Source organism: Tenrec ecaudatus, chromosome 2 (assembly GCF_050624435.1).
Source record: "Tenrec ecaudatus isolate mTenEca1 chromosome 2, mTenEca1.hap1, whole genome shotgun sequence".
Classification (NCBI taxonomy): domain Eukaryota; kingdom Metazoa; phylum Chordata; class Mammalia; order Afrosoricida; family Tenrecidae; genus Tenrec; species Tenrec ecaudatus.
The window spans coordinates 137,179,800-137,310,246 of NC_134531.1; the positions used below are offsets into that span (position 1 = coordinate 137,179,800).

Genomic DNA, 130,447 nt, shown 5'->3' on the forward strand with positions numbered 1-130,447 from the left:
CAAATAGCGAGAGTTCCGCTTCTTTGTCAATTTGTACTCCCTTGATTTCTTTTTGTTGTTTGAGAGCTCTAGCTAAACATTTCAGCAAGATAATGAATAAGAGTGGTGAGAGGGGACATCCTTGCCTGGTCCCTGTTTTCAGTGGGAGTGTTTCCAGCTTTTCCCTATTGAGCATGATACTGGCTGTTGATTTCTCATATGTGGCTTTTATTATGCTAAGAAATTTTCCTACTATTTCTATTTTGTTGAGTGTTTTGAACAGAAGTGGGTGCTAAATATTGTCCCATGCATTTATTTATATGATCATGTGGTGTTTATTTCTAGCCTTGTTTAAGTGGTGAATTACATTGATTGGATTTGGTTTTGTTTTTAGTATTGAACCATCCTGCATACCTGGAATGAGTCCCTCTTGGTCATGGTGAATTATCTTTTTTATATGCTCCTATATTCGATTGACCCAGTTTTTGTTGAGGATTTCAACACTTATGTTCATGAGGGATATTGGGCCATAATTTTTAATCTTTGTGGGTTTTTTCCCCCTGGTTTGGATGTCAGTGTTATGCTGGTTTCATAGAATGAGTCTGGGAGTTTATTGTCTTGTTCTATGCTCTGGAAGAATTTTTGTAGTATGGGTGTCAGATCTTCTTTGAATATTTGGTAGAATTACCTTGTGAAATCATCTGGCCCTGGGCTTTTCTTAGTTGGTAATTTATTTTACTTATTTATTTTTGCATGTGGTGGTGATTGTACATCTCTTTTTTCTATTAATCCTTTTATTGGGGATCTCTTACAAATTTTTTTAAATCCATCATTCAATTTTATTAAGCACACTTGTGTATATGTTGGCTTCAACATTTCTAAAACATTTTCTTTCTACTTGAGCCCTTAGTATAAGCTCCTCTTATTTCCACCTCCACCCCGCACCCTCCCACCCTTGTGAATCCTTGATCAATTATATATTATATTTGATACTTCGTGTCTTACATTATCCATTGTCTCCCTTCACTGTCATTACTGTTACTTGTCCCCCTCAGGGTGGGTGACTATATATCCAACCTTGTGTTGGGTTTTCTCTCCCCTTCCTCACCATCCTCTCCCCTCATGATATTGCTACTCCTACTACTGTTCCTGTGGGTTTTGTGTTGAAAGCTCTTATCTGTACCAATGTGCGTACTCCGGTCTAGCCAGTTTTGTAAGGTAGAACTGGGTCATGATAGTAGGGGGTGACGTTGGGGGGGAGCATTCAAGAACTAGAGGAATTATATGTGCTTCATCAGTACTGTACAGCACCCTGGTTGAATTTTCCCTTCCTTGTAAGTCTTGGGGGGTGGGGGAGGCGGTATCCAATTGTCTACAGATGGCCTTTGGATCTCCACTCCGATGCCCCTCTTTCTCATCAATATAATTGTTTTGTGTCTTTTGATACCTGATCTCCTTGACACCTCATGATCACACAGACCTATGCGTTTCATCCATGTGGGATTGTTTGCTTCCCTGCTAGATGACTGCTTGTTTAACTTCAAGCCTTTAAGACCCCAAATGCTATATCTTTTGATAACTGGGCACCATCTGCTTTCTTCACTATATTTACTTATGCACCTATTTTGTTTTCAGTGATCATGTCAGGAAGGTGAAGATCAAAGAGTGCCAGGTTATTAGAACAAAGTGTTCTTGTGTTTAAGAAGGCCTTGAGTAGAGGCCCAAAGTTCATCTGCTATCTTAATGTTTAACATATAAATATATATACATTGGCCTCTATCTCTTTCATTATAAATTAATAAATGTATATATATATATATATACCTGCCTATAGCTATACCTCTATAAATAGCTTTTGCCTCCTAGTTCTTTCCTCTATTTCCTTCAGCTTCCTCCTGTCCCATTATCATGTAATTCCTCTTGGATACACTGCACTTGACCAACCCCCACCAGGCATTTTACGCCCTCCTTGACAACAATTTTAGATCTCTTGTTGTTCCCTTATCCCTGAGTTTGTTGACTCCCCGCCCCTCCTCTTCCATGTCCCCCCAGGACCTTCCATGTCCCCCCCAGGACCTCTGGTCCCGTTGTTTTCTCCTCGGAATTGTACCGCCTATCTTATATAGACCAACATAGAGCAAGAGAAAAGAAAAAATGATAGACAGTTAAGGTGTGTCTGCTGATCCTTATGAGTGTTTCCCAATCAGGTCTGAGTAGGTGCCAAGACGTGTCCCCCAAGGCAGAAGTCTATTTTCAGGATTCTCGGGGACTTGGTTACTTTGCTTCCCTGTTGCACTCCCTTCGAGTTTTGTCCCACTGTACGTGAGCAGACCAGCACACTTTCTGCATTATCTCCAGAGCTCTAGGGGGCCAGTGAAAGAAGGTCATGTCTCTAGGTGGGTCCATCCCCACCCCTCTCTCTTAGTTCGCTGTTCCATGCAGGTATGCTCCCCTTAAGGATTTGTAGTTTCTTAATGACCTACTCTCTTCTTTGGTTGTAGGTCTGTTGAGGTTTGTGGGGGTGTTGTTTTGTTTTATATTTTTATTGGCACCTAATCCACATACTTAGTTTTCCAATATCTGTCTGTATTAATTTGAGTGGGTGATGTGTCTGTCCAATAAATGGCATTCTGATGTAAACAGCTCCAAAGGGTCTTATCCACATAGTCATATTTCCCTGCTTTATAAATGTAAAGCGAAGATAGCTACATTTAGCAGCTGTCAGGATCCTAAAATTCACTTCTTATCCTATTAATCAAGCAGCAGGAGCCAAATGGAAGTTCCAGGAACTTCTCCCCACCCTTCTGAATCACCTATTAAATCAGATTTAAGACTACTCCTGGGAGAAGATGTAGAGATTATAACTTTCCCCCTCAACAAACACTAGTAAGAAGGATGCTTGCTTTCATGTGGGAAGAACAGCAGTTCATATTCACTCTTATTCCTTAGGCTGTATTAATTCTCCTGTGCTCTGACACCATATAGTTTTTGGCTATTCTGATTGTTTTTATATCCACTGATGGGCCACTGTATTGATGACATTATGCTAATTTGACAGAATAAGCAGGAATTGGGCAAGTACTGTAGATGCCCTGAAACTAACTGCCATCAGGAGACAATGCGCATAGTGACCCTATAGGACAAGGTGGAACTCACAGTTGCTCCTGTGAGTTTCCAAGACTGTAACTCTTTACAGGAGTAAAGAGCCCCATCTTTCTCCCATAGAGGGACTGGTGTTTCAAACTGCTGACCCTCCCATTAACTGCCTACCTCACACTCACTACGCAACCAGGGCTTCTTTAGATGCCCCAGGATGAGAGGAAAATCTATGAGAATTCCTTCCACACTGGTCAACTTTTTTCTGACCTTCTACTTCTAGTTATGGCACAAATGTACACAAAACTACACAGTGAGTTGAACTAGAACTATTTGACATGGTCAACATTACTTCGTCTACATCGCTTCTCACTTCCTTTATCCTATATTGTTTTGAGGCAAATTGGAAAGTTATTAGCAGCCCAGTAGTCTGATACATGCCACCTCATCCCCTCTAACATAAAGGCAAGTTATTTTATGACTTTGTACCCTCACCCCTGGAAAAAAAAAAAAAGCATCAACTGCTTGGGGACAAACTCCTCTGACTCACTTATCAGGTGCCTTGGAAGTCTCCCAGAATTTAATTAGTCCTCAAGGAAGAGAGAACTCGACAGCCTGTCCAAATGCAACCCTGCTTCCTGCTATCGGGGCCACACAACCCAGCAGCTTCAATGCTGTTTGCGTGTTCATGGTGAATAAAGATACCGACTAGAGTTTTTTATAAGCTCTAGTGGGAGAATTTCAGTAGGGTTCTGGAGCAAGGCCAGGCCTTCAGCAGGACAGATCGATTTGCTTTTCGAAAAGCAACTAAATAGAAACATAAGTGCCTGGCAATGGGGCATCAAGGGTCTAAGCAACCAGAGATGCCAGTTTGAGCTGGGTGTTGTCAAGCAGGCCCATCAGCAATCCAGCACGTAACAGATATGGTACATCCAGGATCAGGACTCAGCATGTCCATGGGACTCATGTAAGTTAATGAATGGGTAGCTCCGCTGTCTATGATATAAACTTCAGCCATGCCAACACTCCTGCCGCAACTCAAACCTATGGCCTCAGGGGACCATCTCTATAACCTTCTGGTGGAGGAAAAAAGTATTCAGGCCTGTCAGGTTAGCTTAATGATTGTTATGTTCGAGGGAGCAGTAAAAGACAATAAACAAAACCCAAACTCATTGCTGTTGAACACTAAGTCACAGCAACACTGTATGACAGCGTCGAACTACCCACAGGGTTTCCACGGCTGTACATCATGTCAGAAGCAGGCCGCCACATCTTTCCCCCATAGAGTGCCTGGTGAGCGTGAACACTTGGCTTTTGGGGTGGCAGCCGAGCTCTTTAACCACTGTACCACCAAAGACAGTAGTGAGGAGAAATTGTCTCATTGGGCAGAGCTGCAAGCAGTGTACTTAGTCGTTTACTTTGCATAGAATTCCCTCTCAGTATTGATTGTGTCCTTTCCTGGGCAATGGTAAATGACGCTTGTTTGGCTCTCCCACCTGTGCAACCTGGAAGTGCACAGCAGTCGGAGACCGAACTGGGAAATGAAGGTCCCTCATTCTACAGACTTCTTTAGAAGACAGTGGGCTCACACCCCAGTAACCGGCAGCGATGAGGGTGGAGGACGTTAAGTGAGCGAGGCACTTGCCTTGGGGACACATTTTAAAATGATGTCAATGATTCCGTTATGAAGGTGAAATAATATCCTAATGCATTTTCTTTTTAAAAAATCAAAATTAACACCGAAAAACAAATCCATGATGGATGAAATATCCACATTGTAAATGAGGCCCAGGACCAGGATCGCCGATTTTGCCATGGGGTGCGATAAAGTGTGTCAGTGTCTCTGAATGACCAGCTCCACTGAACACGTGTGTGCCCCCTTTTCTTGTTCTCTCTCCCAGTCCCTTATTTTTAGTCCCTGGATCACAACTCAAAAGAAACGATCTCCAGATAAGTTCGTGCCTCAGGCTTTGCTTATTTACTTGGGATGGGGATATGTAATGTGAGCTAAGTTGAACAATAGCCTCATCTGTCGTCCCAAGTATGGCCTTTGTGAGCGTAAAGAAAAATGTTATTCAAGCTTTTACGAGGTTATCAAGCATAAAGTACAGCTGTGGGGGCTCATTGGTACATAGGATCTTAATATAGATGAGGTCACTGAGCCCCACCCCCCGCTGGAGGCAGAAAGTCAGTGTACAAAGAAGGGTCCGTCTCAAAGGTACACAAAATGACGCCGAAAAGTAGGGGTCGGCCCTTCTGCAAACAGGTAGCCTGTAAATCCTGGAAGAGATGGGCGGTGTGCTGCTGAAATGGGGCAGGGCGAGGGCCAGGGGATCTAAGTCAGAACTCAGGACTGGCAACCCTAACCACTTCTTGATTGGGCCCTCGCGCGGCTTCTTGTGGACCGCTTCTCTAGCGGACTGGAACAATTAGGGCGCTCCTGCCTCCCACCTCGCTCGGGCCCTGGGCTCAGCTCTGACGCACGCACGCAGTGTGACCTTGTTTGTCCCCTATTGCAAAGTGAGGCTGCTAGCGGTCTCTCGGACGCTTCTCCCCACGCGGCTCAGCTGCGGACTGGATGCAGCCCTCCTAGCGCGGGTGGGGAGCCAGCGGCCGCTCGCCGGTGCCAGCCACTTGCGCGGCGCAGCAGAGGCGGGGCGCCCTCCGGCCACCCCGGGACTTGGCTGGCTCGCCGGAAGCCGCCTGCCGGTTCTCAGACTGGGGATTGGAGGGGACAGCGGGAAAAAAGCCAGTGGCCTGGGTGAGGGCAGACCTCTCCTGGCTCTCGGGGCGCGGCTCCTCCCTTTCGCCCTCCCGCGCCCGTAGGCTCAGCACGACCGCCGCCACGCGAGAACCAGCGCTCGCGGTGTCACGGGGAGGGAAGGGGTGCTCGGGAGCCGGGGGTCCTCTGGGTGGAACAGGCTGCGGGGAAGCCCCGCCGGCTCTCCCCCGGGGCGGGCGGGAGGCGGAGCCAGCCCGGAGCCCCGCCCCCGCAGGCCCGGGGTCCGGCCGGCCCGCCTCCGCCGCACGCCCGGGCCGGGGGTGCGGTCCCGAGTCTCTCCAGTGGCTCCCAGCTCTGTGCTGAGCGCCCGGGAACGCTCCGACGTCCGCAGCCCGCTTCCCGGAAACGCTCCCCGGCCACGCGCCGGACTCGCGCGGCCTGCCAGCCCCTCGGGAATGTGCTGATCGACACCCCGGGGAACGCCGCCGCCGCGCGCCCGCCCGCCGGCCCGCCCGGGACCCCTCCTCTCCGCCCTTATTGTAAGCCTCCGTGCGGCGGCGGGAAGCATGCGAGACTACGACGAGGTGATCGCCTTCCTGGGCGAGTGGGGGCCCTTCCAGCGCCTCGTCTTCTTCCTGCTCAGCGCCAGCATCGTCCCCAACGGGTTCAACGGCATGTCAGCCGTGTTCCTGGCGGCGACGCCGGAGCACCGGTGCCGGGTGCCGGAGTCGGCCAACCTGAGCAGCGCGTGGCGCAACCACAGTGTCCCGCTGCGGCTGCAGGACGGCCGAGAGGTGCCGCACAGCTGCCGCCGCTACAAGCTGGCCGCGCTCGCCAACTTCTCGGCGCTCGGGCTGCTGCCCGGGCACGACGTGAACCTGACGCAGCTGGAGCAGGAGAGCTGCCTGGACGGCTGGGAGTTCAGCCAGGACATCTACCTGTCCACCATCGTCACCGAGGTGGGTGCCACCCTCACCCCGAGCCGGGGCTGAACAGCACCTGGCAGTGCCTGAGTCCCGGTTCCTTACCCCCACCCCCACCCTGCAAGCCCGGCCAGTGCCCACGTGAGGTTCATTCCGGGATCGTTCCTGCACGGTATAGAGAGGTTAGGGAGGGGAGTGTTGTCACCAACTGCCTTTTCCTTTCCAAGTTTCACAATGAGTGAGCTTGTTTCCCAAGAACCTACGTGCTGCTCTAGAGGCCCCCCTCCCCGCCAGTGCTATCACTCCCCGCCCCTTCCCATGGATGTCTCCTACCAGACTATTCGGAATCCCTGGGAATGTTTATTACCTATTTTAGCCATCAAATAACAGAGAATATACCTGTATGTTGCTTTAAATCAATATTTCTTAGATTACGTGAACACTAACAACAACATTGTTTCGGGAAAATCTTTTGACGGTATTGGTTACAACCGTCTGAGTCCCTGAGCGGAGCCTTTACAATTTATTTTTGCCTCCCCCTTTTCCTCTAATGACAACTTCGGTCTTCAAAAAGTTATTGCTCCGGGTTCGCAGAGACTAATTGCTGCAATCGTGTAGCCAAAACGCCAGGAAATTTGACAAAACCAGCAATGATGAAAACACTGGTTGGAACAGAATGCCTGCACTTACTTGTGGAGCATGCAGATCCAACCACGTGATTAGAAGCCCATCGGGATTGGGCAACAGTGACAGCTCAGGCTAGTGTGCATTCAAAGGGTCAAAGAGTGAATTAGCATCCTTTGAGCCTGGTAGGTACTAAATTGATACAAGTAAGCTGGACTTAACGAAAAACAATTTTGTAGCTGTAACTAATGTGGTGCAACACTGCACAAAACTTCTCTAGGCGTTCATGGTAGTGGCGCCCTTTCTGGCAGTGATACTGTGCGGGCCACACCCGCCTACTAATGTTTTGCCCAGAGCCAGCCTGCCCAGATCTGCATCTTGAGACCTGCTTCTGCCACTAGTGGGGGAGGGGCTGAGGGGGATGCTGCTGAGCCCAGCTACTGGGCTGGGCAGGGGAAGGTCTAGCCTGCTCACAGGCAGGCAGGCAGGAATGGAGGGGGTCGACTGCACTGCCAAATGCTTGTGGTGAGGCCTGCAGCCCTGTCCTAGGTCCCTAAGTTCTCCAAGGGCAGCAGAGAGCCTCGTGATACTGGCCAGGTGGAGTGATCTGGAGAAGGTGGAATCCTGGCCCCGATACTCCCAGCAACCATTCTGAGTGGTGGGCACTTACTTATTCACAGTGGGGGGTAGGGTCCTACATGGTTTGGTAGCAGCTTTTGCTAAATGTTTGGAGCCCAGGTACGCGCACACACTTAGTCCTCTGTCAGTGGCTTCATATCCTGTCAAAGTTAGGACACTCTCCTCCTGAGGAAGGCATATTAGGACTGGTTTCTTACTACTTGTCAGACAGGCATGAATTACTTGTGTCTAGTCCTTCCTTTGAGGAGCCCTGGTGGAGTAGTGGTTACATATTGGACTGCTAACCACGAGGTCAGCAGCTCAAATCTACCAGCTACTCCAAGGGAGAAAGATGAGGCTTTCTACGCCTATAAAGAGTAGCAGACTTGAGAAAGTCACAAGGGCAGTTTTACCCCCTAGGGTCACTGTGTGTCAGCATTGCCTTGGTGCAGAGTGAGTGTGTGTGTGTGTGTGTGTGTGTGTGTGTGTGTAGATCACAGTGGCTGGTGCTCAGGGCATGACAGTGAGGCTAGAAGGGCCTATTCCCCACCAACCCCACTCCAACCCCCATCAAAAAAAAACAAAACCCAAACAACAACCTTAATGTTGAGTCAATTCCGACTTATGGCAAACTACGTCCCATAGGGTTTTGCTTTGTTTTTAACTCTTATTGTGAAATGGGGAGGCGGGTGTTAATATATAACAAATCACCAGGTTTGCATTCAACAGCTTCAACCATGTACACCCCCCCCTCCCAAACCCATCCGGTTTTCAAGACTGTGATCTTTCTGTGGCAGCTTGCCCGGCTTTTCTTCTGAGCCACCTCCAGCTTGGTTGGAACACGCAAACTCTTCCTTAGTAGTTGAGTGCTCAGCCAAGCGCACCTCCGAGGGTCTCCATATGCCTGCAGGGTGGTGCGTCATGAGCGCTGCAGGACTTTATTCTGAAGACAGTGCAGGCACAGTAAGTGTGTGAGCATGAGGTAACAGCCAGATTTGTGTTCTTAGGAAGTGCTCTTTCCAGCTGCTGGGTGGAGAAAGACTCGTGAGGAGGCTGTAGAAGTTGCCTTGGTAACAGACAGTGGCTGTGGGCTGGGGAAGTGACAGTGAGACCCGAGAAAACGATGACAGTGGGCTCAGCCCGGGGACCATCTCTGCATCATCCCCTCGCATTGTCTTGGGTCCTGAGGCAGCTGTCCCTAGCAGGGCTCCATGCCCACAGCCAGGCCCAAGGGCATCTCACACCGGTGCCAATGCGCACACTGTGTCCCCCCCCCCACCCCGCTGGGCCGCAGCCTTTCGGCCTTGTCGTCAGGATGTGAGAGTTGTACAGTCAGTTGTCCCGACACTGAGGTGGCCTGCCTGCTTTCCCTTCTTCATTGGTATTTCACCTCGATGTAACAGGTGGGCAGGTGTTGGCCTCCAAGTTCATAGCTGCCCCATGATGGCCTGCTGACATAGCCCTTTGTGCACCACCTTGGGGCACATCTTCACACACTCACATAAATGCACCAGATTTGCTGCCTCTTCTTTTTGTCCTTTTTCTTTCCTTGCTTCCTTCTTTGGTAAAATCAAAGGCCAGTGGAAAGAGGCGTCTGGCATGACACGGGGGAGTGGAGGGAGGTGGCTTTCCCTGGGGCAGGTGATGAGAGGAGGAGTTCTGGAGCCAGCCCCCCAACTGCAGGGTTACTTCGAGGAGGCTGGGTCCTATGGGCTGAGCTGCTGGGAGGCCTCGGGGAGCCCGTGCTCCAGGAGACACCGTCTTGCGACCAGCACAGGGAGACCCTGTTGGCACTGTGGGAACGGATCACAATGTGTGGGGAGCATTGCTGGAGACGGAGCCCACACCCCAGTGGTGGCATGTCTGGAGCTCAGAGAGCATGCTGGAGATCCAAAGCTGTGGTGACTTGGCCAGTGCCAGGGGACAAAATGGCCCCAGCTTCCCAGCAGGGTCAAGCCCGTGTTCCTCGAGCAGATTCTCTTCTGACTGGGCAGTCTAGGAGGCTGTCTGCAAACTGTATCCCTGCCTTGCAACTCTGTCTTTTAAAAAAAAATTTAAAGATGGGTTTGTTTTGTATTTTATACATCATTTTATTGGGGGCTCTTACAGGTCTTATAACAATCCATACATCACTTATATCAAGCACATTTGTACACATGTTGCCATCATCATTTTCAAAACATTTTCTTTCTACGTGAGCCCTTGGTATCAGCTCCCCTTTTCCCCCCTCCCTGTCCCATCCTCTTGAAGCCTTGATAAATTATAACATTATAATTTTCATATCTTATACGGACTGCCATCTCCCTTTGCCCACGATGTCTATGTTACACATTGATCATTGCGATTGATTCCCTCTTTCTCCTCTTTCACTGCCCCCCCCCATTTCCCTACCCTCGTGGTACTGCTACTCCCATTGCTGCTCCTGAGGGCTTTATCTTTCCTGGATTCCAGATGTCCAGAGCTCTTTTCTGTACCAGTGTACATGCTCCAGTCTAGCCAGATTTGTAAGGTAAGATGGGGGTCATGATAGTGGGGTGGGAGGAAGCGTTAAAGAACTAGGGGGAATGCGTGTGTTCCGTCTGTGCTAGCCTGCACCCTGGCTGACTCAGCTCTTCCTTGTGACCCTCTGTGAAGGGATGGCCTATTGAAAAGACAATTTTATTGGCATATCATACAATCCAATAGTTCAATCAAATCACGAAGGATTGTGCAATCATTACCACAATCAATTTTAGAACCTTTTCTTCTTTCTTTTTTCATGGTTAAATCACTTCTAAAATGAGTTGTGTAATCACAATCAGATCAAGTGCTTTCTCCCCACTCCTACATACATTATTTGTCCCTCAAATTCCCTCACCCCCTACCTCCCACTCCCCACCCCACATCCCCTATGAACCTGTGCATCAGTTAATATCTCTGTGCATCTACTTCTGTGATCCAGAAAATGAAAAACCCAACTGAAACAATAAAAAAAATAAAGGAGTAAGGATAAAATAATAATAATATAAAGATAAAAATATAAATAATGAGTAAGAAAGAAAAAAAAAACACCATCAATATTTTAAAAGCCAGGGAAGAAATTTCTGTCATGCAACAAGCAAGAAATACTTGCACCTAGAACCAATTCAGGTTGGGTCAAGAGAGAGGTCAGCTGACCAAGTATCCAGTTCGATCCAGTATAATCAAGATTACAATGATCTCCATCTGACAGTAAGCTGTCTGAGTCCTAACTGGCTAGAGGGATCTGTCAGAGACTTAATCTAACTAGATAGTCTGAGGATGGATTTTGGGTTCCCACTGTCCTCCATACCCTTCTACAAATGGGGTGTTCACAATTTAAGCTCTGATACGTTTCCCTTCATCATATGTAGGTTTTGTTATTGTCATTGGCTCACACAAGCTGGTGTGATTCTTCCAGGTAGATTTAGTTGACTCCTCGCTTAGATGGCTGCTTGTTTGGCTATTAGCCTTTAGGACCCCAGACACAATTCTGATTGAGAGCCGGGCATCATCTGCTTCCTTCACCACACTTTGCTGTAGCACCCTTATCTTCAGTGATCCTTTCATGAAAGTGAGTGTGGAGCAGAGCCATGTTCTCAGAACTAACTGTTCTTGGATTGGGGCGAGAGTTCAGTGGGAGCCAAGAATCCGAGAGTTCAGTGGGAGCCAAGAATCCATCTGCTTGTCCGTGGGATATGCGTGGCTCAGGTTTACTTTGGTGGTCTATTATGCAAAACCAACCCCCCATAAGACTAACTACACCAACAAACAAACAAAAAGAGGCAGGAACACAAAAACCCCTGGAAACAAAAAAGTAAAGCATTGTCAATCATCTCCTGGAATATAAAGCCTTGCACTGATAGCTTCAGGCTTTCCGATGACACAGCACCCAGCCTCTGTCAGTAGGAGGAATCTATGCCAGGACAGTTACGCCAGGAGCCAAACCCAAAACTCGTTGCCCTCCACAGTTTGATCTCCCATTTGACTGAGCGGTTTACCCTAAGAATGGGGATTGGTGTCAGGGGGAATCCCTACTAGGACAGAGAAGCCCACTTGAACCAATCCCCTGGACCCTCCAAAGGGAAGACAGGGCTATCCAGGAATCCAAGGATGTCATGACCACTGTAGCAATGTCTAGCACAGGTGCCAGGAGGCAGAATCCACGATGTGAGTTGGGACTTGCTTTGTCTATGTGTCTCTGAAGGAGTGCTGACGGCGCCGTTGGGTAGTTGGACTGCTAACTCCAAGTTTGGTGGTTCCAGCCCAGCCGTTGCTCCCAGGCAGAATGATAGGTGAGCGGCTCTTGTTACAGCCTTGGAGACACTAGAGCCAGAACTGACTTGATGGCAGCGTTTTTTGTTTGTCTCGAGTGTGTGTCTGTCTGTGTGCGAGCTAGTTTCTTCCTCAGAAACGATTGCTGCCATCCATTTGATTTATCCCGTGCAGTTATTTTTGTAAGCCCATGTTGAAATGTTTTCTATACTTTTTCATTTTGTTGTTGAGAAGATACACATCAAAACAAAGGCCAATTCAACTGTTTCTACACATTTTTTTAGTGGCATTGATTACATTCTTCAGTTTGAATAACAATTCTCGCTGTCCTCTTCCAGGCGGTTTCTCCTCATTAGCATAAACTCACTGCCCACCCCTCCTGCTCCTCTTACGCCTCCCCCACGCCTGAGGTTCCTATCAAATCTCTCCAGTTGCTGTTGTCACGGAGATCCCATTTGGATGGCTTTTCAAAGAGCATAATGCTCAAGGAAGATATTTTGTACCAGCCAAACTAAACGATTGTTTGGTTTTAAGAAGACCAGAGGAGATGTTTTCCGCTTAACATTATAATATTACTGCGGGGCAATAGTTTCAAGGGTGAAATGATTTTCGGTTGAGAGAAAAATTGTAAAAATAGTACAGAGAGTTCATGTATGTATACCCTTCACCCAGTCTCTCCTAATGGGAACAGTTTACGCAGCCACAGTTCAATCATCAATCCCAAGAAATTAACATTGGTTACAATACTATTAACTAAATTACAGACCGTATTCCAATGTCCCCACTTTCCTTCCTAATGCCCTTTCTTGGCTTTAGTACCCAATCCATAGCCCCTGTTGTAATGAGTCTTCGAGTTTCCTTAGCTCCTCAGTCTGCCCTTCGGTTTTCCTAGCTTGGCTACCATTCTCTTCTTGTAAAGTAGTGGCTAGCGTATGGCAATGCTGCTGAAAGCTGGACCAGCCCCTTGGTAGGTCAAATACCAGAGAGGTCATCTATGGTGGATAGGTTTTGATAGAGTTTCTAGACGAAGACAAACTAGAAAGGAGGACCTAGAAATCTATTTCTTTAATAAAACAAATAGCCAACAAAAACATATGATGAATAACTGTGGAACATTGTCTGATAGAGTCCGAGATGATGGGCCTCAGGTTGAAAGGCGCCCAAAGGCAAGGGCAAAAGAGCTGCCTCTTCCAAGTACAGTCGCTCGCAGGATGTGGACAGAGCCACACCTTCAGACCCTCCACTTGCCGAGAGGCAGACTCAAAAGAAGAGACAGCTGCCATCCTCTGCTAGGACCCAGATCATGAATTGTACTAAGTATGAATCTAGGAAAATGGGAATTCATCCACATGTTGACAGGAACAAGGGCCCAGAATGACCTGTCGTTGTTTCAGCCACAGCCAGAGACCAGGTTAATTTGAGAAGCTCAGCGTGTGCCCTGCAAGCCTGTTAACCACGTTGTTTGGCTAGGTGCACACGCAGACCTGCTCTCCAGCCGGTGCCAAAGAGGATGACTCCAGGGATGATGTCACGAGAGTTGATGTCACCTAGTGTGGGACCTCATGGTGCCACCCCTCATATAGGTGCCGCCCCCCCATACCAGATCATACAGAATCCTTAGTAATGTTTATTGTAAATCTTAACTGTAGACTAACGTCATAAATATAATTGGAAATTGGTCTCCTATAACATTCCTTAGATTGCATGAATACCAGCTGCTCTGGTGGCACTGTAGGATAAGCCTGGGCTTCCAACCACAAGATTGGCAGTTCAAGCCCATCATTCGCTCTATGGGAGTAAAACGAGGCTGTCTGCTCCCACAAAGATTTAAAGTCTTGGAACCCTATGCTGGGTGGCTGAGCATTGGAATCAGCTGGATTGCATTTAGTTAGGTAGGTAGTCTGGTTACATGAACGGTTGATAGAACTAACCTGTCAACATGATTACTAACAAGAAGAAGGCTTTTCGTTCTTCCTTTCTTTTAATCACTGCCAGTCTCAAAAATGTTATCGGTAGAGGGTCGCAAATACCAATCACTATCGTGTTAGAATGCCAGAAAACGAGACAAAAATCAGCAACTATCAACACACTATCGGCGGGGGCTGGGGGTATACAGCAGCACATGCTCTGTGGTGCATGTGGCTGTCAAGGCATAATTCACAGGGACTCTTCAGTGGGGTTAATGATGGCTTTGTTGGTCCGAGAGCTGTTGGGTAGAAGGGTCAACATGTAAATGAGCAAGAGCTGTAGCTCTGAAGGTGCTGTAGTGATACATGGAAGCTGGCCTTACACATGTTTTGTTGGGATAATGAACTCCAGGGGCATGTTAATAGAAAGAATAAATGTCCGCTGGCACTGCACAGAAGTTTTAGAGATGGTCATTTTGGCTTCACCCTCACACCCCTCTGGTGACACCCCTGTCTCTGCTTCAAGCCAACACCAGGAAGATGTTTATTTTGTCACGATGGTAGGAAGAGGCCCGAGATGGAGGGGCCCCTCGTCCCAGCATGAACATGCCTTCCTGTTTATCAGCAGCCTCGCCCTCAGTAGTTTGCCTGTTGCCTCTCAGCTGTGGTCCTCTGACAACGGTCACCAGGAGCTGCGCCTATGCCTTTGTCCTGTACCTGACCTCCTGCCAAGTTTCTGGGAAAACAGACTGCCCGCCCTTCCTGGTGGGCAGCAGAACCCTCTGACGGAGGATGCGAGGTGAGGGGCATGTTGACACAAAGCCAGGCTTTGGTAGGGCTGGTCAGAGAGGCAGGTGCCTTGGGCCTCTGGCTGTAAGGGCTCCTGTGTGACAGGCCAAACTCAATTCACATTCAAGAGTAATGTGAAGTCTGGCCTAAAAATGATTTTTGAAAAAAGAAAGAAAAAAGTCTGGCCTATGATCTAGAGCCCCGGGGCCATTCTAGGCATGTCCTAGGAGCCCAGCAGAAGGCACGATTGGCTTTCCTGGAGCAGAGACGGAGTGAAGAGACAGGAGGCTAGGGGGGAAAGGCTAAACTGACCCGAGCGCTCGGGCGACAGGCTCACACAGCCCAAGTGCGGCAGCTCGAGCTCGGTGTTTGCAGGCCTGTGGGGCAGGTTCCCAGCGGCACCTTCCAGAGCCTCCACCCAGAACAAGCCCTGTCCTATTTGCTCATGTTCCCAGAGGAGCCTGGGGGAGCTGTGGTGAAGCCGATGCCAGGATACCAGGGAGACAACCAGGTGCCCGAGTGCCCCTCCTCTTGCCACAGGGCCCCTACTCCCACTCCTACCGCCTGCCAGCTCCGTGGCTCTTTTGCTTCCATTCAACCTCTCAGGCCTCAGAACCCCACCCCCGCCTGGGGCCTCAACCCCACGCCCATGGTTGCCTTTTCTTTACCTCCCACCTGAAGAAAGAAACGCACTGAGAGGGGCAGGGTTGCGCAGCCTCTAGGCCCCGTTACTTATGTCAGTGGGAGTAGGGTGTTGATCTTGGTGTGCGCTGCTGTCATGTTGGCTCTGACTCATGGTGACCTCGAGTCAACAGCATTAAACACCGCTTAGTCCTACATCATTTGCACCATCACCAGCCTGCTAAAGTTCACGGTTGTGGTGAGTGTGCCACTCCATCTTGCCAAGAGCATTCTCACGGGCACCCTTCCTCACCCAACACGAGGTCCTCACTCATGATTGACCCCTCTTGGCGACATGTCCAAAGCAAGCAAGCTGGACCGTGTCCTGTGGTGACTCATAGGTTTCCACAGGCTAATTTCCAGAAGTACATCGCCAGGCCTTTCTTCCTGGTCTGCCTGAATCTGGAATCTCTGCTGAAACATGTCTACTTTCACACAAGAGTGACCTTGCTGGTGGCATTAGATGTACTGGCAGAAAAGCCTCCAGCAATCTAGCAAGGCACCCAGGATGGCAAACTGGTAGATCATCGGTGGGGAAATAGGAGCTGACGAATTGAATAGCCCCAAGGGCAACCCGCAGGACGGGAGAAGCCATTGTGAATCTCACCTCTGATAAAGAACTCTTAGAACTCAACCATTAAAAGACAAATAACCCTGTTTTTAAAATGGGTAAAAACCCTGGCCCATTTAGAAGAACAAATGACGGCTTTTCCTGATTCCTCAATCTTGTTTATGAGTCACTTGTTTTTCTTATCCATCCGTTCTTGCGGGTCTGGGTCTAAGTCGCGGCTTGCTTAGACAGAGCCAAGATGAGACTAGTGGAAAGGAAAGGACCATTTAACACAGCCCATCATGTGTGAGCTCACATACAATGCTCACAAATGCCCCGAGAAGTGGTTATTCCCTCTTTGAAGGTGAGGAATGGGTGGTCCAAGGTCACACAGCCAGAAGTGGCAAAACCCAAGACAGCTGTGTTCTTTGCTCAGCAGCAGGCTGCCTTCCAGGATTTTCAGTTCTGTGTCGACGGGGATGTACTTCGCTTTATGGTTCTTGATTGCTTCAGTGAACGCTAATGCTACCAGAAAGCCCCATCAAGTCGATTCCAACTCACAGTGACCTTGTAGCACAAGGTAGAACTGTCGCCGTGGGTTTCCAAAGCTCTGCTCTTTCCGGGAGTGGAAAGCCAACAGAACAAGCCTGTCCTGGAAGAAGTACACCCAGAATGTTCTTTAGAGGAAAGACTTCCTCCTAGGGACACTGGTCATGCTGTCAGGGGAGACCATTCCCGGGAGAAGAACATCATGTTTGGTAAAGCAGAGGGGCAGAGTAAACGAGGAAGGCCCTTAAGGAGATGGATGGACACGGAGGCTGCAACGTTGGGCTCCAATGTGAGACCAATTGGGAGGACAGAGAAGGGCCAGGTAGTGTTTCCTTCTGGTTTTCGTCGGGTTGCTATGGATCAGAACCTACTTGACAGTGGCTAGCGACAACAACAAAGCCTCCAGGCTTTGGCTACTTGGTTTTCAAGGTTGAGGATGGTTTTCACAGAGGATCGTATAATCCTCCCCAACCACATATTTCCCAAGCTCATTTAGTCACCAGCATGTGTTAGGCACCCACCATATGCCTCGTCCTGTGTGAGTAATTAAAATATGACTCTACAGATGGGTCCACATTGGAGAACTTCGGTGGAGGGGAATGAAGAAAGCAAGGGCACAGTGACCCTCGGGAGAACTTGTTCCGCTCAGGTCTGCTGGACTCATGCATGCACATGTGCACACCTGACCAGTCCTGAAAACTGTGCTTGACCTTGAGTTCTGTGAGGCCGGAGGCCATGTCCACCTCATTCGCCACACAGGACCTGGCTTGGATCAGGTACCCAGTGACGGTGGGATAAATGACTCGGAGAACTTGGGCTAGTGGCTTCACTGCTCTGTGCCTTTGTTCCCGCCTTGTAAAACCTCACCTACTCACCTGGTGGATCTTTCAGATCCCAATTAGATAAGTGACTCCAGGCACACAGGTAGCTCTTTTTAGACACTGTGATTGTTGCTTATCAGGGGGGAAAGGTGTAGAGGAATTAAGATGGGGGGTGGCAGTGGAAATATTTTCAAGTCATACATTGATTACGGGATTTGCATCTGGAATATATAAAGAGCACTTGAAACCCGAAAGAGACCAACCAACAACCGAATTACAACCTGGAGGTAGGAGAGGCACTGCTTCCAACTGCTTCTTATGACCTGAATTTCTGTTTCTTACAGTGGAGAATAACCTTGTGTTAGTCTGGGTTGACTAGAGAAAGAAATTCCTAGACACTCATATGTGTATAAGAAAGAGCTTTATATCAAAGAGCAATTGAATATTGAGAACACCCCTGCCCAGTCCAGATCAAGTCCATAAGTCTGATATCAGCCCATATATCTGATACCAATCTATAAATACCTCTTCAGACTCATGCAACACATGCAATGACACCAAATGCAGGAAGATCACAGGCCAGTGGGTAGAAAGTCTTGTGTATCCTGTGGCAGTGAAAGCATCTCAAAGCTGGTAGGGTCTCCACGTGGCTCCTCCAGCTCGATGTGTCTTGTCAGAAGGAAGAGGAAGCAGAGAAGCTGTGTTATCTGGCCTCCAATGAGCTTTTTATCTCTGTGGCGCCTCCAAATGAGGTCATCAAGCTGCAACCTGATTGGCAGGCTAGACTCCACCCCTTTTCAAGTTGACTGGAGATTATGTAACTACCACTAACCTCCATGGCTGGCTGCATGGAGCTTACTCTACTCTGGAATTTTGGTCTGTCTGAGACCCAGAGAATGGGGTGGGCACAGCCAGCTGGGCAGCATCAGCAGCCTGGCCTGCTTGGCCCAGCGGTCCTACATTTCACACTGCTCCTCCAAAGAGAGTCGTGTTTGGAAAGGACAGCTATTTATGAGACCACTGTTACTGTTATTAGTTTTTAATCCAGGACAGGTTTTCACGTGAAAACAGACTCTCAGGGCTGCCAGGGCTGGGAGCAGGAGAGAGGGAAGGAGAAGGCACAGGCTAGAGGACGGGCAGGTGAAGGGAAACAATATCCAAGAGGAGGAGGAGGCAAACGGTGGAGACACAGGCCACGGTGTCGGGAAGTCCGGTGAGTGGGTGAACATAAAATGGGTGGTCTGCTCTGTTAACAATAAAAAGCTAAAACCGCAGAAACAAAACCTACTGCCATCAGTTGGTTCGACTCATCACGGCCCTGTGAGACAGAGCAGAACTGTCCCATGTGGTTTCCGAGATGGTAACTTCCAGGTTAGCACCCCAACACTGACCCACTGTTTGGTCAGAACCCCTTTCTCCATGGGGCGCTGTGATTTTGAAAGTGTCTCCTTTGAATTTTCTTTCCAAAAAAAAGAAAGAAAGAGCACAGATTAAATGGGCATATTAGACACTGCCCTATTCTTTCTCTTTTAGGCTGTGTTCCTGTGACCTCCAGGCCATTTCTTCTCAGCCTTTGTTCCTGGCTCCGCCTCTAGCCAGCTTCTAAAAGTTGGAATGAATATGATAATGTCCCAGTTGTCTGCCAGCTTTTGGCGGGGGTGGGGGGTGGGGGGTGGGGGGGTGAGGGACGGGAGTGGGGTGGGATGTGAACAACTCTGAAGAAGAGGGGAGAACAGTTACACAACTAGAGGAGTGGACGCAAGGCCAGGAGATGGTACGTGTAGAATCTGTACTCTTGAACTGGTGTATATTTTGCTGTGTCCATTCTGAGTAACAACAAGATGATTAAGATTAGGGGTGGGGTGGGAGTCTCTGTTTTGGGAGTGTCCGTATTCTCAGTCTGAAAGTCTCTCTGCAGAGCCATGCCAGCTCACGTCTTGACGGGCTCTCTGCCATTGGTGTCCGAGTTGGCCCTCTGTAGAGACGAAGGAGCTTCAAAAAATTCATGGGAAAAAAAATCCCATGATCTTTTAATTCTACTTGTCCATGAACATTTTAAAGGCCCCCCACCATGTGCTTCTGTGTGCATGTGAGTACATGAGTGGACAGAGGCCCACAGGAAACTTCTGGACAGCAGGGAAGAGACTGTCTCCCCCTAGGCCTCCAGCAAACCAAGTGGAAGTACCTTGGGTCTGGCTAGTGGGGCCCAAGACCCTCTCCTCACACCTGAGGTAGACAGGGCCGGACCTCCTCCGGAGCAGCCCTTTGGAGGAAAAGGCCATTCTTCAAGCTGGAAGCTGGCTTACTCAACCCTCGACACCCCCACCCCCGTGGGCCCCAGGGGAACTTTGCCTGCCAATCCCATGTTCAATTACCAAGCCCCTCCCAAATGTCAAAGACTGCTTGGCCACAGTCATTCCCCAAGGGAGAGCACAGCTCTGGAGCCAACCAGGGCCAGCCCTGAGGAATGGCTTCCCTCCCCGACTGGGACTGAGCCTCTAAGGCACATGGTACCTGTGGAAATGACCGGTGCGCTGGCCCGTGGCCTCGGGCTCCATGGTTTCTATTGCAGGGATGGTCCGGAGAGGGAAAGGGTAGACCTCAGCCATGGGCAGCTGGCCCCGACCTCCCCCTTCCTAGTGCCCCAGATGAGCACTCTGACTCCAGTGACACCAAGCCTGACCCCTGGCTATCCGCTGCATGGCTATCCGACCTGTGCGGCTGCACTGGGCTGCCCACTGGACACAAGGCCCTGCTGCTGACATCTTGGAATCCTTGCTTAGTTTTGAACAGGAGTCCTGCCTCTCCGTTTGCACAAGGCTCTCAAACCAGGAGCCTGTCCTGCCCACTATCTTTGCTCACACAACGCCTGGCTCCACATCGGGCAGCCTTCCTCTTCTCTGTGCTCATGCCAGACCCTATCTTTCTCCGAGGCAAAGTCCTCAACCCCACCCCCGTCCCAAGGACAGCACGTGGCCTTTCGATGGACATGTCTGCCCTGCAGCAGATGGACTGACACTGATGGTTGCAAACAGATGGGTGAGTGTCTCGCCCGCAGGGTGAGACTTTCTTGGCTCTCTCCAAGGAGCCCTGGTGGTGCTGGAAACGAATCCCAGTGGCAGGGAATCTGCAGTGAAGGCAGTAGGTTTGGAATTGTGGCCCAAGGCTAGAGGCTTTGGTGGAGGTCTGAGCTCTCCAGTACCGGTTGTCATCCATCCATGGCATCTCAGGTCCCAGAGTACTGCCTCCTGGTGTCACATTGTGTGAAGAGGCGGCGGTTGTTAGGTGGTCAGCCCGGTTCTGACTCGCAGAACCAATAACACTGCTCAGCCCTGCACCATCCTCACGACCGGTGCCATATTTGAGTCCATTGTTGCCACTGCTGAGCCAATCCATCGCATTAAGGGTCTGCCTCCTCTTGCTGGCCCTCTTGTTGACCAGGCATGATCCTCTTGGTCCTTCATGTTATCAGGAAGTAGCTAAAGCACATGAGATGAAGTCTGGCCCTCTTCGCTTCTTATGGCACATGCTGGGGATACATCCCCTAAAACCGATGCGTCTATTTCTCTGAAAGTCCGTGGCATCTTCCCGCACCCCCGCACCCCCAAGATGCTGTCCACCTTATCAGTGCCTGGGAGGCGGTCCAAGCGTGGAGAAGAAGTGGGGAGGGGATGACATTGAATAAACACACGTTGCTCGGCTTTCAGACACGTGGTGGGATCCGGGCCTGAGTTCTGAGGCCATGCCTGTGGACTTGCTGTGCCCGAATCAAGTCGCAGACTTGGAGCCTTCGTTGGCTCTTTTGCCAGAGGACTGGTCGTGGGACTGCAGGGCCTCTAACACCCATGCCCCCGGGAGTCAGAGGCAGATCCCACCCTCTCTGCTGCAGTGTGAGCCAGTCCATTTTGGAGGTGGGCCCCCATTCATTCAGGGACGTTCTGAACAGAAGAGCACATGAACCTGGCCTTACAATTTGGGAAATCCACCCCGTGATTCTGGGGGAGGCAGCCCTCGCCTGGGCTCTGTCTGTAGCCTCGAGTTTATCCTGGGAGCACGCCTGAGGAGAAGACAGCCAAGCTCCTGGGCCAACTTCCCATGAGATGTTTCTGAATCGGCTTCTGTCTAGAAGCTGGGAACTGAAATGCCGGCCGAAACCCTCCTTGTATAGTTCTACCAGCAGGGACTTATTAGGGCTTCAACTTCCCATGGGCCCTGGCGACAGACAGACTTTAGAGGGAAGGAGGGTGCAGGCATGTGTGGGTGTGTCGCCTGTGGTCACCGTGAGACGCAGCCTCAGAAATCGGACTTATTGTGCCCAGGGCTGGGGTGTTGTTCAGGACATTTTCCTCCGCCCGTTGGGGCACGGTCATAGTTATGTAGCCTTGCTTCACACAAATACCACCCGGGGTGGCTTCAGATTTGTTTTTTTACATTTTTCAGGAAGCTCAAAGTCTCAATTCAGGGTGTGGCTCTGGGGGGAAGGTCTTACTTCAGCTCCTAGTGTCTGCCAGCCACCTCCGTGAGACATGTTCCTTTTTTCCGGGTGTGTGTGTGTGTGTCCACACTGTTTTTCAACAATTAGAAGTGATTAGACGGAAAACCGCACTTTCCTCGGACATGGCTTGATTCACAAAGCAAAGAGAACTCTGTTTCCAAGAGGGCTGCTCTGCAGGCGGGCGGGCGTCGCTGTTAGGGGCGGCCCTTTGTATCACAGGATGAAGCACCGCCCTGGCCCGCGCCATCCTCACCACTGTCCCTGCCTTTGAGCCCTTCGTTGTCCCTCGCTGCCAGTCCTTCTCATGCAGGGCCTCCCTCCTTTTCACTGGCCTTCCATTTTGTCCAGCCTAAGTACAGGGCCCAGGACTTCAATATCTATTTGGAGGACACAGTTCACCCCACCCCCCGCCAGGCTTGTGGTCCTTCGGAGGGCTGAGGGCAGGATGCTCAGAGCTGAATGTGGAGGCAGGCCAGCCCTTCGGCAGGCAGCCTGGGGGCCAGTCTTATCCCTGGTTAGCCCTTTCCCTCCCTTTACTTCCTGCTCATCCCGGTCCACTCGGCCTTTAAACTCTTCTGCCCAGGTCTTGATAAAAGCCTCTCTCGGCTGCAGAACAAGAGGTGATATAAATATGGGGATTCCGTTTAAATCTACCAACATGGTTAGGGCGTGAGGATCAGGGACTGAATCAATTTGTAAAGGCTGCGGATGTGTCCCTGCCACCACCACATGACACTGGTCTTGGGCAGGAAGAAAGGGGACTCGGTCATAGACTAGATTCTCTTGTTACAGAAGCAGCCACCCTTCCTGCAAACACTGACAGGCACCTGCAGATTTACTTACCGTCAGGGACTCCCCCTCGGGGAGGTTTCGGCAACAGGCCGGGAGATCTTCGCCTGAGTTGGCCCAAGTCCATTGAATCCCTCTTTGTCTGGATCCACCAGCCCAGGCTTGTTAGGGCTTTCAGTTTCCCAAGGGCCCTGGGGGGTGGGAGGTACACTCCACTGGGAAAGTTGGCAGGGGCGTGGCCTGGGGGGAGGGGGGTCGGGGGAGAAGCAGGGTGCAGGAGGGGAAGGTGGGAGCCCCAGACTTGATTCACGGTGTGAGTGGACCAGGGAGCACAGGGTTCTCTGGAGAGAAACTATAAGCACAGAGACCTCCGGACCACTTACCCTCTTCCACAAGGTACTGGGAACTTTGATTCCCAGACCAAGGACCCAAGCCTCCCACCTTGCCTCCCGGGATTTTCCAGCACCCTTCCACCATGCGGCGTTGACTGTGAAGTGCCAACAGCAGACACTGCTTTGAGAATATTGAAGGGGCCCACCAGTCATGCCCCAGCACTACTTCTTGCTCTGAGATGCAAACAGACCGATAGGCAATACCCTCCCGCTTTCAAGGAGGAAGCTGAGACTCTTGGGGGGCTGTGGCTTGCTCCAGGCCACTCGCCTCAGTAGAACCCCAAGTCACACCTCAGGTCTGTGCTGCTGGCACAAGGTGACAGTCTGGCACAGGGAGAGAGAGCCAGCCTGGCAGCCACTCGTGTTCCCTGGGACCCAGGCCAGGGCTGGAGGACTGGGCTCACCCTTCACCTTATCTTCCTTGGCAGTGGAACCTGGTTTGTGAGCATGACTGGAAGACACCCCTCACCACCTCCCTGTTCTTCTTAGGCGTGCTCTTCGGCTCCTTCGTGTCCGGGCAGCTGTCAGACAGGTAAGGTGGCTTCCAGGGAGGGAACATGGGCTTGCGTGAGCCCCTTGTCCGTTCCTGGCTTGGCTGAGAGTTGGGGCTGCTGAATTCATTGCGTTTCTATACAGGAAAGAAGGTGGGGCCTCCGGCCACAGGGTCAGTGATGGGAGGAGCTGTGATGTCTTGTTCACCCGCCCTCTGCCTATCTGGCCTGGGCCTTCTTACCCATGTTTGTCCAGTTCACCAGGGGCTTTGGCTAGGGGTAGTGAGTGGGTAGTGCCCCACCCGGCACTCCCCGTGCTGGATAGCAGAGGCTTTATCTCCAAACCCCTCAAAGCACACGCTGCTGCTCCTTCCACCCCACCTCACACACGTCAACCAAGGACGACCAATTCTCTGGAACAATCTGCTCAGAAACTATAACCACAGACCATGGCCCCACCCCCACCCCCATCCACCTGCCCATTTAGCCCTAGGTCCACTTAATCTCCCCAGCCCATCTCTTTGAGAATTTCAGGGCGGGGTGGGTAACGTGTGCTATGTCGACACACCGTCCATAAGCCAGAGGTAGGGCCAGGCAGCAAGTCCTGACGGTGTACCTCTTTGCTGGGGGCCGCGCCCCTGGTTAGTCATGGGGACCACAGACCTGACTCGGGTTGGTCCTGGGACGCAGAGTGCTGAGTCTGGGGAAAGATAGCATCACAGCCCCAGGGGTGTGTCTCCACTGGTCCTCCTTGCATGTTAGGCGGTGGCCAGGACGAGGTGTGAGTGGCCGCCGACACCCAGGGATCACCCTCACATCTTCTGATAGGCCGGGCAGAGGGGTGTCAAATGGCAGTCGTGGGAAGTGGCTAGCCTTCCCCCAGCTACACAGCCCGATACAACTGGACCCCAGAAGCTGAAGGTTGGATTTAGGAAACCGGGCAGGAAGCTGTTCCCCTCACCTATGGGCTCCATCTCACCATTGGCCACTACCAGAATGCTAACTTGCCACTCACAGCACCTGCAGGAGAACTAAAGGATGCTGTTGAATGCTATGTCTGTGCATAAAGCACGATTCACCATGTCGGTTACTGTGTTGGTCTGGGTAGACAAGAGAAACAAAATCACAGACACTCACCTGTGTATAAGAGCGTTTTATATAAAAGAGCAATTGTATATTGAGAAAACACCCCGGCCCAGTCCAGATCAAGTCCATAAGTCCGATATTAGCCCAAATGTCAATTTTAGCCCATAAATTCCTCTTTAGACTCACGCAACACATACAATGACTCAGAATGCAAGAAGATCATAAGCCAGTGGGTGAAAAGTCTTGTGGATCCAGTGGTGGTGGGAGCATCTCAGTGCTGGCGTGGATCTCCACGTGGCTCCTCCAGCTCCAAGGCTCTGGCTGCCATCAGCCGGTTCTCCATGTGGCTTGTCAACAGGAATGTCTCGCAGGGAGTGTGTGAGTGTCCTGCCTTCAGCGAGCTATTTATCTCCCAAGAGCTATTTAGCGCCTCCCAATGAGCTCAGCACGCTGTGACCACACCAAATTATGTAACTACCACAGTTAATTATTAAAGTCATCTGACATTAGGAAATTAAAAAAAAAATCCCAAGGCCCAAATCGCATCCCAGACACAACAGACTGTGTGGCTGTGGGCGGGCTCTCCAAGTGACTGCCAATGCACTGAAGGTTGAAAGCCCCTGACCCAGGCAGGCTCTTGGGCCGGGACTCATGGCATCCCCACAGTGCTGATGTCAGCAGCACCTGCGAGCTGTAGGGGGCTGAGGGGGGTGGTCTCCATTCCCGAAATGTGAAGGCAGTAGCTGCCTGTGACTTATTCTGAAGGGTAGAAGCTGGGAGGACGTGGCCCTGAGAAAATGAGTGCGTGCCCCGAGCAACAGCACGACTGTCACCCCGGGTGTGTGCCATGCTTTGTGTTGTGCTGTGTTCTGCAGGTTTGGCAGGAAGAGCATCCTCTTCAGCACCATGGCCGTGCAGACTGGCTTCAGCTTCCTGCAGATTTTCTCCGTCAACTGGGAGATGTTCACTGTGCTGTTTGTCATCGTGGGCATGGGCCAGATCTCCAACTATGTGGTGGCCTTCATACTAGGTAGGCACAGCTTCCGACACCCCGGGATCCTCTCTCCAAACCTCTGAGAGTCCGGAGAGCAGGGACAATGGGAGCCCAGGAAGTGCTTTCGTTCCGCACAGATGGGACTCCACCGAGCACTGTGTTTCCCAACGTGACGTCCACGCACGTCCATGTGTGTTGGGAAGGTGGCTGTCTGGGTGGGTTCTTTCATGCAGAGCACCTGATAGTTGATCTGCTGGCCTGGCATGTCACGGGAAGAGCTAAAGCCAGTCGAACTCGGCCACACCATCACTGAGACACATTCTTGGGGGCCTGGGGTGTGCAGGGAGCACAGAGGAAGGGATGTTGGCAGAGAGACAGCTCTCAGCTGTCTTTGATCTGAGCCCTGAAGGCTCAAGGCTTCTCCCTGCTGGGACTGGGCAAAAGGGTGTTCCTGGGACTTGAGGGAGCTGAAGAGGCCCCTGCTGGTAGGAGGGTTTCAGTGCCCCGCTCACCATTGTTGGCCAGATTTGGCCTCACCCAGAATCCAAGGCTGCTCCCAGGCATATCAGCTGCTTACAGAAGCAGCCTCACTGCATCGATACTGGTCTTGTCTCTGGGCAGCTGCCTCGCCTCTAGAATATCAGGCTGCATGAGGGGGAAGCTTACAAGGCTCCCAGGACCCACCTCTGCCTTTCCTGTGAGGCAGTAAGGTGAGCTCATTGCAAAAGTATTCACCAACATGCTTCCTCGCTGGCTCGGCGCTGTCCCCATTTGTGCCACTGTCACAGTGTCATGAGTAGAAAGAAATCTTGCCTCCAAAGCTGGCCCCAATTTTGATGGTGCTGCGCCCTTACAAGAGGCTGGGTGAGTTTGGAGAGGCCGTGTTTCTTTAGTTAAAGATGGGTACACCCCCTGTAAGGTGGCCAAGGTGGAATCGTTCAAATTCCACTCCTTTAATCATTTGTGGAGAACCCCCTGCCCTGGGTCGAGCCGCCCGTCTCCCTGGGAGGAGGCCGAGCATGTTGAAGCCACATGGTCCCCGCAGATAGCACGCTCGCCAGCAGGCCCAGCAGAGGGGGTGGTGTGGGCGAGGCTTTCTCCTCCCAGCTAAGGGAGGAGGGGAGCAAGAAGTTCATAAAGAATTCCGAGTAGTGGGACTGGACAATTGGCGGTCAGAGGCATTTAGGACAAGTTGCAACCTCCTAATGCCCACGGCCCTCGGAACACAGAACTCTTGGGGCACAGCAAAGCCTGGTTTCTTACATTCGAAACCTCCCAGAATCCATTTTCTTGTGGTGAACCCCAGAGAGTGTGTGGCTCTGCTCGGTCAAGGCACTTACCTGAAAGGCCTCCCCAAAACTGAGGAGGCTGTCAGAGGCCAGCAGACCCATTTCCACAGGAGGACTTGCAGGCTCATCTGTCATGCCAGGGCTGGGATTGGTGCTAAAGCCAGAGAAGCCCTGTTTATTGGGGCTGGAAGCAAGGCGGGGTCCACGCCATTCCGAATGGCCAGCAGGACCTGCCCTTATGGTGCTATAGGGGGCTTCTGGGGCTGTGAGCCCTCCCCTGTGTGAGTGGAGACCGCAGGGACTCCTGCCACCCACACCCTCCTGTTCCCATGCGTGTTGATCCACATGCCCTGCTGAGGCGGCGAAGGGGCCAGCGGAAAGGGGGGCCATTATTTGAAAGCGTCAATGCCTGGATCAGCCCGGCTGGCTCTCGGGGCGCCACTGCTGCTCCTGATCAGGGACCAGGCCAGTTGTGGCACTGCGCTCCCAGTCCTCTGCCCTGACGTTTTTACATGGACCGTGCTTGACAGAAAATTGCCGATGTTTGTGTTCCAGTGTGAGACTGTTGGGTTCTGTCTCAAAATTCGGACTTCAGTTCCCGCAGGGCAACAGCGTGCCCTGGTGTTTCAGGGAGGAAATGGCCGGATCCTGCTTCCTTTGACCAAAATAAACTGATGCTTGGGGGGAGGTGTCTGCAAGCTTTCTTTTTTTCTCCCCCCCCCCCATAGGAAAGTGCACAGATGACAAAACATGACGTAAGATGGAATATGCAAAACGGATTGCCACTAAATGGCATGATGAACATGCTTTGCTTCTTAGAAAGTGTCATTTTCATCCCTTGCAAAAGGGTAGTGGGGAGATGAGTCACTCAGGGTTCAGTGTAGCAACAATGAAACTCAAAACCTTCCTCTAGTTCTTGAACGCTTCCTCCAATTATCATGACCCCAATTTTACCTTGCGAACCTGGTTAGACCAGAGGATGTATAGTGGTGCAGTAGGGACCTGGAAACACAGGGAATCTAGGATGGATAAACCCCTCAGGACCAGCGGTGAGAGTGGCGACACCAGGAGGGAAGGGGGTGTAGAAAGGGAGAACCGGTCTTGGGGATCTGTGTGTAACCTCCTCAATGGGAAGGTGGGTGAGGGGAGACGCCGGGCAGTGTAAGATAAGATAAAATAATAATTTATAAACTATTAAGGGTTCAGGGGGGAGGGGGGAACAGGGAAGGGGGGAGGGGAAAAAAGGAAACCGAGCTGATTCCAGGAACCCAAGTAGAAGGTGAATTTTGAGAATGACGAGGGCAAAAAATGTATAAGGGTGCTTTACTCAATTGATGTATGTATGGCTTGTGATAAGAGTTGTATGAGCCCCAACAAAAAGATTTATTAAATTTAAAAAAAGAAAGTATCATTTTAATTCATTAATTAATATTATTAAAAGATCATTTTATTTGAGGCTCTTACAGATCTTATAACAACCCCTACATCAATTGTACCAGGCATATTTACACATATGTTGCCATCATTCTTTTCTAGACATTTCCTTTCTATCGAGCCCTTGGGATCAGCTCCTCGTTTTTTCCCTCCTTCCCCTCCCCACCCTTGTGTAGGTGCCATTTTTAGGAAAGAGTTTTAATGACGTCACCTCCCATTTAAAAAATGAAACCTTTCTTAGTTCTTTACTTCATTATAGCTTTTTTAATAGCACGTGTCACGTGCTGTCAGGAGAGGCCAGTCCCTGGAGAGGGACACCATGCTTGGTGGAGCAGAGGGGCCCGGGGGAAGGGGCCAGGCCCCTGGAGAGGTGCTGACCGCAGGCTGCGACAGTGGGCTGGGGCAGCGCCATCACTGTGGCATAGCACCGGGCAGAGTTTGGTCTCCTGAATCACTGGTTCGCTGGTTTTCATGGCCGAGTGGCAGTCTGTCATGTGGGTGTAGTATGTTTGGTTCATCTCCTCCTCAGCTGATGAACATCCGGTTGTTTCTCCTCTTTGGCTACTACAGGGATGCAGGGACTTGGGGCCCACCATGCAGCTGTGAGCTTCCACGGCCGGGCTTTTGTTTGGGCGCCTGTGTCCAGGTCTCAGTGTCACACCTAGGAGTGGAACCGTTAGGTCACAGTAACTCTGCTGAACTCGAGAGACAGGCCGGCTGGTTTGCACAGCAAGTAGCTGTGTTTTCCCCTCTTCCCCAAGGCATGACTTCTTATTTTCCCTGCGAGTTTGCCTTCCCAAACACCCGCTGCTGTCGCGTGAAGTCCAGCTCATAGAGGACCGGGTAGAGCGGCCTCCTCTTTCCCCCATGGAGCCATGGTGGATGCCGATGGCCAGCCTATTGGTGAGCGGCCCGATTTGACTGTGACGCTGACGTAGTCTGTCTGTGTGGACACACACTGCGCCTCAGTGGGCGTGTCACCACAGTGCTCACCCAGGCACCCCAGGAAGGAGGACTCACACAGGAAGAGACTGACTTTCAGCCCAATGATAGGCCTAGAAGCTAAGCGGTAACCCCAGGGACGTATGCCCGCCTTCGAAGTCAGCCACACAGGTCAAAGGGCCAGGAAAGGAGGACAAAGGGGAAGTGAGGAGAGTGCTCTGACAGTGTGGTGACAGTCAGTGGCACAAAATAAAATCAACGTGTGGGGATTCTTGAATGGAAAAACCGGTTTGTTTGGTAAACTTTCACTTGAATCATAAAATAAACAACCCCCCAACCCCCCACAAGACTGCACTTCCTCAAAGTGATGCTCGCAGCAAGTCAACATCCAGGCGCCCAGGCTCCCTGGGGCACCCCCGCCAGTGCCTCCCCCACCTGGTTCCACGCCACATCCTGGCCACTGCACCCCAGGCTGGCTCCTTGGGCTGGCTCTGCTGCAGGGCTCCGGTGGCCTGGTGCAAAGGGCCTCGTCACTGCTTGCACTGACGACCAAAGACAAGCCCTGTTCTCCCGCGGAAGTGAGCCTGGCCCGCGGGGCGACATTACCCACATGAACGGGTGGCAGGTGGGGAGCAAACCCTTCCAGAGCTGATGTAGACTGAGCTGACCCGGACATGTTCCCGGTTCAGAGTGACGCTTCAAGAGGACACTCGGAGGTCTCACCAGCCTGGGACCAACTGGAGCCAAGTGCAAAAGGCTGGGACGGGCAGAGCCAGGAGGCACCGCTGTCCTCTGTCTCGGTGCCAGATGTGTACGCGGACGCGGCCACAAAAGGTCTGCTTTGGGCTGAAGAACCAGGACTCGTGCTTTTCCTCAGAGCAGCCTGGGTGGCCGGTAGTTGGTTCAAGGACCCTCCCAGGAAGAGAAAAAAACCCAAACCTCACTTCTAGAGGAGGATAGGTCTCGCCTGTTTCCTGTACATGACGTTGCCATTAGAATCTCCGTCCAAGGACCGCTGTAGGGCCAAGGCTTTGGGGGAGGTTCTTCCCCATGGAAGGTACCAGGCATCTATAGGTCAAACAGCCAGCTTGAATCCTGACTACACCATGATTCAATCCAGAACCGCCCCCTGTGAATTTCTGAGACGGTACCTCTTTATGGAAATAGGAAGCCTCATCTTTCCCCCACAGAGCAGCTGGTGGTTTCAGACTACTGATCTTGTGATCAGCAGCCCAGTGAGTAACCCATTACGCCACCAGGTCCCCTCGCTTATTATCTGGCCTTAGGCCATTTACTTTAACATTTAAAAAAAGATTTTAACTGTTGTGTGTAAACTAGGAATGATAAGATTCCTTATATAATTGTTCTGGCGATTTCAGAGAAATCATGTATGAAAATGGCCCTTTGAGCCTGCCTTAAGGAGCTTTCTCAAAATGACACTGGCTGTGAAGATGGTGGTGGTGTTTAAGGAAAGACGGGGGTCTAAAAGCCAGAGTGCCAGAAGCAGTGCTAACGAGGCTCTCTGGGTTCATGCCACCCCTGCAATTCCCCAGGAAGGCAGAGAGGAAGCCAGCCCCACAGGGCCTCCATCCTCCCCAAAGTTAGGACCCCTCTGTTCTGGTGTGAGGCACAGGCTTCGAGAGGAAGCCCAAGGGCGTGACTTCTCTGTCTTCTCTTACCAAGGAGGCACAGGGACCTCCCTTGGCTCAGTTCTTGGCCGCTTCACCCCGAGGCTCCCCTGTCCATTCCCATGCCGTGGTAATCACAGCCAAAGGGCTCAGAAGCCAGGGCCTGGGGATGGAGTACGTGGTCTAGAATAGTAGGGAGATCGTGAGTGGGGTCAGAACAGCAGCCAAGGAAAAGAGCCCTCAAACCTGTTACCATCTATGCTGACTCCTAGTGAACCTATAGGACAAGGAGAACTGTCCCATAGGGCTTCCAAAGCTGACATCTTCATGGGTTCCAGCCGAGGCGGTGATGTGAAGCCAGCTGAAGTGGTCACTTTGATAGGTCTCTGAAATCAACCCTTAGACTCTGGGCCTGTGTCCAGGCCATCAGCCTGCTCGAATCATATCATCAAGACTGACCACAATCCCTCCTGAAAGCCAGGCACGGATGACCGTGGAGTGATCTGCGTCCTGTTTTCTAGGCTGCTGCTTCTCCAGATCCCAAACAAAAGGCACAACCTCGCCCCTGTTCCAGGGTGGAGGGCCAAGAAAGGAGCCGGCGGAACGTCCTGATGCTCAGTGCCACTCAACAAGGAGCTCATTCCTGGCCTCTAACATCTCAAGCCAGGAGCTCCAACCTCTCTGAACCAAGGGGACCCAGTGCGGCAGGAGAGCCCAGTGCCTACGGTTCCCCCCACCCCCCACCCCACACAAATGAGCAGTTTTGCGGTGTTCAGGGAAAGCTCCCCTGAGTTCCTGGGTGCCTGCGGCTCCTGGCCAGCTCCACCGCTGCCCTCTGCTGGCCCGCCTGGACAATGATCGCCTGAGGGCCGGTCTCCAAGCACCTTGGGGCTGCAGACACATTCAGTCCTGGTTTGCTGGGCGCCTGCTCTGTGCACCCCAGGCCTACCTAGTTCCTATGTGTAATTCTCCCGAGCTCAAGGGAGAGGAAGGGTGTCTGTCTGTCATTACAAGGTCTCAGAAACCGAACTTTCCACTGTTTCCCAGTGGACCGATGGCTGTTTGTACAGCTGAGGATTGTGGAGAAAGCCAAAAAGGACCGTGACCCACGCAGCCCCATTCACAACAGCCACTGCCCGCCTCCTCTCTGCGCCTCAGGCTGGGCCATGGATCTTGGAACTCCGGCCTTCCCCGAAGAGATCCCTCTGGGCCCGGCGGATATCTAAAGCATGGGCTTCCCTCTCAGAAACAAACCTAGGACTCCTGTAAAACCTCACCCCAGGACCCTTCCTTTTCTCAGGTGCTGAGTCTTGACTCACTTGCCACCTTCCTCCCCCTGAGCCCCCCGCCCCGCACCCCTTGCGCTCGGAGTCGTGAGGCCGATGATGCCTTTTCCTGTTTCCTAAGTGGGTACAGTTTGAGGTAATAATGTGGAACGCGATCATGAAGTGAGCGAAACATGCTAATACTCCTCCCTTGTTTTGAACAGGAACAGAAATTCTTGGCAAGTCAGTTCGTATTCTGTTCTCCACGTTAGGAGTGTGCGTATTCTTTGCAGTCGGCTACATGCTGCTGCCGCTGTTTGCTTACTTCATCCGAGACTGGCGGATGCTGCTGCTGGCGCTGACGGTGCCGGGGGTGCTGTGCGTCCCGCTGTGGTGGTGAGTGCGAATGATCCCACACAGGCCCTCGCTGCCGGCCAGCTCACCTGGGGCCCAGAGCCCGGGGCTGACCCCAGCGTGGGCTTCCCATCTCCACCGGGACTTGTTGCGGCCAGGGTCCTTGGAGCCCAAAGAGCTTTTGCCTGGTTCCGGGAGGGCCTGTGCCCTGGGATTTGACTCTCCATGGCCTGTTCTCGGGACACCCAGTGCCCGCCTAGACACCCCCTTCCTCTTTCTGAAGGAAGCTGGCGGGGGGTGGGGGTGGTGCGTGGAGATGGTATTGTTGGCCTGCGTTGTCTTCAGCTTCACCCTCCGCTCTTTCGACACGTCTTTCCCTCTCGGGGGCGTCTTGTTCTCCTTATGATTCCAAACTAATGTGATTTCCTCACGCTTCCCAGTCACGTTAGGTGTGCCTTGAGGAGCCACAGAAAGACTTTTGCGCAATGAGTTGTTAGGGGAATGCACTGTCTCTTCACCCGCAGTCCCCGACTCAGTTTTGATGTGTCAAGTTATGGGACTAGCATGAGAGTCTGGAGATGTTGGTACCTTTATCTGGGAGATTCAGGTAAGAGAAAAAAGCAATAATGTCCTAGCCGTAGCCCCTTTGGGGGAAGGTCTCCCTTTTCTTTTCTTCCCTTCTTCTTTTTTTAATGTAAGCAAGAGAAAGGGGGAATCTCTCCATTGGTAAGCCTGATTCCTTATTTTTATTTGGGGCTTGGCTTTATGATGTCAGAAGCACCTCTTTCAGCAGTACAGCCTCACGGAGCTGCTCCACCTCCCTCTGCTTGTCTACAATGCAAGGCCCTTCGGCCACTTTTGTAGAACACAGTTTGGACCAGAGCTCATGGTTGCCCTGTCCTTTAAGTTACATCCTGCCTGGAAATTGCCAGGCAGCTATGACATAGCCCTGGGACTTGACGGGTGGCCTTGGTTTGACCAGCTGGCGCAGGTTGGCCCACCCATGCTGTTGCCTTGGTATGACCTCCGAGACCCTAAGGCTGCTGTGGGGCTCCCTGTGTGAATCCCTGGTAGGAGTGGAGCCGAGAACACAGCTTTCTCTTTCTTACTTCCCTGGAATTCAAAGCAGAGTATATTAAAGGACAGACATTATTCCGGTTTGGAGGTGTCTTCCAGAACCCAGTCAGAGGGTCAGGAAAGCTTGTGCTAACTACTCCTGGCCTGTCACACCCTATCTGCCCAGCTTTGCCTCCAAAGAAACATCCTAGATTTCTGATCAGGGCCACAGTCATCACGCCCTCTCTCCACAAGCCTCCTGACAGCCAGGTCGTGGAAAAGATGGCGGCCAGAGGGTCTCCCAAGATACCAGACAAGATTATTTCACGGTTAACTTCTGCCTCTTTTGATGGGTGACTCTAATCATCTTTGTTCCCTAGCTCTGCTGGACAATTTAGCCCTAACCCATTGTCATTCCTTCCGACTCCCAGAGACCCTGTAGCACAGATTAGAACTGCCTCTGTGTAGTCCCGAGGCTGTAACTCCCCCGGGAGTAGATGGCCTCGTCTTTCTCCCGAGGAGTTTGGGCTGGTTGGCAGTCCAAAGCATAACCCACTATAACACAGGGTTTTATATGTTGGGTTTTCTTATAGCCCAAGAGATTAATAGTTTTTAATGCACTGACCCAGCCATACTATAACACAAAACAAATAGACAAAAATAAAACAAACCAAACTCACTTCCATCCAGTAGATTCTGAGTCGCAGCGACCTTATAGGACAGGGTAGGACTGCTGCCTTGGGTTCCTGAGGCCAGGCATCTTTACAGCCTCATCTTCCTCCCCTGGGGCCGCTGGGGGATTCGGACTGCTGACCTTGTAGTTAGCAGCTCAACTCAACCAGCACACTACACTCGTTGGGCCCCTTATGTTATGATAGAGCGAATATTGCCACACACTGACTGACCGTTCAGAGATTGGAAGGAATCTTGATTGGTAGGGCTTGGATGTTTGCCTTAAGGCCAAATATCACAGCAAGAAATAATTCTGATAGGTCAGCTTCTGAATTTCCAGCAGAAAAGACCCTGTCCACCAGGCACTGCCTCAATCTGGCCCTAAAGAGAGTTCTTCTTGCCGACGCCCCCCCCCCGCCATGGGGTTTCCCCAGCAGAGGGCAGCCCAAGGCCAGCACTTGCAAGCACAGTGTTTGTCTTGCAAGTTTAACCAGGGCAGGCTTCCGGTCTCCTCTACAAACAAAACTGCATTCTTCTAAGCATCTTGTCTGTGAGGGTCAGACTTCCCAAAGCGATGCCCATGCAGCCCAGGTGGGCCGGGATGGTGAGGGGATGCTTTGCGTTGCTGTCCTCTTGGCTGCTTGATCAGGAACGTTCCAGCAAGCCCCTGCATGCCCATTTAATTTGAATTAGACTAGATATATAGCCTGCAGAGCGCCTATAGTGTGCGCGACCTCATTGCCTTCTGAACTGATCAGCTCGACTTGAGACTTGGGCCCCTCAAAATCATAATGAGGCAAAGCAGTGATTCCAGAGTTCTCCCTACGAGGAAAATCTATCCAACGTCTCCATAGGAGACTAAGGTATTGTTCGGTTGGGGTTTGGGTTTTGCACGCTCTAATCTCCTTTTAAAAGGCTTGGCCGGGAGTCGCCGCAGGTGTGGATGGAGTACATGTGTAGGGGTGAAGAAAGAAATGCTGCATCTTCCAGGTGATTCCACACACCTGTACAGAGGGTCTCGGGCCGACGATGGGCTACAGAGCCCCTAGAGAAGGTAGCAGACTACCTCGGAGTGTAACCTCGCTGGGGGGCGCTGTGGCTCGGAAGGAGAATTGTCCGTGAAGGATGCAGAAGCTTCGCAATAAGGCCTCTAATCCTGTACCAGCTATAGCTGCCACTGGCTACCCGCTTCTCTTTCTAGTTAATTAGCATTCAATGCATTTGAAGACCCTTTTCCTCAGCAAGCGCTCCGGTGACATGGGTGGCTTGGGCCTAGTGTTGGGCAGCACGGATAAAGGGCGCTGCAGCTCTGGTTCCTGAAGGCAAGTGGCCCCAGCATCATCACAGGTCTGACAGGGACCACACAAATGGAACCAGGGGCTCATTTTTCAACCCAGGTGCTAGTCAGCTGGGGCAGGGAGCTCTGGGCTGGTCATTTGAGACCGTTGTGTTGGGCCGTGAGGTCATCCCGAGTGAGGCCTTGGGTGGGCCTCTTCGTTACAGAGGTCCCCCGGGACCGCACCTGGCGATTCACTGTCTAGAGTAACTACGCACCTTGGAGCAGGGGAGGGAGAACAAGCTGCCAGAAGAGTGGCTAAGATTCGGAGAAATGAAAACCAGCAAAGGCGTAGCTGAGGGGTGTGATCACAAAAAATATTACGTTTCTAGACATGAAGACAAAGCAAAAAAAGACAGCTTCAGCTTGTCTCTCAAAAAAAGGCTTGGGTGCTCACTGACCTGGGAGTCCACTGAAAGCTGTGGGGATGCTCCCAGGGGGAAATGGGGCTCTCCTTCTTGGCTGCCTATAGCTAACACTAGAGGGACACACATGCCCTGAGCAGCCTGCACCCGACACCCTGGCAAATCACCAGCAAGGGGATCCGGAATTCTTCTAAGCTACACCTCCTGAAACACAACCCCTTCTCTGGGGGCCCTTACTGTCCAGCAGGCTGCATTGCTCTTGGATGGGCCACAGTGTCCCAGAGTCCCAAATGGCCTTTTCCTAGATGTCCGGGTTTAAATACCCACAGCTCCTGTGTCCCCATATGGCTTGGCCTCAAGTGCCATGGAGGACCAGTCTGGAGCCTTAGCCAGGACTTTGAAAACCTTTGCTTATTTATGAGGACACCTTTTGCCCTGAAGTTTTCTTAAGAAAACAAAACAATAACTCTTACACACTAGAATTTTGAAATATTAAAATTATCTGCTGGGGGGGGGAGGGGGCAGGGGAGCAATTTACTATTAATTGCATCACCCCTAGCTCTTGGGAAAAGTGACCAACCACTGGACATCTGTTTTAGGATTATTCCTGAATCTCCCCGGTGGCTGATATCCCAGAGAAGATTTAAGGAGGCTGAAGAGATTGTAAGGAAAGCGGCAGCCATGAACAACATCACGCCCCCCATGGTGATATTTGACCCCACGGAGGTACGCATTTGCTCATATTTCCTCATGAAATCGCCTAGGCATTCCGGTGTTTTAGGAAATTTCACTTAATTCAGTATTCCTGGGTGCTTGCTCTGTGCCAGGCCCTGCACTAGGTCTTAGGGACACACTGGTGACTAAGTTCTAAGGCAGAAGCCCCCAGAAAGGGCTGTGCACGAATTGAATCCAATAATGCTTGGAAACGGCATCCCTTGGAAACATGGTAACATCCAAACCTACAGCTGAATTGGACTCCTGGACAGCTTACGTGGGGTTTCTGAGGTTGTACATTTTGATGGGAGCAGACACCCTCATCTTTATCCCAGGGAGTGGCTGGTGGGCTTGAACCAAGGTCCTTGTGACGAGCAGGTCAATACTTACCTGGCCATGCCACGAGGGCTTCTTTAGCATGTAGTGAATACTCATGAAGGATTGGTTAATTTTGCGTCCTTACCTCCAATTTCATATTGATACTGTTCCATGCCCTTGATGTAGCTACAGACCGGGGGTTTTCTAAGTGTCCAGATTAAGTGGGGGTGTGGGGGGGGTGCGGATACGTTTGAGGGCTAATGCACACACAGGCTCCTCGTTAAACCCTGGCTCTTGCCAGAGCCTGCTGAGGAAGCTGTGTGCGGGCTGACTCTTGCTGTGCGCCCTTTGTAGATCTTTAAGGGCGAACAGCCTGAGGAGTCATCCTGCAGAGAGGTGGGCATAGAGGGGAGCTGGTATTCCGGGAAGGGGGTGGGGCGGGGGGACAGCTTCACCTGCTGACAGCCACAAGGACATGCAGTGTGCCAGGCAATTGGGCGCTTGCCCTCCAGGAGTGTGGAATGTAACTGAGAGGCAGGAGCATCAGATGAAAGGAGAATTGGCAGCATCGGGGAGTGCGTGCCTAGTATTCAGTGGACAGTGCCCAGTGGCTCAGAGAAAGAGAGAACAAGGTGCCCAGGTCATGCCTGGACAAATCTAGAAACCAGGGAGGACAACCAACTTCACCCAGCTCAGGGGTGCTCACATTTTTTCAGCATGGGAACTACTTATAAAGTGACCAAGTCAAAATGATCTACCAACTACAAAAATGCAAAACATATTTATTTTATTTACATTTATCCATAAAGGCCTTGAGAATTCTTTATATGTACAATGTATGTTTATGTACCTTGCATAACTGCACGAGTCCATATTGCAGAACACAACACAATGAACTGTGTACATTTTTTGTCATGACCTGAGTTTACTCTGATGACTTGCACTGAATGGAATGAGCCAGGGATGCATAATCTGGATAGTAGCTGCTGACAGCCAGCCTCAAACACATTCCAAATGATCATCAGTCATGGCGGAACGGGACTTGGACTTAATGATCTTTATGTGGGAAAAGGCTGACTCACATCAATAAGTAAAGCCGAATAATGCAGTCACGGAGGTAGCACATTTTCTCACGTTTGGGTACTTTCCCTCTGCGAGTAAGTTCCAGAACTGTGCTTGAGCGCTGGACTTCATCTGAATGTCGGCTTGTAGTGTCAAAAATCTCCATTCCATATGAAAGTGATATGTTTTTGTCTTTTTACTTGGTCCAGCTCCTCCACTCATTTTAATACCTGTGTTAGTCTGGGTACTTTAGAGAAACAAATCCAGAGAAACTCATGTACACGAGAGTTTTATATAAAGGTCAAGTTCAACATTAGCTCATATGTCCGACACCAATCCACAAAGTCCTCCTCCATCTCAAAACACACACTATGACGCCAACTGCAAGAGGAAAGCCGAGTCAGTGCATGGGTAAGCATCTCAGTGCAGGCAGTGGTCTCCACACGGCTGCTCCAGCACCCAGGGCTGCATCAGGGCTGGTCCATGTGGCTTCTTCTTGGGGGGGTGTCTAGTCGTAGAGTCCAGACCGACGTGGATAACAACAATCGTAAAAAATGGGATGATGGATGAATACAAGCAAAGTCCAGTGTCAAAACACATGCTTCTTGGAAACAGGCCATTGGACTAATGGACCACATGAACGTCAGCCCTCTGTTACCCTGAGACCAGAAGAACTAGATAGTGCCCAGCATTCATACCCAGCTGCTATCGAAGGGATCACATTAGAAGGTCCTGGACAGAATAGGAGAAAAGGTATAGAATAAAGCTTAATATCATTTTTTTAAAAAGATTAAACCTAACCAGTCAGATAGACACTGGTCAAACCTGAGACTCTGGTCCTTAGTCACCCTTCCTGTCTGAAATTAACAACCCCCCACGACTCAATTGTCAGTCGAACAATAGGTCCAGAAGAGGACTAACACTAGGGAGGTACTGAGACCTTAAAACAATCGATCATGTGGGATCCAAAAGGCAGCATTGACCCAAGGACAAAGTTCCCACGGGAAACAGGAAACACCAGGAAGGAGTGGGATATAGGACCATGCATTGTGGGGATTTCCATCTAGGCGATAAATGGGAAAGTGAGATGCTCCGTAAGCCTCCGCCCAGTTCCTACTCAAACAACCCCCCACAGAACCCACCAGGCTTCTGCCAGCACACGTGACTGCTTGCTGCCCAGCTGGTGCGCTGTACTGCCATCAGCCCCGCGTGTTTCGGGGGAGAAAAGGAGGCACCGAGGAGAAGCTGCCAGGATCACCCAGCTCAGAAGCTGGGCTTTGGAACTCTGTTCCGAAGTACAGCACCTGTTCCTAAAGACGGTGATGGATTCCGCTTTGGGGAGGAAAAAATGGTTGCGAAAATTTGTATGACAAATCATTTGCCAATTCTACCATTTTTCCCCAGCACAACCTAGTGGGATGGATTGCATTCAGGCTGGTGCGCAGACACGACCACCCTCCTTTAGCAAGCCATCCCGCCGCCAGTGACAGGAACTCCCGGCCCGGGGCGACAACCCCACCCTGCCTCCTTCCCCCCACCCCCACCCCCATAACCACTGATGAGCTCTGTGCACCGCCTGCGCCATAGTCATGGGACTCTGAAGTATCTACCCTTTTGTGAAGCCTGTGCCCTTTCGCCTGCCATGCCCCATGTCAGGAACGGTGGCGCTCCCTCGGGTGGGAGAAAATTCAGAGTAGCGTCCCCTTGGAAAGTCCTCGGTGCATCTCTGGCTTTGCCCCGGAAGCACCTTCAGTCTGCATGGTGCCTCGGTCCAGTCATGTGCTGGTGGCGCCTCGCAAGCCAGTGACGACCACTTATACAAGGATAGCTGGCTGCTTACCTTTCACAGCCACCCAGGGAACTTCAAAAACACAGGCTCCAGGCTTCTGAGCCCCAGGAACGGTTCCGCTTCAGAAGGCCCAGGTGGACACACCTGATGTCTGAATTCTAACCTGCGCTCTAGGGCCGAAGCTGGAGCTGGAGCTGGAGCTGGAGCGGCAGGGCCTGCCTGTGTGTGCTCACTGCTCTGGGAACCCTCCAGAAGGGCTTCGAGTTCCCCTTGTTTGTGCTGTGGCCTTGCTGTGCTGTAGTATCACCGTTATGCCTCCAGAGCCCTGGTGACAAAATGATTAACCGCTCAGCTGCGAACTGAGGTCAGCGGTTCGGATCCTCCAGCTGTTCTGCAGGGAGGCAAGACCTGGGGCTTTGCCCCTCCCCCAATAAAGATAACCATCGGCCCACTCTCTGGGGGCGGTACTCCTCAGACCCAGAGAGCCCAGAGGGGTTAGAATGGACCCCGCAGCAGCACCCCCGCACGTCCTGTGTCGGGGGACGGCCAGGCTGGCCGTGAGATGTGTGCTGAGGTCTCTAGCTATTCTGGAAGGGAAGCAGCCACAGCAACATCAGGTCTGACGCCCCCCCCCCTTCTAGCCCAACAAAGCCGCCTCCTTCATCAAGCTTCCCCTGGGCTGCAAAACCTTGTACTTGCTCCCCCACGGGCTTCCCCGCTGCCCAGGAGCCTTGTCATTGTATTTCCCTTCCCATGCTCATAAGCGGGCTTAGCTAGATTCCTGACTCACGGCAAATTAACATTGACAAATGCCAAGTTGAGATGCCGTGGGACAGCAGTCAGAAACGGCCCCTAGTCGCTGAAGGCTGGCATCTTGTCCTCAGTCGTTGGGTTACGGGAGTAAATGTGTCCTGTGCGTTTACGACTGTCCAAGTGCGGTGCTCATTGTGAACCCCATCTCGGTGTGTTTTCTCAGCTCCTGCTGATTGTACCCATTTCCAAAAGGAGTGAACCTAGGCTCAAAGAGGATAAATAAAGACTTGCCCAAGGTCTCTCAGTTAACCCAAGTCTGTTCTGATGCTAAGACATGACAACAAGAAAAAATAAATCAATAAAAGCATACCAGGCCTGAAGGCAGTCTGGGGGGCTCTGTGGTCTTATTACACTCAAACTCCCTGCCAGCCGGTCCATGCTGACTCTTCGCGACCCTATAGGACAGGGCAGAACTGCTTCTTTGGAGTTCCCAGACTGCATCTTTATGAGAGTAGAAAGCTTGATCTTTGGTCTGCAGAGCAGCTGGCGGTATCAAGCAGCTCACCTTGCCATGAGCACCTCAACACACAGCGAATTGCACCACGAGGGCTCCTCTTTATTAAGTGTAACAAGTCCCTACTGGTCCCTGAATAGCTAGACAGATAAAAGCCATCCAGAGGGATAACCGTGAGTCATGTGAGTCCGGACACGGCTATGTGTGACAGTCTGGCTTTCCGTAAGGAGGCAATGCAGCTAGTGATGTATCGTTCAAAGACTTCTGCCTAAAATGGGTGAATGTGTTTTACAGTGTTAAAGTAAGTATCGCGTAGATAGACATTGCTGTGGTGGTGGGCTGCAGGGATGGCGGGGGGAGTGGGGGAGAGGGGCAGGAATCCAAGGCACAATGACCTTAGATAACAGAGTAGACCTGGCCCTGAGGGCGGCCTCCATGAGGAGCATACTGCCAGATCTTCTCTCTCTCGGCACGATGGTTAAGCATTCGGCTGCTGACAGACAGGTTGGGGTACTCGAACCCACTGCCGTAGACTTGATCCCAACACACAGAGACCCCTCTGTAACGTTTTGGAGACTGTAAATCTTCACAAGAACAGATAGCCTCAACTTTCTCCCACGGTGAGGCTGGTGGGTTTTGAACCACCCACCCTGTGGTTAACAGTGCAATGTTTGCCTGAGAGTGCCACCAAAATCAATGGCAGATGTTTTCATTCCAGACTTTTAAGCTTATGCAAGGCAAAGAAAGGGTTCCATACACACATTTCCCCATTGACTACCTCTTAATCTCATGGCTGTTTCCATTATTTTAGCTACAGGAGCTAAACCCTCTGAAACAGCAGAAAGCATTCATTCTGGACCTGTTCAGGACTCGGAACATTGCCACTATAACCATTATGTCTTTGTTGTTGTGGTAAGTAATACGGTGCCAAGAAATGCAAGCACACAGCGCAGAAGCATGCAACTTCTGGGGTTCAGAGGAGACGTCCGGGCGAGATCTGAGCTACCCCATCTCCCCTCTGTCCGGCTGTCACACTGCGGTGAGCTGTGTATTGCTGTGATGCCCAAGGCTGGGTCCCTGTTTTTCTAAAATACCAGCAGGGCCACCATGGGGGACAGATTGCAGCAGAGCACCGAGGTTAAGGCAGATCAGGAAGGAAGAGTCCGGTGGGGTGCTTCTGAAAATTAGCCCACAGAAACGCTTTGGATCTCCACAGAGTAATGTCCCACGGAGTGCCGGAGGGTGAGAGCATACTGTGGACACGAGCATGCCCACGATGGTGGAGAGGGTGCCTCATGTACGTCTGCAGTTCTGTGGGCCCTGAGAAAAGGTCCCTCTACTCCTGAGGCTACAGAATTCTAAGACTAGTGATGTCCCCGGTCCCTGTAGTGCAGATGCTCACTCCCCGCCCGCTTCCTGGCAATCGAGCACAGAAATTACAACCACACGAGGCTCCTTGCCTGGATGTAAGTCTCCACGGCTCTTTACATCAATTCAGATCACACTGGCTGTGCGTTGAGCTGCTAGCCGCTATGTGAGTGGTTTGAGACCACCAGATCCTCCACAGGAGGAAGACAAGGCTTTCTACTCCCATAAAGAATGACTGTTTCAGTAACACAGGGGCAGTTCTGCCCTGTCCTACAGCGTCAGTATGAGTCAGAATCAACTCAATGGCAGTGAGTTTGGTTTGGGCATTCTTTTAATATCTGAAAAAAACCCAGGTGGCATTGTGCATTCAAGTTTGGGCTATCAGCCCCAAGGTCTGCAGTTTGAAACCACTGGCTGCTCCAAGAGAGAAAAAATGAGGCTTTCAACTCCCATGAAAAGTGCTTGCTTCAGAAACCCACAAAAGGCAGTTCCACCCTGCCCTGTTGGGTTGCTCTGAGTCAGACTCAACTCATGGAATGAGCTTGAGAGCCTTTTGAGTAGCAAGCTGAAGGAGCCCTGCTAGCAGTGTGGGTTACAAGTCAGACTGCTTACTGCAAGGTCAAGAGTTCAAAATCACCAGCCACTCTACATGAGAAAGATAAAACTTGATCTACAGGGTCACTATGAGTTGAAATCAACTGAATGGTAGTTAGATTTCTGTAAATATTTATAGCCTTAGGAACCCTAGGGAGGTGCTCTAGTCTGCCCTATGGGACCAGGTTGAGTCAATGGCGGTAGATTTGGCTTGCTGGTTTCTTGGTTTGTTTTATTGTCAGCCTAACAAGTTCAATACACTTTCATTGCTTGTTTTGTTTTGGTTTTTTTTTGGAGTTAGTGCTAATGCTATCCAACCTACTATCAACAAATAAACCAAAGGCACAGAGATAACTAATTGATGTTGTAGCCCAGATTTGATCATGTGTCTGCCAAGAAATGAGGCAAAGGATAACAAATAAACAAAGGGGCTGTCCTACCCATGGTCGCAGCATACAATCTCAAACCCTCACTGCCTTCCAGGCATTGCTACCTCAGTGACCTCTTGGGGCCTTTCAAGACTAATTGTTTACTGGAGTAGAAAGCCCTGTCTTTCTCCCTCGGAGCTGCCGCAGTCCAACGAGTAACCTCTACACCACCAGGGCTCCTAGCGCGCGCACACACACACAGACACACGTAAAGAGAGAGGCGAGTCAGAACTCCCCGTGCAAGCTGGCCTATCTGAAGGTCTGTCCTGTTTTGCTATGAGAAGAAGTCAATGTCAGAGTCCAGCCTCTGAATAAATCAGGTGTGTCCTAGGTACACTGCCTTCCTCACGGCGGACCTCCTGGGTTCTTACATGTCAGCATATCTCACTAGGGCACACGCAATGAATGGTGTTACTGAGCCAACAATAAACTGGCCACTAGGTTTATCTAACCTGTGCTTGCCACCAAACGTGAAAAGCAGGAAGATGCCTTCAGCTATCCAGTTTCAATGCTTATCTGGGTTGGGCTTAGCTCTTAGGCTGTCCAGTCTACTGTAAGCACCACCAGCAAAAACATTGACGTTGAGTCAATGCCAACTCACAGTTACCTTTAGGACAGAGCAGAATTGCCACCTCTCCCCAGTCCACCCTTGTCTTTCCAGAGCTGTAAGCTTACCGACACAGACGGCCCCATCTTTCTCCCATAGAGTGGCTGGTGGGTCCTTACTGCCAGGCTTGAGGTACGCAGCTGACTGCTCTCACCACTGGGCCACTACGAACACTCACCAACCTGCTTTAAAACCCAAAACCAAACCCACTGCCACCTATAGAGCTGGAGTGGGGCATATTGGCCATATTGTGCTGCAAACTCCTCCATCCCAGACAGCAGCACATGCCTCGACAAAGAGAAGAGGCTCCAGCCATCACATTAGGTAGGAGTTAAATTTTTGACCAAATATAGCAAGCTAATGTTTGAGCTGATAACTTTGGGTGGCCCAAAAATTATGTTAATTATAGATATCCAAATTTCCCTGCACAGAAAAACAGTTCTCCCCCACCTAACCCCCTGCTACCTATAGGTTTCTGGGACTGTAAATCTTTATGGGAGCAGTTTGAACAGTCAGCCCTGCAGTTGGCAGGCCCGCACTTACCACAGTGCCACCAGGCTCCTTAAGTTAGTCCCCCGCACTCACAGCCATCGAGTCAGTGCTGACTCCTCTTGGCGACCCCCTGTGGGTTTCCAAGACTGTAACTTTACCGGAGTAGAAAGTCCAGTCTGTCTCCTACAGAGTTTCTGGGGGTTTCAAACGGCCAACCATGTGGATCGCAGCCCAACACATAACCACTACACCCCAGGGCTCCTTAACCTAGTATCATATACAGTATTAAAAAAAACACGCTGTGTTTCTAAAGACTTCCCACCCACCCTCCCCAAGCATTCGTTGCTTTCCTGCCATGTCATTAATAGGCAAGCCCCATGCATCGTGTCTAGTTTTATTTTTTTTCCAGAGAAGCTTCTGGATGGGAGTTAGCTGTAAAGATGGGATATGGAGATTGCACTCTGTGCAGCTTTGAAGCACTATAGACTCTCTTTTTTTTTTTTTTCTTTCTCTAAAGTGAGTTTCACTAAATTAGGATTTCTTTCAAGTGATTGTTTTAGAATCAGAAGTTTGGGTTTTTGTCCACTGATGAGATTGATATTCTTTCTTCAAAGAACAGCTTTAGAGGTGTGAGTCTGTACAAACTCTAAAGGAAATGCTGACATTTGATCTCAACTAGCTGGGAGCCTGGTGGTATAGAGATTCCACATTCAGCTGTGATCTAAAAGATCAGCAGTTTGAAACCACCGCCTCTCTCAGGGAGACAGTGTTTTCTGCTCCCATAGAGTCCCAGTCTCAGATACTCACAAGGGAGGTCCTACCTGTGCTAGAGGATCACCTTGAATTGACACTGACTCAAAGGCAGTGAGTGTACTTTCTGTTTGGGCCCGAGGGCAGGCGTTGTCAAATACTGGTTTGCCTAGGCTAGCACTGTCCAAGAGAACTCTCTGGAAAGGGTTTATATAGGTGCCGTCCAATATGGTAGCCACAGGGGGCTCTTAAGTACTTGACATGAGGGTAAGAATTTTTAACTTGTTTGAACTTCAATGCGTCTGTAAAGTCACCAGTGGCTATTATAGGACTACAAAATGTCCATGAAATTTTAGAGTGACTCAAGCGATCATTTTGTAATTGAATCCTTTCTATCTTGCCTTTCAGGATGCTAACTTCGGTGGGTTATTTTGCTCTGTCTCTCAATGCACCTAATCTACATGGAGATGCCTTCCTGAACTGCTTCCTCTCTGCCTTGGTTGAAGTCCCAGCATACATCACAGCGTGGCTGCTCCTGCGGACCCTGCCCCGGCGTTACATCATTGCAGGGGTGCTGTTCCTGGGAGGGGGGGTGCTGCTCTTAATTCAAGCCGTGCCTCCAGGTATGGATTAACCGATTTTAGCAGATGTTCCTTTTGTTTGTTTGTTTTGCTTTGAATAAGTCATTATATTGGGGGCTCTTATAACAATGCATGCATCCATGGTATCAAGCACATTTGCATATATGGTAGCAGATTTTCTTTTTTTTAAAAAAACAAAACATTTTATTAGGAACTCATACAACTTAAAAAAAAACATTTTATTAGGGGCTCATACAACTCTTATCACAATCCATACATATACATACATCAATTGTGTAAAGCACATCTGTACATTCTTTGCCCTCATCATTTTCAAAGCATTTGCTCTCCACTTAAGCCCTTTGTATCAAGTCCTCTTATTACCCCTCCCTCCCCACAACCCCTCCCTCATGAGCCCTTAAAATTTTTAAATTTTGTCATATCTTGCCCTGTCTGGTGTCTCCCTTCACCCCCTTTTCGGTTGTCCGTCCCCCAGGTAGGAGGTCACATGTAGACCTTTGTAATCGGTTCCCTCTTTCCAACCCACTCACCCTGTACACTCCCAGTATTACCCCTGGTTCTGAAGGGATCACCCGCCCTGGATTCCCTGTGCCTCCAGCTCCTATCTGCACCAGTGTACATCCTCTGCTCTATCCAGACTTGCAAGGTAGAATTCGATCATGGCAGTTGTGGGGAAGGAAGCATTTAGGAACTGGAGGAAAGCTGTATTCTTCATCGGTGCTACATCACACCCTGTCTGACCCATCTCCTTCCCTAGACCCCTCTGTGAGAGGCTCTCCAGCAGGTAACAAATGGGCTTTGGGTCTCCACTCTGCACTTCCCCCTTCATTCACTATGGTAAGATTTTTTTTGTTTTGATGATGCCTTATACCTGATCCCTTTGACACCTCGGGATTACACAGGCTGGTGTGCTTCTTCCATGTGGGCTTTGTTGCTTCTGAGCTAGATGGTCGCTTGTTTACCTTCAAGCCTTTAAGACCCCAGACACTATCACTTTTTGCTTATGCACCCGTTTGTCCTTGGCGATCGTATCATGGAGGTGTGCACCCAATGATATGATTTTTTGTTCTTTGATGCCTGATAACTGATCCCTTCAGGACCACGTGATCACACAGGCTGGTGTGTCCTTCCATGTGGGCTTTGTTGCTTCTGAGCTAGATGGCTGCTTGTTTATCTTCAAGCCTTTAAGACCCCAGACACTATATCTTTTGATAGCCAGGCACCATCAGCTTTCTTCACCACATTTGCTTGTTCACCCGCCTTGACTTCAGTGGTTGTGTCGGGTAGCAGATTTTCTTAAAAGACCCACTTAGTCCTCACTCTTTGCTGTGTCGGCAGCCTTTGTATCACACACACACACACACACACATACACACACACACACTGAAACAACTCAGGGCATTGTCACAGAGTTGATTCTGACTCATCGCTCCCCTGTGGGACAGGGTAGACGTCATCCTGCGGGTTTCTGGGGCTGTACATCTTGACTGAGGCAGTAAGTCCCATCTCTCTGCCTCGGAGCAGTGAGTAATGTTGAGCCGCTGACCTCCCACCTTGTAACCCGCTATGCCGCTAGGGCTCCTGTGTTTCACCAACCGCTCACAACCTGATTAGACAAGTGAGAGTTGACAATGGAGCATTTCACACAGCTTTCCTCAATGAAAGGATCAGCCCTGGGGAAATCAACCTCACCCACTGAAGAGGAAGGGTCGCTCTCCAGCCAGCTCTGTGGCAGAAAGGCTGGATGACAACCTCAAACCTCTTTCTCAGAGGCACCTTTATGACTCCTGGATTCTCAGTACCTGCAAGCATTTTGTCTGAGCAACACATGCAAGTGTGAGCGTTGGTGGTCCCCGAGGGCTCCAGGGTAATCACCCATTGCCATGCCTTGGGCCAGTGGGCTACACCTGGGCCTGCACTCGGCAAGGTCAGCAGTCCTCTCTGGGGGTCGAAAGATGAGATGAGACTCTCTACTCCCAGGGGACCCTTCTATCCTGTCCTACAGGGTCATGATGAGTCAGAACCAGCTGACTGGCAGTGAGTTTAGTTTGGAGGTTTGGAATGGCGATGTTGGGTAAGGGCTGGACTGCTAGCATCAAGGATGGGAGAAAGCCGAGGCTGATCCCAGAAAGCTCCACCGCCTTGGGAACTATGGGGCTGCAGTGAATTGCAAGTGACTTGATGACAGTCGATTTTTAACCCATGAATATTTAGATATCACACAAATGGTGGTCAATACAGTGAAGCCCCGGGAGACAGGAAATTGCCTTTCCATCTTAGGTAAATTTGCCTTTAGTTTGCAACCATTGGACCAGCCCCTCCCGGCAAGTTCTTCATCACCGGCACCTTCACTTCTTGCATGCGTAGCTCTTTGAAAAAGTTGATCTTTTCCTTATCCTAAAACCCCCTTTTTGGGGTTGACTCCCCATGAACCACTGACCCTGCAGCACCAGGGCCTCCTTTGCTGTGCTAACGTCAGGCGAAATAAGAACCACCGGCATCTGCCTGACTGTCCTACAAATCGGACAAGACACGTTTAGGAATAAATCTCATTCGTAACCTGAGAACGGCCTTTGTATTCCTGACAGGTAGTCAGCCCAAACCAAACCTGCTGCCATCGAGTCCATGGCGACTCCTAACAACCCCCTGTGAATGTCCGAGACTGTAACTGTCTGCGGGAGTAGAAAGCCCAGCCGGTCTCATGAGGAGCCGCTGGTGGTTTCAAACTGATGACCATGTGAATCACAGCCCAATGAGGAACCATTACACCACCAGATAGTAAGATACAGAGAAATATATATTTCTTAATAAGAAAAATATAGAAAGGATTGGTTCTTCTCTTTTATTGTCCCCCCCCCCGCCCAAATTTTATTATGGTAAAATGCTCATGTATCTAACAGACACTTGCCATTTTAACCATTCAGAAAATTTACATTGTGGTTGTGTTAGTCTGGGTACTTTAGAGAAACAAATCCACAGAAACTCATGTATAAGAGAGAGTTTTATATAAACGTTAAGTACGCATCAAGAAAACATCCCAACCCAGTCTGACCAAGCTCACAAGTCCAACATTAACCCATTAACCCATATGTCCAAAACCAATTCACAAAGTCCTCCCCCATCTCACAAAATAGGCACAATGATGTCGACTGCAGGAGGAAAGCTGAGTCAGTGAATGTGTAATCATCTCAGCGCTGGCAGGGGTCTCCACATGGGTGCTCCAGCACCCAGGGCTTCATTGGGGTAGGTCCATGTGGCTTCTCCTCAGGGATGTCTTGCAGGAAGGGAGCCTTGCCAGCTGAAGCAGGAAACTGGCTAAGGCAGCTGCACCCTGGTCCGACCATCAAAAAGCAAGAGACCCGAGAACTAGAAAGGCGAGGCCCACTGAGCCATTTATCCCTCTGCCCTTCAATTAACCCCACATCTATTTATGGGCCAGGTTGGCACAATAAACTAACTACCTCAGTGGTAAATATGTATATAATAAAGCATTTTCCATTGGACAATTTTTGCATTCCATGGCATGAATTATGATCATCTTGTTATACAACCATCACCACTATCCATTTCTAAACTTTCTAACAAAAACTCAGTGCTCCCTAAGCAAGGACCCCTTCCTCCCTCCCTCCAACTGCACACTCTCCCTGCCTCCCTCCCTCCCTGACAAGCTTTTGCTTACTGTCGGTAGCTCAGAAAAGTGGGATCATAGATGTCCTTTGTACGTGACTTGCACATTGTACTTCACTTGCATAATGTTTTCGAGGTTCATCTCTATTGAAGCATCACACAGGGCTGTGTTTCTCTTTATGCCAGAGTAATATTCCACTGGGTGTATAGAATATATTTTGTTGATTGAGTCATCTTTTGATAGACAGTTGGGCTGTTTCTATGTTTGGTTTGTGAAAGATGCTGCGAAGAACCTTCAGGGCATACCTGGTAGAGGAGCCCTGTTGAAACGGTGATTATGCTTTGGGCTGTGATCCACAAGGTCTGCAGTTCGAAACCACCAGCTGCTCTGCTTGAAAAAGATTGACTTTTTACCCTTGTAAACAGTTACCATCTCGGAAACTCACATGGGCAGTTCTATACTCTGCCCAATAGGGTCACCGTGCATGGGCAGTGGGCTTGCTGTTTGGGTTTTTATGTAGCGGAAGAATTGCTAGATTATATGGCAATTGTATGTTTCATTTTGTGAAAAACCTCTAAACTATTTTCCACAATGTCTGTGCCATTTTATAGTATCAACAATGGATAAGGGTTCTAATTTCTCACAAACTTGCCAACATCTATTCTTTCCTTTAAAAAAACAAAGCATAACCATCTTTAGTGGAAACAAATGGCATCTCATTGTTGTGGTCCCCCCCCTTTTAAAATAAACCTTCCATTATGAATTAGGTGGGGGCTTATATTTCAAATAATCTATGTTCTCAACAGCTAAAAATACTTGTCAAGCTTCCCAATAGCTGGCCCTACCATGCCCTCGCTAACAACTAATTACCTATCTCTACGCATTTGCCGGTTCTCCACAGTTCATGGAAGTGGAATTGCGCCCTATTTGTCCTTTGATGTCTGACTTATCTCACTCGGCATGTTTCGCAGGCTCGTCTATATTGTAGCTTGCTGACAGGACTCTATTTTTCTTTAGGGTGGAGTAACACTCAATTGTATATATGTGCTGCATTTTTGTTATCCACTCATCTGTTGATGGACACTTGGCGTGTCACACCATTTGGCTTGTGTGGAGAATGCTGTGATGAACTTTGGCACACAAGAATCTGTTTGGGTCTCCACTTTTAGGGTGGGTTTGTGTGTGTGTGTGTGTGTGTGTGTGTGTGTGTGTGTGTGTCTACCTAGGCATGGTATTGCTGGCTCATATGGTCCTTTTCTTTGGAGATTAAACTTAACTACATTAAATGCTGACACCTTACTATGAAACCATTTTACCAAGTAAAAGAAAAACAGACAAAGGTCACTGAACACATAAGTAATCTAGAATAACAGTCGAGCAAAGGGCAAAGCGGTCCTTCACTCTCCATCCTTGTCTAGATCCAGACACGGGCATTTAAAGAGAAAGTGCTATCTTGGAAATAGTCTTGCCTTCATAAAAACATCCTCAGGCAAGTATAAAAGGATAAGGAAAGCAACTTACTGGTAGGACGTGATCAAGGGCAATATAACCAAGAGGAATTACTGAAACCCAAATGAAGCCTGAGCATGATAGTGGGACAAGAGGAAAGTAAAAGGAAATAGAGGAAAGAACTAGGAGGCAAAGGGCATTTATAGAGGTCTAGATACAGGCATGTACATATGTAAATAAATATATTTATATATGACGATGGGAAAATAGATCTATGTGCACATATTTATAGGTTTAGTATTAAGGTAGCAGATAGACATTGGGCCTCTACTCAAGTACTTCCTCAATGCAAGAACACTTTGTTATTTTTTTTCCCCACTGTGCAACCCGCTTCAATGCCTGAAGCCCATGGGGTAAAGCCAGGCAATGGTTCAGGGTTACAGTTTGCTTTGGCATGGGATACTGTGAATGACCCATGGGATTGGACCTGCCGTAAATGACTTTGTTCTAATAAACTGGCACTCTGTGATTCTGACCTTCCTGACACGATCACTGAAGACAAAGCAGGTGCATAAGCAAATGTGGTGAAGAAAGCTGATGGAGCCCAGCTCTCAAAAAATATAGCATCTGGAGTCTTAAAGGCTTAAAGGTAAGTAAACAAGCGGCCATCCAGCTCAGAAGCAACAAAGCCCACATGGAAGAAGCACATCAGCCTGTGTGATCATGAGGTGTTGAAGGGATCAGGTATCAGGCATCAAAGAATAAAATATCATATCATTGTGAATGAGGGGGAGTGCAGAGTGGGGACCCAAGACCCATCTGTACACAACAGGACATCCCCTTACAGAAGGGTCATGGGGATGAGACGAGCCAATCAGGGTGCACTGTAGCAACAATGAAACATACAACTTAAAAAAAAAGAAAGAAACACACAACTTTCCTCTAGTTCCTAAGTGCTTCTCCCCCACCCCCCAACTATCATGATCCTAGTTCTTCCATACAAATCTGGCTAGACAAGAGGATGTACACTGGTACAGACAGGAACTAGAAACACAGGGAATCCAGGGTGGATGATCCCTTTAGGACCAGTGGTGAGAGTGGCGATGCCAGGAGGGCGGAGAAGGGTGGGGTGAAAAGGAGGAACCGATTATAAGGATCTACATATAACTTCCTCCCTGGGGGACGGACAGCAGAAAAGTGGGTGAAAGGAGACATCAAACAGTGTAAGATATGACAAAATAATAATAATTTGTAAATTATTAGGGGTTCAGGAAAGAGGTGGGAATGGGGAGGGAGGGGGAAAATGAGGAGCTGATACCGAGGACTCAAGCAGAAAGCAAATGTTTTGAGAATGATGATGGCAACAAATGTACAAATGTGCTTGACACAATGGATGGATGTATGGATTGTGATAAGAGGTGTACGAGCCCCCTATAAAATGTTTCTTTTTTTTTAAAAAAAAACTAACTTATAAGAAAGTATAGCTCTTGAAATGCACCTCTGTTTACGCTCTGTCTCTTTTCCAGGTTACGCTGCTTGGTCCATTGGTCTGGTGATGCTGGGGAAATTCGGGATTACCTCGGCTTTCTCCATGCTCTATGTCTTCACGGCAGAGCTCTACCCCACCATGGTCAGGAACATGGCTGTGGGCATCACATCCATGGCCTCCCGAGTGGGCAGCATCATCGCCCCCTACTTCGTTTACCTTGGTGAGATCTGTCTTCCCTCTTGTTTCTTTCTCTAAAGTAGTTTGAAACATAAAAGCACCAGGCGTTCATTATGAAAAATTCAAACAGCACAGAAAGGCATCGAAAAAGTACAAAAGTTTCCATCTTGGAACAGAACAAATGCCCTGCCCTCTAGTCAATTTGGACTCTTAGCAAGCCTCTAGGACAGAGCAGAACAGCCCGGGGAGGTTCTGAGGCTGTAGATCTCTATGGGGCAGAGGGCCTCCCCTTTCGCCCATGGAGCAGCAGCTGGTGGTTTCAAACTGCCGAGGCAGCAGGTAGCAGTCCAGCTCATCACCCCTAAGGCCATCAGGGCTCTGAGCTTTCCACGTCTCTGTTCAGATCCAAGGCCAGCTGCCCAGCAGCAGCGCTTCATGCTGCCACCACTCGGAGCTAGGTCAAGTTCAAGGACACAGTCCTCCAGACTGCCAAGAAGGCCGAGATTCCTGATGGTAGCTACAAACTTAGGTGTCTCCATGATAGCTACACTTCAGGTCTTGCTCACAATAATTCAAGGCTTCCTGCTGCAAGTTCAGAGATCCTTACCATCACCAACACTGATGAAAACTGGTCTCTGACGTGCTCAAAGTCATCTTCCAGTTTCTTCTCTGTCCTCATCAGCAGAGCCAGGTCACGCCATCAGCCTTTACACACAGAGACTCTCAGACAGGAAAGTACCCGTGTGAACTTGCTGAATGATCTCTCACCGCAGGCACTAGACACTCCGTGATGCCCTTCAGGTACACCTCAGATACACTTCTGGTCTGGAGTCTTTGACAGAGATGTTTCCATTCCAAGGTTGACCTTTGTTTTGTTTTGGAAAGATTGTGTCTCAGGGACCGAGAACCAAATTCTTCGGCTAAAGTTAATACACTTCTCTGCCCTGTTCCCCAAGTCACAGTCCCCTGAGGTAACCAATAGTCACTGTTTGTGAGGAAGCCTCAGACATTATGTTTTGCACAACTCTGTGTGTGTGTGTATTATAGTTATATTACACTCAAGCAAAAGTATATGACTCACACTCTTTTGTAACTTTTTTGTTGCTTCTTTTGTTTGTGTCCCATGGTATCAGAACATATTTCCCAATTTTGTATATTTGGAGCTTCTGTCTTTTATATTAATAGCTCCTTGGTGTTCCGATAAACGTGTATGCATGATGTATTGCATCAGGGTCCCGTGGATGGGCATTTATGCCATCTCCAGGCTTTGGCTATTACAAATAATACTGCAGTGCACATTCTCCTACAGTGCTTGTGTGCAGGCATTTACCTATATCTTTTCTTTCTTTCTCACCCTTCTTTCTTTCTTCTTCTTTTTTTGTGGTCAGGGCACAACAAGGGCCTATCGTGCAGGCAACCTTCCTGAGAGACAACCTGTTGTGCAAAGGGAGCAAAACTAAAACCCTGGGCTCCTGAGCTTAGCTGATAGAGGGAGAGACCAGAGTGTTAAAGAAGGTGCTAAGATGGAGATTAACTCTCAGTGGGTATTGGGGTCACTACCCCTGTGGGATTCTCTGGACACGGGCAGTCTGCGAAGCGCTGGTTCATACGGCCTCTATTTAAAGTCAAAGCAGCTACATATCAACCGTGAATATTAGAGCTGCACGTCTAAAGACCTTGACTTGTGGAAACCTAGGGTCTGACTCTGCTTTGAGTCTGGCCTAAGTTCAGATGACACTGAAGTTCCTACTATTTCACTAGTATGTATCTCTGACAACTCCCAGGCGAGCCCAAGAGGGGGCCATTTTGTCCTGAGGGTTACACAAAGATCCAGGGGCATGTGCTTAATGATTTCCCCAAATAGCAGAGTGTTGCCTGATTTAAAAGTTGGCATCCTGGGGTCTATGACTAAGGACCGTATGGTCAGGAGTCACATCCTGACTACACTTCATAGCCAAGTGGTCAAGTCCCAGAAGCACTGTGATTGAGGTTTTAAAACCCTTTGAATTGTGAATTGGGTGAAGGTTTATGGAGTTCATCAGTTTTACATTCAATGACTCATGCACTTTCTGTTTCATCTGGTTCTCTACAATCCCTCCAATGTAACTGCCTACATCCTACTTCCTTCCTGGGTTCCTGAATTCATTCCTCCTGCTTTCCTAACCCTTCTCAACTCTGTCCTTGGGGAAACGCCACCTCCTTGATCCCAGGAGCCTTGGTGGCATAGTGGGTATAGGCTGCTAACCACAAGGTCAGCGGTTTGAAGCCACCAGCCATTCCATGGGAGAAAGACAGGGCTTTCTACTCCCGTAAAAAGTTACAGTCTCAGAATGCCACAGGGGCAGTTGTACTGTGCGATAGGATCGCTAGAAGTCAGCAAAGACTCAATGAGTTAAGTTTGAGTGTGATTCCAAACGGTCAATTGCTCTAAAGTGTGCACACACCAGTGTGTTATTCCCCGTACAGATCTGCCTGCTGTTTGGCTGAAAACTGAGCTGCAGGTGTGAGTTCAGGTGCAGATATGAATGGTGAACAAGGACCATAGTCTTGGGCTCTCTATCCAGCCAGCAAGCTTGGTTTCTTTTATTATTTTGAGTTCTGCTCCACATTTTCTCCCACTCTGTCCAAGACAGACCTTATAATGTGATCATTTTCAGAGCAGTTGGTAGTGGTAGCTGGGTACCACCTGGTTCTGTTTTCAAAGTTGTAGAAACTGATGATGTATGACCCATTAATCCATTGGACTAAATGTTTCTATGTGTCTTTGATTTCCATCACTCTTCTTTCCTCTGGCCAGGAAGAGACCAATAGTTGTACCTTAGATGGATGCTCGTGAGCTTTTGAGACCCCAGTCACTTATTCCAAAGCAAAATGTAGACAATATGGACTATGTTCTTCAACTCACCTTGGTGTCCCCCAAGACTATGGTTCCGAGCCTCCACCCTGACATTCATTCCCTAAGGTGCCTGGTTATGTCCAGGAAGGTTTAAACCTTTACTACTACCCCCATGGTTAATCTTCTCACCTGTCAGTTTGTCATGCTGTGGTGGCTTGTGAGCTGCTGGGCTGCTGGAAGCTATGTCACCAGTACTTCAGATACCAGCAGGCTCACCCAGAGTGAACGTTTCAGCCGAGCTTCTAGACCAAGACCAGAACACGAAGAAAGGCTAGGCTCTCCATTTCTGACGCCTTATGAACGGCAGCAGAACATTGTCCGGGACAATGCCAGGAGATGAGCTCTTCAGGTTGGAAGGCGCTCAAAATAAGACGAGAGAAGCGCTGCTTCTTCCGAGTAGAATGGACCTTACAGACGTAAGACCTTCATTTGCTGATGGGTCATGACTCAAAATGAGAAGAAACAGCTGTAAGAACCCTTTAATCGTGGGAACATGGAGCATGTGAAGTCCAAATTTAGGAAAATTGGGATTTGTAAAAAATCATATGGAATGCATAAAGATCGATGTCCTAGGTATTGGTGCTATGGACGGGTATTGGCCATTTTGAGTTCAGTAATCGCATGGTTTACTGTGCCAAGAATGACAATTTCAACGGGAATTTTCTTGAAGTGCAATGTTATCTGTGACAGGATAATATCTATCTGCCTTTAAGGAAGCCCAGTTAATGCAAATCTTATTCAAATGTATGCACCATCCACTAACGGCTGTGATGAATTGAAGACTTTTACCGCCTTCTTCCATCTGACTATGCTCAAACAGGTAATCGGGATGTGTGGATGATTATTGCTGGTTGGACTGTGGAAGCTGGAGATAAATGTGAAACACCAGTCCTTGGAAAGTGTGGCCTTTGTGAGACACAAGAAGCTGGAGATCATGTGATAGAATTTTCCAAGACCAACACCATCCTTATTGAAAACACCTTTTCTTCAACAACGTAAAGGACTACGGTACACATGTGGAATACAAAGGAATCAATTTGATGTGGGACTATGTCTCAATTTGATGTGGGAAGAGACGAGAGAACCTCAGTATCGTCAGCCAAACCAGGACCAGCTGCCAACTGTGGAACAGACCCATCCATGCTCATATGCTAGCTCATGTTGAAGGTGAAGCAAATGAAAACAAGTCCACAGAGCCAAATTGCAGCGTTGAAGATATCCCACCTGAATCCAGAGAACACTCAAAACCAGATTCGACTCATTGACCACTACTGACCGAAGACCCGGTGCGCTCTGGAATAACATCCGGAGCACCACACCGGATCAAAACAGAGGATCTGTGAAAAGACAAGAAACAAGGAAAAGGCCCATATGGGTGTCAGAAGAGACTCTCAAACTTCTGCTTGAATGCAGACGAGCTAAAGGAAATGGAAGAAATGATGAAGTAAAAGAGCAGAATGGAAAATGTCCAAGGGCAGCTCGAGAAGACACGTAGAGTATCTTAACAAAATTTACCAAGACCTGGAGTTTGACCACACAAAAGGAAGAACACATTCGGCATATTTCAAGCTGAAAGAACTGATGGCCCATTTCAAGACTCAAGGTGTAATTTTTTGCATATTGAAAGATTCAGGCAAAATTTTTAATGATACCAAAGTATGGAAACACGATGGAAGGAATTACACAGATTTATGTATCATAAAGAATTGGTGGACATTCAGCCGTTTTCCGCAGGTAAAATCTGATCAAGAACTAAGAACGTTGAAGGAAGAGGCCCAGGCTGCATGAAGACATTGCTACAAAACAAGGATCCATGAGCTGGTGGGATCCAGCTAAAATAGTTCAACCATGTCAAGAAATTTGGAAGACAGCTCCCTGTCCAGCCAACTGGAGGAGAGCCATATTTGTACACATTCCAAAGAAAGGTGACCCAACAGAATGCAGAAAATTATGAATTATTGTCAATATTACACGCAAGTAAAATTTTGCTGAAGATAATTCAACAACGATTGCCGTAGTCGATCAACAGGGAGCTACCAGAAATTCAAGGCAGATTCAGAAAAGGAAGTGGCATGAGGGATATCATTGTTAATGTCAAATGGGTCTTGGCTGAAAGCAGAGAATACCAGAAAGATGCTTACTTGTGCTTTATTGACTATGCAAAGACATCTGACTGTGTGGACCATAACAAACTATGGATAGCCTTGTGAGGAATGGGAATTCCAGAACACCTCATTGTGCTTATGCGGAATTTATACATGGACTAAGAGGCAACTGTGCAAAGAGAACCAGGGACTGCTGCATGGTTTAAAATTAAGAAAGGTCTCTGCATCCTTGTCTCTAAGGATTCTGGTTGTACTTCTTCAAAGACAGATTCCTTTGTTCTTGTGGTAGTCTGCTCCTGAGATGGTACATTATTATACAGGGTGATCTCACTTCCCCTTTGTTTTCCCCTATGCTTTCAAACATGCTCAGCTGGCCCACTGGTAGATCAGAAGAGATGAAATCCAAGGTAGAGCTTTCTACGCCATGATAGTTAATCCTGTTCGCTACACAGAGGTATCAGAGAAGCTTCAGGTTCAGAGTTTTAGTTTCTGGTTTGGGTCAGATTAACTTCATGGGTGTATTGCTCCTCCGTAATCCCTGTGTGCAGGTGGGAAGGAAGACGCGGTCTATCCTTCTCCCATTGCAGTCCCCCAGATAAAGTAGTGCTGGGGTGGTTCTTCTAATTACATCTAAAGCCAGACAAGTAAATGCTCTCTTCCTATATCAGTATTACTTGATTACATCTTAACTTGAAAAGGAAAACAAATCCGAGCACAGTGCTTTCATGGAATGTGTGCCCGACGTATATTGAATTCAACTGAATTGAAAACATAGCTTAGTTTAGCATTTTCTTTTAGAGGCTCCTGACTCTGTGAACCCCTAAAGCCCACTAGTGTCAAAAAATCAATAGCAAAGATCTTTTTTGTGACTAGCACCTGTCCTTACAACAACTTGGTCATCCTCTTTCCTGTTCCGATTCCCCACCCCACTCCCATCTCCAACGGCCCCCACCTTATGAGGGGAACTTGGGTAAGCAAAGGTTTCCATGGAAGGCGCATCTGTCACACATGATTAAGTATGGCTTACGGAGGGCCATCTGACAGGGCAGCACTTAAAATAATACAAAATCAAGCAGGTAAATGATTGTAGAAATGCAGTCGATGGCACTTGCCAAGAATTTTTGGTTACATTTTGCCTCCTGAAAATGTTCAGATTTAAAACTGTTCTCAAACACTACTTGAAACTTGATTCACAAGCGCTTCCTGGGGGTCTCCGTTTTGTGTTTATGCTCTAATTGATATTCTTACGCCCCATGCTTTACAGGTGCTTATAATAGAATTCTACCCTACATCCTCATGGGTAGTCTGACGATCCTGATCGGAATCCTGACCCTGTTCTTCCCGGAGAGCTTTGGTACGCCTCTCCCAGAGACCTTTGAGCAGATGCAGAAAGTGAAAGGGTAAGTGGAGCTTGAAAACAGTTGATACCAAGATGGCCCAGAAAAGAGTAAAGGCAGGAGAAGAGCGAAGGAGAGTCGCCGAAAAGAGAGTATCGAGTCAAAACCGACTCCTCCCAGAAACAGAGCACATTGTAACTGCGCGTCATGACAACGCTCTTGTGGTGGGACAGTGTGGAAGAGTTCAGAAATAAACCCAAGAGATGTGGACGTTCGCAGATGATGAGAATGGCAATTCGGAATCGGTGAGGGAAAAAGCAATTTATTCAATGAAGGCGTTAGAACATCCCACTGTCCACCTTGGGAGAGAGGGGGAAAAGTTAAATTCGACCTCAAAGTACGTTAGATCAATTACAAAGAGATGTTAAAATAGGCCCCCCCAAATAAAATCATAGATGTACCAGAAGAAAATAAAATGTTTTTTTATAATCTCAAAGATGACTTTCCTGGGCATAAAAGAACAAACACAGAACAGAAAAGGAGATGTGTCTGATAGTATAATTTAAAAATTTTTTTGGTATCATAAAAATGAAACCATAAATAAAGACAAAAGTCAACAAGCCGAGGGAAGTATTTGCAACTTGAGGTAGCAAACTTAGGGCTAATCATATTCAAGCTCAATGAGAAGAAGACAGCACTAAGTGGGAGAAAATGCCAAAGACGGGCAGCGTAGTGGAGAATACATGGAAGTGGCCAATGGGCATCTCAAAAGGGAGGGAAACACAAACTTGCCTACTCGATGGAAAAGCAAAGCCGTTGTTGAAGTTTCATTGATTTATTTAGGCCTATGAGGTTGGTAAATCTTTAAAAGGTTAGTGGGTTTGGTAGAACTTTGGTTTCTAGAGTGAGACCGCCTCTTGTCAAAGCCCCTAGCCCACTGTGGAGACTTGGAAAAATTACTTAAATGGGTCTAAACCTGAATGTTCCCTTGCTGCATGCGGCTGTCTCATGGGACTGTTGCGAGTTTCCACGTATAGTGCAGGATAAGGAACCCAATTTTGATCAGTTGTTTTCTTTCAATTTTATGATGGCTTCATTATCAACCTCGATTTGCTAAGAATGCCAGGCTTATCTTTCCATCCTTTCTCCTGGGAAAATGTAAAAGGTCTCATTTATGTTTCGTTTATAAAATGGACCCAAAGTTCAGAAACAGAAAGTGTCCGTGCGTGGCATTATCCTTGAATTCCCTTTTCCCACAAACCTTTTGAAGCGTCCATGTAGTTGTGCTAGACTCCGGAGGTTCTTGCTAGAACTAGGGTCGCTGCTTGTCCATCGACCGGCGAGACGTTGCTCAGGGTCAGCTTGGCATTTTGAGAACGCCTGTTTTCTGTAGCAGGTCTTTTATTTTCAGGTTCAGATCCAGGAACCAAACACGAGAGCCCACCGAGAGAGACGAAAACCCCAAGGTTCTGATTACTGCATTCTGATACGATGTGGACCCCGCCTGGTGAACTGGCAAAGAGACTGCCAAGAAAGGAACGTTCTGCTGAAACGGAAGCGTGGTCGTGACGAGCACTAACAGGTCCTTACGACTGAGACGCGCGTGTTATGTTGGAAACGCGAGGCCGCCATTCCTGATCATTCTCTTACTTTTAAAAAGCAACCATTTCTAGAGGATGGGAACCATTCCTTCACGAATTTGACAGAATGGATGGAAAGCCTCTTATTTATTATCTTATTTTTTTTGAAATGCCTTAGTCAAGAACTGGTTTAAAAAAATCCATATAAAGATGAGCACTTGTTTCCAAACACAAATACTATTTAAATAATGTTATTGCAGTAATGCAGCTATTAGGTGACCGAAGTGTGTACCCGTGTGTTTGTGGCAGTGAAGCAGCATCTTCAAAAGTGTGATTGCTTTTGAAGGGTAGGCTTACGAACTACCAAAGGCAAATGTTTATACTCACTGTTCCTACAAAGAAAGCTTTATACACTCCTTTGAGAGGGATTGATGGCTTGTATTCAAACCGTGTTTTCCACGTGACGTGCAGCAAGAGATCAAGTTACGGGGCCCACGGGGCCCAGCAGCCTTCATGGGGACAGGAAGGCTACAATTTCAGCAGCTGTCCCTCAGAGCCATCGAGTGGCCCACGTTCTCCCTTTCACAAGACTGGCCTAAGAAAATATTTTGCTGGTAAATGGAGAATCAGGAGAACCACACCAACCAGTTGGATTAAGGGAGAGATAGTTTGTGTGCCCCGTAGCCAAGAGGGGCAGCACCGAGGAAGAAGACAGACACCGCCAAACATCTGGAAAGCCTGCTAAAGCACGGGCTTTGCCACGAATATATACCTTTCTAAGCACAGTAGTCACCTGCCGCCTCTCCCGCCGCCAGGTGTGCACCAGACCCACAAACGAGCAGTGTCGAAGGTCTGTTATCCGGGTGGGATAACAGACGAGGGGGCTCCAGAAATGTTCATGGACAAATGGACTTTTTCCAGGCATCTTCTCAAGGATCCTGATATCACCATAAGCACAGACTCTATCAGCGGTCCCCCTCACCAGGTGAGCTGACAGCAAGCAGGGTATGCTCCTGGAGCCTGGGCGCGGCTGGGGTCACGGCCAGGGGCTTCCCTGAGAGCAGCAGTGTAACCAGCTACAGACCCCTTCACCCACCAGCGCTTTAGGCCACTGGGAGAAATAGGCAGTCACTGGGCGGTGGCATTGTCTTAATGCTGCCAGGTGGCACCATCGCCTAAAACGAATGATCTTCCAAAGCAAATTTCCTGGTGTCGCATCTCGATGGACTGTCCTCATCCATCCACGGCCCTTCTATTGAACATTTCCAATGACCTCAGAGTACTTTTCTCAGTATTGTTCCATTTCTAGCACATGTTTTCCTATCTGAAGCACTGACAGATGTGCGGATCCTAGTTTGTGATTACAACTGTACAATCCACTAGAGTATCGCAGGATCGTTTCTACATTCGCATTGAAGAGGAAAGTGCGTAGCCTCAGAATCTTCCTCGCCGGCCCCCCTCCCCCCAACTGAAGCCCATCTGCATCTCCTGCACTGCCCACCCCTTTCCCACCCCACCTGACACAGGTCGTGCTGCCTCCAAGGCCCTTTGCTTGAAGCTCCCACCAGCAGCGACCTGACCGTTCATGACACAGAGTTCCTGTGGTACTTGTCACTCGCACTCTGTAGCATACGTTCCTAAATTTATTTGTGGGGCCCACTGCCTTCTTTTCAGAATAAATAAATAAATAAACCGCAGTGCCATTAAAAACGCGTGTACTGTATGTAGCCCGTAATCCAGGAAAAAGTAGGGATCTGCTTTTGCAGCCCTCTTGGATCGGTCCATCCAAACCCAGGGCTCCGTATCACCCTCTTTGGGAAGCACGGCTCTAAGGAAAAGGCTCTGGAGGCCAGGGACCTCCATGTGGTTTTCCGTGGGCTCCTCCTGCCATCCTCCGACCACCACTCCCCCTCCCGCCAGGGCTGCAGAGCATAGTGCTTAGTTTTGAATAACGGACATTTGTTTGATAAATGTTTATTTTAATTAAAATATCTGGTGACTATGAGTTGGAATCGATGCAAAAGCAGTGAGCTTTTTGTCACGTTAGCTTGGCGAGAACATCGTTTAAGACAGAAATTTGATGGATGCCTAAATATTAAATGCTCTTGAACCCTTTTCTAAATCTTGAATGTAAAGGTGTGTTATATAACTTTTGGGGGTGGGACGCTATTTGTATGGATGCTTTATCATCTGTAATAATAAAAGATGGCTCTTTAAAATCATTTCATGAGAAGGTGTCGAGCACGCAAGCGACGATGCATGTGGTAGATCAAAGACCAAGTAGATCAACACACGCCAAAACAGTACTTGATTAGACTGAACATACATTCCTGTAAGGCTCTTAAAATTAGATCTGAAAAGGAAATTTCCTGAACGTATGGATAACATTTCACTCTATGTACGTGAGAGTAGAACACTAGAGGCCGTCTAATTCATAGAAATTGTACATATATGTGATTGATGTAAACGTGTTTACCAGTTTAAAAACGACATTTGGCGGCTGTGCTCCAGTAACTACCTAATATAATACAGTAGGTTTTACATTAAATTTGCCCAAAGAATTTCATCTTTGCCTTGAGTTTCCGAGACATCTCTTCTTTAAAAAATCTGACAACTTGAATGCCTTCACTGAGGCCTGCAGGCAGATTGGGTGAGGTGACTCTAGGGTAGGGGGCTGGCTAGATCAGAAAGACCCACCTGATGACCACCTGGCCTCCGGAAAGAGGGGCTGGAGTTTGCGCTGTGCAAGGTGCCGGAACTAAGCCTGTTGCAGCCCCGTCTGTTCTGACTCACGGAAGCCACGTGGGCTACCCAGTAGCGCTGCTGCACACGGTGTTCTTGGGTGCGCTCTTAATGGAAACTTGCTCCTGTGGTGCCACTGAGGGCTTTGAACTGTCAGCCCTTAGATTAGTCATTGAGGGCAAACATTTGTGTGACCCCAGGGCTTTAGATTAATTCTTGACACTGAAGTTCTGCATGCTTCCTGGTTAATGAAAGACACCTGTTCATATGGGAAGGAAGCACAGCCTTTGGGACAGGAAGCTACCTGTTGAGAACCCTTCCAGACAACCTCTGCATCTCTTCCTCAATATACTTATTGCTGTCATGAAATTGTCACCATCATGTAAGTAAGTATTTGCCATGAATCCTAAGTTGTCCCAGCAAGTTATCCGAATAGTGGAAGGAACCCAAGGCTGGCATCTTGCAGGAGTAGATGGGACTAGGTCAGGTGGGAGGGGTCATGTAGGTCCCCGAATTTGTAGCTGGCGCCTGCTTGCTATTTGGCAGCCTGAAGGAGTTAATGTCCATTAAAGTTGTGAGCGGTGTCCTAGGTACAGGTGGCCTGGACCAGACAGAGAAACATTACATAAGCTGCCAGTGGCCGAACCAAATAGATGAGTGGGAAAAGGGGGTTTACTTACGTTGATTATTCTCTCTGCACTGTTGTCAACTACAAAAGAGAAGCCAATTCTCTTATTTAAGGGAAACATTTATTAAGTCTTTTTTTTAATCATTGTATTAGGGGCTCATACAACTCTTATCACAATCCATACATACATCAGTTGTGTAAAGCACATTTGTACATTCATTGCCCTCATCATTCTCAAAACATTGCTTTCCACCTAAGCCCCTGGCATCAGCTCCTCATTTTCCCTTCCCTCCCCTCTGCCCCCTCCCTCATGAACCCTTGATAATTTATAAATTATTATTTCATCATATCTTGCCCTGTCTGACGTCTCCTTTCACCCACTTTTCTGTTGTCCATCCCCCAGGGAGGAGGTCACATGTATATCCTTGTAATCGGTTCCCCCTTTCCAACCTACCCTCCTTCTATGCTCCCAGTATCGCCACTCCCACCACTGGTCCTGAAGGGATCATCCGCCCTGGATTACCTGTGTTTCCGGTTCCTATCTGTACCAGTGTGCATCCTCTGGTCTAGCCGGATTTGTAAGGTAGAATTGGGATCATGATAGTGGTGGGGAGGAAGCATTTAGGAACTAGAGGAAAGCTGTATTTTTCATCGTCGCTACACTGCATCCTGACTGGTTCATCTCCTCCCTGAGACCCTTCTGTAAGGGGATGTCCAGTGGCCTACCAGTGGACTTTGGATCTCTACTCCGCACTCCCCCCATCATTCACAATGATATGATTTTTTATTCTGATGATGCCTGATACCTGATCCCTTCAACACCTCGTGATCACACAGGTTGGTGTGCTTGTTCCATGTGGGTGCTCTGTTGCTTCTCAGCTAGATGGCCACTTGTTTGGCTTCAAGCCTTTAAGACCCCAGATGCTATATCTTTTGATAGCTGGGCACCATCAGCTTTCTTCACCACATTTGCTTATGCACCCATTTGTCTTCAGCGATTGTATCAGGGAAGTGAGCACACAATGATGATTTTTTGTTCTTTGATGCCTATTAAATCTTAAACAAGACAAAGACAAGACCATATCATCTGGATAAAGGGGACCATTAGTGCAAAGACAGTGGCGTCCAGAGGCTTGAAGATCTGGAGACTTAGAAAGAGCATGGAGGGCAAAGGAGATTCACAGGTGCATGATGGGCAGCACATCGGGTGGCAACATCACAGTTACTACAGGGATTGCAGAAGCAGACACGGAACCGTGATTGACACACGTACATTATGTCAGATGGAATTCTTATGAGATTGGCCCGGGGCCTTCCAACCAAGGCATTCAGAGCATAGACTCCTGACTATGTGGTCTCAGTGTGTGGCAGCCTCCACTGGTGGCACATCTAGAGAAGCCCTTAAAGGAGACTAGGCTGGTGATGGGGGTGGAGGTAACCCACTCTCTAATGCACCCTGCCTGCAGCCAAGACTGTCCACATTCCTAGTTTATGGTCAGAAGGAAGTCATGGAATGTTGATCCAGGCGAGGACTCTGCAGATGGATCGAGGCTATCTGTAGCCTCCACACAGACCTGTTCTTCACAGCCTGAACTCTACTGCAGTACACTGTCCTACAGAATGTGGAGGAGAAGAAAAACGAGTGGAAGAGAAAACTATCGATATTATGAGGAACAAAATGATATTCCGTGTTTTAAATTCTAGAGGACTAACTGAAATTTCATAAATAGTTCAATAGAGGCATACAAAAACTGTCACACATCACTAACTTTTGCATGTGTCGGAAATGATGTGCTAGAAATATGTTGAAAACATTCCATTAATTAAAAATCATAAAAGCATAACATGCCTAGAAATAATCATAATATTGTGGTTCTTAGGTGCTGTCAGGTTGATTCTAACTTATAGGGACCCATGGATGACAGAATGGGTCACACCTCCACCATTTGTTGCAACCATAGGTCACCCCATCAATCGAGAGTCTTCCAGTTTCATGGGCCTCCTATTTTACCAAGCATGGTTTTCTTCTCCAGGGACAGGACAATGAATAAGGAGGACCAGAGAAGAACTGAGGCCTCTTAATTACGGCGCTGGAGATGGCACGACTTTGTCTTCCATATTTTGTACTTGTTATAAGGAGGGTCCAGGGCCCCGGAGAAGAACGTCGTGCTTAGACTAGGAGAGGGTCAGTGAAAAGGAGGGAGACCCTCAATGAGTTAGACTGACCCCGGACTCAGCAATGGGCTGAGATCTGACAATTGTGAGGCTGGTGTGGCGGGAGCAGTGTTCCACTTTGTTGGACGTACAGTCATTATGAGTCAAACAACAACACTCCAGTTACAGCAAGCGTCTAAGAAGGCTCAGTGTATAACTTTTGGTGACAGGAGTTCCTGGACCACATGCTGAGCCAATCACTCACTAAATTAAAGTCTTCTTAAACCTTACTATCTGTAAATCGGGAACAATGACTGTTCTGTGTGATTGTAGGGGGTTATATGAGATAAGGCAAGTTTTCTCTATTTCTCACCTCACCCATGTTTCACTCCCCTGCTTGTCCATTCTAAACTCCATGATTAATCAAGTTTGTTGGCCCCTCCTTAATTCACCTTAGTCTTTTGACAAAATAGCAATGCTGGTTAAGTCCTTACTTCCTACCTGCACCTCCTAAATGTAGCTGAAAATAGTAATAATATGCCAGCATGATGCCCAGTTTTGCTTTGCTCACCAGTACCCCAAGAGCAAGGAGCCCTGGTGACACAGTGGTTAAGCACTCGGCTGCTAACTGGAAAGGTCATCGGTTCTAATCCACGAGCGGTTTTGTGGAGAAAGACTTGAACATCTGCTTCCGTGAAGATTGACAGCCTTGGAAATCTTGTTTGCCTCTGCCCCACAGGGTCACCATTAGGGAAAGATGAGGCTCTCTACCACATCCGTGAAGAGTTACAGTCTCGGAAACTCACAGGGGTCGCTCCCCCTGTCCCACAGGGTCGCTGTGAGCCGGCATCGGCTCTGTGGCAGTGAATTCAGGTTTAGGTACGGGGGGCTATGAGGAAAATGGGCTCTGTGATGATGGCTTGGTGTGGTTTAAGCGCACAAGGACTCTTCGCGATGATTATCATGTTCTGCTCCCTGCCCTCCCCCTGCACCTCTCTTCAGAGCGCCAGCTTCTGCTTTCCCAGCCTCACTCACAGCGGCACCCTGCTTCCGAGTTCACATCGAAAACAGGAGAACTTCCACAGCTCTCCCCCCAAAGCCACCAACCTCAGTGTACCCCCAACACACTGTCCCAAGGGCAGGCCAGCCCCGAGACTTTGCACTGGTGCCGTCTCTTCCTCGCCTCCTCCACATTGCTCCAGCACAGCGCCCAGCTCCTTACCCGTCACTCATCCCTTCCCTCTCTCCTTGACCTTTCTCATCTGGCATGCACACGTGCTGGTATTGCTCCAAGTCTGAAAAAGCCGTCTTGGTTGACCTTACTGCGACCTTTGGCCACTGTTTCCATTCTCTGCATTCTTTTACAACAGAACTTAAAAAAAATTATTTTATTGGGGGCTCGTACAGCTCTTATCACCATCCATCCATCCATCCACCCATTGTGTCAAGCACATTTATACATTTGTTGCCATCATCATTCTCAAAACATTTGCTTTCTACTTGAGCCCTTGGTCTCAGCTCATCTTTCCCCCTCCCCTCCTCCCTCATGAACCATTGTTTTTTTTTTGTTTCATGTCTTACACTGACTGATGTCTCCCTTCACCCACTTGTATGCTTTCCATCCCCCTGGGAGGGGGTTATATGTATATCATTGTGATCAGGTCCCCCTCCCTCCCCCCACCTTCCCCTTACCCTCCTGGTATTGCTACTCTCATTCTTGGTCATGAGGGATTTATCTGTCCTGGATTCCCTGTGTTTCCAGCTGTGATCTGTACCAGTGCACATGCTCTGGTCTAGCCAGATTTGTAAGGTAGAATTAGGGTCATCATAGTAAGGGAGAGGAAGCATTAAAGAACTAGAGGAAAGTTGTATGTTTCATCGGTGCTGTACAGCACCCTGGCTGGTTTGTCTCTTTCCCATAACCCTTCTGTAAGGGAATATCCAATTGTCTACAGATGGGCTTTGGGTCTCCTCTCCCTGCTCCCCTCATTCACATTGATATGATTTTTTGTTCTGGATCTTTGATACCTGATCCCATCAACACCTCATGATCACACAGGCTGGAGTGCTTCTTCCATGTGGGCCTTGGTGCTTCTCAGCTAGATGGCCTCTGGTTTATCTTCAAGCCTTTAAGACCCCAGACACTATATATTTTGATAGCCGGCACCATCTGCTTTCTTCACCACATTTGCTTATGCACCCACTTTTTCTTCAGCAATCATGTCAGGAAAGGTGAGCATAACAGAATGCCAGGTTATTAGAACAAATTTTTCTTGCATTGAGAGAATACTTGAGTAGAGATCCAATGTCCATCTGCTACCTTAATACTAAACCTATAAATAGCTGTACATAGATCTATTTCCCCATCCTTATATATAAATACATTTATATATGTACATGCCTGTATTTAGACCTCTATAAATGTCCTTTGCCTCCTAGTTCTTTCCTCTATTTCCTTTTACTTTCCTCTTGTCCCACTATCATGTTCAGTCTTCATTCAGGTTTCGGTAATTTCTCTGGGCTACATTGCCCTTGATTAAGCCCTACCAGGGATCCTACGCCATCCTTGCCATTGGCTTTAGATCACTTGTTGTTCCCTTGTCCCTGGGTTTGTTGAGATCCCCCTTCCTTTCCCCCTGCCTCACCCTCTCCTGTGTCCCCTGGAATCATCGGTCCCATTGTTTTCTCATTTGGATTGTTTATCCCACCTATCTTATCTAGATAGACATGCAGAGATAATAATAAGTGCAAAAACAAGACAGCAAAACAAAATAACAAAAGAAAACAAAACAACAACAAAAGAAAAGCCTATAAATAATTGCAGGTCTGTTTGTTGATTTTTAAAAGTGTTTTCCTGTCAAGTGTGATGGGGTGTCACACCCTGGCCCCAAAATCTATTTTTGGTATGCCCTGGGAACTTCATTGTTTTGCTCCCCTTGCTGCTCTGTTGCACACCCTTAGTGTTTCATCCCAGTGTGGTGGGGTCAGATGGGCACAATCCCTGCATTGTGTCTCTCGTGCTGTCTCTTGTAGCAATATGTCAGTGAGGAATGTTGCCATGTCTCATGGTGAGACCAGTCCTATGGTCGTCTCTGTGCATTGGCTGCTCTGAGCAGGAATATCGTCCATGGGGCTTGGTGGGCCAGGATGTGTTCCTCTGTCTCCTTCCCTCTTCGTTTGCTCCTGTGTGCTGGATCAAATGAGCCCCTCTCCCTGAGCGGTAGCTTCAGTGCTGTCCTCTGCAGTGAGTTCTTCTGGAAGGAGTGGGGGCTGTTCACGTAGTTGGGATTGCGGCCGCCCCGCAGACCGCTCTACTGGTTCCCTGCTTCATGCCAGTACGTTGCATTCATGTCTTGGCACCCAGGATTGAAGTCTGGTCCCTGTGGAGATATAAATAATACCCTCCCCTTGGGTGGGTTAGTGGCCTGTGCCCCAATACCCATGTCTTTTTTTTCCTTTTACTTTCTTTCCCCGTCTTTTTAAGTTGGCTGCCGTATGTACCCCTGGATTTGGTCTGGCCCCTGCCATAGGACCTGGACCTCACCCCAGGAGTGTATGTATATAGTAGCTTTTCCCCTATGCCCCTTTTGCATTTTTAAGCTTACCTCTGCGGACTCACGTTGTACTTGTCCTTTTGAGCTTGGCTTACTTTGCTTAGCATAATTTCCCCCCAATTCTTCCCATGCAGCAATGTGCTTCATACGTTCAACACTGCTTTTTTAGGGATATGCAGTACTCCATTGTATGTATGGACCACAGGTTTTTAATCCATTCGTCCCTTGATGGAAATGTGGGTTGTTTCTAACTCCTTTTGATTGTGAACTGTACCGTGATGAACATTGGAGCACAGATGTCCGGCTGTGGTTTGTTTCTTGCCTCTTCTGGATATATGCCCAGTAGAGGGATTGCTGGGTCACATGGTAGCTCAATTTCTATCTGTTTTAGATAGTGCTAAATCGATTTCCATAGTGACTGTCCATACCTACAGGTCCACCAGCAGTGGACAGAGTTCCTATCTCACCACAGCCCCTCCAATACTTGTTGCTTTTTGATTTTTTAAAATTGGTGTTAAGTGGTATCTCATAGTTGTTTTAATTTTCATTTATCTTATGGCTAATGATCTGGAATATTTTCTCATATCATTATCGGCCATTCAGATTTCTGTCCTTGTGAAACTTGTACAATAGAACTCCTGCAAAGATTACTCCATTCTTGTTATTTCCATTTTTCCCTTCATACTTTCTCTTGGACTTACTACAATTAAGTTGTGGGCACTATCTCAGCATCCAGAACCACACCAATCAAGATTCCCAGTGGCCACCATGTTTCTGAATTCAGTAGTCAATTCATAGTTTTCCTTGTACTTGACCTCTCCATGGCATTTGCCAAAATGACTGCTGCTTCCTTGAAACACCTTTTAGAGCACTCCGTGTGCCTGACGTTGTTAGGTTCCAGCAAGGCAGCTCTGACTCATAGCGACCCTGCGTGCAGGAGAAGGAAACAATGCCTGGTCTGCGCTATCTTCACAACTGTTGTTATGCCTGAGCCCATTGCTACAGCCTCAACTGACATCCGTCCTCCCACTGCCCCTCCACCGAGCATGATGCCCTCCTTCAGGACCTGGTCCCTCCTGATAACATGTGCAAAGTACATGAGATGAAGTCTTGCTGTCCTTGCCTCTAAGGAGCATTCTTGCTATCCTTCTTCCAAGACAGATGTGTTTGGTCTTTTGGCAGTCCCTGGTATTTTCAGTGTTCTTCACCAGCACCACCGTTCGAATGGATCAATTCTTCTTCAGTATTCTTTATTACAATGTCCAACTTTTTCGTTGGACATGATCATGGATATGACATAACAGACAATGCTATGACTTGGGTCAGGCACACTTAAGTCCTCAAAGTAACATACTTGCTTTTCAACACCTTAAAGGGTCTAGTGCAGCAGATTTACCCAATGCAATGCATCCTTTGATTTCGGCTGCCTGCATGAGCATTGATTGTGGATTCAGGCAAGATAAAATCCTTGACCACTTCAATCTTTCCTCCATTTATTATGATGTTATCAATTTCATCCAGTTGTGAGGATTTTGAAAAATTGAGCACATTGGACAAAGGTAATTAATTTTTAAGATAGAGAATATTGGTTATAAGTCATACCAAGAAAGTGTTCTGCTTCATGATTGAATACTAATTGAAACCAGACTGATATACTAACAAAGAATATAAAATAACAGCATTCGATACTTCTGGCAGGGATGTAAATCCCTGGTATACTTTTCCTGGAAAACAAATTGGTAAAGTGTTTCCAGAGCCTTAAAAAACTTTTCCAACATTACATTAATTCCACAACTAGAAAGTAATCAGAAGTATATGAAATATCTCTGCACATAAACGTTTATCACGCCATTGTGTGCCATCTTAAAAAAGAAAACTTCCAAAATAGAGGTGAGAGCGGCTCAGGGTGACCCTACAGGGCAGGGTAGAACTGCCCCTGTGGGGAGTTCTGTCCCTCTTTATGGGCATAGAAAGCCCCGCCTTTCTCCTAAAGAGTGACTAGTAGCTTCGAACAGCAGACCTTACAGACCGAAGCCCAACTCGTTGGACACTCAAGATGGCATTTGGACTAAATTTAAGGCTTATGATCAAACCAGGGCTCTGTCAGGGGTGCCTTGCTTTTAGGCACTAGCTCACTGTAATTACATAAATAAAATAAGCAAATGTGTATAAAAGAAAGACAATGACTGGTGCCCAGAGGGTGGGAATCAAGGAGAAGGGGTGTTGTTGCTTGGGGGCATTGATTTGCATTAATGGCAGTGGACAAATTTGGCCAGCAGGGGGGTACAACGTGGAGACTGTAATCAATGTCACTGAATTAACATAGAAATCACTAAATTGATTCGGATTCTGTTATGTATGTGTTCGCTACAATTGGTTTTTTTTAAGTTTGCTGAAAGTAAAAACATAGATTTTTTAAAAGCAGAGCGGGGAAAAAATCCTAGAAATATGTCAAGGTCTTAACAGTAGATATGTTTTGTTATCTTGCACGTAGGGTAGGGACCCACTCCATGTCCCCTAACAGCAGCAACATGTGTGGATGGGGGAATTATAGAGCACAGGTTTCCATTCTCTATCAATAACATATGTGATTTTAGGAAATCATAAAGAAGTTTGGATATAAAATAAAATTTTCATCAAGTGCTGACTGTGTGCCAAGGTTTGCAAAGATGAAAAACACGAAGAATACGGAATTATTTCCCTCCATGGGTTCGGTCTAGACAGATTTTAAACGCCTGCTTTTGTTTCTTCAGCAACAGGCTCAGGGTCTGGAGACGTGGGGCTGAGCTCTGTGGACATGAAATCCAACTCAAAGTCACTTCTCCCAACGGTCCAGAGCTGGGTGTTTTCATGCCCCTCCTCTCACGGCCCAGCAGCACTCACCTCTGCCCTGATTTCCACCAGCCAGGCTCACTCTGCTGAGGCACAAAGTACCTTATCATCAGGGTGATAGTTCAGAAAATTGAATGGATTGTAAACTGTGCAAGGATGTGAACCGTAACCAGCTGAGCCTTCCCACGGCCTCCCTGCAAGGTGTCCCTGCAAGCACCCATTTCTTGGTGTATAAACAACCCTCTTCTTTCACTCACGGGGGGAAGGAGACTCCACTCTCCCTTCTGGGCTTCTCCCGCAAGGCCCATGAACCCAGCATCCAGCAAGCTCTAGGCATTTCCCATTCCCTACTGTGATTTCCAGGCCACAACCCCTTCACCCTTGCAGATATCAAATGTTTCTTCCTCCCAACCTTCCATCTCCACCTGGAAGCTGTGCTCTTCTGGCTGCTGGGAGCCCCAGTGGCATAGTAGGTACCTGTTATGCTTCAATCTGCACCAACTGCCCCAATGGGAAACAGACGGAGCTTTCTACTCTGGTCAACAGTTAATGTCTTGGAAACCCACGGGGGCAGTTCTGCCCCGTCCTATAGGGTCGCTATGAGTCAGCATGGCATGGATTCGATGGCAGTGATTTGGGTTTGGTTAGGGTTGTTCTTCTGGCTGCTGGTATCAATGGGTGAGATCTGCCCAGTGTTCCTGTGCTCAATGAGGTGTCAGGAGCCAGTGGTGGTGACCTTTGGGCTCAGGAGGATGAGTCCCCTTGCGTCCCAGTCTCACAGTATTTGCCATTTCTTTGCCTGTACTGCACTTTGACACACACCCCCTGCCAAGACTACACCTTGGACCCTGTTATCAGTCAGAGTAGCTCCACCTCTCTCGAGGAGCTCTGTCTTCCTGCCTACCGTCCTTCTGTCTCCACCTGGGATCATTTCCTTTTCCTTCTCATGGGCACCTGGATCCACTGCCTCTCTGGCCACTTCCTGGTCCTTCTGTTTACAAACTCTGCCCCAGATAGGAGTCCTGGCGATATGATGAATTGGTAAGTGCTCCCCTCTGACCGAAATGTGGGTGGTTCCAATCCACCCAGCTGCTCCCAGGAGAAAGACCTCAAGTCCTGGCAACTGCTTCCATAAAGATTATAGTCAAATGTACATATATTTATGTACATTTATTTATAAGGTAATGCACTTAGGTAGTGGATGGACTTTGGGCCTCTGCTCATGCCCTCCCTCAATGCAAGAACACTTTGTTCTAACAACCTGGCAGTCTGTGATGCTCACCCTCCCAGCACCATCGCTGAAGACAAAATGTGTGCATAGCAAATGTGGTGAGGAAAGCAGATGGTACTCTGCTATCAAAAGATATAGCATCTGGGGTCTTAAAGGCTTGAAGGTAAACAAGCGGCCATCTAGCTCAGAAGCAACAAAACCAACATGGAAGAAGCACATCAGCCTGTTCAATAATGAGATGTCAGTGGGATCAGGTAACAGGCATCAGAAGACTCAAAACAAACAAAAAAACAAAACATATTGTTGAGAACAAGGAGGTTGGAGCAGAGGCCCCAAACCCATCTGTAGACAATAGGACATCCCCTCAGAGAAGGGTCACAAGGAAGGGATGAGTCAACCAGGGTACAGTATTACACTGATGAAACACGCAATATTCCTCTGGTTCCTTGAGGCTTCCTCATCCCCCACTATAATGACCCCAGTCCTGCCTTTCACTGTGGGATAGACCGGAGCATGTGCACAAGTACAGATAAGAGATAAGAGCTCAGGACACACAGAATCCATAAACAGCGGATTTGGAGTAGTGATACCAGGAGGGTAGGAAGAAGGTGGGAGAGGAGCGGAGGAAGGGGGAACCGATCGCAATGATCAACACATAACCACCCCCCACCCCCACCCCAGGGGGATGGACAACCGAAACCATGGGGGTGGGAGACAGCAGTCAGTGTAAGGTATGAAAATAATAATAATTTATAATTTTTCAAGGGGTCACAAGGGTGGGAGGGAAGGGAAAAAAGAGGCGCTATACCAAGGGCTCAATAGAAAGTAACTGTTTGGAAAATAATGATGACAACATATGTATAAATATGCTTGATACAATTGATGTATGGATTGTTACAAGAGCTGTAAGAGCCTCCAATAAAATGATCTTTTAATAAATTTTCCTTTAAGTTTTACTATCCCCCAAAACAAAAAAGATTACAGTCTAGGAGACTCCCTGGAGACAGCTCTCCTCCGCTGATCAAGTCCTGGAGTCAGGATCCACTGGACAGCACACAACCGCAAACCACAAACCCAAGGGCAAGCAGGCCACATTACCCGCCACAGTTAACCTGGGTGCTTAGTTCAGACCGGCAAGTCTGGGGGTGGTGGAGGGATTGGAGGGACGTTTTACAGGAGATGGAAGCGTGATGAGGGGCTGAGAGGCTAGCTGTGGCTAGACAGGTGAATATGTAAGAGACATCAATTCAGAGTGAAGTGATTTACTCCTGTGTCCCAGGGTAGGAAGAGAGAACACACCGTGTTGAATTGGGGGGAATTGTAGTGTTTTAGAGTGCAAAAGATCCCACCCTTAGATATGCTTTAAGGAGAACATTTTTTAAGTCTTAAATGGGGCAGAGACACTGAGATAACGTCCAGATGGGGGAGGCCGGTAGCACAAGGTCAAAATGGCATCCCAGGGTGCACATTTGGCACCTAACTAGTTAAATAAGATCTGGAACCAAGGGAACTGTCACAAACTCAATACATGGGCGATCAATACGTCTGTTACAGGTTAGACTACAGAAGCAGGAACAGGGACGGTGACGGATCCAGATATTACGTTGGACAGAAAAGCTTAGAATGTGGTCCAGGGCCTCCTGACCAAGGCAGGCAGGGAAAGTCTGATAGGGCATAATCCATAACTGCAATCGGTACCTCGTCCTGTCACAAGTACTGGGTGAGTTTCCATCAAGGACACACCCAGACAAGCCCCTACGAGAGACCTTCCCTCCCTGGGCTGGCTGGAGAGGGGTGGAGGTCATCTACTTTCCAATGCACTCTGCCTGAGGGCAAGATTATCTACACCCTGGGTTAATGACCTGAAGGAATTCCGTGGAGGCTTCATCTCTGTGGGGACTCTTCAAAGGGATCTGGGGCTGTCGCTGTCACCCATAGCCTCTGTCCACCGAGGGGTTCAGAATGGAGACTCTAATACAGTAGTAAAGGTGAGGGGCATGATGCAATGGCCACCGTGTCTGAAAGGCCTGTGCAAAGCTAAGGCCCATGCTTCTAGGTGGCAGAGTAGCGGCATGGCCCAGAAGGCTGTGCCCCTCCACCCACTTTTCTGTCCTTTGGGGTGATAGAGATCCTGGCACAATGCCAAGACCCAGAGTGTCAGAACAGAAGAGACTGCCACTCCAGCCTAGCCAAGGCAGCTGAGTCAGCTTTCTTAGTCCATAGACTGCCCCCACATCCACACTCCCCCACCCCTCCCCCAAACACAGACATGACTGGGGCGACAGGAAAACCCAAGGAGGCTGACTGCAGCCAGGTGACCAGGGTCAAGGACTGGATAGCATTAAGGCAATCAAACACAGGATTCGGATTTAAGACCATGGGCTTGAAGGCAGATAAAACAGTGCTCCAATTCGCACCCGCCACATCCCAACTCAAGCACCTGGGGAAATGACGTCCCTTCAGTTTCTGTGTCTGAAAATGAGGATAATCGGAGCATCTCACAGACCATTGTGAAGATCGGGTGTGAGGCAGTATCGTAAGGACGGCACTTCCACATTACTCACACGCACAGTGCAAGGAATCTGGACTGTGGCTCGTGTTGTTACTGTCACAGTAAAGTAGCAGGGCTGATTGATACTTGCCCAGCCATGAAACTCCAGGCCAGTTTCCTTGAGTTGAATCTGATTCCTAGTGACCCCACGTGTGTCAGAGCTGCACTGTGCTCCATGAGGTTTTCAGGAACCAGTTTGTTTGGTTGTTTGTCCAGAAGTAGATCAATGGACTTTCTTCTGAAGTGTCTCTGGATGGATTCAAATCTGCAACTGTAAGGTCTCTCTCTCCGGGACTAGATTTCAGCCTCGGTCCTTGGCTCCGCGTGAGAAAGGTTTCACGATGAAGCAGGGCTCGTGATCCAAGTGAATTTAATGAAAGTTCAAAGAAGCATCAGGTTTTACGCGGCACCCATAGGATTCCTTTGACCATGCGGCCTGGCAGAGACTGCTCCGGGACACGCAAGGATCTCTCCCCTCCCACGAAGACCACCAGACCACCCAAGCAAGACCCTCTCCCTCTTGGTTCCTGCCTTCTTAAGGGTTCCTGGGGGAGGCGTGGTGAACGACCCCAGGTCGATCCCATTGGCTGAATTGCAGTAACCTGGCCCAGGTGGGCTGCTCCAGGTGTAACGCCCATCTCCACCCACTGGTGGGAAAATCCAGCTTTGTCCTTTGCTGGTTCTCCTGGGCATGCGTAAATGGACTTCCCAATTACCTAGGCTAAGCTACCTAACATTCCCCTCTGAAGAGATATGGACCCAAATCTTTGGGGGTACTGGACGACGACATCTCTAGCTGCTTCCTGCTGACAAAGGGGCGTATTGGGGTTTTGGGTCCATATCCTTCCTACTCTGTTAGAAGGGGTTGTCCATTAAGAGCCCAGGATAGATAAATAAGGTTGAGGTGGGTTTAGGAGGCGGTGGTCCTGGAGCTGGCACACTGGGTTTAGAGGCCTTTGTAACCTGAGAACTGGAAAACAAACAAACAAACAACAGGTGAACAGATTAAGTGAGACATGGGTAAGATTGTAAGGTGGCAGTGCCCTTGAAGTTAGGTTAGTGTCACAGACTTTGGTCATTGTAAACACAGGAATGGAGGAAAGGTATTCACTGGCCTAAAGGCTGTGAGGGGTCTGAGGTAGACTTATCTGTCCTGGGGTGGTAATGAAATATCATCCTCAGACCATCCAGTGGCTCACAGGAGTATTTGTCTGTTCCCACGGTTCCTGTGGGGGAATCTGAGGCTCCTCCACTGTGAGGAACAACTGGAAGCTGTAGAAGGACCTGGATGAGGCCCGATGACTGCAGGTGTGCAGTTTGGACAGCAGGTCTCAGCCTATGAGAGGAGCTGGACATTCAGGTATCACTAGAAAGCTCTTGCTGCTGGGCCGTCCGGACCAGGTGCCTTCAATCATCCTCCTCCACTGTTAGGTGCCAGCTGGTCTGTGGGTCACCTCCCCTCCAGGTTTTGGGCCTTAGGACAGAGGCCAGCCCAGTGGCCAGTCTGCTCGCAATGGACGCATGACGTCTGAGGAGGCTCATTCCGGTCAGGGCAGTTCCTAGCCCAATGACCCGATCACTGGCAAATGTAGCACTTGGTACCTGATTTAAAAGTCTGGGAAACCTGGGAGGCATTCGATGGGCGTCTGCTATTGAGTGCGGCTAATATCTGGGCATGCCTAATGTCCTTTCTTTTCTCCTTCTCCTGGGCTCGAGCCTCGCTCTCCTGCTCCCTATTGTAAAAAGCCGTGTTGGCACAAGCAACCATCTCCTCCAGGTTAGCTCCTTCATGCCGTTGCACTAGTTTTTGTACTTTCTTGGGAATGTCCTGTGCAGCCTGTGTGAGGAATTTGTCCTTGAGCAAGACTTGCCCTTCATAGGAATCAATATCTACAGCAGTATGATTCTTTAGGACTTCCTTTAGCCTCACTAAGAAGCTTACAGGAGACTTGGTAGGTCCCTGGTGAATCACTGTCACCTTGGCATAATTAATGGCCTTTTGCCTGCCTGACTTTAGTCCACCCGTGATGCACATCAGGAAATGTTCTCGTACCCACTTGTGCTGAGGCTCACTGTGACTCCAAGCAGGGTCTGTGAGGGGTACAGCAGTTTCCCCTACAGGGTATTTTTCATTCATCACATGTATCTCCTCTGCAAACTTTCTAGCACCTTTGAGCACACACTCTTTCTCGAAATCCGTCATGGCCTGTCCTAGTATGATCATGACATCTTTCCAGGTTAAATTATAGGGTAGGGTGAGGTGCTGGAAGTGTCCTATGTACTGTTTGGGTTTGTTAGAGTAACTGCCTAAGTCACTTTTAATTTGCTTGAGTTCAATTAGGGTGAAAGGTTTGTAAATTGTTTGGGGACTGTGTTCCCCCACTGCCTCTACTACAGGTAGAATACTCTGGGCTGCTTCAGGGTTGAAGCAACAGTTTCCCTCTGGTCCAGGGTCCCTCAGGGGGTCCTGGGTGCACTGGACACAGAGATCCCTATTTCTCCTTAAAAGGAAGAATGCTCTAATATACGGCATCTCCCACCACTTTCCCAATTGACCAGGATGCATCCGAGGGGGCAATCACTGGGTATCAGTATCAAGCTGGTCTGTCCCATCTGGAAAGCAAACAACACGAAGATTACCAAGAGCTCGATGCCTCGAGGTTGGGTAATCACAGATTCAGCGCCCACGTCCAAGTGTCGTGAATCTGAGGCCTCAGGCAGGTGCCCCTGCCCAAGGGAGGGGTCAGAGACCAGTCGCGACATTCTAGTCTGACCGCTTTCCAGATTCCAAACTGTGAGGGCCACTGCATGGTGTGGCACCCCGGCCTTCAGAGACGCCTGCTGGCAGGAGCAGACTTCCAAATCTCTGAAGGGAAGGGGGACGTCTCTCCGGCAGCTCAGGAACCTCTAAAGAATTGGGATCTCTGGCTGGAGCATCCTGGCGGTGGAGCTGTATTAAGAGCTATTCCCAGAAAGTGCCAGAGGCAGCATCACTGGAAGGCGGAAGTTAACAACTGTTACTTGGGCCTGGCTTCCGAACGCCTTGGGCCTAGGCCTGGGCCACGGAAGACCAGCCGGCATTAAGGAACAAACCCACACAGGCAGAACACCAACGCAGCATGTTTGGAAGACCAAGGGAAGCTAAAACGGAAAATGGGGAAAAGGGGAATATTTGGATCTGGGACTAGAGCAGGGGTTAGCTCCCGGAACCGGAGGAGGGGCTAGCTAACCAGGCACCAACCCCCATGCGGTTGGAGCGGTCGGCGCCATCTTGGCAGGGTCATGTGCTCCGCTGACCTGTAGCAAAAATGGCAGACACCAGGCGGCGCCATGTTGCCATGGCCCCACGACTCACGTGGTCCCGAAAATGGCGACCGCCACTTGCGGCCTAGAGGGAGATCAGCATGGGACAGTTGAGATGCAAAGAGGCTTGGGGAATGGCCTTCAGGGAACAGTGTCCCAGCCCCCTCCCAGCAACCCAGCCTGGGGATGACATGCAAACTCCCAAGAAGGCGAGCACAGAGAGACAGACGTAAAATCCCGAACACCAAAAGAAGGAGAGGGGTACGGGAATACGTTACTGATGTCTTCATGGGTCGCCTCGGGGAGCCATCCATCTCCCAGACATTGCCGGAGCACTTCAGCCTGAACTCCTCAGTTGCACACGGTGTTGTACATCCGAGTCACGCAGCAACATATGTAAGGTCTCTCCCTCCGGGACTAGATTTCAGCCTCGGTCCTTGGCTCCGCGCGAGAAAGGTTTCACACGGAAGCCGGGCTCGTGATCCAAGTGAATTTAATGAAAGTTCAAAGAAGCATCAGGTTTTACGCGGCACCCATAGGATTCCTTTGACCATGCGGCCTGGCAGAGACTGCTCCGGGACACGCAAGGATCTCTCCCCTCCCACGAAGACCACCAGACCACCCAAGCAAGACCCTCTCCCTCTTGGTTCCTGCCTTCTTAAGGGTTCCTGGGGGAGGCGTGGTGAATGACCCCAGGTCGATCCCATTGGCTGAATTGCAGTTACCTGGCCTAGGTGGGCTGCTCCAGGTGTAACGCCCATCTCCACCCACTGGCGGGAAAATCCAGCTTTGTCCTTTGCTGGTTCTCCTGGGCATGCGTAAATGGACTTCCCAATTACCTAGGCTAAGCTACCTAACACAACCTTTAGTTAGCAGCCAAGCACACTGTATGACCCAGAGACTCCATTACTTGTTTGGGGCTTTCTAATCTCCACCCTAACCTGGTATCTAGCCCCGGAAAGCACATGAAAATAAGCAGTAGCTTGTATTATCTGAGGAGCCCTGGTGTGTCGTGGTTATGCGCTGGACTTGATCTCAGTTCAAAACCACCAGTAGCTCCTTGGGAGAAAGACTGGGCTTTCCACTCCTGTTAACAGTGACCGTCTCAGAAACCCCCAGGGAGGTCTCTGTGAGTCAGCATTGACTCGATGGCAGAAAGTTGGGTTTGGGGTTGTGTTATCCCAGTTTAACTCAGTCTAAACATTACCACCTCTTTCTGTGGAATCTCACTCCAAGACGAGGGTTTCGCAGTGGAAAGGCTGTATGTTCCTAGGTATCTTCTCCCATGGATGATGTTGTCCAGATTCATGGCTTAGCACCCTCAGACCATCCATATGGATAGCTCCCTCCTTTATATCTCATCCTAGCCCCTCTTAGGATCTGTAGGCATATATATATATATACACACACATACACACACATATACATACATACATACACACACATACATATATATAGTACTTATTTGACATTATACTTGGATGTCTGCCCTTAACTTTAATTTCAAAAGCAACCAAGTTGCTTAGGTCAAAAGTCCCAAAGTCATCATTAATTTTCCTTCCTCGTCCCCATGTCCAACAGTAAGTAAGTCTCGAGGCCTTTTACTTCCAAAACATGTGGAATCCATCCATGTTTCTCTTTTCACCCCTCAGGCGAGGCCATCAGGAAGTGACAGCTGCTTTCACTCGTCCTTGGCAGACAGACAGCCACTTTTCACTCCTGCGACCAGAATGCTCCCTATATAATAGAAATGAGATGTTAGCCTTTTTCAACTTACAAATGCTGCAATCATTTCTGTTTACACCTGGAATGAAAGTCACAGTCCTTGCCTCTGCCTACAAGGCTTTTGATGAGCTGGCCTCCTTGCCAACATCACTAACCTATGTCCCATCATGAATCAATCACCTTGCTCACACTGGAACTCAGCCCCCTGGGATGCATGCGCTTATCTCTCAGTGCGGGCACTTTCTGCTCTTCTGCTTGGTACAATCTCTCCCCAGATCTTCAGATAAATGATAGGCTCCTTGTCACCCTTTAATCTCCCCTGGGAAAGCGCCTTCCCAGAAAAGAGCTCACTTATCACCCATCAGTGAGCAACCACCACAGTGTGTGCTGTCCTCTCAGGGCTTTCTTCTTGGCACTTACCACCAGTAGAAATGTCCAAGTGTGGTGTTTCTTTCCCTAGTTGAAAATGCATTTTGTTTCTGCAATGATGCCGTATTTTAAGGGGTGCATATGCTTTTACTTGAATCCACTTTAAGTGGAGTTTGAAACAATTCAGTGTTACACCACCCGCTGGTTTGATTACTATTCTCCCCATTCCTTTGGAGAAGACCCAATAGGGGGTGGGTTCATCTCTTCTGATTTGTGTGGCTGTATATGTCCATCCATACAGCAAAACAGAAAGTAGCCCCCTGTCCCTCCCCCAAGAAGAATTTATTTCAGAGGACAGCACTGAATCTTCAGCTCAGGGAGAGGGACATGTCTGATCGAACACACGGGAGCAAATGAAGGGGGAGGAAGAAAGAATGGAGCACATCCTGGCCCACTAAGCCTTGACGATGAGACTCCCACTCAGAGCCGGCTCCACTCCACTATGAGGCACGACATCCCTCACTGACCCATAGCCCTACAGGGGACAGCACTGGAGACACAGTGTGGGAATTCTTCCCGATCTGATCCCACCACACTGAGGCAAAACACTAAGGGCATGGAACAGAACAGCAAGGAAAACAGAGCAACGAAGTTCCCAGGGAATACCAAAAATAGACTTTGGGGCCAGGGCTTGGCACCCCATCAGACTCAACTGGAAAACACTCCTAAAGGCCAATAAACAGTCCTTGAACTAGCTACAAGCTTTTCTTTCTTGTTGTGTTGTGTTTTGTTGGGGTCATTGGCTTGTTGTTTTGCTGTATATTGCGGCTTGTTTTTTCTCTGTTTTGTTTTTGTGCATGTTATTATCTCCACAGGTCTGTCTAAATAAGAGTGGCTGGATGAACAATCTGAAGGAGAAAACAACAGGACTGACAGTTCCCGGGGGGACATGGGAGAGGGGAGGTAGGGGGAAAGGAAATGGTGTTAACAAACCCAGGGACAAGGGAACAACAAGTGATCCAAATTGGTGGTGAGGAGGGTATAGCACACCTAGTAGGGCATGACCAAGGGTAATGTAACCAAGAGGAATTACTGAAACCGAAATGAAGACTGAACATGATAGTGGGACAAGAGGAAAGTAAAAGGAAATAGAAGGAAGAGCTAGGAGGCAAAGGGCATTTATAGAGGTCTAAATAAAGACATTTACATATGTAAATATATTTATATATGAGGATGGGGAAATAGATCTATATCTATATATCTATGTATTTAGTATTAAGATGGACATTGGGCCTCTACTCAAGTACTCCCTCAATGCAAGAACACTTTGTTCTATTAAACTGGCATTCCATGATGCTCACCTTCCCAACACAATCGCTGAAGACAAAGCGGACGCATAAGCAAATGTGGTGAAGAAAGCTGATGGAGCCCAGCTATCAAAAGATATAGCATCTAGTGTCTTAAAGGGTTGAAGGTAAACAAGTGGCCATCTAGCTCAGAAGCAACAAAGCCCACATGGAAGAAGTACACCAGCCTGTGCAATCACGAGGTGTCAAAGGGATCAGGTATCAGGTATCAGAGAACAAAAAAATCACATCATTGTGAATGAGGGGGAGTGTGGAGTGGAGACCCAAAGCCCATCTGTAGGCAATTGTACATTCCCCTTACAGAAGGGTCACGGGGATGAGACGAGACAATCAGGGTACAGTGTAGCAACGATGAAATATACAACTTTTCTCTAGTTCCTAAATGCTTCCTCCCCCCACCCCACAATCATGATCCCAATTCTACCTTACAAATCTGGCTAGACCAGAGGATGTACACTGGTACAGCTAGGAACTGGAAACACAGGGAATCCAGGGTGGATGATCCCTTCAGGACCAGTGGTGAGTGTGGCGATGCCGGGAGGGTGGAGGGAGGGTTGGATGGAGAGGGGGAACCGATTACAAGGGGACAGACAACAGAAAGGGGGGGTGAAAGGAGACAGTTTAAGATATGACAAAATAATTTATAAATTATCAAGGGTTCATGAGGGAGTGGGAGCGAGGGAGAAAATGAGGAGCTGATGCCAGGGGCTTACATGGAGAGAAAATATTTTGAGAATGATGAGGGCAATGAATGAACAAATGTGCTTTACACAATTGATGTATGTATGGATTGTGATAAGAGTTGTATGTGCCTCTAATAAAATGATTTTTTAAAGCCACGTATTAGTGATGACATGGAAAAAAACCCTCTTTGATGAAGGGTAGAGCTGCGCTGCCAGCGTGTATCATTGCTGTCTATGAATTATAGAGCTCTGGAGGTTGAATGAACAGCCATCATGGAAACAGAGAAAATTGCCAGGACCATCAAGGAAGAAGAGCCACCTGTGGTGCCCACTGGAAATGTCTGCCTGAGAGGTAGGTGGGAGACAAGGCTGTGGCACATAGGCCATTGATCGGGGCAAAGGAGCCATGCTGAGACTGGAGACCGTGGGACAGACCAGAGGAGCAGTACAGAGACAGTGAGACTGTGAGCCTGCGCACTGGGCAGGCTTTCTGGCTCACAGAGGTAGAACTCAAGGGACCATGTGACTTTGTGGCTGAGGACCAGAGAAAGAAACTTGGCAGCTGGCCAAGGAAAGGTGTTGCTGTGGACCAGTGACTGCATTCTTAACAGTTTCTAATTCTGGCTGTGGCAACCTGCTAACTTCCCTAATAAACCCCTTCCTCGTGAAAAATAATAATTTTTTTAAAAGGTTGGCTTGGCGCGAGTTATGTGATCGATGTCTTCACGACAAATGACAAGCAGCTACTGAGGCTGACTGCGCACCTGCTACAATGCTCATGGCCTTGGGTTGCTTGGCTTGGAACTCTTAGGGTCCCTGTGTCCTGGGCCATGTTAATTGACGTAATATGGAAGTTAAAGCTTAATGCTTTTGTTCCACCTCCTGGGTTGGCTGCATCAAAACAGCTGGGGCTTTCAAAGCTTTCAGTAGCAGTCCAGGTTCCAGTAATTAGTCTCTGTTTGCCTGAAGCAACAGAGGAAGACTGATGGTCAGAAATGGGAGGAGGAAATGTGACCAATTATCTCAATGAGCAGCTGCCTTCTTTGCCAAGAAGCCAGAAGAACTGGATGGTGCACAACGACCATCACTGACCATCTTGATCAGAGATTCTAAGAAGAATTCTGATCAGGCAGGAAAATGCAAAATAAAATGTCAAATTTGCATGAATTCCAGCCTGCCTAGGGTCATGGAGGCTGGAGGAACCTAGCCTGAAACCATGGCCTTGATATCATCTTTAGATCTTCAACTGAAAGCATCCCCTCAGGTCTTCTTAACTCCCAGAAACCCTTTAGAACAGGGTAGAACTCCCCTTGTGGGTTTTTGAGACTAACTCTTCACAGGAGTAGAAATCCTTGTCTTTCTCTTGCAGAGGGGCTGGTGGTTTCAAACCACTACCCTTGTGGTTAGAAGCCCAATGTGTAACCCCTATGCTACCAGGGCTCTTTGGTGAGTCTGAAGTGACTTGATAGCAATGAATTTGGTTGGTTTGGGTCTAGTCTTCTGAAAACCAAATACTCACTGCCTTTGGGTTGATTCCGACTCATGGTGACCCTATGGGGCAGGGTAGAATTGCCCTTCTGGGTTTCCAGACTGTAACTCATTACAGGAGTAGAAAGTCTCATCTTTCTCCTGAGGAGTGGCTGGTAGCTGCTCTTGTGGTTAGCGGCCCAACTCTTAACCACTGCACCACCAGGATTTAGCATACCTGGTAAAGTATGCCTGCCATGAGCAAAGTACTCTTTGAAAAACTATCTGGATTCTCTAGAGAAGCAAAACCTGTGACACAGATCTCTATATAAAGAGAGAAGTTCATATCAAGAAAATTAGCTCACACTGTGATAGAAGTGGTTGAGTCCAATTTGCTGTTATTGCTGTTAGGTGTCAGCGAGTTAGTTCTGACCCATAGTGTGGTAGTTACATAATTCCACATCATCTTGATAAGTAAGTGTAGGGTGGACTCTAGCCTGTCAATCAGCTCACAGCCTGAGGATGCCTCCTTGTGGGCGTGGCCTTCTCGTGGGTGTGGGGGAAGCCAGCCCCCCACAACTAATCACAGACTCAGTAGCCTCAATTGTACAGTTTTATTTATATATATATATATATAAAATAGTAAAGTCATAGAAAATGAGAGAAATAGGAGTCAGACACATTTCATGGCAGCATGCTCACCTCCTGGACAGCCAGGTCTGTGCATAGCGTGGACTGAAAGGACAGGAGAGGTCTCTCTTATTTCTAGCCAAGGCCCATATATACTTAGGGGGGGCGTGATTACAGGTAACCACACGTCACAGGAAGGGGCTGTACAATAGGCATAAGCATGACAGTAAGGGGATGAGCTAGGGGGTGTACATGTAATCGGGAGCGACTAGAGGTATACATGTGACAAGATGGGCGGACAATAGATTCATGATGGTGGCCTAACCTTGGTCATCCTTGAGTGGGCTTGCCCTCCCTGGGCTCTCCTTCAGAGAAACAATCTACTATCCTTATTAGAAGGGAGTGGGCACTACATAAGGTGGGACTGACTATAGTATGATTGCTCTAGATGACTGATAACCCTTAGGGAGAATAACTTCTGAGCTACTTTCATTGACCTCCAAAGCAGCTAGGTTTGGCATATATTTGGAGGAGACAACTTGGGAGAAATCTTTCTGTTTCCCCCACATTGGGATTCTGGGAACGTCCTCTCTCTCTCTGCCCTTCGCCTTCCTGTTAACAAGCCCCTCAGAGATTTGCTGAGACTCACTTCACCTTCCTGTGAGGAGCCACATGGAGATCTGAACCTATGGTGAGATGTTTCTACCACCACTGGATCCACAAGAGTTTTCACCCACTGGCAATCTTCCTGCATTCAGCATCATTGCATGTGCTGCAGGATCTGAAGAGGAAGTTATGAGTTGGTATCAGACATATGGGGTAATAGGGGACTTACGGACTTGAGCTGGGCTGTTTTCTTTTCTCTTTTTGTGTGATGTTTTCTTAATATACAATTTCTCTTTGATACAAAGCTCTCTCTTACACACATGAGTGTCCCTGGATTTGTTTCTCTAGTCAACCCAGCCTAACACAAATAACAACCCTGTGCAGACAGAATTAAACACTGCCTGGTCCTGTGCCATCCTCACAATGGTTCCTTTGTAAGAGTCCATTGTTACTGTCACTGTGTTAATCTATCTTGTCATGGTCCTTCCTCTCAATGCTGCTCCTCCACTTTATCCAACACGATGTCCTTCTCCAGGGACTTATCTTTCCTAACAATGTGTCAAAAGTATGTAAGATGGAAATTTGCCATCCTTACTTCTAAGGTGCAATGTCCATACATCTTCTAAGACAGATCAATTTGTCCTTGTCCATGATACTTTCTATATTTTCCCCCAGCACCACAATTCAAGTGCATCAATTCTTCAGTCTTCCTTATTCAATATCCACCTTTCACATGCATACAAGGCAACTGAAAATACCATGGCTTGGCCAAGATAGCTAGCCCTTCAGAAATAGTAATAGGAACAATGGTTCCCTGAGGGTACGGGAAGAGGTGTGTGTATTGGAGGTGGGGGGTGGAATAGGGAGCTGATAGCAGTAGTGACGTATAACCCCACTCAAGGGGAGCAAACAACAGAATTGTATGTGGATGGTGTAAGATATGGCAAAAATAAAAATAAATACAGGTTCCTGAAAATGGGGGTGGGGGATAAGAAGTAGCTGATATCAAGGAGTTCAGGAAAAACTAAAATATTTTAAAAAACTGATTGTGGTAGCAATTGTACAATACCGCTTGATGCAATTGAACTATGGAATATTATTATGATATCTGCAAGAGCTCCCGATAAAAGGAAAAAGAAAACACCATGGCTTGGGTCAGTGCACCTTAATCTTCAGAGTAACATCTTTGCTCTTCAGTACTCTAAAGAGGTCTTGTGCAGCACACTTACCTAATGCATCTCTTCTTTTAATCACTTGGCTGCTGCTGCCATGAGCACTTATTGTGGATCCAAGGAAAGCAAAATCCTTGACTACTGCAACCTTTTCTCCATTGGTCATGATGGTAACTATTGGTCCAGTTGTGAGGACTTTGGTCTTCCTTACTTTGAGTTGTAATGACCTTCATCAGTAAGTGCTTCAAATCCTCCTCACTTTCAGCAAGTAAGGCTGTGTCATCTGCACATCTCAAGTTGCTAATAGCCCTTCCTCCAATCCTGATGCCACATTCTTCTTCGCATAATCCAGGTTCTCTGATATTTGCTCAGTACACAGGTGGAATAAGTATGGTGAGAGAATACAACCATGCAGTTCTGTTCTGTTTACACACTGTCGCTTGATCCATGAACCAGTTCTTCATGAGCACAATGAAGTGTTTTGGAATTTCCATTCTTCTCAAGGTTACCCATAGTTTATTATGATCCACACAGTCGAGTGCCTTTGCATAGCCAACAAAACACAAGTAAACATTTTCCTGGTATTACCTTGTTCCTGGGAAGAGGCTCAGAGTTGCAAGCCTCTCCACATCTTGGTTCTTGTCCTGCTGGTAAGAACGATTTCAGACGAGGGACAGAATTCAAACCAGCATCAAAGGAAAGGATTGAACAGAGTGTTTATTGAAGGAGCTTACTTCAGAAGGGAAGTCCAAATAGTCCCTAACTAGTCTAAAAGGTCCAGAAAAACATAATGCTAGACCTTATATTGGCTAATGGTGGACTTTCCATGAAAGGCTGGCTTTCTGATGGGTCTTCTGCTATTGGCTGGTCCTCTTTGGTGTCCCACCTCCTTTCAGGTATGCACCTCCCAGCACGCCAGACTTCCTGCTGTGTCCTTGTCTCAGATCCAAAGGTTTTCAGTCATTTTGGGGGTAGCTGGAATATCCTGTCTTTCTCTACCCAGACTTTTCATTATCTCTGGTCCCTTCTATTGAGGAACTATGTCCGATCTGCCCTTCTCCTTCCTTTGTGCTGGCGATGTCTGGCATCGGCACTGTAAAGTTTGTTTGTTTGTTTTTCCATCTATCTTATATGTAAGAAAGGAGCCTTGGTGGTGTAATGGTAATGCATTGGGCTGCTAACCGCAAGATCAGCAGTTCAAAACCACCAGCTGCTCTGTAGTAGAAAGATGGGGGTTTCTACTTCCAGAGAGTTACAGTCTCAGAAACCCACAAGAGCAATTCTACCCAGTCCTATAGGGTTGCTATACATCGGAGTCGACTTGAAGGCAGTGAGTTTGGTTTGGGGAGTTTTGGGGGACAGAGAAAAGCCTTGTACTCTAGCTACACAACTTGCTGTAGGATTACACTCATTAAAAAAAAAAAGACCCAACTCACTGCTACTGAGTTGAGTGGGTGCTGAACAACCCTACAGGACAGGGTAGCACTGTCCTTTGGGGTTTTCAAGACTGTTTTTGAGAGAGAGAAGGAGGAGAAGGAGGAGGAGGAGGAGGAGGAGGAGGAAGAGGAGGAGGAGGAGGAAGAGGAGGAGGAGGAGGAGGAGAAGAAGAAGAAGAAGAAGAAGAAGAAGAAGAAGAAGAAGAAGAAGAAGAAGAAGAAGAAGAAGAAAAGAAGAGGAGGAGGAGGAGGTGGTGGTGGTGGTGACTAAGTATACAATTTTAAAATGTACTATGTTAAAGAAACAGTATGTAATAGGATCCTTGGCACCTCGGTGAGTTAAGCACTATGCGGCTAACCAAAAGGTTAGTAGTTTAAACCCACCAGCCACTTTGTGGGCAAAAGATGAGGCAGTCTGCTCCCATCAAGATCTACAGCACCAGAAACTCTCTGGGGCAGTTCTTCTCTGCTCTGTAAGAGCATTGTGAGTCAGAATCCACTCGTTGGCAGTGAGTTTGGTTGGTCTGGCATAAATAAATAAGTTGAAAAATAAAGATAAAGACAGGGAAATAATAACATCAGCAGATTTTACACAGGAAATAAACATTTCCATAAAGCATAACAGTGTTTTCTTTCAAATGATAAAAACTAATAACACAGATATGGGTCATTTTGGTGGCTCTTGCTGTTTAGTATTCCTGTTTCCTGGAGATGAATGGCTGTGCCTTTAGAAATGTACTCAATTCTTAAACATCTTATCTCAAGTCACAACCCTTTTCTAAAACTAACTGCAAAGGAAAACCAAGGGTCTTGGAAATATGCCTGTTTCTTGAATCACTTCTAAAATATTGTCTTAGTATTTAAAAATAAATAAGGTCTATAATTAGAAGAAAGCTGAATTGTGTTGTTAGTCTGGGTTCACTGAAGAAACTAATTCATAGGAGACTCGTGTATGAGGAAGAGCTTTATATACAGGATCAAATGAATATTGAGAAAACATCCCGCCCAGTCCGGAGCGAGTCCACGAGCCAACACACCATTGAGGCACTGTTAGGAGTCCCGAGGGGCAATGGCTAAGCACTCAGCTGCTAACCTGTGAGTGAGCGGTTCAGACGCACCTGTAGCTCCATGGAAGGAAAAGCATGAGGATCTCTGCTGCAGGCAGTAAAGATTTGACTGGACAGCACACAGTAGCAAGCCACTCTTACTATAACTTGTAATATATATTATCATATGCAGCAACATTGAATTTAGTACCCCAAATTCTTAAAAACCTTAGAATCGTGCTGTCCAATAAAAGGAGTCTCGGAGTAGTAGAAATAAGTAATGCTTTCAACTGTTAACTGAAAAGTTAGACGTTAGAATTTACCCAGAGCCACATCAGATGACAGTCTTGGTGAACTGGCCCAATAAGCTATTGTGTGAATCTGGGTAGACTAGAGAACCTAATTCATAGACACTCATATGTGTATAAAAAAGAGCTTTATATAAAAGATCAATCCCAGCCCAGTCCAGATCAAGTCCATAAGTCTAAAATTAGCCTATACCATATATCTGATACCAGTCTGTAAAATCCTCTTCAGACTCATGCAACACATGCAGTGAGGCAAATGCAGGAAGATCACAGGCAGTGGAAGCATCTCAGAGCTGATGTGGGTCTCCACGTGGGTCCTTCAGCTCCAGGGCTCTGGCTCTATCAGCATAGCTCCATGTAGCTTGTCAACAGGAATGTATCTAAGCAAGCATGTGGGTCCCGCCTAAAGGGAAGAAGACAGGAGTTCCCAGAATTCTCAGAAGACCATGCCCACCCAGAGGCCTCATTGGCTATGATCTGATTGACAGGCTAGACTCCACCCCTGGCAAATTGACAGATTATGTAACTGCCACAGCTATACTAAAGTTGCAGGTGAAGTGACTACTGATCACTCCAAGTGTGGCTAATCCGAATTGATATGTGCTTGCAAAATAATACAGATTGAAGAGATTTACTTTTTTTTTAAGTAAGATTTCCCAGTAGTTTCTATATTGATCACACGTTGAACTGATGTTCTGGATATATTGGATTAAATAAGAATATTGTTAAAAAGAATTCCACACATTTCTTTTGACTTTTACAATGTGCAGGGTAGCCAGATAAAATAGAGGGCATTAGTTTATATTTGAACCTCGGATGTTTTTTCATTAGACACACTTACACTAAAAATCATTTGTTCACCTGAATTTCAAATTTAGCTGGGTGTTCTGCATTTCTATTTGCTAAATCTGGCAATTTTATTAACATGGCTACCAGAAAAATTTAAGGGACAAATGTGGTTCCATATTGGTTTACACAGCACTGTCTTAGAATCACTTTTTTTTTGGCCAGTCAACTCGTGAACCACGTTTGTGCAGAAGTAACGAATCTGAGGCAAACGTTTCATCTTAGCATGACTTCTTCACTTCTCTGAAAGTTAGATTCCTACATTTTCTTGAACGTGTGAAAGGCTAAAACACCAGAACATGGATGGGGCATATCCTCTACTTGGGTAGTGAGGAGTAGCCGTTTCCAATGATCTGCCACTCGTATAAGGATGGGTGGCATCAAGGGTGGCTACCTAGCAGCGAGACACGGGCCAGTCCTGCGCCCCGATACAGAATACCCCTCTCCAGTTCACTGCCACTCACAGCGACCCGCGAGGGCAGACTCCAACTGCTCCGCAGGGTTTCTGAGTCTGTACATCTTCACGGGAGTAGACGGACTGGTGGGTTTAAACCTTCAACCTTTACCGCGGTGACTGCCGCTTAACCCGCGGCGCCACCAGAACTCCTCGTTTCCCCTCTATCCACCCCCCAAAAACACTACTGCCATGCAGTTAGTTCGCTGATACGCATTACAGGGTTCCTGAGAGTCTTATCTTTACAGGAGCAGACAGATCCCTCTTTCTCCGCGGAGAGGCCAGCTGGGTTGGACCACCCATCCTGCAGTTCATCTGGGGACAGGGGGCGCGGAGGCGGAGCGTGGCGACGGGCGTGTGCACGCGGCGCCGGGTGCCCACCCAGCACCAGAAAGGCCCAGGGACAGACACCGGGCACCGTCCTAGGACGACAGCGGGCCGCGAGCTTCAGCCGCCGCAGCCCAAGATGAACCTAGAGTGCGGCTCGGACGGACGGTCCTTTCCAGGATTCTTAGGTTGGGTTTTGTTTTAATAGATGAGACTCACCATCCGGTCCCCGTCCACCCCGCCCCGCCCCGCCCCGCCCCGCGCTGGAGCAGCGAGCTGGGCCTCGAAAACAGAGACCAAGCCTGGACACCGGACCCCGGAGCCCGGCCTCGGGGCACTATCCAACCAGCGCCACAGGTGCTCCCGGCGGCCCCGCCAGCCCGCCCGCCCTCACATCGGCCCGAGCTCCGCCCCCTTCGCCGCCGCGCCGGCCCGGGCTCCGCCCCCGTCGCCGCCACGCCGGCCCGGGCTCCGCCCTCTCCGCCGCGCCTCCTCCGCGGCGCCCCGGTGTCTGGGGGGCGGGGCGCGGAGGGCCGGGGCGGGGCGCGGAGGGGCGGGGCTAAAGGCGCAGGCCTAGAGCCCGCCCCGACCTGCGACCCTATGTAAGACCGGCGGCGGAGGCGGGGTCCGCTGCGGCGGCTGGAGCTCGCGGCCCGCTATCGTTTTAGGACGGTGCCCGGAGTCTGTCCCTGGGCCTTTCGGGTGGTGGGCACCCGGCGCCGCGCGCACACGCCCGTCGCCACGCTCCGCCTCCGCGCGCGCCCCCGCGTCCCCCGATCCTGGGCCGAGCGGCTCTGGCCGCGGAGGGAAAAGCATGCGAGACTACGACGAGGTGACCTCCTTCCTGGGCGAGTGGGGGCCCTTCCAGCGCCTCGTCTTCTTCCTGCTCAGCGCCAGCATCGTCCCCAACGGGTTCAACGGCCTGTCAGCCGTGTTCCTGACTGCGACGCCGGAGCACCGGTGCCGGGTGCCGGAGTCGGCCAACCTGAGCAGCGCGTGGCGCAACCACAGTGTCCCGCTGCGGCTGCAGGACGGCCGCGAGGTGCCGCACAGCTGCCGCCGCTACAAGCTGGCCGCGCTCGCCAACTTCTCGGCGCTCGGGCTGCTGCCCGGGCGCGACGTGAACCTGACGCAGCTGGAGCAGGAGAGCTGCCTGGACGGCTGGGAGTTCAGCCAGGACATCTACCTGTCCACCATCGTCACCGAGGTGGGTGCCACCCTCACCCCGAGCCGGGGACTGGACACCTGAGAGGAGGGCACGCTCAGGGTCCCCGAAACCCACAGCCCCGCCCCATGTGTGCGCGGGACGCTGGCACTCGCTTCTTCCAGTGCACACTTGTGACTGGCATCTTCCAGCCCTGTGTCTCAGGAACAGGCTGGGAAATTGCTCTTGACGCAGCATGACGCTCACTGCAGGGGTGCGTGCCTGGCCACCCATCCTGATGGTCCACTTAGATGAGAAGGCTCTGGCGGTCCCTAGGAGATGCTCCACACACCTTAGGGCCTCCGTGCCCAGGGGACTTCCTCTGGAGGTGGGTGGGAGCCTTGGGGATCAGAGTCAGGACTTGGGCCAAGGGGCTGTCACTGTTTCTTTTTAGTTCCAGCTTCTTGTAATCTGTCCAGAGATGTGGGAAATACTCTTCCTCTTTCCCTTTAAAAATTAAAGCAGATGTATAAGATTCTTCTCTCTCTCTCTCTCTCTCTCTCTCTCTCTCTCTCTCTCTCTCTCTCTCTCTCTCTCTCTCTCTCTCTTTCTCTCTCTCTCTCTCTCTTTTGCAGAGACCTGCCCCCTCCGTGGTTAAGCATCAGGCATATTGAATTACGGAAGGTCAATAGTTGGAAACCATCTTGGGAGAAAGAGGCGGGTTTCTACTCTGATAAAGTGTGACAGGCTCTGAGACGACCCCCCCCCACCACGGGGCAGCTCACCCCTGCCTATAGGGTTGCTCTGAGTCAGGATGTTGACTTGTGGCAGTGAGTTCCGCTTCCTTTTCGAGTTACTCCTTATAGGACCCTTCCTTATCCCCAGAGGCAGTACCTCTAGAAGAACGAGAGTAGCTGGGTTCACTGGGTGTCAGTGCCTGCTTGGTGACAGGCCACACTCACAGTGCACATTGGCCATGAGGGCAGATAACCCAAGGGGAAGGCAGTCCTGGGGCCTCCATGATGTGCACCAAGACAGCAGAGATATGGGGTGCATTGAGTTCGCAGCAGGCCTGCCTCTCTGGCTTCATGGATCAGGGAAGGCTGCCTGTAGGAGGGGCCTTCTCAGTGATCCTGGCCTGAACCTGCCCCAGAATACTGACGAGAGAAGACCAACAAATATTTGAGATCTGGAACCACATGGAGCGCAGTAGAGCAGAGTCAGGATTCACAAGGAGGGGGCTAAAGGGCAAGGTGTCACAGCCCCTGGGATGCCATCAGACCCATGCTAGAAGCATGGGTAAAGGTTGCCTCCCAGAGCCTCAAAAGGCCCAGAAGGCTTAGGCTCTGTTGCTTCTGGGGACCTTCACCACCATAGAGGTCTGAAAGCTGCCCCTAGACACTCACTGGTGAGGGTGAGGGTGAGTGTGTGTGCGTGTGGATGCACATACTCTACATACATGTAGTAGGAGTGTGACCTGAAGCCCCTGCCATTCCCTAGCTAGGGACACCATTGCAGTGTCCCAAGGCATCATTACTTGACCAAAAAGGGGAAATGGCCCATTAGGCTTGGGGCCAGAGCAGTGAGTAGCGGTAGCAGACTGTGCATGTGACCTAAGAGTTCAGATCACTGCCACTGAGTTGATGCTGACTCAGAGTGACCCTAAAGGATAGGGTAGAACTGCCCCTGTGAGTCTCTGAGACTGTAATTCTTTACAGGAGTAGAAAGCCAGCGCTTTGTCCCTCAGAGCAGCTAGTGGTTTTGAACTGCTGGCTTTGTATGTAGCAGCGACCACTCCCCACCAGGGCTCTGTGCAAGAGTGCACAGAGACTCCAGTTGATTAGAACCCTGACGCCTAGCTTCATAAGGTGATCTCTTACCTTCCTGGGAGCCAGTTAGAGCAATCATAGCACAGGCTGCCCCTGGAGTTGTAGGCAGACGCCCCAGCTGGGAAAGACTCCATGGAGAAGTCTGTCAATATTCCAGCAGCCCAAATGGGGGTGGGGTGGGTGGGTGGTGGTGGTGCTGGTAGTGGTGGTGGTGTGTGTAGGCCTACAGGCAGTGAAGTTAGAAGCCGCTCCTGGCATCTCTTTGGATTTACTCTGATCCCTAAGTCTCCTCCACCTACTCTAGCCATTGGCCCCCACATTTTAACCCCATCCTACCAGCTCCCCAAAGCTACATGTGCTAGAGAGCTTCCTGAGCTGCAGTGCTCCCTGACCAATCTTTAGTTTTTATTGTGTTGTTGATGTCTTGGGTTGTTTATTCTTTGTATTTAATTAGGTGAAGGTTTACAGAGCCAATCATCAGTGTAACATTAACAATGTGTACACATTTTATTTCAACTCTCTGATCGCAAGCCAGTCTCTGGTTTTTTCACCTCTCCTCAACAGTTCCATAAGCACGGCCTGCCCTTTCAGTGGGCCCTGCTGGCCCAGTGGTTGAAGGGCTTAGCTGCTAACCTAAAGGCAGTTTGGACCCACTCCACCAGCTGTTGTGCAGGAGAAAGATACAGTCTGCTTCGGTACAGATTGACAGCCTGGGAAACCCTATGGGGCTCTTCTACTCTGTTTTATAGGGGCGCTAGACTTGGGAGTTAATTCCTGGGCAGGGCGGTTCTTCCCAGTTCCCAAATAGCTGGCTGACCCAGTAAAACCAGAATGGACTTGAAATGGCCAAATGTGGCTGTACCAGAACAATAACCAAAACAGGAAGAAAAAAAACACCACAGGTTAACTTAATACCTTGCTATACTCTTTGTCTCTGTCTTAGAAAACAAGGACAGTGTTTGTTGCATAGCAACCAAAGGGCCGAGGCAGCAATAGTGATGTCCGTTTCCAAGATGGCTGGCCAACCACGCTGCTCTCCCCAATCCTGACAACAGACCAGCATCCTGGTAGCAATCCTGAACCTGTAATTTTTCCATTTTTGGTTATTATTACCATTCACCTACATATAACAGATTTGGACCTGTTCTGATTTCACGGCTTCAAACTGAACTGGTTCAATTTTGAAGCCCTGTTTTCAACAGAAGATCAACACCTTAGGCCGCCTGTTCAATTTTATTTTCCTTTGTTACAGTTGAAGTATGTATATGTAGAATTGAACACTGTGCTAAATATACATCTTTGCATCTCCCACAATTCCTGTTAAAAGGCCGGATACAGAAGGAGACTTAAGAAAAATTGCATTGAATGGCTACTTAAATAAATCTCTAAAGTTTAACTCAAGAGGACATCTTAATTTACAGGAAGGGAAATCTAAGGTTGGCTGGAAAGAATTGGTTGAAATGTTTTCAAGAAAATGTAATCCCCCATCCGATTGACCATGGGTTGGCCCTGTTCACTTGGAAACAAGGTCTTAGAGTTGACAGAAAGAAGGGGATACTGTGAGGTAAAAGAGGTTTGTGCCCCACGTCTCAGAAACAGCTTGGTGATCCACTTGCTTCGAGTTGGTCTGCCCTCCCCTTCTGGCCCCTCTGCCATTCCTGGTACCCTGGGGAATCGCCCACCCCACCTGGAGTGCTTCTCCAGGTCATAAGGGGTTCTGTGCCCAGGATGCTGCTCCTCAGGGAGTGTGGGTGATTTCTCAGTTGACAGGCCACCTGTCTTTTTATCACACCATACCCCTGCCCAGTCTGCATCTAGAAAGAGTCCTTAGAAACGTCTAACTCCTAGCACCCATGACTTGGGGCTCCTTCTGCTAAGAGCTGGCCGGCCTCTGTATGTCCTTGTCTGTCTGACTGTCCTTCTGAGTCCCCGGCAGAACTATGACTCCTCCAAATTTCCCTGGAAAGCCTTTCTCTACACCATCAGCCCATCTCATGCACACACAGGCTTGGGAGATGGGAAAGTCCCGCTGTTGGCCATGAGTCTGCCCCAAGGAAAAGGCTCACCAGGCGGGGAGGCAGAGTCAGGGCTGACTCCAGGTGGAGAGCCCAGCGACCTGGAGCATGAGCTGGGCCTTCACAAGCCAGAGAAATCCTGCGAAGGCACTCTCCTCCAGTCAGTCAGTCACATACTCACCCGGGGCACCAAGCAGCTCCTGAATCCAGCTCAGTGTGGGGCAGTGAGGCATTATTGGTACAATGGCAGGCACTTCCTTGCCCCCACAGCCTCGAGGGGAGGCTCCAATCGGGCTACCATTAATACAGCAGGAGACAGACAAGATGGCCTTCACTCCCCTGCGGTGCCAACTGGCATGTTTGACCCTTGTATGGGGTCAGGCAAGATCCATCTCAGGAAGAAGCTCCCAGGTCCTCTCTCCTATTTCCCACCTTACATACTAGTTAGTGTTAGAGGCATAGTTCTCTCCCTTTTCGATATTTTCACAGCTTCACGAGATGATCGACATACAATTAGCTGCACTTAGTGGAAGTGCGGAATTGGAAACACTGTGACACATGTATGTGCCCTGAAACGTTGGCCACTAGAAAGGCACACTTTTGAGCACACGGCTGGCTCCCTTCTCAAGAGTTGGTGGGGCTGGGCCTATGCCCTTAACCGAAGTCCCTGAATGGCGCCTGTGGTTAAGATTAAGCTGGGCTACTAACTGAAAGGTTGGTGGTTATATCTGCCCAGTAGTACTTCAGAAAAAAAGATCAAGAGTCCCCCAATCCCCCTTGGCAATGCCAGGCACTGACAGCCACTGAGCACCCACCCCCGTGAGGCACGGCCCTGCGCTAAGCCGGGGCCCTCGGGGAGTTGAAATCGAGTCGGCAGCAGCTGATTGGGGCTCTCACAACACACTCAGCTGCGGGGTAACTCCCTAACAGAGCTCGTGGCCCCACATTCACTCTCACATGGGTACCTGTCAACAGCCAGGGCCAGCCCTCTCCAAGTAGAAGCATCAGGGAGCTAGCTGCTCCCTAACAGCTGCTGGTGCCACCACGGGGAAGCCAGGCCAGGAGGAGTGCCAGGTGCTTTCATGACTGTATTATGTAGAGGGGGCTCAGCCTAGCCTCTGCAGGCATCTTATCCTCCCCAACCCTTCCTCAGGGGGCGCAGGCCCGGGCCTGGCACCTCCTGCAACTTAGCAAGTGGCAGGGAGGATGAGCCACTCCCTGCCTGCCCTGGTGTTAGAGCAATCTGGATTTTCCTGATCCCACTCCCAGGTAGAACACAGTCAGTACGCACTTACTTCCGGAGGGTCCAATGCCATGCCCTGGAGAGGAGAGGTTGTAGGTCCCAAGAGGGTGCTCTGAGGATGTGCCCCAAGGCCAACACTGCAGTTGCCCTACAGCTCAGGATTCTTCAGAAGCCCAGTGTTGGAGACTGGAGCTAGAGGGGGTGGCTACAACCCCAGGAAAGAGGAAGTGCCACACTTGGCTTCCCCTAGCTCTGTCTCCCCACCAGGACTCTTCCTGAAGGGAGCAGGCCTGCCCCGGTGGAGCCCGTTGCAGGGGGACTTCTCCACCTAACTGAGACCTGGGGTGGTGGGGCCTGGGGAGCCTGCTTAAGGTTGGTTGAGCCCCTTCTGGCTGGGCGGCCTGCCATAGTCTGTGCACTCAACCCCAGGGCACTCTGGACTCTGACCGCTTGGACTAACTCTGGATTGGGAGGTCAGGCACCCCAACTCCTCTCTGGGGTGGGGATCGCCACCCCTCTGTCAGCCTTTTCCTGGCATGCTCAGTCTGGTGTGGAGAGCCCGAAGAGACAGAGGCTCCTGGGAGGAGGTTCTGTACCCGCAGCCCTCCCTCAGGCTGTGTGCACAGCAGGACATGCACGTAGCTGGCGCAGACCCAGAGGAGATATGTTTGTTCAGGAGACCAGGCACCCCCTGCCTCAGTTACTGGGTTCAGGGAAGGCCCGAGTTCCTTGGGCAGGCCCGCCGCCCAGGCACCAGCCCAGCAGGGTTCTGGCTCTCCCAGAGGGTGGTGGTGCCTGTGAGTAGCTGCTCAGCTCTACCTCACTGCTCTGAGAAGGGTTTGACTGGGAAACACTGCGTTTCCGTTTGTTGGCTTTTCTTCTTTTCTTCTTTCTTCTGGCTCCCTGTGAGGCTGGGCCAGTCTGCTTGCCTGGGTGTCTGTCCCAGGCACACAGGTCTTGTTTCCTGTTCCTGCTCATTACGTGGGGAGCGGCTTAGTGGGTGCAGGGCCCCAACTTGGTTTTACAAATGGGTAATCGAGGTACTGAGGGAAAATCTATCTCTTCAGGTTGGCAACCCTGAAATTGCCACTAGAATTTTGAAGCTAGATCTTAGTTTCTGGACACCCAGCTCGAAGCGCTCTACTGTGATTGGGCCCAAGTATGGGTGAGCAGTCAGGGATTCCAAGTCAAGATGTCACCAAAAGGACTCAGGAACCCACGACCCAAATGTAGGGGCCTGAGCAGAGCTGCAGGAACAGGCTGGGTAGAGCCCCTGACCCCAGTGTCCCTGCTGGATGCTTTGACTCTTAGAAGCCCTAGGTCACTCCGGAACTTCCTGAGCAATGGAGCCCTGCATTAGTCACCAGCCCTGGGCTCCACTCAGACTCCTCAAAGCAAGCGGGAGAAAGCTGCCTTCTCTTGTGTGTCCTGCCTGGGCCCTCTCCCTGCCCTCAAATTGGATGGAAGGCATTGGACTGCAAGCCATGGAAAACAGGATGGGGAAAAGCCCTCTAGCCCTTTGAGAGGGACCTGCTACCCCAGGGAGCCACTGTTTATGTGAACTGACACTCCCAACTTGGAATAGCATTTTCCAGGAAAAATAGAATTTTCCAAGAAACCGTAGGAACTGTTCAAAAAAGAAGTGCATGATGATCCCTCTGCTCTTCTTTCAGTGGAACCTGGTGTGTGAGGACGACTGGAAGGGCCCGTTGACCATCTCCTTGTTTTTCGTGGGTGTGCTGGTGGGCTCCTTCGTTTCAGGGCAGCTCTCAGACAGGTAAGGTGCCTGTCTTCTGCGACTGCAGGGGACCCCAACACTGAACAATGAGCATGTGCTTAGCCCTTGGCTTCAGTTGGTTGTGTGTTCTCAGCCCATTGGCTTCTTTTTCACAAGCACAAGAAAGCGGTGTCCTGGCCTTCGTTTCAACTGCATACTAGAGCAAGTCAAAGGGCCCACCCTCCCCGCTCCTTGCTGAGCCAAGAAATCAACCTGCCAAGCCAAGGGCATCCATGGTCCAAGTGACCTGAGAACGTGAGGGGGCTTCACAACAGTTCCCGGGCAAATGGGCCTTTGTGAATCCCCTCATGTGCCCTCATTGACCTCTGTACTCACACAGAGGCCTTCCCTGCGTCTCTCTGTGTCCTCTAGTGTGGGAGTGGCTGACACCACGTGCACAAACACTGTCCTGGAGATCCGTACGGGTACCAAAAGTGGCCGCCTCTCCATTGCCAAGAACAGCTGACAGCAGAGGGTGCAAGGAGATCTCAACCAGCCAGGAGTGAAGTGATAGGCAGAATCCTCTCCCACCCCCACCCACTCCCACCCCCTGCTAAGAAGACTGTGGGGGCAGCACTAACGAGGAAGAAGGATGCTGTTTTGACCCATTTCTCACAACTGTGTTATTTGTTTAAAGCCAAGACTTCTCAGTCAAGGTCCAATAATGATAAACCATTGATTGAAATTATATGTCGAATTTCCATCATCTGAGCATTTTTTCTGGAGAAAGTCCATTGCTTTCCTGAAGTTCTCAGAGGTGTGCACGATGCTGTCTTCCTGATGGGGGGTCTCTGGAGAGAAAAAGAAAGTATGGCGAGCTACATTGGCCGCTATCTGAGAACATCCAGAGACTCGGTGGCCACCAGAGGAGAGGAGCACCAGCGTGCTCCCAGTCGGTCTCTGACAGCGGTGTTCAGAATGGAAATGTCATTTCCCTCATAGGATAAAACCATTTACCCTATAATACAAACTCAGGGTGTTAGGTTAGCATAGTTCTGTCTTGACATACGACGTGTATGGCTTTCTCACGAGATTTGTCTTTTCTAGAGTTTCACCTGCCGATTTGAAAGTGGGGGACATGTCTAGAGTCTACCAGTGAGCAGAAGAGTTCAGTAGGCCTGATCACTGACTGATGATTCTTTGTGTTGCTCCCCCAGATCCTCATTCTAGCAATAAGCATTCATTGAGTATTAGCATGTATCTAACCAACATCTAGCACCTCATAGGGCAAACAGTTGGAGAAGCTGGGCCCTCTGCGTAAGAGCACAGCATCAGGAGAAGCGGAAGACTTCCAACAACCTCCAGGATGCAGATGAGCAGTCTGGCTTGCTGAAGGCAGAAAGGACTTGAAGCACTTACTGATGAAGAGCAAGGCTGCATCCTGCGGTGTGGGCGGCATCTCAGCATAAAATCGAATCCTCACAGCCAGACCAATAAACAGAAAGCAAGCAGGCAGAAGTCATCCAGGATTCCAGCCCACCTGGATCCACGCCCATGGAAGCAGAAGCAGGAAATCAAATGGCATTTTGCACCGGGGATATATCTGCTGCAGAAGACCTCTTTCAAGGGCTCAAGGAGAAAGAAATTGTCCTGGAAACATTGATGGCAATGAATATACAAGTGTGCTTAATACCATCGAATGATGAATTTGTTATAAAATTTATAAGAGCCCTCCCAATAAAATCATTTAAAAAAAAATTACAGCTTAAAAAAAAAAGCATTCAACAGCAAAGATGTTATGTTGAGAACTGAGATACCCCTGGCCCACATGATCAGTCACCTCACCTGCCGGCAAAAGCTGGACAATGGATAAGGGAAACCCAGGGAGCATTGATGGATTTAAACTATGTTGTTGGCGAAGAATATCGAGCATACAATGGATGCCAAAAGAACAAACCAGTCTGTCTCAGAAGAAATGCAGCCAGAGCCTGTCTCATGTGCTTCACGTCTGTTGTCAGGAGGGGCCGGCCCATGGAGTAGGACGGCATCCTTGGGCAAGTTCAGGATTAGTGAAAAGATGAAGACTGTCGAGAGGATGGATGAATCGACACAGTGGCTGCAAGAAGGGGCTGCAAGGCTTAACCATTGAAAGAAGGGTTCAGGCCCAGGCAGTGTTTTGTTCTGTTGTCCGTGGGGTGACTGGGTGACTGTGGGTTGGAAGCAACTCTGTGGCACTTGACAACAGCTCATAGTGTCAGATGTTGCTATGATCTCTATGTAACTGAAAACCAGGTGACTCCTGATCACCTGTGAGGTAGGAGCTATGTTACCTCCAGTGTACAGGGGTGAAAAATGAAATCCAGAAAGGTTAAATAATTTGCCCAACATCACACAGCTAGCAAGGTCTGGGATTTGAACCCAGATTGTCTTGACCCAGAGCCCCTAATCACGACTGCTCTTGTATTTTATGTGGACTACTGTTCTGGGTCACCTCTCTGCTAGAATTTCCTTCTAGCGAGGCAGAATGTACAAAACAATGAATAAAGGACGAGATTGTTACCCTGCATCAGAGTAAGTGGTGAAGGGCGGTATGCTGTGTTAACAGGGGATGCCAGGGAAGGCGTCCCCACGAAAGTGAAGGATGAGCTCAAGTTTGGCAGGTGAGTAGAAATAACCAGCTCTCGTGATTGGTGAGAGGAAAGAGCATGTTCCGGGCACAGAGCAGAGCATGTGGCCAAACCCTCGACTCAGCAGAAGCAGGGGATAGCTCACAGTAGGAACAGGGACGGAGCCCATTGTGTGAGGGGCATGGAGAGGGACATAAAGATGAAGACAGCAGAGGGGGCAAAGGACAGAAGTAGAAAAGCAGGCAAGGCTTAGAGTATCCCAGTAAGGAGTTCGGGCTTAGTCACAGAGCAGAAGGAAGCCATTGAGAGGTTTTAAAAGTAGGAGGATAACCATCATCAGAATCGAATTCGTTAATCATTCAGCCACCTTGTGGAGAAAAGGAACCCTAGGGGTGCTCTGGGATAAAGTGCTGGGTTGCTACCTGCGATGTTGGTGGTTCAAACCTATTAGCTGCTTCACAGAAGAAGGATGAGGCTGTATGTCCGCTGTATGTCGGCAGTCTTGGAAGCCCTGCGTAGGGCCCCATGTGTTGGAATCCCCGCGATGGCAGTGGGCTGGGTTTGAGTTTGAGGGCTTGTAGAAAACGCACTTCAGGGAAGCCAGAGGGCGTGTGGAGAGACCAGTTAAGAGGCCATCACCAGTCAATTATATGAGTTGATGGTGGCTTGGATGACGATGAGAGTGGTAGAGATGGCGAGAGATAGCAGCAAGTAAGCCCAACCCAACCTGGTGGTGGTTGGAGCATGGTGCTGGGGGATGGGAGGGAGACATCTGGTGGATGACTGGGCGGACACTGGTGTTCTTGCTACAAGAATACTTGAGGGACCAGATTTGTGGAAGATGTGTTCATATTGAACATAATCTGAGGTGACGAGGATCAGCACCAACTCAGAAACTGCAGTGCTTTGTGTTTCAGCAGCATGGCACTCCGCGCGAGGTCTGTGCTGGAGAAACATGGTTGGGATGCTCAGTGTACAGCACACTCACCAGAGCCCAGACATCAATGAGGTTGCCTGCAGAGCCAGGAGAGAAGGGACCCAGGTTGAGCTTAGGCCTTCCCAGAGGAGATGGTGGGAAGCTCTCTTTCATGGGGTTGAGTAGCAGGTAACACTCAAAAGAACTCCCCTGATGTGGAAGACAAGGGTGCATTTTTCCTGGTCATTTGTGGTGTGGGCTCACCTGAGAATTTGATGACGTCAGACCATGATTACTTGAGGCAAGTGTTTTAGTCCCCAAACGTCTGCACTCAAGGAAAACATGGAAACAAAATCCATAAGGCTGTTGAAGACCTTAATATTTGGAAAGACTCTAGTATGGCACCATTGAAACTTTCTTCTTTTTCCTTTTGAAGTTTTAGCAGCAGAACCCTTGCTTTTAAGAAAGGTCACTTGAGTGTAGTAAGTGCAAGAGCTAAGAGGACAGCTGCTCTGTCTGCGGCCCTGCCCCTCCAGCCTGTCTGCTCCCCAGGCTCTGCAAGACGGACTCCTTCTGAACACTCTGCTCGGAGTAAGCCAGCTCTAAAACCCGAGCCAAACCAATCACCGATCAGCATAGTTCATGCCCTCAACTTGTCGTCTAGGAGATAAACAATAGCTTTATGTAGGGCAAAGGTTTGGCTTTCTTGCTGGCATATTAATAAGCTTGAAATTTGAGAGCCCTAGCAATAGCCCTGAGTTATCAAAGCCTTTTGCTGGACATAATAGGATTATCTTTATGTCCTTGAATTGTGAGGGGGACACAGCCCTGAGCAGAAGTGGACGGCTAACTGCTGTTGGGCTTTTGTGGTTAGGTGTGTGTGTGTTTACCATCCCCTCAGTAGACTTGCAAAGGGAGTGCCTCTGACTCCAAGCCCAAGCTGTAAGGGCTGGCACTGTATAAAGGTGCCCTGGGCCTCTCCCTCCTCTCCCCTCCCGGGAGCCCTTGAGAAAAAAAGTCAGGGAAATGTCACTATTGACCTTTGGGGAGAGATTGATGATTCTTTGCTTTGGTGGGCATGCCCTGAGGGTTCTCACATACTTAATGTTGCCACTGGCCTCTACCTACTACAAGCCATGACCAACCTCTTCCTACCACAAATGGCCCCTCCCCAGTAGAGACCCACTACTCTAGACAAGCTGGGAGAATTTTGTCTTTGGATAGCTTCCCGGAATACCTCAGGCCCTGCTTTCTAGAGCCAGGAGGCGGCTCGCTCCCCAGCTAGAAAAGGCAGGTGATTTGGATCAGACTGGTGACCTCTACACTCTTTAAAACAGTGACCCTGGGGAGCACAACGTAAGCAGTAGATTGAAAAGGGGGGAGCTCCTCCACCTTTGAGGTCTGAGAAAGGGCCCTGAGCCCCCAGTTGGTTGGAAAGCCACTGCTCTGTAGGATTCTGGCCCCTTCCAGTCCCCAGAAAGGCCAGGGTCATGGAATGGGACTGAGACCACAGTGGCCACGCGGTGGGTGCAAAGGTAAGCCCCAGAGCAGCACAGTCAAGGCCAGGGTGCGTTTTATTTTTTCCCCTCTGTTGATGAGGAACTGTACCAGAAAGTTAAGAACACTGGAGAAAGTGGAATCTGCCCTAAGCATGTTTCTGCGCGGTACTGGGCTCACACACAGGCGTTTGGGAGACTTGGCCAGACAGGGACCCACTGGTGTTGACCTCTGCTTTGGACCTTAACAGAGCTGTGTTGCCCAGAGGATGTAGTTCTGGGGTGTCTCTGATTCTCAGGGCAGCACACACTCTTGGCCTCACCTCAGAGCGGCCCCAGAGGGAGGCCAGGCTGCTGGAGGGAGCCTTGGGTCTGGTACCCGGGGCTTGGGAAAGATGCCCAGAGCCTTTTTCAGCTGCTGGCCCACAGGTGTCAGGGCCCACCCTCCCACTTTCATCACCCTCGACTTCTGCAGTTAGAACTCGGAGGTGTCTGGCATGTTCCTGGCAAACCTCTGCCCCAGACCTAAGCCGGAGCAGGCGAGCTGTATATGCTCTCGCTCGCTCACTTTCTTGGGCACAGACAGTGGAGGGCTCTGCAGACCTGACCCAGAGGGCCGGCTCCCTTTCCTCGTGTCCTGTGAGGGCCTTTCGAAGGCAGTGTGGGACTGTGGCTGTGCTCCGCTGGCTGCCTGTAGCCAGTAAACCCATGTCGCTGCTCTTAGGAGCTTGAGGCAGTTGGAGCAGCGCCTCCCTGGTGACGGCTGCCAGGTCCCCATGCTACATGGAGGATGGGGATTAGGCCTGCAAGTCTAGGGCAGGATCACTGGGGGAGACTGTCCCCAGCATCCCTTGCTGTGGGAATCTCTTCAACCCCTCCCCTCTCTCCGCCCCACCAAGTATAACTAAACTGATCTCCAAAAGAGCTCTCAAACCCCCTGCTGCTGTCTGTCCTCTTCCAGGAGGGCTGCTGCCCAAGCCTCCCTGTGAGCGGTGTGGGCCCACACACGCTCTCTCACGCTCTGCTGCACACTGTAGCCAGAGGAATCTCTTCAAAATGCAAACCACGTCATCTTCCCTCAAACTCCGGGACGTGGCTGTGCATCTTGTGGGCTTGGGCTTTTGCCCACCTCTCCCATTTTGAATTGTAGAGCTGGTGCCAGCCAGACCACCCCTCCAGCCACAGATGCGTATGCTCGCCCGACAGTGTGAAACACTTCCCCCACCACCCACCCACCCCTCTGATCATGCGGACTAAAGCAGGGCCCTTGGCGACCCTAGGCCACCACTTGTCTGTCAGTTTGTCATTCTGCAGTGGCTTTGTGTGTGTGTGACTGGGATGCTGGAAGCTGTGTCCCTGGTGTTTCAGAGACCAGCAGGGTCACCAAAGTGAACAGGTTTCAGCAGAGCATGCAGACTGAGAACCACCTGTTACTTCTGAGGAAGTCGCCTCGGAAAGCCTTATGGACAGCATCAAAACGTGGTCAGATACTGAGAATCTCATGAATACAAGCAGAGCAAGGTCAGAGACCGTCCCAGAAGATGGGTCCCCCAGGTGGGAAGGCAACCCAGTAAGACTGAGGAAGAGCTGCCTTCCCAACACAGAGGACCCTGGGGGTGTGGGCGGAGCAAAGCCTGCGGGAGTCTCGCCTTCAGAACTGATGGGGCAGGACTCAAAATGAGAAGAAGCCACTGCAGACCTCCGTTCATAACCAGGACCTGGAGTGTACGATGCAGAGGTCTCGGCAGATGGCAAGTTGCCAAAAACGAAATGGAGTGCCTGCAGATCAATACTCTAGGTGTTAGGGAGCTGAAATGGTGAATCGGAAAGTCACATGGTCTGCCATGCTGGGAGACAGATTCCAGAGGAATGGCGTTGCAGTCTTCATCCAAAAGGACATGTCAAGATCTATCTTGTAGTACAGTGCTGGCTGTGACAGCATAATTTTTATGTTCGCATACCAGGAAATCCAATCAATATAACTATCATTCAGATTTACACACCAACCTCTAAAGCTAGTGAGGATGAAATTGAAGAATTCCACGAATGCATTCAATCTAAAATTGATCAAGCATTCAATCAAGGTGCACTAATAATTAGCAATTGGAACACAAAAGTAGGAAATGAAGAAGACACGGAACAGCAGTCGGTAAGACCAACGACCTTTTCATTGCACGTACAATTTTTCAACAGCACAGATGTCAACTATACTCCTAGACTTCTCCCGATTCTCCTGATGTAAAACACAGAAATCAAATTGACTCCCTCCGTGGGAAGACACGGAGGAGAAGCTCACTCTCCACAGCTTTCCTCCGCAGAGTGGCTGGTGGTTTCAAACTGCTGCCCTTTGGGTTAGCAACCCGCCTTGCAACCACTGTGTCAAAGCAAATAACCAAGTCTAGAAATAGAGCTTTGCTGGCCACAGAGAAGCCCCATCCACCTGCCCCATTCCAGTGACAGGGCCCTACTTCCCCACTCAATAGCCGCTCTCCTGGCTTTATAACAGTCACTTTCTTGTGGGTGCTTTGCAGGGTCATTGCCCAAGTGTTTGTTGCCCACGTAGCCTTTTTTCATATGCCCTTTAGTCTGTCTTAACCTAGTGGATTCTTCCTGCATCCCTTTCTTTGCCTGGTAGTTTATCTGTTGAGAAACCCCCCACCCCCATCCCCCAGTGTTACCAGGAGGGCTTCTCAGTCTGGGCTTTGCTGGTTGCACCTTAATGGTGTGTTCAGCATATTTCTCTGTATTTCTTGCAAATTGGCAGCTGGATCCAGAGGCTTGATCAAGTTCAGGTTCAATCCTTTTTGGCAAAATTGTAAGACAGGCAATGCGTGGCTGTCTCTGTTCATCACGTTAGCAGACGTTGTGTAAAGTTTACTCATTCGTTGTAAAATAGTAGTTTTCCAATTCTAGTTAATAGTTAAGGAGTTTTGAAATAAAGTGCCACTTACCTTAGTCGATTATTGGCTACTGTCCACAGAATTGATGTAAGAGAGTGAAGACAAGTGTGCCTTTCCTTTATTTGCCAGTTTTCACCGTTGCTCCCCTACCTGCCTCCACAGTTGAAATTTTAAATTGTTTAATGTATTAGTATGGATACATGGGTTTAAACCTATCAAGGTCAGTGTCAGAATTGCGGCACCGCCTTCAGGCTGCCCTGGTGCCCGGCTGCATGCTCATTCTGGGGAGTGTACAAAGGAAGTCATGACACGGAGTTCGGGAGAGTGGACTGTTTTGCTCCCTCCCGGAGGGGTCTGCGGAAAAGCTCCATGAGGTCCATTCCTGGATCTTCTCTCCAATGATTCCTGTTTGCTCTCTTCCCAGGTTTGGTCGGAAGAAGGTGCTGTTTGTGACCATGGGCATACAGACAGGCTTCAGCTTCCTGCAGGTCTTCTCCACCAACTTTGAGATGTATGCTGTGCTGTTCTTCATTGTAGGCATGGGCCAGATCTCCAACTACGTGGCAGCTTTTGTCCTGGGTATGGCCATCAAGTTAGAGTTGAGTACTTGATCCGGTGGTTCACCGTCATCCCACCCCCCACTTTCATGGAGACAGCCATGATGTCCCTCAAATGGGAAGTGGTCTCTAGCAACACTGAACAGGACTTCTTGGTGACCCTCACTCATAAGCAGGGAAACTGAAGGCAGGCCGGTGACCACCCAGGGTCCCCAGCATCACCCCAGCAGTAGCCTGACTACGGGATCCCAGTTCTTCTCTGGCCTCTGTTGTGTAGCACCTTGGCCTTGCAACCACTTAAGGGCCATTTTACTCGAACTCACCAAAGATGGTCTATGGGAAGGGCCCGCCACTGCCCAGGGCAGGGTAAAGAGGGAGGCATGACGGGAGGAGTAAGGTCCATTGTTCAGAGGATCCGTTTTTCCTCTCCCCTTTGATAGATAGCAGTCAGCCGTGCCGCCAGGGACCCCTCCTCCTGTGTGGCTTAAACGCGGGGCCCTCAGGGGACCGCCTTAGCATGTGGCATTGGAAATCGGTGACATTTTGTGACACATCTGTCACTGGGGCACCCGAGGGTCACCAAGATGTCCCTAGGGGGGAGGGTCAGCCTGGGCTGGATTCTGAATCCAGCCCCCTCCTGAGAGTTTAGAACCGTAGACATAGTTTTGGCCGCTTTCATGTCCCCGTGCTGAGAATGAAGCCCTAGAAGGGGGTGAAGGAAATAAACCAGATGCCCGGGCTAACATGGCTCCTCCCTTGTTTTGAACAGGAACAGAAATTCTTGGCAAGTCAGCACGCATTATATTCTCCACGTTAGGAGTGTGCATATTCTATTCTGTCGGCTACATGCTGCTGCCACTGTTTGCCTACTTCATCCGAGACTGGCGGATGCTGCTGCTGGCGCTGACGGTGCCCGGTGCGCTGTGCTTGGCGCTCTGGTGGTGAGTGTGGCCTGTGCCCACAGTGGTCCTCTCTGGCCTTCGCTAGAGGGCAGCAGCAACCCACAAGTCCCTATTTGGGCTCACAGGTACAGGAAGTATAGACTATTTCTGGAGGGAGGTGGGGTGGATCTCAAGCCTCTTTTTCTCAGCTCTGTGCTGCATTGATCCGCAGACCGGCAGAGCGGGGAGATGTGGTGAAAAAACCATGGGAGCCAGCATGGCCTACAGGACGTTCTCGGAGCCCTGGGCAAGAGAGCACAGACCCTGGTTCTGGCTGTAGGAGCGGAGGCCTCAGGCCACACACAGGGAGAGGGGAAAGCTGTGGGGGTGGGAGGGGGGTGGGGGGGGGGAGCCAGGCTTCATCTGAGCCTCTGAGATGGAGGAGTTTGGCAAGCATGCCCAAATCCACCGCCATCATGGGTAAAATTGCCTCTTTGACTTTCCGAAACTACATTTGTATGGAACCAGACAGCCGGCTCTTTCTCCCACAGCGCGGCTGGTGGGCTCCAACTGCTGACCATGCAGTTAGGAGCACACCACTCCACAGACCATTCCATAGGCAGAGATGGATGGAACACCAGCAGAGGGGCTGAGGCAGAAATCGCCCCACAAGGTGGGGAGGCTGACCTCACCAGCCCTCTAGAAGCTGAGAGCATTTCAGGGCACTGTGGTGGGGGGGTGGGGACAGATTACAGCTTGAGTCTCAGTCATGTCTGAGAGGCAGGGGTTTTCACAGTTAAAGTGAGGTAGAAAATGAGCCATCCAGGGCTCAGAGCACTCAGATGGCCTGATAAATGTGTTGATCTTGGCAGAGGCTGACAGTCTTTGGGATGGGTTAGGTTAGGGGTTGGCGGGTGACCGGTGACCGGGAACTCGAGGCTCCCAGGTTGGTGCAGAAGCTGCTCTGTGTTGGGGTGGCAGTGAGTGGTGGGAGGTGACTGAAGGTAAGTGCAGCTGGCTAGAGGCTGGGCTGAGAGGAGACGGCCCCTGTAACCGTCACAGGAGCCTACCCTGCTCCTGTCTCCCAACAGCCCAGCAGGTGGCACCACTTCTCTTAGGAATTCCATCAGTGTCTGTCGCTCTGAACCAAACCCAACGGAACCCAACCAAACCCACTGCCACGGACTCACTTCCAACCTCGAGTGACCCCGGGCTGACTGTAGCTCTCTGCAGCGGCTGCAGCCGGCCTTCTCTTTCTCCCACAGAGTGGTGGGTGGGTTTGAAGCACTGACCAACCGTGCAGTGAGTAGCCCAAAGCACATCCCTCAGCGCTGTGTGGTGCTCCAGCCCCTGCAGTTTGTGCTCTGTCGGGGTGCACAGGAACTAGCTCGCTCTCAGGGCCATCTGGGCCTGTAGCCGCCATTTCTTCGAAACCTGGCTTTGCCTATGAGACTTCACTGGGCAAGAGGGCCTGAGCGGCGTGCCTCCTTGCGCTTCCAGGTTCATCCCCGAGTCCCCCAGGTGGCTCATCTCTCAGGGCCGGTTTAACGAGGCAGAGGTGGTCATTCTCAAGGCTGCTCAAGTCAACAGAATTACTGTCACCACAGCCATCTTTGACCCGGCGGAGGTAAGTGCCTCCTGTACCCCCTGCCCAGCTCTTCCCCCTGCCCCTGAGGGTTCAGCTTCCTCCCTAGGCCATCGTAGATGCTGGCCATTGCTCTGGATAAAAAATACCCCTTATGACTAATAGGGCTTTCACAAAGTCAGTGTTTTGGTAGTCATTGTTTCTCATCCCTTTGGCAGTTTGTCATCTTGAAACAATAGCGAGCCAGTGAAGCGTGATAGACTGGGGAGCTAGGAATTTCCAGCCTGGTCCCACCCACCAGCAGTGGGTCTTGGAGCCAGGCCCTTTGTGCACACACCATGAGTACTCTTGGCTCGGCCTGGTTCCTGGTTCTTGCTTCTCCTTCCTGTTTCCTCTCCCTCCACCCTATTTGCAGCCAGCAGGGGTCCTCAGCCGAATGGCAAGAGTCCATTCAGGTCCATCGTGGCCATATGTAAGACTTCTGAGAGTGTAAATCTTTACGGGAGCACACATCTTTCCCCCCAGAGAGTGGCTGGTGGGGGTGAGCCAGAGGCCTGCATCTGTCAGTCCAGTACTTACCTGGCAGCCCCACCACGGCTAGCAGCTGAACCTGTTGGTCAGCATGGTTCTGGAGGGTCTCGGAGCCAACTGGGAGGACCAGGAAGCAAAATTGGTCCTGGAGACCGGGTGTGGATGCAGCTGCCAGCAACTGCAAGACAGCAACCAGAGATGCTCAGGATCAGAGGGCAGCAGTCTGGTCCTTGGGAAGGAGAGCCGAGTGACTAGTTGCAAGGAGGCTGGCAATGCCAGACAGCAGGCTGCCTTCCCAATGAGCTGTGACTGCTGCCAGCTTCCACGGCGTAGGCCTCAGACGGCCAGGCAGGCAGGGAAGCCTGGGGCTGCTTTGAAGAGGGGTCAGTCTGGGTGAGCCTGTAGCCCCACTGGCATCTTTGAGGAAATAAGGCTATTTCAGGGATCCTTTAAGTCAAGTTGACCTTTTGTTGAACTGCTAACTCGGGAACAACAAGCACCAAGGCTGGGTCTGCTTAAGAAAAGCACCGTCAGTGTGTTTAGATGTGTGGTTTATTAATGGTTTTGGCTGTGCCGGATTTCAAAGGAAGTTACTCTGGGTGAAGCTCAGGTCAATTTTCCTGTTTTCTATCTGATATTTTCTCCCTGGAGTGGACAACGAGCTATGCATACTCGGCTTGAGAGCCCAAAACATGAATTCTTTTGATATATCAGATTCAAAAACAACGGCTCTCTCTGACCCAGAGGGCAGGGAGCCAGCCGAGGAAGGAATGCTTGGAGGCCTTCCTGGAATGTGGCCCCTGACAAGGAATGGAGGAGGATCAGCCTGGACTCACCACTGCCTCCCAGGGGCTGGCCCCCTGCTTTCCCTCCGCACAAATGCTCACTCTGTTATGGGCTAGACCTGGGGAGACGTAGCTGCCCCAGAAGCAATCACTGTCCTTCTCTTCATGGAGGACCCCTCAAACTCTCCCCAGCTCCCAGACACAGCAAACTAAGAGTCCAGGGTTTCCAGCCTGTGCCTGGATGCGCGCCGTAGTCTCTGACCTCTCCCCCTCCTATCCGCTTGCCATGTCTCCCTGCAGTTACAAGACCTAAGTTCTCAAAAGCAGGAATCGCACAGCATTCTGGATCTGCTCCAAACCCGGAATATCCGTGTGGTCACCATCATGTCCATAATTCTGTGGTACGTAAGTGAGACCTGCCTGAGGCTTCCAGACCACCCTCGTTGTTTGCAGATAAGTCTCCAGCGAGCCCCAAACTGAAAGGCTGCTGTGCGTCTGGAAGGGTAGGAGGTGTGCCTTGCAGTGGAAGAAATGGTCATGCCACAGTTCTGAATTTGATGGACCCTTGGCAGAGGAGCATGAAGAGCACTGTGGAGGCTTTGGGGAGGAATACAGGGTCTTTGGGGATCACACCAGGCCTGGGGCAAATCTGTGCCCCTTGGGGTCCAGCAGTCGCCAGCAGTAGCGGAGGAGGAGAGCTGACGTTTAGGTAGGCTCTGAGTGTGGAGACACCACTTCTCCCAGCTTAGGGCGGCTGCCTGTTCTTCCGGGAAACCCGGTGGCATGACCGAGCTCTGCCCTCTGGGGTGTCCACAGACTATCCTGAAGGCAGGGGCAGGGCTAGCTGCCCTTATCAGGGTCCTGCTCACGGATCCCACCCTCTGTCAGGAAGGGCCACATGCACAAGCCTGGACAACTGTCGTTTACTGGTCAGAGCCTGAGTCTGCTGGCTGAGTCAGGACAGTGGGAGGAGGGCCGCCTTCCCCTCCGTGTCCAGACTAAGCCAGGCTGGAGCAGGCAGCCATTTGCATTACCGGGGCAACTCGGAGCCTCCCATGTCCAAGGAATAGTCCAGGATCCCTCTGGGAAGTACCCCTTGCCCTACCCTCCAGAGGGTCTGCGGGCATTCAGCCTGCACCCTAGGTTGGCAGTCTGTGTGCCTCACTGAGCCCAGGCTGCTTGGCATTCCCCAGGGACTTGAGCACACTTGCTCCCTCTGATGGCACCAGCTGCTATTTCACCCTGCAGATAGTGCAGTTAGACTCAATCTAATCCCGCAATAGAGTGCCAGCGAGGCTCAGGCCCAGGCTAGGGGCAATGGGCGGGGGAGGAGCCGTGCTGGCCACCTGCATGAGTTGGCTTGTTGCCGTGCATGATTTGCCAAGTAGTTTCCTCCATCCAGGTGTTTGGTTCTGCCCAATAGCTGCCTCCTTACCTATTCTATCCTGGTCATGAGGAGGTCCGGGGGAGAGGGGGCCTTCTGTAAGTGCCCCAGCCTAGAAATTTTAAAGCCAAGAGGCAGGTTCGAGTTTTTTTTTAAATGGGGCAAGTCTCTGAGGTATGAAAGCCTCTTCTGCAGGGATACCTTCTGGGCGGGAGGCTCTGAAAGCACACGGTACATGGCTGGGGGATGTGCTCTTTTGTCCCTAAGAAGATGCGTGGTGATCTGTGGTTAGCTCTCCGGCTGCCCTCCTGCCCCTGTGGAAGGAGTGTTGGATTTCCTGAGGCCTGTCCAGGTGGGGCGGCGTGGACATTGCCTCCAGCGCTCATTCCCCTGTGCCCTGCTCCAGGATGACGATCTCGGTGGGCTACTTCGGGCTTTCGCTGGACACGCCGAACTTGCATGGAGACATCTACCTCAACTGCTTCTTCTCAGCGCTGGTCGAAGTCCCGGCCTACATCGTGGCCTGGCTGCTGCTGCAGTATCTGCCCCGGCGCTACTCCATGGCCACGGCCCTCTTCCTGGGCGGCAGCGTTCTTCTCTTCCTGCAGCTGGTGCCCCCCGGTAGGGACCATGTGGCCTTGGGCTCCACCAGGCTGTCTCCCCCAGTGCGTACACACACCCCATGCTTCCCACGGCTCACCTGCATCCACTGCTCCTGGCCTATCAATCTAGAGAAATTACCTCCTGAGACCTTAACACTCTTTTTGGAGGGAAGGAGGGAGGAGCCATGGGTTGATTCAGACCAGGCGTTCTCACACTATGGCCGAGGACATTTATCCGGCCCGCCGGGTGTTTTTGCCCCATTGATTTTTTACTTCAAAATAAGATATGCGCAGTGTGCATAGGAATTTATTCAGTTTTTTTAAAAACTATAGTCCAGCCTTCCAATGGGTCTGAGGGACAGTGAACTGGCCCCCTGTTTTAAAAGTCTGAGGACCCCTGATTTAGACTCTGTACCCACATTACTGTGTTTCTACTGGCTGTATATGAATCCTGACAGAGTGGCTACCCTGGGCTGGGCGCTGGGCCTGGTGCTGAGGAAGCAGAAGGAAGCCAGTGAGGCAGAGCCTCACAATCCAGCAACCAAAGAAACAGATGTTTCGTAGTAACTCCACAGAGCAGGAAGAGCCAGCCTCTCTGAGGCAGGGTGGTTGGGTGGAGGCTTAAATAATGTGATACAGGTAAAAATCCCGCAGAGGGAAAGAGCCAGATGATGTGACTGAGGAGAACGAAGGAACCAGTAAGAGCTGAGGCTTTCTTCTGAAGAGAGAGGCTGGGCCCAGGTCACAGATAAGGAGGGTCTCTTTGACTACGAGCTGGATGTTGTCTTTAGAACCATCCGGGTTCCCCACAGGTGAGCGGGGGCGGGGGTAGAATTCCTAGATGACACCCTTGTAGTCCATCAGATGTAGCCCCTTGCTTTGCAGTAGGAAGTTATAGGAGCTTCCTCCCCTCAGACAGGGACGCCAAGCAGAAATGGATCCTGACTAGCAGGCAGAGGATGCTGGGTAGGCACCCACTCCTGCTCGCTCTCCTTTACTTCTCCAGACCTGCACTATCTGACGACAGTCCTGGTGATGGTGGGCAAGTTTGGAATCACTTCGGCCTTCTCCATGGTCTATGTGTACACTGCCGAGCTATACCCCACAGTGGTCAGAAACATGGGCGTGGGGGTCAGCTCCATGGCGTCCCGCCTGGGCAGCATCCTGTCTCCTTATTTCGTTTACCTGGGTAAGTCATATGTGCAGAGGTGTCTGCCCTGGGCCTGGGCACATAGGCACAGTGGGTAGCAACGTGGTCTGGCATTAGTGGGAGCTGGACCCAGCTTGCCGACAGAGACTCGGCCTATACTGGAGAGGCAGTCCAGTCCAGGTACACTCTGGGAGAAGTGCTTGTGAATAGAAAACCATAGACTAGCTAGACATGAGTGAGGAGAGGTCCAGCCATCCGAGAATACTTATCCTCAGAAACAGCAATGAGGTTTCAGAAGCCAATCTACTTAGCTGGAGAAATGAAAACCAGGAATTCAAGTTTAAAAGGAACACAAAGGAGACAGGTCCACTCAAGAGTCTGCTGAAGTGAGCATTGCTCTACCTGAACACTCCCCCCCACCCCGCCCCCGTGGGCTTATACTGCAGACAGAGCTCCCTTGGGGGAGCTTATGCGCAGAACGCCAGCTTTCTCCCTCACAAGATGACCCCCCCCCCCCCGCCAGCTCCTGTTCCCCTGTACCTCTTTGGGGAGCTGTGGCACTCCTCTGAGAGTACCCAGGGTGCTTTGTGAACATAGCATGCTACCTAGCACTGACAAGCAGAAACATCGACCTGCACAGCCTGGGGGCAAATCATACAGATTATGAAACACCTGGAGAGGCGGAGGAGCGATCCCTGTCCATGGATGATCCCCTCAGGTTCCTCGGAAAAGGGAATCGTGCTCTCTGTGGCTCAGCCCCGCCCCTTCTCTCTGTACTCCTCCTGGCTCAGAGGCACTGCTGAACCTTAGGGCATGCCTGTACCAGCTCTGGGTTGTAGGGCCTTTCTGGTGCCAGGTGCCAATCAAGCAGCTCAGCCTGTGGCAGCTGCTGAGGCCAGGAAGCCTAGTGAGCTGCTTTACAGAGCCACCCTCCCCCCATGTGTTCAGGATAGAGAGAAGCCCAGGGTCACGGCACCCTCTGACTCAGGGCTCTGTCTGCTTTTGTCCTAGGTGCCTATGACCGCTTCCTGCCCTACATTCTAATGGGAAGTCTGACGATCCTGACGGCCATCCTCACCTTGTTCCTCCCAGAGAGCTTCAACACCCCTCTCCCAGACACCATCGAGCAGATGCTAAGGGTCAAAGGGTAAGGAGGGCCCCTTCCTTCCTCACAGTGTGGACACATACAGAGCTCGCTGGAGCCAGACTGGACCTGGCCAGGGCTTCAGAGCCCAGCACAGTGGCGTCCTCCTCCAACTCTCACAAAGACCGTCCACTGGAATACCCAACAGAGGGTTGTAAGTGCCGTCCAGCCCGTCCTCTCCGCTCTGCTCTGGACTTGTCACCACGTACATTTCCACAGCAACATTGGATCCGCAGACCAGGGAAAATGTTTTAGAATCTCCTGTGGGATCTGCGCCACCCCCACTCCTTGGTGAAAATACCCTTGTTTGGTTTGGTTTTACTAACCCAGTGGTTCTCCACCTTCCTAATGCCGCCACCCTCTCATACAGTTCCTCGTGTGGTGCTGAACCCCAACCAAAACATTATTTTTGTTGCTACTTCATCACTGTCCTTTTCTATTGTTACGAATCGGGCGACCCCTGTGGAAGGATCGTTTGACCCGCGCCCCCCTCCCCCCCAAAGGGGTTGCGACCCACAGGTTGAGAACCATTGTACTAATCAGTCCAACACTCAACTTATTTACTTTAAGACTGTTAAGTCTCTTTTCAGATGTGTAACCAACATTTGTTTCGCTTGCTTTTACAGAATAAAATATAGGCAGAGTCCAAGCCACACGAGGGTGTTCAGAGATGAGGAAGAAAGCCCCACCATCCTTAAAAGCACGGCTTTCTAACAGGCCCTCCGGCTAGCAAGGGCCTGCAGAGGACACACTGCTTCCGTCAGGGGCGGCCTGTGGGGACAGAGTCCTGCCCCATCACAGTCTCTGCTTCCTTCGGTCGGCTCTGCTTCTGATTGGTTCCTACTTGAGCACCCAGACTCCGAAGCTGGCGTGGCCCTAGCGTCCTGCCTTCTCGTGAGGGGCACCCACCATGACTTTAGAGAAGTCCCACCTATGACGCCACTGGACTTGGTGCTTCCCACGGAACCAGTGGGGCTTGAAAAGGTACTGGAGGCATCTGCTAAAATTGTATTTTAGCTTCAGATGACCTGAAGGAGGCCACTGATAAAACTGGAAGTTCAAGTCCCCGGCCCCCCCCCACACACACACACCCTTTCCCTTCCTCTCTAGCTCTAACTCACTTTAGAGGACATGAAATAGGGAAATTGATATCTCATGTTGGCTCAGCTTCAAAGCGCATTGCCCCGGGCTGGTCCAAGCCCATTGGAAATGCACCATAGACTCCACCATGCTTGTTCTCAGCCACTGTGTGAAGTCCCAGCTCCTCGCTCCTGTGACCTCTGTCTGGTGTGACGGAAGTGTACCAGCAGGAAACAAGACCAGCAAACATGTCTCCTCTGGCCACACGGGAAAAGTGGGACTTGACGTGTTGTGTCTGTGCTGATGTCTCCTCCTTACGTTGTCTGCCCTTCGGAATGGGCGTGGGAAAGGCTGGGTCCTTGCCTGCCTGGCGGGCGGCTCTTTGGTTCTTCCTTTTCCTTCCTTTCTAACCTGAAGCACCCAGGCAGGGGCCTGCAGTTGCCACTTGTACACGCAGGTCCACTCGCGCTCCCCGAGTGCCAACACCTGTCATGCGTGTTCTTCTGATGGCGTGTGCAGTGGGCTAAGACTCGGGCTGCCAACTGTCGGGTGTGCCCTTTGGACTTACCAGCCACTCTGCTGGGGAAAAAATACGAGGCTGCCTATCTGCTCCGGTGAAGACTTGCAGTCCTGCAACCCCTGCGGAACACTTCCGCTCCTCCCTATAGGATCGCTCTGAGTCGGAACAGACTCGGTGGACGGGCTGGAGCGGCCTTGCAATCAATTCCAATGAAGAAACTTAAATTGTATCCACAGCCCTTCGGAGAGTCTTGCTTCAGCTATCTGACCTTATTGGGAGGTATTCTGTACTTTCTCTAATTGACTGTTTTCTTATCTGAAGCAGACGCTTCACCTGGTTAAAAAAAAAAGGAAAACATTTTTATGAAAGCTACTGAAGTGCCTTGAGAAATGAAAAGGTTTTAATAAGTAAAATGATTTTTTTTAAATAACAGCAGCTGCTCCTTTATTCCCAGAATTAGTGAGCTGGTGCCACATACCATCACTTGACTTTGACTGTCAGTTTGGGCTTCCTCTCTCAATGGCTTGGGGTTGGTCTCCAACCTAGGATATAATCTCTGTGGCATTGCCAATTGACTGTGGACAAAGCCGCCCTTCCTTCTTTCAAAGCTTTGCAACCTGGGTTCCCCTGAAAACAGAGCCCAAGGCCAACACTTAACGCACGGCTGTTTATCTGGGCACAAGGGGGAATATAGGACAAGCGGAGGAGACAAGGGAAGGAGAGCCAATACAAGGATGGCCAATGCTGGGGCATCTGTGCTCTGGCTAACAGATTTCTAAGCCCTAGGAAGTTCATCTCAATACCATATACACCATTGATTTATTGATCCCTATTTATCAAGAGCAGCCCCATTGGTGCTACCTGCATGTTTGAATCCCCGGCAGTTTCCATATAGTTCCCTGGATAGATAGCAAGTGATTATGCACTATAGACTTAAAGTGATTGCGGCATTGTCTCAGTGGAGCTGGTCAAAGCTTGTGTGTACAGGAACTTTAAATTTAAAACATCTGATGTGCCAGATGAATCGTTGGAGGTAAATTAGCAGTGTGGCTACTCTAGCCATCACTGTCAGTCACCTCCACACATTGAAAAAAAAGAAAATTTAATACAACCACATTTACATTACCACTAAAAAAAAATGGTTGGGCATAATTCCAATAAATATACTTAAATTCCAATAAAAATACATATTTCATTCTAACAAAATACATATGAGGAAAACAAACATGCAAAGGAAAGAAATATAAGGAACTCCAGAGAGGTATTCCATTTTCATGGATAGGAAGACTTAATATCATCATGATGTCAATTCTTCCCTAATTTTATCTATAGATTAAATCTACTTCACATGAACCCCAGCAGCTTACGTAGTTTGTGTTGAACAACTATTCCTACAGTTTATATGGAGAGGCAAAAAATGAAAAACACAACGTACCCAACACAATACCAAAGAAAAGGCCAGAGGATGACACTAACCAGCTTCAGGGCACTAAACCTACAAAGATGGAGAGAGTGTGATATCGGTGCAAGTGTAAACAGACAGATCAATGGAACAGAATAGAGACTCAAGGAGTAGACCCATACAAATACAGTCAGCTTATCTTTGACAAAGGAGCACGGAGAATTCCATGGCAAAAGGACCATCTTAACAAATGAGACGCTGAACGACAGGATATACACAGCAAAATATTCAGATATATGGCGGGGAGCAGGGAAGAAAGGGAAAAATGAGGAATTGATATCAAGGGCTCAAGTAGAAAGCAAATGTTTTGAGAATGATGATGGTAACAAATGTACAAATGTGCTTGACACAATGGATGTATGGATTGTGATAAGAGTCCTACGTACCCCCAGTAAAATGACTAAAACTAATTCAGATATAGAGTTCGCAAAAAAAAAAAATTAACTTGAAATGGAACACAGACCTAAATATTTCAAAACAAACAAGAAAACCACAACTTTAACCCAGGAGAAAATCCAAGTGGTCTTGGGTTTGGTAGAGTTTGGGTAGAGATTTTAGATACCTCAACAAAAGCATGACCCATAAATTATGTTAGACCTCATTAAATTTAAAACCATTTTTATACCCAAACAAAACCAAAAAGCACCGGTAAAAGAATGGCACAGACTTGGAGAAAGTAATTCGAAAACCTTCAAAGAGTTGAATCCAAAATACACAAAAACCGCTTAAAAACTCAACAACAAAAACAACCCAACTGCAAAATGGGCAACGGATCTGAATAGACACCTCACTAAATAAGCCCTACAGATGGCAAATACACATGTAAAGATGTTTATCATCATAGGCCATTAGGAATATGAAAGCCAAATGTCCATGAGACACACCTATTAGAACAGCTGAAATCCCACAGCATTGCTGACAAGTGTGGAGTGATGGGAATTCTGATGCATTGCTGATAGGAATGCAAAATAGTCCAGCCTCCAGGGGGACAGTTTGGGAGTCCCTCACCAAGGTGAACATAAGCTTACCAGAAAAGCCAATTAATTGTGCTCCTAGGTATTTACCAAGTGAGATGAGGATGTGGGTCTGTACAGAAACCTGCACAGAAACATTTAGAGCAGCTTCATTGGAGGAACCAAGATAGCCTTCAACAGGACTGGATAAACAAGACATCACCCATCCATACAATGGAGTATTACTGGCCATAAAAAGAACTTCGCAATCCAGCTACTAAAAGGGCTCTTACAGGCATGCTGTTGAATCAGCTTTCAGCCTGGAAAAGCTGCATGCTGTATGATTTTGATAACGGTGTTCTGGAAAAGCCAAAACTGTAGACTGGAATTCAGGCAGAGGGGGATGAAGAGGTCAAGGATTGTGCATTTTATAGGCAGATGACAACGGTGAGTATTATGTGATGGGCATTTAAAAAAATCATTTTATTGGGGGCTCATACAACTCTTCACCATCCATCCATAAATTATTTTGTCATATCTTACACTGTCCGATGTCCCCCTTCACCCACTTTTCTGTTGTACCTCCCCCAGGGAGGAGGTTATATGTTGATCCTTATATTTGGTTCCACCTTTCTACACCACCATCCCTCCACCCTCACAGTATCGTCACTCTGCACTGATCCTGAAGGGATCATCTGTCCTTTATTCCCTGTGTTTCCAGTTCCTATCTGTACCAGTGTACATCCTCTGGTCTAGCCAGATTTGTAAGGTAGAATTGGAATCATGATAGCGAGGGTGATGGGGGTGGTGGTAGGAAGTATTTAGGAACTAGAGGAAAGTTGTATGTTTCATCAGTGCTATACTGCACCCTGACTGGCTCATTTCCCCGCGACCCTTCTGTAAGGGGATGTCCAGTGGCCTACAGATGGGCTTTGGGTCCCCAATCTGCACTCCCCCCTCATTCATAATGATAAAGATTTTTTGTTCTTTGATGCCTGATACCTGATCCCTTTTGCACCTGTGGTCACACGGGCTGGTGTGTGTCTTCCATGTGGGCTTTGTTGCTTTTGAGCTAGATGGCCACTTGTTTACCTTCAAACCTTTAAGTCCCCAGATGCTATATCTTTTTTTTTTAATCATTTTATTATGGGCTCATACAACTCATCACAATCCATACATACATCAATTGTGTCAAGCACATTTGTACATTCATTGCCCTCATCATTCTCAAAACATTTGCTCTCCACCTAAGCCCCCTGGCATCAGCTCATTGTTCCCCTCCCTCCCACTCCCCCCTCCCTCATGAACCCTTGATAATTTACAAATTATTATTTTGTCATATCTTGCCCTGTCTGACGTCTCCCTTCACCCACTTTTCTGCTGTCCATCCCCAGGGAGGAAGTCACAGGTAGATCCTTGTAATCAGTTCCACCCTCCCTCTACCCTCCCAGTATCGCCACTCACATCCCTGGTCCTGAAGGGATCATCTGGCCTTGATTCCCTGAGTTTCCAGTTCCTATCTGTACCAGTGTACATCCTCTGGTCTAGCCAGATTTGTAAGGTAGAATTGGGATCATGATAGTGGGGTAGGAAGAAGCCTTCAGGAACTAGAGGAAAGTCTTATGTTTCATCGTTGCTACACTGCACCCTGACTGGCTCATCTCCCTGAGACCCCTCTGCAAGGGGGTGTCCAGTGGCCTACAGATGGACTTTGGGTCTCCACTCCGCACTCCTCCACTCATTCACTATAATAAGATATTTTGTTCTGATGATGCCTGATACCTGGCTGCTTGTTTACCTTCAAGCCTTTAAGACCCCAGACGCTATATCTTTTGATAGCCCCGCACCATCAGCTTTCTTTGCCACATTTCCTTATGCACCCATTTGTCTTCAGTGATCATATCATGAAGGTGAGCACAGAATTATTTGATTTTTTGTTCTTTGATACCTGATAACTGATCCCTTTGGCACCTCATGATAACACAGGCTGGTGTGCTTCTTCCATGTGGGCTTTATTGCTTCTGAGCTAGATGGCCTCTTGTTTACCTTCAAGCCTTTAAGATTCCAGATGCTATATCTTTTGATAGCTGTGAACCATCAGCTTTCTTAACCACATTTGCTCATTCACCCGCTTTGCCTTCAGTGGTTGTGTTGGGAAGGTGAGCATCATAGAATGCCAATTTAATAGAAGAAAGTATTCTTGCATTGAGGGAGTACTTGAGTGGAGGCTCAATGTCCTTCTGCTACCTTAATACTAAACCTATGAATATATGCACATAGATCTATTTCCCCATCCTCAGATATATATATATTTGCATATGTACATGCCTTTATTTAGACCTCTATACATGCCCTTTGCCTCCTAACTCTTTCCTCTATTTCCTTTTACTTTCCTCTTGTCCCACTATCATGCTCAGTCTTCATTTGGGTTTCAGTAATTCCTCTTGGTTATATTACCCTTGATCACGTCCTACCAGGCCTCCTATGCCCTCCTCACCACCGATTTGGATCACTTGTTCCCTTGTCCCTGGGTTTGTTAACACCACTACCGTTCCCCAACTTCCCTCTCTCCCATGTCCCCCCAGAACTGTCAGTCTCGTTGTTTTCTCCTCCAGATTGTTCATCTAGCCTATCTCATTTAGACAGACCTGCAGATGCTATATCTTTTGATAGCCAGGCACCATCAGCTTTCTTCACCACATTTGCTTATGCACACATTTGTCTTCTGGTGATAAGCATTTGTCACAAGTCATAAAGTCACAATATAAAATCTGAACTTTAGTTAATATCAGTAACACTTCATCAGTTTTAGCAAATGTAGCACACTAATGCAAGATATTAATATTAGGAGAAACTGCTCGGCCAGAAGAGGAAGTAGATTGGAATTCTTTGATATTTCTCTTACAACTTTCATGTAAACCTACAATGGCTCTAAAAATTAATTTAAAAAACCTTAGTAACAAATGACATCCTTAAACATTTAGAGCAAGGTCCCCAAACTTATGTGGCCTTTTTCAGGGAAGAATTTAGCGATTTAAAACCCATAATCTAGAATAAAGTGTAGATCCCTGCTTTAGTAGCCCCTCTGACCAACATCGCTCACGTTGGGAAACATTAACATATAGGAATGAAGTTCTAGTACAAAGGATCTTCAGAAAGGTCCTGAAAAAATGGAATAGGAAATTTTTCATAAACTCTGTGAAGTCCCCATGTTCATGCTACAACATGGGGATCCCAGAAGTCGTGCTGAGCGAAAGAAGCTAGACACAAAAGGTCACATCAACATCACGTCATTTATATGAAGTGGTCAGAATAGATCAATGCACTGAGACCCAAACTAGGCAAGGTTGCTTTGGGGCTATGAGTGAGGGACAGGGGTGGAGAATTGGGAGGGACGGGGTTTCTTTTTAGGGCGGTGAAGAATGTTCTGGGATTGAGGGTGATGGTTGTCCAACATTGTGAATTGTACACTTTAAAATGTTTAAATCATTGTGTGTGAATTCTATCTTGATGAATGAAAAAGTAAAACCAAAGTAACATTCTAACCCCACTAAAAAGAGGGTCCAAAGTGGGTTTTTCCCACAAGCATTGTCTCCAGTCACCTGGAGTAGTACCCCTCCCCCACCCCTGGGAAGTAATTCAGGAAAATCTCAGGAGCAAACTCAGGCCCAGATTTCCTGTCTGCACAGCGCTTCTGGGGAACCTCCAACTTCTCTGGGCCTACAGGGCAAGTGAAACCCAACTCATTGCCATCGAGTCCATGCCGACTCAGGGCAAGCCTGTGGGTTCCCAAGACTGTCACTCTTTCGGAGAGTAGAAAGCCGCATCTTCTCCCACAGAGTGGCTGGTGGTTTCCAACTGCTGGCCTTGAGGTGAGCAGGTCAATGTGTCACCACTATGCCACCTAATACACACCTTAGTTGTGTTAGTCCAGGTAGGCTAGAGAAACAAATCCAGTGGCATATGTGTGCAAGAGAGAATCTTATATCAAAGAGCAATTGAATATTGAGAAGACAGCCCAGCCCAGTCCAGATCAAGTCCATAAGTTCAATATTAGCCTATATGTCGGATCCATAAATTCCTCTTTAGAGTCAGGCGCACATGCAATGATGCCAAATGCAGGAAGGTCACAGGCCAGTGGTGGATCCAGTGGTGGTGGAAGCATCTCAGCTGTGGGGCAGACCATAGGGCTCTTCCAGCTCCAGGGCTCTGGCTGCCATCAGCGTGGCTCTGTGTCTTGTCAACAGGAAGGTGTAGCAGTGAGAGAGTGTGTTCCGCTTCCCAGGAGAAAAAGAGGAAGTTCCCACAATCCTCCTGGTGGGTGTTACCTTGTGGCCTGATTGACAGACTAACTCCAACCCTTCGTGTCAGGGAAGCCAGCCCCTAGCAAACCATCACAGGTCTGGTAGGCACAATTATGCAGCAATAATAAGTAAAGATTACAGTAAAGTCATAGCATGAGAGAAGAGAGCCTAAAATAATGGAGTCAGACACATTTCATGGTAGCATGCTCACCTCAGCCCCATTTGGTGGTCCACATGGAGATGTGGAAGGTAGGGATTGCAGAAGCAAGCCATAGGGGTGAGAGGACCTGAGAGAGAGCTTCTTTATTGCTAACGAAGGCTTATATCTCTTTGGGGGGTGTAGAAGCCCCCTAATTACAGGTCAATACATATGTCACACAAGGGGTTGTGCTATAGGTAATACAGTAATGAGAGGGGGACAAGCTAGGGGTATCCACACAATAGGAAGGGGAGGTATTGGGGGTACACATGACAAGATGTGGGGATCCTAGATTCAGGGAGGCAGCTTAATTTTGGATGTCACTGAGCTGGTTTGACCTGTTCTCTGGCTCACTATAGAAACCATTATCAGTAGGGTGTAAATCCCACCTACAAAGACCAGACTGATGTCCGCAAACCTTTAGAGAGAAGTAGCCCTTTGTCTTTAACAGCAGGGAGTGGGCCCTACCTGTGGTGGGACCAGACAGTAGTCTGGCAACTGACTGCCTTCAGGGAGGATGTCTCTAAGCATCTGGCCTCCCACCACGTGCTGGCAAAGAGCCTCTAATGTTTGGCATATCTTTGGGGGAGACAAAGCTGGAGGAAAGTCTATAACCCCACACCTTCACTCTTGATATCCACAAGTTGACAGGAGATTGTGTAACTACCACATTAGTAAAAGAAAGCAAAATTAAGCTTCACAGAGAGCAGACAGATAACCAGGTAAATCCCCTCTTGATTTCGGAGCAGATGGGATGCATGGACAAGCCTCCCAGCACACACACCCTGGCAAGGTGGAGCCGAGTGTAAGCATCATTCAGGTGTACTACCGCGCTCCTCAGCTCCCACAGGAAAGCAAAGGAAACAGCTCTGTGACTGTACAAGACGGAGGACTGACTTCAGAAAATCCGGGGAATGAGAGGGAGACTGTAAACCATGGTAAACCAAGGATTGTAAACCAAGGGAAGAAATTGATGGGGTTCACTCATGGCAGGACAAACAGACGAGGAACAATAAAAGCCAGAGCCCACTGTGAAGCAGTCTTACTCACTCAACTGTCTTCAGTCATAATGATGCACACGAAGCCAAAACAATGGAAACAGAAAATACAACAAACAGAAGAAAGACAGGATGACCCAGTAAAAGATTTTATCTCCCAAAGCAGAGAGTTCAGTTAAAAGAATATACTTAAGATGTACCCTAGATAAACACATGGGGCAAAGAATTTCCTTGAAATGAAGACAAGAAATCGCTAATTTCATGGACACAATGTTCCAATACTATTTCACAGAGACACCCAATGCCAAATCCTATTCTAATTGATCTAGGGAACTTTGTGGATAAGGAAAGAGCTCATTACCACCCGAGGCACAGAAAGCTAACACCAGCACCGCCTCAGGCCGGTTGCCCTGAGCTGTCTACGCTACCACTCAAAACTGAGTTTCATGCATAGGTCCCCAGACTTATTTGGCCTACCTTTCCAGGGGAAAAAAAATCACTCAGAGAACCCTGGCAATTAAAAACTCATGTACTATAGCCCAGAGTCCAGGAAAAAGTAAGGTATCTGCTTTTGCACCCTGCACCTGGGTGGTTCCAGTCACCCAGCAGGAAGTGGTATCGCCCACTGGGAAATGTTTTAGACTTATTCAAGAATAAGGGCAATAAATAAATAGTATTTAAACATTTCAAAAGTCAAGGAGCAAGGCATTCATAAGCCTTGAAACACTGTCTGAAAAGGAACTACAGTCCATTAAGGAATGATTATTTTTGCAACTCTTAACAGAGAACCAATGTGCCTATTATAAACATTCACTTCCACAACCAAACAAAACTTCAATAGAAAATTGAGCAAGAGCTATAAACAGTACAGACACACAAACAGTGCACAGAAATTGAAGTACACATGACTCTTACACATGAGGAGGTCTTCACCTCACTCCTAAAAGAAATGCCACCAGAAACTGCGCCCAGATCCCATGTGCAGCTAGCTCACCACCCTTCTCTGTACACATATAAAGAAGCCTTGACGGACACGGCACAATGGATACACGCTGGGAGGCTAACCTGAAGGTCTGCAGTTTGAAACCACCAGCTGCTCCTTGGGAAGAAAGACAGGGTTTTCTACTCCCATACAGGGTTACAGTCTCAGAAACTCACAGGACAGTTCTCCGCTACCCTCTAGGGGTGCCATGGGTCTGACTTTGGTTTGAAATGCTAACAGTAACACTGTCTGGACAGTAAACTCAGGGGATGGGAGTAGGGAAGATTTTTACATATTCATTGTCTTACTTTATACTGAGAGTCAGGATTCTTAATAACGTCAATTTTGAAGTGATGTTTCGTTACATAAAACTAAGTCCATTTGAGAACTGGGAACAGCAGTTAATTCCGAGAATGAAGATGAGTTATTCCACATGTGTTTTCATTTCCTCCAACCTCTTCCCAAACCTTCACATGTTTACATATTTTTAGCACATTTCCACTCTTGACCATAATACTATTGCTGGTCTTTTCCCTCTTCCTGGCCTCCCTAACAGAATAATTGACTACAAATAATTAGTCCTTATATTCTGTCTGACTCCATGAGAGAAATAATAACTACCTTTGTAGCTGTGGACTGGAGGAGGGGATAGGTCTTATATCCCTGAGTTACGTAAATAGTGCACTCCCTTTTCGTTTGATAATTGTTATTGTTTTTAATTAAACAACTACTTTTACGATTTCATCCTCGAGTGAGAGACACAGCCCCTGAGGCAAATGCACTTCATTACATTCACTTTTTTCTCTTTCAGTCCAAGCATCTGGGCTTCCTGGCAGGCTGGTGACCGAGCAGGTAAACTTGCCCTTGATCAGCCCCCAGATGAGATGGGCACCATAAGGCAGAGAGGTGTAGGCTGCTTGGAGACACAACCAGCGAAGGGAATGGTGTGTTTGGCCTGTGGGTGAGCACAGCGTTCACATGCTCATCGTAGAGCCATGGTTTATCTCCAAACCTGCTTCAGTAGGATGAGCCTACTTTGGACCTGAATCACTAGCTCTGCCCTCTCACACTCTGTCATGGATTGAACTGAGTCCCTGTCCCCAGTCCCCTTCCCCCCTCCCCCCATCCCCAAAATAAGTGTCAACTGGGCAGGGCCATGATTCCCAGTGGTCTGGCAGCTACGGAGAATGATGTCCTCCTCATCATAGGGAGGGGGGTCTGATGTGAGCAGCCCCTCAGTTGGAAGGGGATTAGGGTGGGGTACAACATCCTTCATCAGGCCAGAGGCCTGAGTGACCTTTCATCTTATAAGAGATCTAAAGAAAGGAGCAAATTGAGAGGGACCTAGCACCACTAAGAAAGAAGGGCTGGGAACAGACCGGGTCTGTTGAGCCCAGGATCCCAGGGGAAGATTGATTCCAGGAATACCAAACAAAGCAAACAAACAAAAGAAAACCTTGCCCATTAGGACAGGGTTGAACTGTCCCTGTGAGTTTCTGAGACTGTTACTCTTTATGGAAGTTAAAAGCCTCATCTTTTTCCCCATGGGGTGGTTAGTGGTTTCAAACTGCTGGCCTTGCAGTTAGCAGCCCAACACGTAACCTCAACACCACCAGGGCTCCAGGGAATAGCAGAGATGCTGAAAAGAGAGTAGCCCCTCCCTCCAGAACCAGCAGAAAGAAAGCCTTCCCCAGAGCCGGTGTCCTTCTCTGCAGCAGAGAAGGAATCTCTGTTCCCTGGCCATCAGGCTGTGGTGTTTCTGTGACATGGCACTAGATCAAATTACAGTCATCCCCTGTCACCTAGCTCCCCAAAGCCCCTTACCTTGGCCAGAGAGACTGAAGTCAGAGCAAGAATGCCTTTCAGGATGCTAACTTCACCGCACCCCCCCCCCCCACACACACAAACAACAAAGGTATCTATCTTATGTGCTGCCAACCATTTATGTCCTTTCCTGAAGGAACACTTTCCACAGAAAATTCCACAATTGACTTGATGGCATTGAGCTTGGAGCTTGGAACTGGCACGAACTGGCCATTTGAGTCTCTGCGACTTTAAATCTTTACAGGAGCAGACAGCCTCATCTTTCCCCCTCAGAATGAGGGGTGGATTCAAACTACTGACTTTGCAGTTAGCAGCTCAATGTGTAGCCCTCTAGGCTACCAGGGCTCCTTTCCCAGAACACCAGAAACACCCCACCCCCCTGAGCAAAATGATTTACCTCTGATTGTTCGGGGAGCCCTGGTGGCACTGTAATTCAATGCTCAGCAAGTGCTCAGCTGCTGCCCAAAGGTGAGTCGCAAGCTGGGCTCCCCAGGCAGGAGAGCTCCTGAAGGCAGCGCCTGGCGTGCGTCACTATCTGTCAGAATGCACTGGGAGCCACGGGTTTCTTGATTGTTCACAAACGGTTGCTCACTCCCTGTTCCTTGACCACTGGCTCCTCCTCCTCAAGAGAGGGAAAGGTTAGTTCATCATTAGGAGGGCATATTTTTTCTAGAGGAAACAAGGATTTTTAAAAGTAGCCGGGAGCCTACCTCCCACTGGGACACGATGAATAGCTTCCTGTCAGGAGAAAGATGGCCATTTTCACTCCCATAAAGAGATTAAGATACCAGGAGGATTAGGGGAGGGTGGGGGAGAAAGGGGAATCGATCACAGGATCAACCTAGAACCCCCTCCCAGGGGGACAAATAATGGAAAAGTGGGTGTGGGTGATGGAGGACAATGTAAGCTATAGAAAAAATAATCTATAACTTATCAAGGGTTCGTGGGGGAGGGTGGTCAGAGGAGGGAGGGGGAAGAAATGGGGAGCTGATATCAGGAGCTCAAGTAGGAAGAGAATGCTTGAAAATGATGATAGCGGCATATGTGCAGATGTGCTTGGCACACTGGAGGAATGTATGGATTGTGAAAAGAGCTGTAAGAGCCCCGAATAAAAGTATTTAAAAAAGAAAAAAAGAGTTGCAGTTCGCATCCATCCCCCCTACCCAGCAGGCGGTGAGCTTGGTTTGGGTTGTTGAGCAGAGGGCGGTGTGTGTTCTAAGGGGCATGTGGACATGGAGGTTCCCTGCCCACAGGACACCTTACCCAATGTGTACAGAATTGAACTGCTGACCTTCACCCCCCCAAACCTGGTCTCATCCAAGAATCTCCAACTCGTTGAAGGGCATCATTGTGTGGACAGCATGATGGAATGCGTCCTGCAAACATGTGAGGGTATTGTGAAACAGAGGGAGGGAGC

The 130,447-nt window shown here is 49.2% G+C and overlaps 2 protein-coding genes and 1 non-coding gene across 3 annotated transcripts; 2 read left to right on the top strand and 1 right to left on the bottom strand.

The window, feature by feature from the left end:
• Nucleotides 1-6,154: 6,154 nt before the first annotated feature.
• SLC22A4 (solute carrier family 22 member 4) lies at nt 6,155-62,945 on the top strand. The gene is made up of 10 exons (XM_075541522.1): nt 6,155-6,756; nt 23,636-23,739; nt 25,660-25,814; nt 32,561-32,732; nt 36,719-36,845; nt 42,081-42,181; nt 45,917-46,131; nt 52,714-52,896; nt 59,119-59,254; nt 60,603-62,945. The coding sequence occupies exons 1-10, from the start codon at nt 6,364-6,366 to the stop codon at nt 60,676-60,678; spliced, it is 1,662 nt and encodes a 553-aa protein (XP_075397637.1). The 5' UTR covers nt 6,155-6,363; the 3' UTR covers nt 60,679-62,945.
• Nucleotides 51,564-51,693, bottom strand: LOC142442198 (small nucleolar RNA SNORA42/SNORA80 family). Its single transcript, XR_012783426.1, has one exon. It is a non-coding gene; the product is annotated as a small nucleolar RNA SNORA42/SNORA80 family (small nucleolar RNA).
• Nucleotides 62,946-92,806: 29,861 nt separating the features above from the next.
• Nucleotides 92,807-118,715, top strand: LOC142439275 (organic cation/carnitine transporter 2). Its single transcript, XM_075541524.1, has 10 exons — nt 92,807-93,409; nt 100,107-100,210; nt 108,514-108,668; nt 109,416-109,587; nt 111,028-111,154; nt 112,729-112,829; nt 114,219-114,433; nt 115,421-115,603; nt 116,576-116,711; nt 117,335-118,715. Exons 1-10 carry the CDS (start codon nt 93,017-93,019, stop codon nt 117,420-117,422), a joined length of 1,674 nt encoding a protein of 557 aa, XP_075397639.1. The 5' UTR covers nt 92,807-93,016; the 3' UTR covers nt 117,423-118,715.
• The last annotated feature ends 11,732 nt before the right edge of the window (nt 118,716-130,447 follow it).

Bases quoted from the DNA above. Each gene is read 5' to 3' on its own strand.
- SLC22A4 (XM_075541522.1), top strand. From the start codon at position 6,364: ATGCGAGACTACGACGAGGTGATCGCCTTCCTGGGCGAGTGGGGGCCC. The intron at 6,757-23,635 runs GTGGGTGCCACC...CTTCCTTGGCAG, and splicing joins TGTCCACCATCGTCACCGAG to TGGAACCTGGTTTGTGAGCA. The intron at 32,733-36,718 runs GTGAGTGCGAAT...CATCTGTTTTAG, and splicing joins CTGTGCGTCCCGCTGTGGTG to GATTATTCCTGAATCTCCCC.
- LOC142439275 (XM_075541524.1), top strand. From the start codon at position 93,017: ATGCGAGACTACGACGAGGTGACCTCCTTCCTGGGCGAGTGGGGGCCC. The intron at 100,211-108,513 runs GTAAGGTGCCTG...CTCTCTTCCCAG, and splicing joins TCAGGGCAGCTCTCAGACAG to GTTTGGTCGGAAGAAGGTGC. The intron at 108,669-109,415 runs GTATGGCCATCA...TGTTTTGAACAG, and splicing joins CGTGGCAGCTTTTGTCCTGG to GAACAGAAATTCTTGGCAAG.